Below are 144,179 nucleotides of genomic sequence, written 5' to 3'. Positions count from 1 at the left end.
ACGATACGATAAACCGTAATCACGATAGGCTACAATCCGACCTTTATCAAAGACGGAAACGTGATGGTACGTATTTCTCCTCCTTACACGAGACGTCAAAACAACGTTTCACCAGGCAACGCCGGTCAAGTGCTGTTGGTGTATAAGAAATCGGTTGGAAACTCTCCTCATGTCAGCACGTTGTAGGTGTCGCCACCGCCGCCAACCTTGTTTGAATGCTCTGAAAAGCTAATCATTTGCATATCACAGTATCTTCGTCCTGTCGGTTAAATTTCGCGTCTGTAGCACGTCATCTTCGTGGTGTAGCAATTTTAATGGGCAGTAGTGTGGTTAATCAATTTTCTTATTCTTACGACACTCGGTGATTGCATGGAAAGGAAAGGGGACTGCCTAGTAATAATGTCTGAGGTCAACGACAACACAGGTGTCCTACAAGTTTTAACAATTGCAGGTTATTAACAAGTTAGTCATACTTTGCGAAAGGAGTGCAAGTGGGTAAAACCTTTACATTACTATATCTGACAGTTAACAGTCTTACGATGTTGTAGCTGTGCGGACGATGGAGAATGTAGCAACGACAATTCTGAGTTGCCGCTGGTGCTGCTGCAGCTGACGATATTGGATGAGAACCCCGGGTCGTCTCCATAGCCACGGATGATTATGGGACGGACAATATTTAGAATTTCAGCTTCCTCTGCCTGTCCACTCTTCCCGTGCTCTCAATAGTCGCGGTTTAACGAATTAGGCGCGCCTTCTTGGCGCGATCATAGCTGCTCCCAGTATCTGCGGGAGCGCCTAACAAACACTTCCGCTCTCTTTCGTGACTCAAGTTGCTCTGCTCCCTCGCTGCTCGCAACGTGACAGACTCTCCATATGGAAAGATAAACAACGGCACAGCTACCGCCCTTTCGTCATTGCTGTCGATAGATTTAAATAGTTCACTTGGCTATTACCAGGAATTTACAATATTTTCATTATAACTATAATGAATTATATACAGTCAAAAATAAATATGCAATTACATCGAGTACTTATTAAATATAGTTTCTGTAATACAGGTTACATACAGATGCATAATCAGAAGAACACTACAAGTTATCAACGGATATTAAACGGGGAAAATTTTGGATGGTGGACTAGGTGTTTTATCGGAATTTTCGGTGTAACAAATTGTTAAATTCACAACGAATCGGAAAAGTTGAACCTTTGCAATCAAAATACATAGCATAACTGAATGGCACTGATGCAAAGGTAGGGTATGAGCATGGAGTACTATAGGCCTATAAGTAGCCACGCCAAGTTCCACAAGGTGTATATTTTTAACTGTGACAAACCCGCTTGTATTTTATCTTTGATAAACCTGCGCAGGATGTGCCATTTACTCTCCACTAAATTGTTAATATGGTATCAGTAATGAATGCACAATGGAACATGTAGTTGAGCAGCTGCAGACCCTAACCGTAATATTTGGTACAAAACTTTTTCTCTTTTTTATGTGATACGTGGATACTGAGAGATGCTAATTTTGATGGCTGCTATTCCGTCATCCTTGAGGAACATTTTTATGACGTAAATTTATTCAGGATTTTGAAATTATCCGAAGGATACACCAAAATAAATATTTATTTTTTAACAAAAAAATAAACTTTGAAGATTTTATTAGTTTACAAATTTGCGCTTACAACTACATTCCAGTTTTGTACGCAAGAAGACTACAGTAATGTTATGTGTCTGAATGAAAAATTTGTCGAGTAAGATAAAAATAATGCGTTAAAATACTGCCTTCACTGTGATTTGTTTGATGTTATATTTTTTGTGCATTATGTTATTATACCAGTGAATACTTTGCTCACTGTCATATATCAAATTTTCAGTATCATCTTCAGCTTCACTTTCATTACTGGTTATATGATGCAGGCTACTTTTGGTGGCTGTGAAATTATATACATACCTCTGACGATCCACATGTGGTGCAGGATAGATGACTAGATTTGCAGTTACAGTTACTTCGTTCATGTGTCATACATCTACAGGCTACTAATTACATCAATTCAGGAAAGCCTACAAAACTCATTACAGTTGAGGATACACGTGAGTCGTTTTCCACTTTCCAGCCATAATCACTGAAACAAAGAGGGGAGATGACAACCGCTCTGCTGTTTTCCAGTAAATGACTTGCAAGTGAGCACGTATTATGTGGTTTTGCAGTATTTCATATGTTGGTGGAAGTAACATTAAGTTAGAAGAAATTCCTCTTGTGGCCATAAACAATTGGTGTCGTAGTTGAATCATTGATTCACATGATCTATCGTTATACAAATGTGAAGAAAGCTAATACCCAGCTTTCATTATTTGATGATGATCAATGTAAATCTCTCCTAGTAATTCCAATCCAAGATCTTAATATCTGAATCACACCCTGTTGAAGCATGTACACCAAGTATGGTGTTACTCTTGCTTAAAACAATATTTCCGGTAGGACGTACTGTAGTTAGTTGTTTAACAGCGCCAGCAGAAAGGCGTCTTTCTCATTCATGGTTTTTAATAGATGTAGTCGCATAATTATCAAAACGATATGTTGTTGTTGTTGTTGTGGCCTTCAGTCTACTCTATCCTGTGCAAGCTTCTTCATCTCCCAGTACCTACTGCAACCTACATCCTTCTGAATATGCTTAGTGTATTGATCTCTTGGTCTCCCTCTACGATTTTTACCCTCCACGCTGCCCTCCAATGCTAAATTTATGATCCCTTGATGCCTCAAAACATGTCCTACCAACCGATCCCTTCTTCTAGTCAAGTTGTGCCACAAACTCCTCTTCTCCCCAATCCTATTCAGTACCTCCTCATTAGTTATGTGATCTACCCATCTAATCTTCAGCATTCTTCTGTAGCACCACATTTCGAAAGCCTCGATTCTCTTCTTGTCCAAACTGGTTATCGTCCATGTTTCACTTCCATACATGGCTACACTCCATACAAATAGTTTCAGAAACGACTTCCGGACACTTAAATCTATACTAGATGTTAACAAATTTCTCTTCTTCAGAAACGACTTCCTTGCCATTACATTTTATATCCTCTCTACTTCGACCATTACCAGTTATTTTACTCCCTAAATAGCAAAACTCCTTTACTACTTTAAGTGTCTCATTTCCTAATCTAACCCCCTCAGCATCACCCGATTTAATTTGACTACATTCCATTATCCTCGTTTTGCTTTTGTTGATGTTCATCTTATATCCTCCTTTCAAGACACTGTCCATTCCGTTCAACTGCTCTTCCAAGTCCTTTGCTGTCTCTGACAGAATTACAATGTCATCGGCAAACCTCAAAGTTTTTACTTCTTCTCCATGAATTTTTCTTTTGTTTCCTTTACTGCTTGCTCAATATACAGATTGAATAACATCGGGGAGAGGCTACAACCCTGTCTCACTCCTTTCCCAACCACTGCTTCCCTTTCATGTCCCTCGACTCTTATAACTGCCATCTGGTTTCTGTACAAATTGTAAATAGCCTTTCGCTCCCTGTATTTTACCCCTGCCACCTTCAGAATTTGAGAGAGAGTATTCCAGTTAACCTTGTCAAAAGCTTTATCTAAGTCTACAAATGCTAGAAACGTAGGTTTGCCTTTTCTTAATCTTTCTTCTAAGATAAGTCGTAAGGTTAGTATTGCCTCACGTGTTCCAACATTTCTACGGAATCCAAACTGATCTTCCCCGAGGTCCGCTTCTACCAGTTTTTCCATTCGTCTGTAAAGAATTCGCGTTAGTATTTTGCAGCTGTGACTTATTAAACTGATAGTTCGGTAATTTTCACATCTGTTCAAAAAATGGTTCAAATGGCTCTGAGCACTATGGGACTCAACTGCTGTGGTCATAAGTCCCCTAGAACTTAGAACTACTTAAACCTAACTAACCTAAGGACATCACACACATCCATGCCAGAGGCAGGATTCGAACCTGCGACCGTAGCGGTCGTGCGGTTCCAGACTGAAGCGCCTTTAACCGCGCGGCCACTCCGGCCGGCTTTCACATCTGTCAACACCTGCTTTCTTTGGGATTGGAATTATTACATTCTTCTTGAAGTCTGTGGGTATTTCGCCTGTCTCATACATCTTGCTCACCTGGTGGTAGAGTTTTGTCATGACTGGCTCTCCAAAGGCCATCAGTAGTTCTAATGGAATGTTGTCTACTCCGGGGGCCTTGTTTCGACTCAGGTCTTTCAGTGCTCTGTCAAACTCTTCACGCAGTATCTTATCTCCCATTTCATCTTCATCTACATCCTCTTCCATTTCCATAATATTGTCCTCAAGTACATCGCCCTTGTATAAACCCTCTACATACTCCTTCAACCTTTTTGCTTTCCCCTCTGCTTAGAACTGGGATGCCATCTGAGCTCTTGATATTCATACAAGTGGTTCTCTTCTCTCCAAAGGTCTCTTTAATTTTCCTGTAGGCAGTATCTATCTTACCCCTAGTGAGACAAGCCTCTACATCCTTACATTTGTCCTCTAGCCATCCCTGCTTAGCCATTTTGCACTTCCTGTCGATCTCATTTTTGAGATGTTTGTATTCCTTTTTGCCTGCTTCATTTACTGCATTTTTATATTTTCTCCTTTCATCAATTAAATTCAATATTTCTTCTGTTACCCAAGGATTTCTATTAGCCCTCTTCTTTTTACCTACTTGATCATCTGCTGCCTTCACTACTTCATCCCTCACAGCTACCCATTCTTCTTCTACTGTATTTCTTTGCCCCATTCCTGTCAATTGTTCCCTTATGCTCTCCCTGAAACTCTCTACAACCTCTGGTTCTTTCAGTTTATCCAGGTCCCATCTCCTTAAATTCCCACCTTTTTGCAGTTTCTTCAGTTTCAATCTGCAGTTCATAACCAATAGATTGTGGTCAGAATCCACATCTACCCCTGGAAATGTCTTACAATTTAAAACCTGGTTCCTAAATCTCTGTCTTACCATTATATAATCTATCTGATACCTTTTAGTATCTCCAGGATTCTTCCAGGTATACAACCTTCTTTTATGATTCTTGAACCAAGTGTTAGCTATGATTAAGTTATGCTCTGTGCAAAATTCTACAAGGCGGCTTCCTCTTTCATTTCTTCCCCCCAATCCATATTCACCTACTATGTTTCCTTCTCTCCCTTTTCCTACTGACGAATTCCAGTCACCCATGACTATTAAATTTTCGTCTCCCTTCACTACCTGAATAATTTCATTTATCTCGTCATACATTACATCAATTTCTTCATCATCTGCAGAGCTAGTTGGCATATAAACTTGTACTACTGTAGTAGGCATGGGCTTTATGTCTATCTTGGCCACAATAATGCGTTCACTATGCTGTTTGTAGTAGCTAACCCGCACTCCTATTTTTTTATTCATTATTAAACCTACTCCTGCATTACCCCTATTTGATTTTGTATTTATAACCCTGTAATGACCTGACCAAAAGTCTTGTTCCTCCTGCCACCGAACTTCACTAATTCCCACTATATCTAACTTTAACCTATCCATTTCCCTTTTTAAATTTTCTAACCTACCTGCCCGATTAAGGGATCTGACATTCCACGCTCCGATCCGTAGAATGCCAGTTTTCTTTTTCCTGATAACGACGTCCTCTTGAGTAGTCCCCGCCCGGAGATCCGAATGGGGGACTATTTTACCTCCGGAATATTTTACCCAAGAGGACGCCATCATCATTTAATCATACAGTAAAGCTGCATGTCCTCGGGAAAAATTACGGCTGTAGTTTCCCCTTGCTTTCAGCCGTTCGCAGTACCAGCACAGCAAGGCTGTTTTGGTTAATGTTACAAGGCCAGATCAGTCAATCATCCAGACTGTTGCCCCTGCAACTACTGAAAAGGCTGCTGCCCCTCTTCAGGAACCACATGTTTGTCTGGCCTCTCAACAGATACCCCTCCGTTGTGGTTGCACCTACGGTACGGCCATCTGTATCGATGAGGCACGCAAGCCTCCCCACCAACGGCAAGGTCCATGGTTCATGGGGGAAGCAAAACGATATATGTGTTGTAATCTCATTTCACTGCATTTATTGTGATGGAGTAGAGGAGGGAAGCATCAGAAACAGTGGGTCTTCCCATATGATACATCATAGCATTGCCAGAAATGAGGTCAGCTTCTGGAGAAATAGCTAATGAAGTAGTGAAAGCAAGTTTCTTTAGCAGAACTGCTCTGTTTCTTCTTCGCATATTGCCGAATTCATCAAATAATGACAACGGAACTGCAGACAGTTCATATTTAAGAAAGTCGTACGAATTTCTTTCTTTGGTGAAAGGTGATTAATAAGCCAGCATATATCTTTCCAGAAACATAAATTTGTTTTTTGTCTAACTGTAAAGCTTTCCTTCATTATAACCATGGCTGTCACTTCTTCACAAATCGTGTCGTAAAAGGCAGTAAGTAATTAATTTTTGAAAGCAGTGGCCATTTTGTCATCAATAACTAGAGCGTAGTGAACATTATTCTGTTATTGGCTTTCTGGCCAGTGACAGTGTTGGCTAAAGTGTCTTGTTCAACTAACAAATAATGCATGCGTTGTGAGGGAGCGAACTGTATTTTCCGGTTGTAGTGTGTATATAACATCTGTCTAAGATTTCTCGTCTCTTTACGAGAATTGGTTACTGTTCCTCTTGATGTTTCATCCTTTGACATGGATACCTCATTGGGTATCTGCTGTTAAAGTACCCATCTAATTATTTGATCAGGAGACAACGTTGTCCCTACTGGACCCCCGTCCGCTTTCCCATAGAGTATGTAACTTTTTCATCAAACTGTTCAAGAGGTGCAAATTTCCAAAGCCCGAGTTCGTGTCCACACGTGTGTGCTCCTTTTCTTAGAAGAATTTTCCTATCTTCTGGCAATTTGTTTATCGATTCTGTTAAGTGAATTTACATTTATGTTGCCTAATTTCAGTGGCCGGCTGCAAAAAATGGGTGAAAGCAGACGTTAACGAAATGCATGTATGCGGTCTTTGAAGATATGGATGAGTATTTCGGGATAAATGAGCATACATACCCATATCCTACCAGTAGGATTATCTGTAATTTCCTCCAAAGGCTTCTGAAGTTCATCCACATTAGAAAGATCGGTAGTGACGAAACTACGAAGGAGGCTATGACTACCATACGTAAACGTCTAACTTCTTTTGGCCATGCGTTGTCTGACAACATCTTGAGAAATTACACATGTAAAACAAGGAACATCAATCATGAGTCAATTCTGTAACATTTTCCCGGGGAATCTCAATGCGAAACAAAAAATAACAGGTGTAATTTGAGATTTTAAAGTTGTCCCATTCTCCCCCCCCCCCTTCCCCTTACACTTCTGATGGACCGAGGGAGGGAGGAGGGAATATTTCCTGCGTCATTCTCTTTCCTACTCTGAGTCTTCTTTTCTACTGTGAGTCTAACACATTTTGTGACCCATGTTCTTTGATGAAACGCGTGGTTTTCGAGATATTTCAATACCTCCAGTAAAACTGACCACACCATATATTACGTGATAAGGGAAAATACATAATGTCATAAAATTTATTCTCAACTATTATTTGGAAAAGAAAACTAAAAACTTTATACCAAAGTTGTGGTGTTATTAGTTCTACATTGATCTCTGTTGGACTATGACGTTTAACCAAAAACGTTTTTGAAGCCAAGAAGATGACCATCGTATCTGTTCAGACCGGAAAATAAAAAATTGTTTAGAACAAGATCTTGGCAACAGAAAATTTCCTTAATTTGCTTTAAAAACACGCTTCGTGTGTCATGAAAATATCTTCTCCAAGTTCTAGCTAATTAATGGAATAGAGCAACAATTTCTTTGTTACTTAGTTCGAAATTGTTGAATGAACTAACTGACAGTACGACTCAACGACGGCTTCCCAAGGGCTACTATAAGTCCTGTACGCAGCAATAATATTACTATAATTACTATTATTATTATTCGAATTGTCAGACACAAAGCAATGACAGCTTGAAGGTTACCAGTACCTACCAGTTCAGAAGGAGAAAAACATAGTTCAAATGGCTCTGAGCACTATGAGACTTAACTTCTGAGGTCATCAGTCCCCTAGACCTTAGAGCTACTTAAACCTAACTAACCTAAGGACACCACAAACACCCATGCCCAGGCAGGATTCGAACCTGCGACCGTAGCGGTCGCGCGGTTCCAGATTGTAGCGCCTAGAACCACTCGGCCACCCAGGCCGGCCAGAAGGAGAAGCCGGGCAATCAAGTCATATACGGGCAGTAAATAATGAGCACACACATTTCGTTGGCTGATGTTAATTAGGGCTGCAGGGTACGGGTTAGCAAGTGCCACCAAGGGGAAGTGTGTTGCAGAGGAACTGAGTTTTGCAACAGGTGTCTACCCCAGCAGTCAAAAGTTAGCTTCCTTATCTGAGAAGGAATTGTAGGTAGCATTCCCAGTGCGTCGGAAAGTCGTTCATCAATCATTCTGAAACACACATGCACATTACCCAACAACAGCACATGGAAAAGAAATTTGGCATTCAATAATTATGTGAAAGCAACGAAAATAAAAACAAGAAACTAAAATTATTTGGACTATGATTTATTATGTGCACTGACTGACAACAAACCGAATTTTTTTAAAGAATTGATACTGTAAGAACATACTTATTGACTCATTACCGCGTAGCCTAATAAAACACGTACAGGCACTAAATATTATTTAGCTCCCATCAGTTTAATAGTGAAAGCATTCAAAGAAAATTATTTTCCATTCTAAAGTTTATTTGGGTGCTAAGGCTAGTGATGATGGTTGGAGCGGTGGCGGAGAGAGAGGGCAGGGGAGAGATAGGAGGGGGGGTGGTGGGAATTGCTAGCAAATATCTGATTGCAGTCAGTAGTAATGGTCGAAGAAATGTGGGAAACCACTGTTTTAGTGTCACACAAACGATGGCCTATCACTGTAGTCTAAATATACTTACTCGACGTGCAAAGATTGCTTCTTCTGCCTACATCAGTGTGGCCACTGTAGCTAGATGCTTCCCATGTTTAATATTAGATGTGTTCTGCACAAATAAATTGGTACTCGTCGACCACGTCACAACAGACTAACAGCGGTGGTCGAAAGTGGCACTCAGCCAGCAGTTCTACAGCGCTGTACAAAACTATTAGCACACAGCTTGGAGAAATTGTCTGTGCACATGAAGGCCTGGAGACTTGACAGTTCGTAGTCTCCCAGGTGCATGTTTTAAATTTATATGAGGGTGAGGCCTGATGTTTCAGTTTGTACGCCGGTGATGCCTCAATATTTGACACACCTACAGCCAATTAACAGTAGACGGTTTTCCTTAGTAGTGGATCACTTTTTGAGCATTTTCCTAAAGCTAAGATTCCTGTTTTATGTTTTCGTGTCGGTTTTCTGTTTTTTCTTTTTTCTTTTTTTTTGTAAGTGGAGTGTAATCTATTAAAATTAGCATTAGCACTTGCAGTCGTACGACCTTCTTAATAGAAGGTAACCTCGTTATTCAGCAAACAGTAAGTATTTACGACAACTCACCCAGCCTTTGTCAGAACTACATGCACGATGAACGCAACTCACATGCATTCGAAGATAACTCAATGATTAGAGACATATTCTTATTCGCTAAGCCGTTTGGACATGGGCATTAATTTTAAAAGGTACCAAGCAAATATTGTTATTTTCAAATACAGATTTTGAAACGAGATGCTATCTCGTCTCGTGATGGCGTCTAACTGCAATATTTTTACTGGCCGTGTACTAGGGTAGTCATAGAATATTTAATTTGAAACACTCTTCACTTATGGAAGATATATGGGCCTATAACTTCATGAACCTTCCACTATTTGTATTTCTGATGTATAATCCACATAATTTGTTTTCACCAGAGATTTTAGCCTTTTTCACGGAGTTAAATGATGTAGTCTCTTAATACATAATATCCATTTTTGAAATTAATTACAAATTGGCTTTGTAATGAAGCACTCACTTCACTCAATCTTTGAGAGTGTTCGAGGCAACGAATATCTGAGTGTGAATTATCACCTTGATCTGACCCATTATGACAAACAAGATCAATGAAGTTATAGTGCCCACTTCCGTAAGTTTTTATCAACCAAAGCATTGATCTCTATATTAAATGAATGTAGGTGAGTGATCTCAGAGCATGGAACTTTGATGTGGCTGCAGATTCTTGTCATCTGAATAATTCACCAAGCTGTAATGAGAGAAAATAATTTCCACCGGTCTGTACGTGATAAAGAATTCTTTGCTTACTCCTGGCTTTGAACTTACTTGAATATGCGATGAATAGGCTGACGGGGGAGTAGAATCGAAAAGTATTTTCATTTTGTTTTGTCGTGACGTTTCGTGACAGCCATGTTGTAATTAGGCGAGAAACGAAATACGAGCGTCCCCTTGGCCGGCACGTTGAGACAGAAGGACTTTGATATCCATATAGTATGGAGATGACTGAACCAAAAATCACATTCAGCTTTCCACCAGTGTCATTATGAATCTCGTCTTTAACTACGTACTCTCCTAAAATGACATTACTCTCCCAGTATCACTTCAATTATACTGTTCACAAAATTACCAAAATGGATCAGAACACCAAGATCTTCAAATTAGTTTCTACACTTCACGAAAGTTTTGTTGTAACACTACGATGCAGCATCTGGCCGCGTGTTGTTCCTGTTGCACACTTAAACGCAAACAACATTATTTTAAATTCTAAATATTATTTCAAAACTTCCATTATTGGGCAAAGACAAAGATCAAACACTCCAAACAAAGCATTTGTTCTTTAGACCTCATCTTACACTGAATTCCAAATGTCATTTGTTTTCAAGTGAAAATAAAGTCAACAGAAATAATAACTATTTACAGAATTGTAGGTTATGAACATAAAGATAACGCTATATCATTCCCCCCTGCTCCCTCAGTATGTAAAACAATTACTTGTACTTTTCTGGGAATCTTACAACTTGATCAAATTGGATAACTTTCTTTGGTGATATTGTAGGAGGAAAGGGTATCTCATCCACAGGTGATATTACTTGTACTTCTTCCTGTAGGCCACTGGTGCTTCAATTTGCAAAGATGTAGGCAGGTTTGAGTCCGTCAAGTGTCAGTTATCATCTTTAATTTTTAGAGTGTAATATCTTACCGTTCCAGGGCCTTGTAAGGAGGCTTTAATTTTGTCATTCCTCATAAATACTTGAGTCGGGTTATGCGGGTCTTTACTAAGAAATGGTGTTTCCTTCACCTTGTGGTAAGATTCTGAAGAGCGTAGTTTAGCTATATGTTGGCTTTACTGAGAAGTGAATGCTGGTAGATCTACGTCTTGTTTGTTTTCCAACCTTGCAATCACCAAGCAGTGCTACGGTTGTACCAGACAGCATCTCAGCAACGCAGTCCTAGGAGAACTGTAGGAATAACGTCACTCCATTGATTTTTGCCATGTGTTCTGAGGGCAGGTTTCATTATCCAATGGAATCCCTTTATTTTGCCATTTGATTGTGGACGATATCCTGTAGTAGAACCACAAATCTGAGTTAGTGCACGGAACTGCTCTGATTGGAACTGTACTCTCAGTCACTACGTGTTACATGTTCCAAATTTACTGGCTCAGGAGTTACAAAACACTCGTGTCACAGTTTCTGATCGAACATCACATAGTGGAGTGACTTCTTTCGAGTTTCTGAACAGATCAATGAACGTTAAGTAGTGATTTCATATTAGGAACGCAGTGGGCCAATCAAATCGATATGTACCACCTTAAATCGTCTACCCGTGTTTCGAAAATGGCCAATAGCTTATTTATTGTGTCTAATCACTTTGCTCTTTTGTCCTGCTTTGCATCATTTCGGCCGCTTTTTTTATATATTCTTTGATGTTTTACCAATTGAACTTACATTTGAGTAATTGCACAGAAGACTTAATACCAGGTTGTGTGATACTATGGTAATGTTTCCACCAGGGGTTTCATGCTGTGTACACTTCAAATGAGGTGTAAGGTTTCTCGATCTCTTCATCACGCACTTGGGTATCTGTTATCTTCTCGTAATCGATAAGTACTATTTCTTCCACTCGAGATTGGTTTCAGCTACAGTATTTTCTTTTCGTTAAATGTGTCTTAGATCGGTCATAAACTGTGATATCAACTGTAAGTAATGCAGTTCCGTGCGTCAAATGAGTTTGGTCAGTATACCCTTCAAATGAACGTCCTTCAAGCAGGTATTTAAAATACCTTATTACCGTGTACATGTCGAGAAAATTCCTATTGTTTGTTGATGGATCTTCTAGGATGGCGAGAATTCTTTGGAGTAGAAACCAATTGGTTTCCTCTTCTTCTAATGCCAAATGAAGCTTCAAAAGTGATGATTAATCGATATTATTCACAAATCCTCTATTATTTCATTATAATTAATAGTTGTGTTATTATTATTATTAGAAATTATTACTTTTTAGTGATGCTAATTTTATCATTGATTTTGTTATATAGTAATAACTTATTTCATTCTTAATTTCTCCATTATTTTATCTTCATTATTAGTGTTACTGTTGTTATTATTATTGTGACTTACTATTTTATTAATAATGTAACATTATTGCGACTATTAACTAACACTTTTCGTATGTGTTGTTTCTGGTCAAATGTAAGAGAGGGGCTTAAGGCTCTAATATGGCCAGCATAAATAAGCAATAAATAAATCCCAGTTGGTTTCTATTGTCCTGCTGGGTGCTTCCACAGGTGACGGACAGGAGAAGGTTCTGCAGATATGAATGGTAGATGGGAATTAAAATACCACCTGTGGACAAACACAGAAATCAAAATCCAAAGGCTGCTCTCCCCAGGTTGGGCGGCCTTCGACCAGTTTCTGTTACCCAGGTCAGTGGCCGCTAATAAAAGCATCCATAACTAACAACAGTCGTTGTAAACCAGTGGCTCCAACAATAGGAGCCACCCAATACATAATATGATCAATCATGGAAGAGCATTTTGTGAAACAGATTACCCCAGGTGGACACTCCAACGCACCAACGTTCGCAAGCAGATAATCGGATTTTGGGACGTCTGCAACATTACGCAGAGACAAGTCGGAGCGCCTTAGAACCTCAAGCAAGATTAAGTATTGCAAACCAAGTTACGTAGCTACTTTCAACGTAAATTCTCTTCTAAAACCTGGAAAATTAAAACATCTTACAAACATCGTCAAGAACCACGAAATTCTCATCATTGGAGGCTTCAGAATATACAGTGGAAAGGTAGGTAAAAATTATGAATTACACACAGCATCTTGGAATTGGTTTCATAACTGACAAAATGTTTTAGACTCCATTATCAGTTTCGAATCACAATCCGAAAGACTCTCCACACTTACTTTCAAATATGCAAACAAAATATACACCATCATGAATGCACATGCCCCCATAAATGGAGAAAATAGAAATGACAAGGCAAAGGTGGAAAGTTTTTAGCAAGCAACGTGATCATTAAATCTACAGCCCTTTAAAAGCTCCATCGAAAACAAGAAACAAGTGTCTCTCCTAACTCACACCTAGTTAAATTCCAAATTGAACACATGGTAATCAAACCAAAGCTCCATAAACAAATACCAAACGTTAAAGTCCTCAGAGGAGCCAACCTACCTTTATAAAATAAAGTTCACAATCTTCCCAAAACGGAGAAACGGAGCCAACAACCCCATAAGAAGAAAATATTATCCAAAAAATGATAATAAACTCTTATGAGTTTCCCCTGAACACATGCAAAACCGAAAGTAGCACCAAATAAAAGAACAACTAATAGGTAAAGCTGAACAATTAACTCCCATAACCAAAGCCAAAAAGCGTAACTGATGGACAGAAGAATATGACAGACTCCTTGAACTAAGAAAAGCGCCCAACAGTGGCAAGCACTGAAAAATGAATGGAACAGACAAAACTTCTTAATTCTTTATCACAAGAAACTTAGTCAGCAAAAATATGAAAACAATAAGTAGGCCCAAGAAGACCTATTCCCCTTTCACATCAATGAAGACTTCATCAAAAACAACACAAGAAACTTTTGTAAGATTATTAAACAAACAAAAATAACCAAATATAGCCCACCGACCTAAAAGATCCAAACAAAAACGGAAATACTGCCACAACAACAGGGACAGTGGCAGAATATTGACAGAATATTTCAGAAAACTTCTCAAATGTGAACAACCCATAACAAATGGAGGTTTCAAAAATAACGAAGCCTAACTCTGAAGCACCTTCCACTGAGAAACTATAGACAGTCTCAAAAATTATAAAGCCTCTGGAGAAAACCAACTCACAGCAAACATTGCAAAAATCCATAGATTCTCTCCGAATATCTTTGAAGAAATCTGGGCAACAGAAAGAATACCAGCTGAAAGGAAGACGGCTCTCGTCCACCCACTCCATAAGAGAGGGTCTGAAACAGACCTCAACAACTACAGATGGATCTCACTCGTAAACGCTACATATGACATATCTCTAAAGTCCTGCTAAACGACACCGAACCCCAATTAGACCATCAACTTGGAAAATACCGAGCTGACTTCAGGAAAGGGAGATCCCGCTCAGAACAAACCTAAACCTTAAAAACCTGATAGTATACCAAAAATGAAGGGTCAAATAAAATGTTATCACTTTCATTGACTTTCAGAAAGCATTCGACTCAACATCCCGGGAATCAGTTGTCTCTAAACTAAAAGAATTATGCCCAGACAACAAAACCACTAACTTCATGATCGAACTTTCCACCCCTTTTGAGATAAAAACTGTTGTACGACAAGGATATGCACTGTCTCCACTGTTAACGGAACTCTAGAAAAATTAGTTACAGGTTGGAACGCAATGATCCATAGTGGAATCCGACTAGGAACAAAAAATAAAGGCGTCAAAGGCATTGTCTAGTATTTGTAGATGATGTGGGCCTGATAGTCGAGACATGGGAGAAAGCCAAAGAACAGACACTCGAATTACAAAAACAAGCTGAAAAAATTCGTCTCAAAATCTTCTTTGAAAAGACTAAAATAACAATAAACATAAAAAAATCTACCAAACCATTTTAAAGTGGGAGAATAAAAACTGAGATCATCAAGGTATTCAAATATCGGCTGGGATGCCCTAGAGAAAAAGGTAATGGAAGCTCGAAGAAGTAAAGTTGAAATAGCGTTCCAACTCATTTAAAGCTCATATAACAAAATGATCCTGCCATGGAGTGCAAAAACAAGACATTACAATACATTTATCAAACCGGAAGCCCTGTTGCAGCCGAAACTTTGTCCATTTCGAACCATGACTCAGTTGAACAGTTGGAGATCAAAGAAACGAAGGTAGTAAGAAAAATCTAGGCCCCAGATTGCATAACAACAAGCTAATTCACTTTAAAAATGAAATACTTTACGTAAATCTCTGAGACACAATGAGGAAAAGAAGAATTCATTTATATGGACACATCCTCAGAATGAACCCAAATAGACTAACATAAAGTCTTTGACTACTTCCGCAACAAAAAATCCGAACAAATTGGTTTAACGAAACAGAGAATGACTTAACCGAACTCCATATCACAGAAAATAATACTCGCGGATGAAACTCCAAAAAAAAAAAAAAAAAAAAAAAAAAAGATCAAAGGCAAGAAATAGAGGTTGCAAATCAAAATGAAAACCAATAGAAAAATCCAGATGTCTGAAGAAGAAAGGAAAGTAAGATGAAACAATGCTGGGCTAATAGGAAGGGATAGAACTTTGAAAAGTGATTGACTTAATGTACCACAAAGTAGGGTAAAAAGAAAGTAGAAGAAGAAAAGAAATATTCCCTCTTGTTTTACTGCACCACATGCAAAATCGGATGCGTCCGTTAATAATGCAAGTTCATTGTTTACATTCGGGAATGTCGAAAATGCTGCGTTTCCAAGGTCTATTTTGCAATTATAGAACTGCCTTATTGCGACTTCTGTCCACTGAATGCTACTTTTGTTGTTTCTCTTGGTGTTCTTCAAGTAATCATTTAGGATAGCTTGGTGTTCTGCGCTATGTTCCAAACGCCTTCGGCAAAAATTTAGTATGCCAAGGACACAACGTAATTCCTAGATAGTTCCTGAACGTTTGAAATTAGTTATTACGTGTCCTCGTTTTAGATCTGATTTGGTACCTTTTGGAGTAATCACATGACCTAAAAGGTTAAATTTTTGAAAATGCAGACACAGATATTCCAACATTAATGCTTAAACCGAATTTTTTCAGTCGTTCAAACACTATAATTAAATGCTAAGCGCGTTCTTGTGGAGAGCTAGAATCTATCAGAATGTCATCTAGATACAGGAAACAGAAACCCACATCTCTCAATACGTCATTAATAAATTTCCGGAAGGTACCGGGTGCAATCCTGAGGCAAACGACATGAAATTCAATTCATGAAGTCCACAAGGTGAGATCGAGGCACTCTTTTCCTTATCATTTTCAGCTAGTGGGATTTGGCAACATGCTTTCAGTAGATCGACTTTAGAGAATAGTTTCCTTCCCACAAGGATGGAATTTACATTAGTTATTTGAGTAACTGAAAAGCTATCAGTGGATTTAGAGAGGCGAACTTTATTATGATTCGTTGTTAAGCCAAATTTAGCTTATGTGGCTCAACACTTGCATGCCACCTCTGGCTTCAATATAATGTATATCATCACGCTTAATTTCTCCTGGCGCAATGTTGGATTTTGAATAGTTCAGAGTATGTACAGTTAGTGTGGAGTGAACTAACGGAATCAGACAATTCAGCTGTAAACTGGAGTGCATCCACATGGAACTAACTAAACTAAAAACTTTCTTTTTGTGTCTATTAATGTGCAAACTGATGAAGATCTCGGCAGTGATTAAACCTTCAGTTATGTTGGCTATAATGAAAGTGCACTCCGAACTGTCTATTAATCCTGAATCTAGGTTCAGTAACTTTGATACGTAAGTTTAAATGTGAGATCCATTTGCAACATATTGTATGTAATCTCTGTCTTTAACCTTATCGTTAGGACACGCTGTTATAAGGGAAAAATCAGCACTGCTGTCAACCAGGTAGCATAGCCCTGAAGTTTTATTTCTAAAAAACAATCGATATTGCCGACCTAGTATACTCGTTGCAGCAGAACACTCAGCCGCTACCTTGGCTGCTCATTGGAGTTTCCCTCACTTTTCCTCTGGCAAGTGCTGATACGCTTTTCAGGTCTGCAGTTCGAGTCATAAACAAACACCGTGAGAACAGGCCTTGAGGGCCAAACGCTACCGACCGGCCACCGTGTCGTCATCAGCTCTTAGGCGTCACCGGATGCAGATACGAGGGCCATGTGGTCAGCACACCACTGTCCAGACCGTTGCCAGTTTTCGTGACCGATGCCGCTACTTCTCGATCAAGCAGCTCCTCTATTGACCTCACATGGGCTGAGTGCACCCTGCATGCCAACAGCAGTCGGCAGATCCGACGGTGACCCATCGAAATGTTAGCAAGCCCGGCAGAGCTTAATTTCGATGATCAGACGGAAACCGGTGTTACCAATGCGGCAAGGTCGTTGGCAGTTTGAGTCATAACTAAAATGAAAATAGCTATACTTTTCGGAATTATTGCATCTGCAACGAGAACATCGTCATGATTGATGTTTCCCCAACATTTCAATAGTCGGACTTCATTTGCTATCTCTTGGATCCATACCCGAATATCTTTCACGAAAGAGTCACAAGCCAAAGGGGTCACTTCCACTGAAGCTGATTGAATTGCCTAAGTGCCTTTTATTTCCAGCTATTTGCGCTAGTTTATCCATATTTTTTTGAAGACTATTAAAACATTTCGGTTGCTACTACGAAGTTTGTCTAACCAGTCTTTAAAATTCTATCTGAAACGTTAGTTCCGTTCATTTTCCGAAGCAGTTTACTGGGCTTCAACTCACCAATTTCATCTCGCTAAGTAGTTCTTAATATGAGGTCGTTCTCCTCCCTTAAAAGTCATTAACAATTTTTCTTTAACTAATGAGTATCCAAATGTAAATCTACACCCCAAGTGAACGACAGAGGATATGTCCAATTGTACCATTTATCAGGGCTTCTTCCTTTCCCGTTCACTTATTGAGTATCGAAGAATGATTGTTTAAATGCTTCTTGTCTTCACAGCCTCTGTGTGGTCAATAAGTAAGTCATTGTAGTATCCTCCTACAATCATCATTTAAAGACAGTTCTTGAAACTCTCCTGATAGTTCACGTCTGCCTTCAAGTGTCTCCCAGTTCAGTTTCTTCTCTGCAATACCTTCCCACGAAACCTGTGATCATACGTGCTATTTTTCTTCGTACACCTTAGATACTCACTGCTGGTCCTACTTCGTGAGGATCCCACACAGATGAGCAATATTCTAGAACTGGACGCAGGAGGTATTTATAAGTGATCTCCTTAGCAGATTGGTCGCGTTCCCATAAATCGAAGTGTACCACCTGCTTTGCCCACAACTGGGCCTAGGTGATCATTCCATTCCTACAAAGTGCTATACCCAGGTATTTGTATGAGTTGGCCGATTCCAGCTGTGACTCACTGATATTATAGTCATACGATACTACGTTTTTTCGTTTACGAAGTGCACAGTTTTTCATATCTGAACATTAAAAAACTACCTACCAACCTTTGCACCACTTTGAAATCTAATCAAGGTTTGACTGAATATTTATGCAACTCCTTTCAGACAGTACTTCAGTATACAGGTTGAGTCACCTTCTAGAATAACTCTGAAACCATGATACACTACTGGCCATTATAATTGCTACACCACGAAGATGACGTGCTACAGACGCGAAATTTAACCGCCAGGAAGAAGGTGCTGTGATATGCAAATGATTAGTGTTTCAGAGCATTCACACAGGGTTGGCGGCGGTGGCGACACCTACAACGTGCTGACATGATGAAAGTTTCCAGCCGAATTCTCATACACAAACAGCAGTTGACCGGCGTTGCCTGGTGAAACGTTGTTACGCCTCGTGTAAGGAAGAGAAAGGCGTACCATCACGTTTCCGACTTTGATAAAGGTCGGATTGTAGCCTATCGTGATTGCGGTTTATCGTATCGCGACATTGCTGCTCGCGTTGGTCCAGATCCAATGACTGTTAGCAGAATATGGAATCGGTGGGTTCAGGAGTGTAATACGGAACGCCGTGCTGGATCCCAACGGCCTCGTATCTCTAGCAGTCGGGGTGACAGGCATCTTATCCGCATGGCTGTAACGAATCGTGCAGCCTCGTCTCGATCCCTGAGTCAACAGATGGGGACGTTTGCAAGACAACAACCATCTGCACGAACAGTTCGACGACGTTTGCAGCAGCATGGTTTATCAGCTCGGAGACCATGGCTGCGGTTACCCTTGACGCTGCATCACAGACAGGAGCGCCTGCGATGGTGTACTCAACGACGAACCTGGGTGCACGAACGGCAAAACGTAACATTTTCGGATGAATCCAGGGTCTGTTTACAGCGTCATGATGGTCGCATCCGTGTTTGGCGACATCGCGGTGAACGCACATTAGAAGCGTATATTCGTCATCGCCATGCTGGCGTATCACCCTGCGTGATGGTATGGGGTGCCATAGGTTACACATCTCGGTCACCTCTTGTTCGCATTGACAGCACTTTGAACAGTGGACGTTACATTTCAGATGTGTTACGACCCGTGCCTCTACCCTTCATTCGATCCCTGCGAAACCCTACATTTCAGCAGGATAATGCACCATTGCATGTTGCAGGTCGTGTACGGGGCTTTCTGGATACAGAAACTGCTGCCCTGGCCCGCACATTCTCCAGATCTCTCACCAATTGAAACCGTCTGGTCAATGGTGGCCGAGCATCTGTCTCGTCACAATACGCCAGTCACAACTCTTGATGAACTGTAGTATCGTGTTGAAGCTGCATTGGCAGCTGTACCTGAACACGCCATCCAAGCTCTGTTTGACTCAATGCCCAGGCGTATCAAGGCCGTTCGTTATTACGGCGAGAGGTGGTTGTTCTGGGTACTGATTTCTCAGGATCTATGCACCCAAACTGCGTGAAAATATAATCACATGTCAGTTCTAGTATAATATATTTGTACAATGAATACCCGTTTATCATTTGCGTTTCTTCTTGGTCTAGCAAGTTTAATGGCCAGTAGTGTAGGAGCTGAAAGGTTTTTGGGACAAAAGTTGCTTGGGATAACGGGACCTATAACATGACGTTGGTTCCCTGTTGCTAGGTGTCATCGCATTTTTTAAATGGGATGCTATAGTCTGGTAGTTATTTTCTGATAGCGGCATATCTTCAGGTCTAGCTGGAAAGTCTTTATAAACAATGTCATTTACGAATCCCCATGAGAAAAAATCCATCGGGTCAAGTCTGGCGAACGAGGCGGCCACGACACACCTCCTCCGCCTCCAATCAAACCATTTGGGAACTGTCTCTGCAACTCATTTCGAGCTATCAGCGAAAAATATTCCGGACACCCATTGTGCCGATACCACATTCTGTTCCTTGTTCCTGAAGATATTTATTCCAATTACAGACCTAATGTTTCTTGCAGGAATGTGGTGTACTTCCTACCATTAAGATTTCCTTCGATGAAATAGGGCCCTATAATTCTGTCCTCCAGAATGCCACTCCATACATTCACCGACCACGGTTTTTGGTGCGCAAGTTGCCGCAGCCAACGCTGATTTTCACTAGCCCAATAATGCGTGTTATGCAAATTAACATTTCCGTAGATCATGAATGTAGCCCTGTCAGTAAATAAAATCAAATTAATAAATGTGTCATCCCTCTGAATCTGAAGTTGAGCCCATTGGCAGAATTCAGTGCGACGTTTACAATCCGTACCAGTTAATTCTTGGTGAAGACTGATATGGTAAGGATGTTATTTATGTAGATACAGAACACAAACAACATTACTATAGCTCACTCCAGATTCCCTTGCGATCTGACGCGAACTAACACAAGGATCTCGAACCATAGTACCAAGAGTACCAATTTCTTTTCCTCGTTAGTAACTTTCCATTGCCGGATATGTTTCCGATGCATTAAAGATCTAGTTGTTCTCAATTTATCATATATTTAAATGTACGACATGAAGGGGGAGCACGTGGAGGATGTCTTTAAGCGTATAAGTCTCTAGCTCTCACTGAATTTCGTTGCCATTCTGCGTAAACGAGAAACATATCGACTTGTTTCTCGAAGGAATACATTATTCAGATTTGCTAGATTCGACGATACTAGTCTTATCGTTCCTATTAGTGTCGTATTGAGAAACTGTTAAATGGTGTTTACATGTCATTGGCATTTTATATGGATACCCCGTAATAGGAGAATATTTACTATTTGCACGATATACGAGAGAGAATTGTCAGAGCATGTGCTTCGATATGTGCCGAAGTGATAAGAAATACCACTCAATCCATGGTAAAAACATTGCAGCACTACACTGCTGCCAATGTTCATCATTTGAAACACCTTCTGCAAATGGGCCTTCATGCCATCTTCTTGGCCGTCGTTGACCTTCCAAGACCTTTCTGTTACACATCACTGTAGTCGTCTCGATAGCCGCTATCAGAAAACTATATCAATCCCGTTCAAAAAGCCAAATTTGACCTTCATATCTCTGAAGCGACCCCACCTAGCAACTAAAATCCATCGTCATATTACGACCCCCGTTGACCCATGCAACATTTGTCCCACAAACTTTTCAGCTCCTATCATACTTTCGGAGTTATTCTAGGTGGCAATAGTTAGTGACTCAGCCTGTAGATAACTGCGTTATCTGAAAAATATCCGAGAGTGTTATTAATGTTGTCCACAAGGTCATTAATATACATCGTGTAGAGCAAGGGCCCCAACACAATTCCTTGGAGCACACCGTGTAACACTCCGATTTAAATGTCCCGCTCGATCGGGATCTGATAGCAGCCCAAATAAATATTAATTAATATGACCGTGTACCTAATGGGGCTGGCAATCGGATTTGACTGCTACGGAGTTGTTACATTCCATTTTGTCCTTCTCAAAATGCTGTAATAATGAAATGTCTGGTAACAAGGAGAACAACAACACAGCTTCACTAATCAAGACCTATATTCGTCTCAAAAACACAAGAAAAGGGAGACAGCCACTGCCTTCGTCATACACTTTTAATAGCGGCTAATCTCAGCACAGGCTTCTTCGTTATTCATATTCGTCACACACTAATACAATCACTGTAATCCAACACTGCAATCCAACACTGCAAATCCAAAATGATGCCGGCGCGGTAGACGCGAAATCAAAATAACGGCACAGAAATATCACTGATCACTCTCGTAATTATACTTTTTCACTTTCCCGTATTATTCAAACACAAAGGGATTAAACCGCGGCGATGGCCACTCCCTTTGTCGGTAAACCTTGCATTACCACAACTGCTGGCTTCCGCACAGCTCGGCCCGCCACACGGGAACTGACTCAACTCTACACTCGCTCACGCAACCCGACACTATCGATTGTTTGTCCTATCGACCTGTGCCGAGTGCAAACTTACAGTAAGGGCCTACGGACCCCTTACATCCCCGCCCTCGAAAACTTCTTTGGAGCCACTGGCGTAAAAGAATCGGCAAGGGAATTAGACATTGCTACATCTGAACAAAACACATAGTGTAAATAATTAATGAAATTACAATTCACCAAATAATCCCTCGACTCCGGTAATGGGCTGCCTCCACAATAATTTCTACAAAAAGTTATTACATCTCAAAAACATGGTATTGTCCAAATTACAATTTTTTTATCAAGCAGCAATAGGCCTCTATAGCCCATATTGAATGAAACACACAACATACAATCAAAAATTATTACTTGAACACATGACATATGAATTATTATACTACAAATTAGTTGTTACAGGTTTTATACCCGTTGTCAGGTAATCGTCGATATGAAATATGCAATTCTAATCATAATACATCAGAAAACACAATGTAAATAAACATTTCCCCTTTTCAAATGTCCGTTTCACAACTAAATGTCCTAAATATATCTTAGCAGGTTTATTCGGGTCCTTGTAGCCCTCACTCTTGACCGGACCTCACCTGGAGTATCATTCAGTTTTCCGGTCCCTCCACCTCTTCCTCTATAATCAGATGAATGATTAAAATGATTCCTTGGGTCATTGCTTCCCCCTCGGTTTTGATCATTAGCTTGATTGTGTTCCTGTGATCGAACAGATTCCAAGTGTTCCAGTATTTCCATCAAGGCCTCCCTATCTTTAATCAGGCTCCCGGATACAGTTTCTTGCATTCTCTGGCTCATTCTTCTTTTTATCGCTGATATCATTACGTCATCACTCAGGGGTTGTGCCAAGGTCTCGTTCAATTCCCACAGATGTTCGGCAAACTCTCTCAACGTTCCTCTCCATCTACTAAGTGACTTGCGGTGGAGTAGGTCCTCAATTGCTGCATACTGATGACTTTTGGACCAGTATTTCTTCAAGAATTCCTCTTCAAACTGATCATAACTAGTAGTCCCTTCCTTTTTCCTGACTCCCCAAGTGAAGGCCTCACCTTCCATTCTATCTATTGCAAATTGAATGTTGTCTGAGTCTTTAAGATGTGCTGGGAAAACTACTTTTAACCATTTCATAAATATCATTGGGTGCAACCCTCCTTTCGGTCTAAATTTCTGCCCTGTATTATTTTGGACATACCGATTATCACTGCTCATCAAGGTAACGACCTTACCTTCCCCAACGGTTAAAGTGGCATTGCTAATTCGTTTATCAGTTTCTTCTGTCTTGCTCTCTAATTGCTGCACTCCCTGTTGTAATTGCCTGACCTCCCTTGCAACCCTCTTGTTATCCTCTTCTCGTTGCACGGCTATAGCATTTCTCAGATTGACAGCCAGTTGGTTTTGCCTATCTCCTATCCCCTTAACCGCATCATTGCATTGTTTCTGCATCTGCGTCACCTCGGCGATTCGATGATTGCAATTTGTTTCCACTTCGTTGATTCTTTCTCCCAATTCGGCTTTCGTTTCTTCAATATCATCTTCCATCTTTTTTGTTAACTTTCCTTCCATCTTCTCCACGTCTCCCTGGACTTGGTCTATGCTCTTCTGTAGCTTCCTCTCTCGTCGATGTCCATCTTCAGTCGTTCTTGTAACTCCTGCATTTCCTTCTTCAAATTACATTCCATCTTCATTTGCGATGTTTTGATCTCTTGTAAACCTTTCTCTAATGATGCGTTAGTTTCTTGTAAACCCTTTAGTGATTCTCTTGTTTCTTGTAAACCCTTCTCTAATGACTCTCTGAGACCTTTCTCCAATGATGCGTTAGTTTCTTGTAAATCTTCCTTTAATGATTTGCGGAATATCTCTTCCCTTTCTCTAGTTTCTTGTAAATCTTACTCTTTTGTTGCCCTGGTCTCCTTTAGCAACTCTGCTAACATCGACTGTATATCTGCATCCTCTGAAACCGACTTATTTCTCATCGTTTGTTCCGGTGTCTTGGGATAACTAGTTGAATGTGCTAATGGGCTATCTAATGATACTCCATAATCACTGATTCCCGAATCATCTGTCTTCCTGTCCTATCCCTTTCCTTTCAACTACTGCCTCACAAACCTGCTTATCTTCAGTAGACATGTTTGGTTTATTTTTAATGCAAAGGCAAGTAATATAAAATAACCTCTAGTAACCCAAAACACTCCTAATTATCATGAAACTAATCAAACAGTACCTGCAGTATTTTCAGTTAATCCCAAAATTGATACAATATGCATAAGTGCTGAACAAAATGACTCTCAAAACCTAATAATTTCAAATATCAATTTTCACATACACGGTTTATGCAAAATGTTTTAAATAAGGTAAATCACACCACTCATAAAATCTATAAATCTAAAATCCCCAAAGACAATGACCATATCTGTATAATTACTATTTAGACAGTGCAGTATGCATAAATAAGTATGCTATATTTCAGAGTATGTTTCGCAAACTTTTAGGAAATTACTGTAACTGGGCACTTTTCCTAATGTGAAATTACGTTTACCATCGTTTATTTACCGCGAAAACAGTACACTGCAATTTAATGTTATGTCAACCAGTCGTCTTCACTCACCAACTGACGTTACCACGAGGTGCGATGTTTTGACGTTTGAAGTGGGCGTGGCGCTGTACTGCCGCCGAAGCCGCGTGAAGTCGCGCTGAAGACCTGCGGCGAGACGTCGTAGTTCTCCGTTGGCCGCTCCGTGGCGCTGCAGGCGGGCGTAGTTTGTAGTTCGGCCGCTAGATGCTGGGTTGGCGCTCGGTGTCTCAAAGTCGCGCTGAAGATCTGCGGCGAGATGTCGTAGTTCTCAGCCGGCCACTCTGTGGCGCTGCAAGTGGGCGTAGTTTGTAGTTCGGCCGCTAGATGCCGGGTCGGCGCTTGGTGTCTCGAAGTCACTGAAGATCGTCGGTGTAGTGCGTCTGTGCTTGACCTACTCCTTCCACAGGTAGTTGGGATGACGTGTGAAATCACGTCGCGGATCGAAGCTCTTTGGCGCAACTGCTACAGGGGTCTGCGTGACGTCACTCAACAATTGCGTCGCCACAATAAATTGTCGTCTGCATAACAGTTTATGGGTCCACATGAAGCTGTCCGATTTTCACTATTCAAAAAGCAATTTCAGTCGAAATACTACCACTAAACACTTCTTTAAGGCTTTCGTGACGAATTCTTGGTTCGTTTGCTATAGTAATGTCCACACGTGTCTTTCTTTAGTGTTCACTGTTCACAGTTTTTCGCGCGGATTTACGCATTTTCACATTATAACACAGTTTATTGACATTATCATTCTTATCTAATATGGCAAGAAGAAACAGTTTAGTCACAATCGTAAGATATTATTACTTCGTATTGTTCAAAACGCACTGTTTCTTGTCGCGATTTCAAAGTTTATGCTCTGTCTCGATCCAAAATTGGAAAAAACATTTTCTCGCGTTAAGCAAGATAAAATTACCTACTGTTCTTTACGATTCGTCCGAAAATTGCACTAGTCCTTTCACGGTAAGCCAAGGGTGTAACACTCCGATTTAAATGTCCCGCTCGATCGGGATCTGATAGCAGCCCAAATAAATATTAATTAATATGACCGTGTACCTAATGGGGCTGGCAATCGGATTTGACTGCTACAGAGTTGTTACATTCCATTTTGTCCTTCTCAAAATGCTGTAATAATGAAATGTCTGGTAACAAGGAGAACAACAACACAGCTTCACTAATCAAGACCTATATTCGTCTCAAAAACACAAGGAAAGGTAGACAGCCACTGCCTTCGTCATACACTTTTAATAACGGCTAATCTCAGCACAGGCTTCTTCGTTATTCATATTTGTCACACGCTAATACAATCACTGTAATCCAACACTGCAATCCAACACTGCAAATCCAAAATGATGCCGGCGCGGTAGACGCGAAATCAAAATAACGGCACAGAAATATCACTGATCACTCTCGTAATTATACTTTTTCACTTTCCCGTATTATTCAAACACAAAGGGATTAAACCGCGGCGATGGCCACTCCCTTTGTCGGTAAACCTTGCATTACCACAACTGCTGGCTTCCGCACAGCTCGGCCCTCCACACGGGAACTGACTCAACTCTACACTCGCTCACGCAACCCGACACTATCGATTGTTTGTCCTATCGACCTGTGCCGAGTGCAAACTTACAGTAAGGGCCTACGGACACCTTACAACCGGAAGTTCTTCTACATATTTGTTGTTTTCTGTCAGTGTTCAGGAGATCCCATATACTTTCGACAATTCGGTGCTGTAACTGTGCTAACAAGAAATTGTGTTTCGTAGCTTCAGTCTGTATCCAAGTGATTGTAAATTGTGCTGCAGCCACACAAAATTACATGTCAAGCTGTTCAATCTAGAATGGAGAAAATTTCACACTTCTTTCTCTTCTATTTTAGTGTCACACTTTGGGATACTACTATGCATTTTATCTTCCCTCATACTTGTTTCTTATTTAGATCACGTCGGAGTCACCAGTTGTCGGTCCTGCTGTACAACTGAACACAAAGCACAGTATTTCAAATTCAAAATGTTATTTGAAAAATTCAATTTTTTACAAAGGCAGTGATCACACATTCCAAACAAAACAGTTAATATCTAGACCTCCTCCTACACTGTGTATTTCAAATGTCATTTGTTTTCAAAGAAAAATAAAGCCAATACAAAGAAGAACATGAATATAATCTTATGGCACGTAGCAACTTTACATCTAAAAAAAGATACGTTGTGGCATTTACGACATTACGTATACCAGATTACAACTGCAGATTTGCAAGATCTCAAAACAGGCTGGAAGTTTTAAGATACAAATTATATCTTTTTTCCTTACTCGTTCTTAACAAAAGTACTCACAGGAAAAACCTGAGCGCTCTTCGCATCTTCCTCATCCCTCTGGCCGCCGACTTGATGCTTCATTATGTCAGCTAGTGTTTACTGCTCTCTCCGATGTTAAGACTGCCGTCGCTGCTACTTTCTGCACTGCTAATGGAACAAAATGAAAAAAATCACATTTTGTTATTATACGCAAACAGTACAAGCTACATGAAACCATCATTTCCACTTACCGTATATAGTTGCTGCTGGGAAGACCGGTGCAGGTACGACTGAATATTGCGTATCACTACACTTTGTGTGAATTTTCTAAGCGTATCAAAAAATTAATATGTCAGCGTTGACACATCTCATGTAGTAAAAGTGAAAGTAACGCAACAGAGACAAATATACATTTCGAACCACATAGCTTTCTGTTTTATCGTCGACTACCGGGCGAAGAGGCACACTGTTAATATTCTTGGCTCGCTTTTGGGATTATCGAAGTTCAGATTCCTTACAGCGCTCACTGTAAATGTCGATTTGCTTCCGTTGAAAAGGAAACAGCCCACTTCCTGCCCCCATCCGAAATTGTGCTTCGCCTCCCGACTCCCGCCTCGTCTATTGGACACAGAATCTGGACCTTCCATGCTTCCAGAAACCTAAACTTTCTTAGAAACTAGTCATCAGAAGTACTGATAAAATATACAGTGTAAAGACATACTTCCCTACATCTCTGTAAAACATTTTTAACTAGTCGTTTACTATCGAGAAAAGAAATTGAGTTCTTTATTTTGCATTTTTTCTTCTTTTTTCGTATGCAGAACTGTCTGTGAAAATTTCAACACGCTGAGTAAAGTTTAGAGAAATAGTCACATAGCAACAACAAACTAATTTTATTTCTCCAAAACACAGGAGGTAAGTCATCGCAGATTCCTCCTCTTCATAATCAACTGGAGGAGTTGCTTGGTATTATCGTGAAGTATTCTCTCCAATGATGTTCCCGTGTAAATGTAGAGTGGTGGCTGCCAGTTGTCTTTGGTTTCTCAGGTACAGAGTGACGTATCTGGGGTGATAAAACACATTGTTAAAGCGATATCCGTCGTCATATGATGAACAATGAGATCATGGTCTATACCTTTTAAGATGTGTTGAGTCTAGCCGTCATGTACAGTTGTCGACGCTTATATGAAACCTCTAATGTACACTTTGCAACAGAAAAGAATTATCACCATTTTATCTATCAGCCGCCGAAGAGTTTCCATCCTTTTGGCATCTTCCTACAACAAGAACCGGATCACACCGCTTTGTATTCGTATGAGACAAACGGATAGCAGTCCGAGCCTGTTTATCAGAACAACCGCTGCGAACGAACTGAGGGACGAAGGTCAAACCTTCATTAGGAAACAGCAAAGGACTTCCTATCTAGCCTACATTAAGAATGCAGATAGCAGTGCAGCCAACCGTAGCCTACTAAAACATAATTGTGGACACAATTTGACAAGCCAATGTCTACATCTACATCTACACTCCTGGAAATGGAAAAAAGAACACATTGACACCGGTGTGTCAGACCCACCATACTTGCTCCGGACACTGCGAGAGGGCTGTACAAGCAATGATCACACGCACGGCACAGCGGACACACCAGGAACCGCGGTGTTGGCCGTCGAATGGCGCTAGCTGCGCAGCATTTGTGCACCGCCGCCGTCAGTGTCAGCCAGTTTGCCGTGGCATACGGAGCTCCACCGCAGTCTTTAACACTGGTAGCATGCCGCGACAGCGTGGACGTGAACCGTATGTGCAGTTGACGGACTTTGAGCGAGGGCGTATAGTGGGCATGCGGGAGGCCGGGTGGACGTACCGCCGAATTGCTCAACACGTGGGGCGTGATGTCTCCACAGTACATCGATGTTGTCGCCAGTGGTCGGCGGAAGGTGCACGTGCCCGTCGACCTGGGACCGGACCGCAGCGACGCACGGATGCACGCCAAGACCGTAGGATCCTACGCAGTGCCGTAGGGGACCGCACCGCCACTTGCCAGCAAATTAGGGACACTGTTGCTCCTGGGGTATCGGCGAGGACCATTCGCAACCGTCTCCATGAAGCTGGGCTACGGTCCCGCACACCGTTAGGCCGTCTTCCGCTCACGCCCCAACATCGTGCAGCCCGCCTCCAGTGGTGTCGCGACAGGCGTGAATGGAGGGACGAATGGAGACGTGTCGTCTTCAGCGATGAGAGTCGATTCTGCCTTGGTGCCAATGATGGTCGTATGCGTGTTTGGCGCCGTGCAGGTGAGCGCCACAATCAGGACTGCATACGACCGAGGCACACAGGGCCAACACCCGGCATCATGGTGTGGGGAGCGATCTCTGACACTGGCCGTACACCACTGGTGATCGTCGAGGGGACACTGAATAGTGCACGGTACATCCAAACCGTCATCGAACCCATCGTTCTACCATTCCTAGACCGGCAAGGGAACTTGCTGTTCCAACAGGACAATGCACGTCCGCATGTATCCCGTGCCACCCAACGTGCTCTAGAAGGTGTAAGTCAACTACACTGGCCAGCAAGATCTCCGGATCTGTCCTCCATTGAGCATGTTTGGGACTGGATGAAGCGTCGTCTCACGCGGTCTGCACGTCCAGCACGAACGCTGGTCCAACTGAGGCGCCAGGTGCAAATGGCATGGCAAGCCGTTCCACAGGACTACATCCAGCATCTCTACGATCGTCTCCATGGGAGAATAGCAGCCTGCATTGCTGCGAAAGGTGGATTTACACTGTACTAGTGCCGACATTGTGCATGCTCTGTTGCCTGTGTCTATGTGCCTGTGGTTCTGTCAGTGTGATCATGTGATGTATCTGACCCCAGGAATGTGTCAACAAAGTTTCCCCTTCCTGGGACGATGAATTCACGGTGTTCTTATTTCAATTTCCAGGAGTGTATATGGTTACTCTGCAATTCACACTTGAGTGCCGGCCGAAGTGGCCGCGCTGTTCTGGCGCTGCAGTGTGGAACCGCGAGACCGCTACGGTCGCAGGTTCGAATCCTGCCTCGGGCATGGATGTTTGTGATGTCCTTAGGTTAGTTAGGTTTAACTAGTTCTAAGTTCTAGGGGACTAATGACCTAGGCAGTTGAGTCCCATAGTCCTCAGAGCCATTTGAACCATTTTTTTTCACACTTAAGTGCCTGCCAGAGGGTTCATCGAACCATTTTCATACTACTTCTCTACCATTCCACTCTCGAAAGGCGCGTGGGAAAAAGGAACACCTAAATATTTCCGTTCTAGCTCTGATTTCTCTTATTTTATTATCATGACCGTTTCTCCTTTCGTAGGTGGGTGACAACAAAATATTTTCACTTTCGGAAGAGAAAGTTGGCGTTTGAAATTTCATAAATAGATGCCACCGCAAAGAAAACCGCCTTTGTTTCAGTGACTGCCACCCCAATTCGCGTATCATATCAGTGACATTCTCACCCCTATTGCGCGATGACACGAAACGAGATGCACTTATTTGCACTTTTTCGATGCCCTCCGTCAATCCTACCTGGTAAAGATCCAATACCGCGCTATAAAATTCCAGCAGAGCACGGACAAGTATTATGTAGGCTACCTCTTTAGTGGGTTTGTCTCATCTTCTATGTGTTCTGCCAACAAAGCGCAGTATTTGTTTCGCCTTCCCCACAATATTATCTATGTAGTCTTTCAATTTAAGTTGCTCGTAATTGCAGTTCGTAGGTATTTAGTCGAACTGACAGCCCTTAGATTTGTGCGATTTATCGTGTACCCAAAATTTATCGGATTTATTTTAGGACCTATGTGGATGAAGTCGCACTTTTCTTTGTTTATTACCAATTGCCACCTTTCGCACCATACAGAAATTCTCTCTACATCATTTTGTAATTGGAATTGATCGTCTGATGATTTTACTAGACGGTAAATTACAGCGTCATCTGCAAACAATGTAAGGAGGCTGTTCAGATTATCACCTAGACCATTTATGGAAATCAGGAACAGCAGAGGGCCTATGACACTACCTTGAGGAACGCCACATATCACTTCTGTTCTACTCGATGATTTACCGTCCATCACTACGAACTGTGACCTCTCTGAGGGGAAATCACGAATCCAGTAATGCAACTGAGACGATACTCCATATGCTCGCAATTTGATTAATAGTCCCTTGTGAGGGACGGTATCAAAAGCCTGGTGGAAATCTAGGAATATGATTCGATCTGAGATCCCTTGTCGACAGCACTCATTACTTCATGGGAATAAACAGCTAGCTGTGTTTCACAAGAACTTTATTTTCTGAATCCGTGTTGGTTATGTATCAATAACTCATTTTCTGCAAGGTGATTCATAATGTTCGAGTACAGTATATGCTCCAAAATCCTACTGCAGGTAAGTAATATGAGTCTGTAATTCAATGGTTTACTCTTATTTCCTTTCTTGAATATTGGTGTGACATATGATACTTTCCAGTCTTTTAGGAACAGACATTTCGTCAAGTGAGCGGTTGTATATGACTACTAAGAAAGGCGCTATTGTGTCTGCATACTCTGAAAGGAACTTGATTGGTACACCATCTGGACCGAAAGAATTGTCTTTCTTAAGTGATTTGAGTCGTTTCGCAACACCTAAGATATTCAGTGCAAACAGCTACACCATTAACTGTAAAGCCAGAAGAAGAAGAAACTTAGTTAAGATACAGAAGGCTTCCTTCTGTAGTTATTACAACAGAATTCAAGAACTCAAGCCATAAACAGCCAGTATTCTACAGGATGTAATTAGCTTCTTAGCCATTTTTCGCCTTATAAGGACAACATAATGCAAAAAATCGACTTATATCGTCAAAGACGCGGAAGAGAATAAACAGAAAGTGTATTTTTAGAAAAACACTTACAATAAAAATAACCGATTCAATTAATTACTGAATTAACAGTACCATGAGTGACTACAAATACATTACCGGTTTATAGTTATTAATATTGTACTACATTTATGTGAAGTAACAACAAACTATAGGCGAAATATACCAACATTAAAGGTGAAGTTCTTCACATGGTTTGTATATGCGTACATGGAGTAACAGAACAAAGAACGGCACTATGGGTAGCCTAGAACACTGCTTGAGGAGACTTCATGAAGCATAGGATCGCCACTATTTTTTCTTTAACCGTTAAAAATCAAGTAACTTATCAGATTGTAAGTCAGTTTAAAGATTTTCAGTAGATTCATATTTAACTTTAATGGATATCACAAGTCTGACTGACAGCTCCCCAACTTTTCAGTGTTTTCTTTATTTTGTTAGTTACGTTCTATGACTATATTACCATCATCTTTTGTACAGAATTCGTTCTACACATCTAATGAGAGAAACATCATGTACAAGAATTTGTTCATCAGCAAACTATCATCTTTGAATTTCTGATTTTTTATTGCTTTGTATGCTGGAAACATTTTTATTTTAGAAACTGATATATACACACAAAAGGAAGATATTCATATAGTTGTAGATGGAAAATGCAAAGTTGTAAGCTTTGGCACCCGCTGGATGAATGTATGATGCAGCACTACAATTTCACCGAGCACCTGGCAAAGATGGTAAACATGGGACATGTCGATGTCAGGGTTTAAGGTCGTCGCGAACTCCGTTCCACGTACTCAGTCCGACAGTAACTATGCCTCAGTGACAGGAGAGTGTACAACATGTGCAGATGTCAGCATTCGAGAGAGGACATGTGTATGTGCTGAGAGAAGCCGATTACAATAATCGGCGAGTCGCTCGACAAATGAGCAATGTCACTATTCGACAATGCTGGCAGGAATCGGTGAACTATGGCCGACCGCGGCGTCAAGAAGGGAACGGTCGACCTAGAGAGACGACAGAATGTGAGGACGGAGCAATCGTCATAGAGGCACTCATCATTGTCATCAATCCGATGTACAACTGGTGCTTCAGTGACCATAAGGACCCTTAACAGGCCGCTCATAAAAAAGGGACTGCGCCAACTATCAATGGTTGAAATGGCTCTGAGCACTATGGGACTTAACTTCTAGAGTCATCAGTCCCGGCCGCGCGGGATTAGCCGAACGGTCTAAGGCGTTGCAGTCATGGACTGTGCGTTTGGTCCCGGTGGAATTTCGAGTCCTCCATCGGGCATGGGTGTGTGTGTTTGTCCTTAGGATTAGGTTAAGTAGTGTGTAAGCTTAGGGACTGATGACCTTCGCAGTTAATCCCATAAGATTTCACACACATTTGAACATTTTCATCAGTCCCCTAGAACTTAGAACTACTTAAACCTAACAAACCTAAGGGCATCACACCCATCCATGCCCGAGGCAGGATTCGAACCGGCGACCGTAGCGGTCGCGCGGTTCCAGACTGTAGTGCCTAGAACCGCTGTGCCACCCTGGTCAGCGCGCCAACTATCATTGACCTCTGTACACCAAGCTCGTTTCCAGTGGTGTCAGGCACATTCGGCTTGGAATCTCATTCACTGTAGTAGAATTGTCTTCAGTGATGAGTTCCGCTTCGAACTGAGCTATGATGACCAGCGAAGACGTGTCTGGAGACGCCCCGGACAGTGGTGGGATACCAAGCTGACTGTTGTCAGCCAATACGGCCCGACATCCAGGAATAACGGTCTGGGGCGCCATTTCATTTCATTTCATAGCAGGCCCCTTTTGGTTGTCATATGTAGCTCCCTTAAAGAACAATACCTACTGCCCGTTTTGTTTTCCGTCATGGCAAGCGATCCTGGGCTTACATTCCAACAATGTAATGCCCGCCCACACACGTCGAGAATTTCTATTGTCAGTCTTCGTGCTTGCCAAACCATAATTTGGTCAGCATGGCCGTCACGTGAACGTGTGGCACTGCAGTTACAGCTGGGTTCTTGACAGCTGACATTTGACATGTTCGTATGTGCAGGAAAGCACACGAAGAGGCCGATAGACGTACTGTTGTTTCATACCACTTTGTAGAATGCTGTTAATGAGGATCTCGGGCGTTACGTCGACTGTTGCCGCGAAAGCAGGACGGTATTCCGATGAACCACTTTCTGTTCAGGTTCAAGCGTTAAAATATCGACAACATTCTCTGCAGATGCGAGCAGGTGTTGTTTAGACATAATACAATATCTGTAGTGACTGTCAGAATCAACGGACAAGTGCCTGATTAATTTAAATTGTGTCGGTGCAGTGTGTATCGACTTGTTACCTTCACCTTGGAGCCGGTGACAATGACAGATGCGCACCAGAGGCTCACCTTCTTATCTGCGCCACTATTTGGAGACTTGACAGTTTAATCCGCACGTCAACACTGTCAGCGGTGCGGAGAGCAGGTGCCGCGCGTCACGCAGCGTGTGACGTCACGCGTGTTGGCATTACAGCGCCTAACGAGCCGCGGCGGCAGAGCGGGCGCGAGCGAGGCCACCCCGCGGTGGCCGACCCGCAGATAAGCGGCCAGCCGCGGCGGCAGCCAGGGAGAGAGGCGGAGGCAGGCAGTGCCGCCATGGCCCGCTGCCAGACACTGCCGCTGCTCCTCGCACTTGCCGCCTGCGTCTTCTTCCTGCCGGGCGGTGAGTACTCGTCACCGGGGCGAGCCCGTCCACTGGCGCGCGGTACTGTCTCGTCCGTCTCAACGTTTTATGTTAACAAATGCGAAAGTTTCTTTCTGTTTGTTAGCACATTTGTTACTCCTTCACGCTGAAACGGCTAGACGTATTTGGATGAAATATGCTTATAGCCTGAATCAACATACAGGTTACTTCACGTACACCTACGTATCAAAGGGGTAGGGGTGAGAAAGAAGTGTGGCCCACGAGGGGCGAATACCCGTGCTCTATTCAAGTAGTATTTGTGACTGGCAGCACTTAGTGACTTGCAACAATCTTTACACACAATTTCAGAACTTTGTGATGATTGCTCTTGTTGACCGTTGACAAATACCAGAAAATTATGAAACAACACGTTTCGCAGGCATTAGCCATAGATACTACAGGATGTACCTGCAAAATGATATCATTGTACTGCGGCGGCGAGGTTCTTTCCGTCCCTTTACGACGGACCTGCACCTGCCTGTGAACATTGTCTCAGCAGATCATCAATAGGGAAGCCGAGTGAAACCTTCTGTACTTCGACGTGAACTAGGCTGCAATTAAAGTCACTATGTACGTCTCGGGAGAAAGTTTTCATATGAAATGAAAGGTTGGAAATTTTGTCCTCAATTAATATATTCTGAAACTTAGGTTAATAAGTATCTCTGCAAAGCCCGTGCTAGTCTTAACACACTCACTCACAATCCCTTTCACTCACGTTATCAAGTTTATGGTGTTGCATTTCCCGGAAACGTAATAGCTACAAAAATACTGATTGTTTTAGATCGACAATGCTCGCCAAATATTAAGTCTGTCGGTACCAAATACAGTCACAGTTTTTAGGCAGCGATCTGCTAAATACGCCACGCGGAATTTATGTCTTTTCTCGTCACAAAATTCACTTAAAAATTCCGAAATTTCGACACACACATTAGAATAATTATGCCGTCACTTTCCAACACTTTTGATGTATGAAACACTGCTAGATCCGGCAACGTATCATTTCCATCGGAACTACTACTGCACACGTCCGATCTCTTTCATGGCTAGGCTTCGACTCCTCTAGAATACCCTAAGTCTTCTTTAGCAGCAGAGAAAGGCGCGCGAAGAATATTGCTTTACCATTGCTCAGTTTACTCAACAGCCAATAGCAAAACAACATTCTCCCGCGTCAGTCCGCGTCTTTCATCAATAACCAATCGCAAAATAGTAAACCTAACGACTGCACTTTTTTTACCGACGTAACTAATATGCTGAAGTTTTGTTTATGCATAAAGTTATTTACTATTGTTTTTATACCTGAATTAACTTTCCCTTTACCATAAACTTACTTTACCAATCTATTCTACAAAAATCCCCTTTGTCCATATCCATACTTCTTCGAAATGTTCCCCCACTAACTCCTACTACATAACTCGTTAAACAATTATCTTCATATTAACCTTAAACCGCGTGGAGAGCTGCATCAAACCAGTCTCAGGACTGAAGACCACAACAACAACAACAACCTTAAACCACACTCACGCATCATTCATACTGCTAAAACACATTTGTAACATTTTACATACACAAAAAGACATAATAACACTTTATGAAAATACTAGAACAGTCTAGGAAAAACATTCTGTTACTTTAGTGCACTCTAGTGGGCACAATCGAAACTAAAATCACACTCCCCCTATCCAATATTGTCCTCTATCGGCTGATACATCAACTACGTGCGCGTCCAGTCCCGCGTCACCATCTGTCACTATCCAGCTCTGAGACACATCTCCCACTTAACCGCCTCCAAGGCAGGATCGTTATACGGCGCTACGCCTCATTACGACACATAGTTCAGGGGACACCACGTTATAAACATTGAGCCGAGTGAGAATGAAACTGCAGGGCGAAATTCGCTAGAGATACAGGTGAAATATGTGTAAAAATACATGTGGAATATGTTAAATACATATTAAATACATTTTACATGTGCGTATGAGGGCAAAGTCATGGATAAAAAGTTCAAGCTAGACCCATGGAACGATATCAACCCAATTTGATACACCTGTTAGATACGATGGAAAAATAAATTCAGTGGGGTTAAAAAGCTCAGCCTCACATAGGGGTGGGGTTGATAACGTGGGGACAGAGGCGAGAGGAGGAGGAGGTAGACAGAGCGAGGGGTAGTAGGAGATGGACACAGATAGGGGGAAAAGGAGATGGACAGAGAGGAGAGAAGGAGGAGATTCACAGAGAGAGGGGAAGAGGAATAGGCAGTCAAAGGAGGGGATGGAAAGAAGAGAGGAGCGGAAGAGATGGTCACAAAAAAGAAAGAAGAGGAGATGGGCAGACAGAGGAGGGCGGAGGAAGCAAACAGCGCGACGGAGGAGGAGAAGATAGAAAGTGATAGGCGACATGAGGATATGGACAAAGTATGGGGCATGTAGTAGGTGGGCAGAGAAAGTAAGTGCTGGAGGCGGATAGAGAAAAAGGGGGAAAGAAGAGATCGACAGAGAGAGACGGAAGGAGGACGTGGACTAGTTGAAGTTTGGAATAAATATATGTCCGTTTATTTTTTATTAACAGAAGTTTAACTGCGGGTAACATATAAACAGCAAATTTTGGAGCGGTACCTAAGCTACGGCACTGTGTTGTGCCCGTCGGGATCTTCCTTTATCAGAACATTCATAAGACCGCCCACAGAAACACTCGTTACTGAGAAACTCGATGTAAGGTAACTCGTTAGTATGCAGCAACGGGCGCATTGATGCTTATACATGTACGGCTACACTCCACCAACCACTTTATGGTGACTGGGGGAAGGTACTTCGTATACCGCTGGCACTAACCCCGTATCTTGTTCCAGGCGACAACTGTCTACATCTACATGTCTACATCTACATGATTACTCTGCTAAGTGCTTGGCAGAGGGTTCATCGAACCACAATCATACTATATCTCTACCATTCCACTCCCGAACAGCGCGCGGGAAAAACGAACACCTAAACTTTTCTGTTCGAGCTCTGATTTCTCTTATTTTATTTTGATGATCATTCCTACCTATGTAGGTTAGGCTCAACAAAATTATTTCGCATTCGGAAGAGAAAGGTGGTGACTTAAATTTCGAAAATAGATCTCGCCGTGACGGAAAACGTCTTTGCTTTAATGACTTCCATCCCAACCCGCGTATCATATCTGCCACACTCTCTACCCTACTACGTGATAATACAAAACGAGCTGCCCTTATTTGCACCCTTTCGATGTCCTCCGTCAATCCCACGGACGCAGGAAGAACGATTGTTGCTAAGCTCCTTTGTGAACCCAAATATGGCTAATTTATCTGCAAACAATCTCCCTTAAAATCGTTAAGGCAAATCAAGGTCGTGGTAGTATTTAATACGTAATGATTACAATAAATGACGTACAGAAGTATGTCCACATTACAATGTTATTGAAATTTTTCATGTGCAAAAATTAGAACGAGCGATCTGTTGCACTTGGTAAAACACTTTCTATAGCCAAGATCGCATCAACACTTATTTATTTTTGACGACCAGTTTCGACAGGTCTTCAAACATTTTTGTCACAAAACCTGTTCGTTTTGAGTTGTAACATCATGCCAAGTTGTCACATTAGTGGGTAAAATGTAGCCTGTTATGCAAAGGTTTGTCAGAAATAAAACGTTTACAATCAGTGTCTGTATACATAGCGCTCACAGACGATTGTTATGCATTAATCAACACAATATACAGTAAAATGTATAATAGAACATCTGTTTACGATAGCGGGACATAACCCTTGTTACACTGCCATCCAATTGTACTTGATACGTCGTCTAAGGTGGTTCATCGACGAATGGAACATGTCAAGCTAACGTAAATAGATGTGCTATTGTACATTTTACTGTATATTGAATTTTTTAAGACTTAATAATCATATGTGAACGCTACGTGTATACAAATATCAATGAGCACAAGTGCTTTTTGACAGAAAACGTTTTATTTCTTACAAAGCTTTTCATAATATGCTACAATTTATGCACTAATATGACAACGTGTCATGATGTTCCAACTCTTAATGAATACGTTTCGTGACAAACATTTTCTAAGTCCAGCGAATGACTACAAAGCCTGTCGAAACCAGTTGGCGAAAATAAATATTCAAGCGAATTTGGCTGTAGAAATTTTTTTACAATGTTATTTGTGGAAATGTGTGACTCACCATTTTCACAAAAGTCATGCGTTTTCTTCTTTAGTCTCTTTCCTTTCACTTTTTTTTCACGAGTTTCGAATGCTCGCTTTCGTTTTATTCGTGTCCGTATGTTAATACCACATTATTTTGTGTCGTTTATAAATGTTTTGTCGCCCTGTGAAATATATAAATTATAAACTATGAGGCAAGGCTCAAACTTTCGCACTCCAAGAGAATACAATCCATTTCTGGCACCCTGAACACAAAAAATTATGACGTGAAATTTTTCTTCATATTCTTATATTCAGGGTGGCTGAAATTAATTTGATATTCCCGCGAACAAAAGTATACCAATTTATTGTTATCAGTTGCGATTATTCGTTAACTAACCTGACTGGTACATATAACAGAAATATCGAGTTTGAGTGCACAGTTTGCTGCAGAAAATAATGTAATAACATACTGGCTACTGAAGATGAAAATATGCTACCGAAATGTTCCGTGTTCAACTAATAATTAAAAAAAAAGTGATTATATAAAAAAAAGCTTTGTAAGCTTTGAACTACGTTAACCCCAATGATCAAACAAGACTTCACTGACTTACGAAGTTAAAGTAATGATATACGTAATGTCCTCACTGTAAATGATAATCTGCCTGTGACAAACGGCAGCAGATTCGACATCTGTGCTAAGTATGTTTACTGTTAGAGTCTCGTCCACAATGGTAATATTCCACTTTAATTGATTTTTTTTTATTTTCTATTCTTTTAAGCTAAACGGGTGCGGTCCTAAATACAGCAATGGTACTAGCTGCAACGTGCCGAAACTGTGATTTATGTAATTTACATCTGGAGTAGTCGAGGACCTATCTCTACACTGGAAAATTTTAGCGCTTATTGCTCAAAATCCACAGCACTATTGACTGACTGTACTGTCATTATGTTACAATTTCACCACCAGAACAGAAAACATGTCGTGTAACAGGATCGTTCGGAAAGCCTAAGCAAATTTAGTTAATGAATAATACGCAGTAACTTACTAGATGCTACATTACTGCATCAGCCTTACATTTCTCACCAGTTTTCTTTAGTTTCAAACTTGTAATTCTTTCGTTTCACTTTGATAGCCAACTGATATTTACAATCAGTTTGTATTCCATTTTGTTTGACTTTAACTTTTGGCGGGCAGAATTCCGAATGCGAAACACGTTCTTGAGTAGGAAATGGTTTTATCCTTTCCAGGAATTGTAAGGATCTCTCTTTACACCGTATAGCTACAATTATTCCTGATATCTTAGGAACTCTAGGTCGTGCTATGAGAACTTGTCTCCCATTCAGCGAGAGTTTGTCAATGATTTATTCCAGTAGATAGAGTTGAGTGAATTCAGTCTTTAATTGGATGCAGTCAGAGCTGCTTTGTTAAAGTGTGCAAGTTTCCAGAGGCAGGTACAGCAAACTAGTGTATGTATACTTTTAACTTGGAGGTATCTATGAGGCAAGTTCTTTCCTTTACTTATAGAACAAAGTTTTCAAATTTCTATTCGTAAATAACGCTACACTGTCCAATCATGTCAATGTGACCACCTGCCAAAAGCCTGAATAACCAGTGTTAGCAGCGCGGAACGCTGCGAGAAGTGCAACAAGAGGCTTAATGGGGTTCAGGAAGGTACCGACAGGGATGAGGAGCATCGGCGGCTCTGGTACCTTGATAAGCTATGCTAGATTTTTTGATTGACTTCCCAGGGCATGTACAGCCTGATCGAGGTGGTACCACAGATTCTCCAGTGAGCTTAAATCCGGGGACCCTGTTTTGGCAGGAGAGTACGTTAAATTCATCCTGGTGCTCTTCGAACCATGCACGTAGACTGCGAACTGTGTGAGAAATTGCTCTGTCCCGCTGATAAGTGGCATCGTACCGAGGAAAAACACATTATTGGGGTGGACATGGTATCCAGGGATAGGTGCATACTTTTGTTGGCCCATTGTGCCTTACAGAATGATGAGGGAGTACCACGAAAACATCTTCTGGCCTGGACCCTTCCAACGATTGTTGCAGACTATTTGCTTTTAGACGTTTCACGCCCTGCAAGCCAATGGTCATCTGTCTGATGGACCATCAAACTTGATTCATCTGAAATGGCCGCCTGTCTCCACTCAGTGGACGTCCAGCAGCGGTACTGGCGTCCGACTTGCAGCCTTCGTCGCCGATGAACAGTGATCAGCATGGGTGCATGAATCAGGTGCCTGTTGTGTAGGCACGTACACAACGACGTTTACTGAACGGTCGTTGAGGAGAATTGTAGGTTGCTCCTTGGTTCATCTGGGCGCTCAGTTATTCAACAGCTGCACGTATATCCGCCCGCACACATCTCCGCACCTGTCGTACATCCCTATAATCTAAAACATGTTGTGCCTCACAGTTGCCATGACGCCGGTTTTAGAAATCGCCGTTTTGCCATTCAGGGTGTACTTTAATACCTTAACGACGACTTCACGTGAACAGTTTAGAAACTTAGCTGTTTCGGAAATGCTTCCATCCATTGCCAAAAGTCATTGCTGATGACTTTTGGACGTCAGATAAATCGCTCCGTTTCCACATTACGACAATGATTGCACTGTTTCCGCGTATCCGCCCCCCCTCCCTCGCCCCCTCCCCCCCTCCCCCCCCCCCCCCCCGACTCCGTTTTTATACCCTGCGTTGCTTACTGCTATGTTCATTACACGTAGACGTCGAACATAGACGATGGTCACATTAATGCTACTGGACAGAGTATTTTGAAGTGGATGTTTATTTTCAACTGCTTTCTCTAAAATGCTGTCGAAATTCTTGAATCTCAGCCCAAGAAAAGACCGTCTAGTCCCTTTCGTATAATAATAATATAATCCTGAACTTTCTTTAAAAGTGGGAAGTATGTGAATTTTTTACCGAATTTTTTTTCATTTGTTTGCCGACACCTCAAGTTCCTGACCTAACGTGATACAGGTTACCATTATTCTGGCTCCTCGCTAAACTATTCATATGCTAGAAGAAGGCTGTACGTGGCCTTGAAGCAGTGGGTCAGACGGTGCTAAGTTTGCTGCTTCCTGCGTTAAAGCAGACTGCAACGCTACTATACTTCTGTACACGCCAGACGCGCAGGCGTGGATTGAGTGCCGGGGTGGGCACAGGACAGCGGCAGCCTGCTTGAGGTCGCCGTTCCCACCGGCAGCTCTCCCTATGTATTCCGCTAAGTGCAAAGGGTAGGAATTTTAACGTTTCTTTGGCCCTTTTTCATGAACGAGTCACACCTAGCTCGGATATCTTGAAAGAAAACGTCTGCAATCATCCCGGGCTGTTTTTCTCATATTTTACAGTGTTAAAATGCAGCTTGTCCAAAATTTTTATGATGGACATAAACTACATGTCCATCCACGTCACTGGAAAAGATCAGACGTATATTAAGACTGCGAGTGGAACAAAGGAGCTATAGGAAAGAGAACTGACAGTGCCGGTTTCGTAAAATGACATCAACTTGAAACTATTAAAGCTATGTGATGGCTCAGACTTTCTCGGCACGATTCATTAGTGGTATGCTTTCGGGTATTCTGTCGAGTTAACGTTTCCATTCTACGCACAGTATTTCGACGGCCCACGTAGCCGTCTTCCTCAGGTGCTGCGAGTTAGAGTCCAGCTAGCGAGTAAACATAACGAAAAAACTCGTAGCACCTGAAGAAGACGTCTGCGTCGGTCGTCGAAATACTGTACATAAAATGGGAACAACAACTCGGTAGAGCACCTGAAAGCATACTGTTACTAAAAAAGAACAACACTATAACCAAACCTCGAGAAATATCAGTGTGGATTTCGGAGCGATGTAAGAACACTAGACAATACAGACTCTATGAGTTGTACTAGAAGATATTATAAGGAAAGGCAAATCTATGTTTATAGCATTTGTAGACTTATAGAAAGCTTGTGACAGTATTGATTGGAATACTCTCTTTGAAATTCTGAAGGTAGCAGGGGTCAAATACAGGGAGCGAAAGGCTGCTTAAAACTCGTACAGAAACAAGATGGCCGTCATAAGAGTCGAGGAACGTGAGAAGGATGCAATGGTCGCGAAGGCAGTGAGAGAGGATGGTAATCTATTCTCTATGTTTTTCACTCTGTACAGTGAGCAAACACTAAAGGAGAGGAAAGAAAAATTTAGAGTAGAAATTATAGTCCAGGGAGAAGAAATAAATACTTCGAGATTTGCCAATGTTGTATCTCTGTCTGAGACAGGAATTGGAAGAGCAGTTGAATGGAGTGGAGAATAATGGAATGCAGTCCAATTAAATCAGGTAAAGCTGAGGGAACTAGATTACGAAAAAAGACTTAAACCATTAAAAGAGTTTTGTTATTTGGACAGGAAAATAACTGATGATTGCCGAAGTAGAAAAGATATAAATTTAACACTGGTAAAGTACTTCTGAATAAGAGAATTTGTTAACATCAAATATAGATTTCACTGTTGGGAATTCTTTTCTAAAAGTATTTCTATGCAATGTAGCCATATATGGAAGTGAACTATGGACAAGGAACAATTTTAAACAAGAACACAATATAATGTTTGGGAATGTGATGCTACAGAAGAATATTGAAGATTAGATGAGTGTATCACGTAACTAATGAGTTGATACTGAATAGAACTGAGAAGAAAATAAATCTATGGTACAACCTGATTAAGCCGGCCGAAGTGGCCGAGCGGTTCTAGGCGCTACAGTTTGGAACCGCGCGACCGCTAAGGTCGCAAGTTCGAATCCTGCCGCGGGCATGGATGTGTGTGATGTCCTTAGGTTAGTTAGGTTTAAGTAGTTCTAAGTTCTAGGGCAGTGATGACCTCAGCAATTAAAGGGATCCGTTGACAGGACACGTTTTGAGACGTCAAGGGATCACCAATTTAGTCTTACGGGGAAGTGTGATGGGAGAGGGATAAATTTTGTAGAGGGAGACCAAGACATGAATAAAGTAAACCGATTGAGGAGAATGTAAGTTGCAGTAGTTATTCCGATTCATGTTGGTTCCACACTAACTACCATACTTCCAGTGGAATGTCTTCCTGTAACTGCCAATAGCAGTTTGTATTAGGAACTCGGGATACGTGAGTAAATTTAGGTACCCATCAACAAAACTGAGGCCAGTGATTCAGGTCTTGAAAAACGCGCCGAACGTTGACAGACGAAGAGCGTTGTTTTCACCCACTTCTTTGAGTCAGCGTGGATTTTCAAATGACAGTTAGTGCATATTGCAAAGATAGACTTGCTCATGGTTTGTAAACGATGGTTCTATCTAGAATAATATTTCGCAGAGATATGCCGAATCACTTTCCACTTGTCGCAAACTGTAAGCAATTTTTGAAGTCATTGCCATGAAGCTGCTCATGCAGCGTAACGTGAATAGGATAAAATGCGATGAAATGTAGTGTTCGCGGAGAACAGTCATTTGGGTTATCTCTTTCGTACTTCCAAGGAGCCTCTTAGTGACATTTTCACTGTGTGTTACTGCTGCTAAAAGTTCAGTTTCGTTTCGTTCATCAGTTGCTCTTCTTTTCCCTCGGCGTATTTTATGCTCTACACTTCCAATTTCTAGAACTTTTTAATAATGTTTGCAGATTCTGACTCTGGGTGCTTGGCATGATCTGGATACTCGTCATCATATATCCGCACCGCTGCTCTAATGCTTTGACGACATCCGCCGTAACGATGTTCACTTCGTCGACTGTCGTATACACTGTGAGTGTCTCAATAGCTATATGAGCAAGTTATCTTACTGCTACAACTGCCGAACGCGGACTGACGGGCTTCAAACGCACAGGTAGACACAGGAACCATACCTGAGTTACGGGTTTGGTTACATTTGGTATAAGATGGAAGACTTTGTTAAACCTCCTCTTCTCACTGTGGGGCAGAGGTCTGCCGCGCTGTTACCTTGATACCAAATGGTCAGTTCTCATATATGTCATGTCATTGATATACGCTTAGAAAATTTTTGCCGGTGCCACAGAAAAGAATATATTATAATTAAAAAAATTGACTCATAACTCTGCGACGATAAACGATCAGAGTTACTTGTAATTGTCACGGAAATCTAAATAATATCCACTATAACTTGACGAAAACCGCACCTCGATGTATTCATTCGTTCTGGATATCTCTTCGGTAACTTGTCTTCCGCCTCACTCCATATAATGCAGTTCCAAAAGATCCTGAAAGCTTATCACCGCCGAATACTCCAAGTATTACATCTGAAGATATTCGAATTACTAGGCGTTAGTCACCTCATATTGTTCCAGTGCCTTTGGAGTTAGAAGTACATTATCCCAAGCCTTATTTCCGGTAAGAGGGTACGGTCTGTGACATACACGTTACCATAGAATGCTCTACTACAGAGATTTGGCAATTAAGAATAAAATTTCAGAATAATGTTGGGAGTAGAAATAAATAAAAACTACCCGTTTCCTTAATCAATGCTTGGATGGTTACTGCATTTAGTCTGTCGGATATTACCTCTCTCATATCTATAATGTTCTTATCTTCTTCGCTGACTAGGGGCGTAAAAAAAAAAGAAAGAAAGAAAGAAATGAAACCACTGTGAGGAGATTTAAGGGTGCTTATTCTCCAAATAATACGAATACAGAGACTTGGAAGTGTACTGACTTCTTTAAGATTTGGTAACGCTCGAGTGTCTCATAAGAAGCAAATCGTTATTCACCAAACGACGTTGCTGGTACCGTAGAAATTCTTTTTATGTAACTGTAAAATGTTGTCTGAAAGCGGGAAAAATTGAATTTACATTCCATGAATTTTAATGTGTCACGGAGAAGCAGCTGTCAGGAACAGTGTTTTCTTGCTCCCCTTTTTTTTCTATTGACATTCTGAATGGAAGATGTATCAAAAGTCTTTGCATACTAAATTTAACAGTAAATGACAGCAATAAAAATACATGAAATTTACATATAAATAAATGAAAGTACAATCATTTCAGCTCTAGGATATGACAATGAACTTAACGGATCCCTAAAAATATTACATCAATAAACACTCTACTTTGTTAATAACTCATCTTCGGATCAGATGACACTGCTCATGTCCACAGGGGAGTTCACATAATTTCATCGAAATGAACTCACAGCAGTTTCCATTCCTTAAGGTAGTCAGATATATAAAGCATCAGTAAGTCTTTCATTTATTTGCATTATATATTGCAATAACAGCATCACTAAATGAGTTACGAAATGAAATCACGAAATGTATATCTTTGATTTCGTCTGATATTTTACTTGATCTTAAAATTCTGAGATCTCCTGACAGCTAGTCTGCGTTTACTGGGATTACTCTTTAAAAATAATTTTGCAAATTCCAAATGTGGAAGTTACTCTTGCCGTTATTGTTTTAGGCACCAGGGGCGCTATTTAACACCCTCACATGATTAAGCAAACTAGCACAGCTTCAGAACTAAATATAATTCATACTACAGTACATCATCAGAATGCACATAATAAAACTACGAAAACAAAAATTATAAGAGTCGTTCCCCCCATGAACCATGGACCTTGCCGTTGGTGGGGAGGCTTGCGTGCCTCAGCGATACAGATGGCCGTACCGTAGGTGCAACCACAACGGAGGGGTATCTGTTGAGAGGCCAGACAAACATGTGGTTCCTGATGAGGGGCAGCAGCCTTTTCAGTAGTTGCAGGGGCAACAGTCTGGATGATTGACTGATCTGGCCTTGTAACATTAACCAAAACGGCCTTGCTGTGCTGGTACTGCGAACGGCTGAAAGCAAGGGGAAACTACAGCCGTAATTTTTCCCGAGGACATGCAGCTTTACTGTATGATTAACTGATGATGGCGTCCTCTTGGGTAAAATATTCCGGAGGTAAAATAGTCCCCCATTCGGATCACCGGGCGGGGACTACTCAAGAGGACGTCGTTATCAGGAGAAAGAAAACTGGCATTCTACGGATCGGAGCGTGGAATGTCAGATCCCTTAATCGGGCAGGTAGGTTAAAAAATTTAAAAAGGGAAATGGATAGGTTAAAGTTAGATATAGTGGGAATTAGTGAAGTTCGGTGGCAGGAGGAACAAGACTTTTGGTCAGGTGATTACAGGGTTGTAAATACAAAATCAAATAGGGGTAATGCAGGAGTAGGTTTAATAATGAATAAAAAAATAGGAGTGCGGGTTAGCTACTACAAACAGCATAGTGAACGCATTATTGTGCCCAAGATAGACACAAAGCCCATGCCTACTACAGTAGTACAAGTTTATATGCCAACTAGCTCTGCAGATGATGAAGAAATTGATGAAATGTATGACGAGATAAAATAAATTATTCAGGTAGTGAAGGGAGACGAAAATTTAATAGTCATGGGTGACTGGAATTCGTCAGTAGGAAAAGGGAGAGAACATAGTAGGTGAATATGGATTGGGGGGAAGAAATGAAAGAGGAAGCCGTCTTGTAGAATTTTGCACAGAGCATAACTTAATCATAGCTAACACTTGGTTCAAGAATCATAAAAGAAGATTGTATACCTGGAAGAATCCTGGAGATACTAAAAGGTATCAGATAGATTATATAATGGTAAGACAGAGAGTTAGGAACCAGGTTTTAAATTGTAAGACATTTCCAGGGGCAGATGTGGATTCTGACCACAATCTATTGGTTATGAACTGCAGATTGAAACTGAAGAAACTGCAAAAAGGTGGGAATTTAAGGAGATGGGACCTGGATAAACTGAAAGAACCAGAGGTTGTAGAGAGTTTCAGGGAGAGCATAAGGGAACAATTGACAGGAATGGGGGAAATAAATATAGTAGAAGAAGAATGGGTAGCTCTGAGGGATGAAGTAGTGAAGGCAGCAGAGGATCAAGTAGGTAAAAAGACGAGGGCTAATAGAAATCCTTGGGTAACATAAGAAATATTGAATTTAATTGATGAAAGGAGAAAATATAAAAATGCAGTAAATGAAGCAGGCAAAAAGGAATACAAACGTCTCAAAAATGAGATCGACAGGAAGTGCAAAATGGCTAAGCAGGGATGGCTAGAGGACAAATGTAAGGATGTAGAGGCTTGTCTCACTAGGGGTAAGATAGATACTGCCTACAGGAAAATTAAAGAGACCTTTGGAGAGAAGAGAACCACTTGTATGAATATCAAGAGCTCAGATGGCAACCCAGTTCTAAGCAAAGAGGGGTAAGCAAAAAGGTTGAAGGAGTATGTAGAGGGTTTATACAAGGGCGATGCACTTGAGGACAATATTATGTAAATGGAAGAGGATGTAGATGAAGATGAAATGGGAGATTCGATACTGCGTGAAGAGTTTGAGAGAGCACTGAAAGACCTGAGTCGAAACAAGGCCCCGGGAGTAGACAACATTCCATTAGAACTACTGATGGCCTTGGGAGAGCCAGTCATGACAAAATTCTACCATCAGGTGAGCAAGATGTATGAGACAGGCGAAATACCCACAGACTTCAAGAAGAATATATAATTCCAATCCCAAAGAAAGCAGGTGTTGACAGATGTGAAAATTACCGAACTATCAGTTTAATAAGTCACAGCTGCAAAATACTAACGCGAATTCTTTACAGACGAATGGAAAAACTGGTAGAAGCGGACCTCGGGGAAGATCAGTTTGGATTCCGTAGAATTGCTGGAACACGTGAGGCAATACTAACGTTGCGACTTATCTTAGAAGAAAGATTAAGAAAAGGCAAACCTACGTTTCTAGCATTTGTAGACTTAGAGAAAGCTTTTGACAACGTTAACTGGAATACTCTCTTTCAAATTCTGAAGATGGCAGGGGTAAAATACAAGGAGCGAAAGGCTATTTACAATTTGTAGAGAAACCAGATGGCAGTTATAAGAGTCGAGGGGCATGAAAGGGAAGCAGTGGTTGGGAAAGGAGTGAGACAGGGTTGTAGCCTCTCCCCGATGTTATTCAATCTGTATATTGAGCAAGCAGTAAAGGAAACAAAAGAAAAATTCGGAGTAGGTATTAAAATTCATGGAGAAGAAGTAAAAACTTTGAGGTTCGCCGATGACATTGTAATTCTGTCAGAGACAGCAAAGGACTTGGAAGAGCAGTTGAACGGAATTGACAGTGTCTTGAAATGAGGGTATAAGATGAACATCAGCAAAAGCAAAACAGGATAATGGAATGTAGTCAAATTAATTCGGGTGATGCTGTGGGGATTAGATTAGGAAATGAGACACTTAAAGTAGTAAAGGAGTTTTGCTATTTAGGGAGCAAAATAACTGAAGATGGTCGAAGTAGAGAGGATATAAAATGTAGACTGGCAATGGCAAGGAAATCGTTTCTGAAGAAGAGAAATTTGTTAACATCGAGTATAGATTTAAGTGTCAGGAAGTCGTTTCTGAAAGTATTTGTATGGAGTGTAGCCATGTATGGAAGTGAAACATGAACGATAACCAGTTTGGACAAGAAGAGAATATAAGCTTTCGAAATGTGGTGCTACAGAAGAATGCTGAAGATAAGGTGGGTAGATCACGTAACTAATGAGGAGGTATTGAATAGGATTGGGGAGAAGAGAAGTTTGTGGCACAACTTGACTAGAAGAAGGGATCGGTTGGTAGGACATGTTTTGAGGCATCAAGGGATCACAAATTTAGCATTGGAGGGCAGCGTGGAGGGTAAAAATCGTAGAGGGAGACCAAGAGATCAATACACTAAGCAGATTCAGAAGGATGTAGGTTGCAGTAGGTACTGGGAGATGAAGAAGCTAGCACAGGATAGAGTAGCATGGAGAGCTGCATCAAACCAGTCTCAGGACTGAAGACAACAACAACAACAAGAGTCGTTCCCCTCAGATATGTCCTGAACCGTTTAAGATATCATAACTTCTTTTTACCCAATGGCATTGTGAAAAGGTTCTCACTGAATGACGAATAGCCTATTTTGACAATATATTAATTAAATAAATAATTACCGCTTTTAATATTAGTCAGGCAGCAGCAGCCGGCCGAGACGGAAGCAGCAACATGAAAGTAACCGATTTTGTAATTTTTACTAGTTCGTAACCTGGAGCGAATTGTATAATTTCATCTGTGTACTTTAATAGTTTAGTTTATTGAGTTTCTGCGTGTAAATTTAATATCTAACAGACACAGTTATCGCCTTTTCGTTTGCTTTGGAAAGTAAACCGATTTTGTGACGTATTACAAGTTCCAAATCAGGGGCGAAATATTTAATCTCACCTGAGTGCTTTGGTAGTTCGGTTTGTGAATCTCTGCGTTTTAATCTAAGTTATTATACACAGTTCTTGCGTACTCGTCAGTGTCTCCAGCAGACTTCCGCAGCACGTATCGATAGTCCGTTTGTGTTAGTGGTGCAGTTTTCCACGGTCTCTAGTGTGGATAGGGACTGTGACTTTTTGTGTGTGGATGTGAGCCGAGTTGTGACACTTCGCTCTCAGCTACAGGCTGTGATGGCTTTGGTTACGCAGCATGAAGCTGCAGTGGATGGGCATCACTGTTGTGGGCCAGCAGATGGGATCCATCGGGCATCCTTCACGTCCGAGTTTCTCCAATCGGTCCTCACCGGGGCCGTAGCAAGCGGCAAAAGGCTTCCCAGGGGGCCGCACGTAAGTCCTACCCAGTTGGTCTGACAAACAGATTCCAGGTACTGTCTGTGACTGACACTGTCAGCAAGATACAGTCGCCTGTCCTGTTGCACAGGAGACCTCTCAGCCTACAAGATCGGGGCAACTACAGAGGGTGGGTTTATTGGTAGTTGGGAGCTCAAATGTTAGGTGCGTTATGGGGCCCCTTAGGGACATGGCTACATAGAAGGGGTAGAAAGTCAGTGCGCACTCCATGTGCATACTGAGTGAAGTCATTCCACACGTGGAACGGGTCCTTCCAGATGCCATGGAGAGCACAGGATGCAGCCAATTGCAGGTGGTGGCTCACGTCGGTGCCAGTGATGTGTGTCGCTTTGGATCGGAAGGGATTCTCTCTGGTTTCGAGCGGCTAACAGAAGTGGTAAAGGTAGCGAGTCTCGCATACGAGATGAAATCAGAGCTCACCACTTGCAGCATAGTCGACAGTACCGATTGGTACAGAGCTGAGTGGAGGGTCTGAAACAGAGGCTTAGACGGTTCTGCAGATTCCTCGACTTGCGCCATAGGGCGGTTGGGTTTCGGGTTCAGCTGAATAGGACAAGAGTCCCCTATACGCAGGAGGCTGCTACACGGGTGGCAGGGACTGTGTGGCGTGGACAGGGCGGTTTTTTTGGGTTAGAGGGTCTCGGGAAAGCACAAAAAGGGCTTCAGTCATAAAGGGTGCAGACCAATCACGGGAAGAACATAGATACAGGAGCCATCGGTATAACAGTTGTAAATCGTCATAGCTGTGTTGGGAAAGTACCGCAGCTACAAGCTCTAATAGAAAGCATTGATGCTCAAATCCTTATAGGCACTGAAATCTGGCTAAAGCCGGAGATAAGTTCAGTAGAAATTTTTGCGAAAGCTAACGACGTTCCGAAAGGATGCGCTAAACTCGGTTGTCGGTGGCGTATTTCTTGCTGTTAGAAGTAGTTTATCTTGTCACGAAATTGAAGTAGATAGTTCCTGTGAGTTATTATCAGTAGAGGTCATTCTTGGCAACCGGAATAAAACAATAATTGGATCGTTTTACCGACCTCCCAATCCGGGTGAGGCAGTTGCTGACAGGTTCGAAGAAAACTTGAGTTTCATTTCAAATATGTACCCGACTCATATAATTATATATGGTGGTGATTTTAATTTACCCTTGATATAGAATGAGATTTTACCTCTGCAGCGGAGTGTGCGCTGATATGAAACTTCCTGGCAGATTAAAACTGTGTGCCGGACCGAGACTCGAACTCGGGACCCTACCCTTGATATGTTAACCGCTATGTTGGCGAAGATATGTATTTAAATCCGGAGGTACGCATAAAACATCACCTGACATTGTGCTAAATGTATTCTCTGAAAATTATTTCAAGCAATTAGTTCACGAGCCCAGGCGTATAGTAAACGGCTATGAAAACACACTTCACCTCTTAGCAACAAATAATCATGAGCAAATAACAAGCAATAAAACGGATACAGGGATTAGTGAACACAGGGTTGTCGTAGCGAGGCTGAATATGGTAGCCCCTAAATCCTCCCAAAATAAACGAAAATTATACTTATTCAAAAAAGAGATAAAAATTCACTAGTCGCCTTTCTCAGAGATAATCTCCGCTACTTTCAAATTAATAATATAAGTGTAGACTAGATGTGGCTTAAATTAAAAGAAACAGTATCGGCAGCAATTCAGAGATTTATACCAAATAAATCAACAAACGACGGAGATGATCCTCCTTGCTACACAAAACTGGTTAGAATACTGTTGCAGAAACAACGAAAAACATGCCAAATTTAAACGGACGCAAAATCTCCAAGATTGGCGATCTTTTACATAAGCTCGAAATTTAGTGCAGACTACAATGTTAAATGTTTGTCTCGCAACCTGGCAGAAAATCCAAAGATATTCTGTTCGTATGTGAAGTATGCTTGCGGCAAGGTACTTTCAATGCCTTCTCTGTGCGATAGCATTGGAGATTCTATCAACAACAGTCTTGCCAAAGCAGAGTTACTAAACACAGCGTTCCTAAATTCCTTCGCCAAACAAGACGAAGCAAATATTCCAGAATTCGAATCAAGGACAGCTGCAAACACGAGTAACGTAGAAGTAGATATCCTTGGAGTAGTGAAGCAACGTAAATCGCTTAACAAACGCAAGTCTTCTGGTCCAGAGTGTATACCAGTTAGGGTCCTTTCAGAGTATGCTAATACAATAGCTCCGGACTTAAGAATCATATACAGCCGTCGCTCGACGAGAGATTCGTAGCCAAAGATTGGAAAGTTGCACAGGTCACGCCAATATTGAAGATAGGTACTAGGAGTAATTCACTAAATTACTGGCCCATATCATTAACGTCGATATGCAGCAGGATTTTAGAGCATATATTGTATTCTAACATTATGCATTACCTCGGAGAGAACGGTCTATTGCCACATTGTGAAACACAACTAGCTGTTTACTAACACGAAGTGGTGAGTGCTACTGACAGGGGATTTCAAATCGATTCCACATTTCTAGATTTCCAGAAGACTTTTGATACTGTACCACACAAGCGGCTTGTAATAAAATTGCTTGCTTATAGAATACCGTCGCAGTTATGTGCCTGGATTCGTGATTTCCTGTCATACAGGTCACAGTTCGTAGTAATTAACGGAAATTCATCGAGTAAAACAGAAGTGATTTCTGGAGTTCCCCAAGCTGTTACTTATCTATATAAACTATTTAGGAGATAATCTGAGTAGCCGTCTTAGGTTGTTTGCAGATGATAGTGTCGTTTATCGTCTAATAAAGTCATCATAAGACCAAAAAAATTGCAGAACGATTTAGAAAAGATATCTGAATGGTTCAAAAATTGACAATTGACACTAAACAACGAAAAGTGTGAGGTCATCCACACAACTGCTAAAAGCAATCCGTTAAACTATGATTACACTATAAATCAGTCAAATCAAAAGGCCGTAAATTCAAGTAAATACATAAGAATTACAATTACGAAGAACTTAATTTGGAAGGAACACATAGAAAATGTTGTGGGGAAGGTTAACCAAAGATTGCGTTTTATTGGCAGGACACTTAGAAAATGTAACAGACCTACTAAAGACACTGCCTACACTAAACTCGTCCGTCCTCTTTTTAGAATACTGCTGCGTGGTGTGGGATCCTTACCAGATAGGACTGACGGAGTACATCGAGAAGAGAAAGTTCAAAGAAGGGCAGCACGTTTTGCATTATTGTAAAATAGGGGAGAGAGTGGTTCCGAAACGATACAGGATTTGGGCTGGACATCATTAATAGAAAGACGTTTTTCGTTGCCGCGGGATCTTCTCACGAAATTTCAGTCACCATCTTTCTCCTCCGAATGCGGAAGTATTTAGTTGACGCCGACTTACATAGGGAGAAACGATCATCATAATAAAATAAGGGAAATCAGAGCTCACACGAAAAGATACAGGTGTTCGTTTTTTCCGCGCACTGTACGAGATAATAGAGAATTATAGTGAAGGTGGTTCGATGAATGCTCTGTCAGGCACTTTAATGTGATTTGCAGAGTATCCATGTAGATGTAGATGTAGATGTAGCTGTTATGCATTTGTGCTTGTTTCTGCAGTGACTCTTTAGGAAATGAACTTCAGATTTATGTCTCAATTAATTGTGATAAATTGTGCTACTTGACGTTGAGTGTTGAGTTTTTAAACAAACTGCACAAATTACTTGTCTCCCGTGTGGCAGGGAGCACATGTTTGTGAAGCGGGTGACGGTAACGTGTGACGTTCACGCTGTTTGTCCTTGGGGTCCGAGTTCCACAAAGAAAAATGGAGCAATCATTAACTGTGTCCTGAAGCCACGCCACGAACTGACGCGTTCACTATGTAGGGGAACTTCATTAATGTTCATTAGTGTTGACGATCCTCAAATGCGGTAGTTGTGATTGTCCACTGTCCCAGTGACCGTAAAGTGTGCTTCATAACTCTACAAAATGTTGCATGGCCACGTATCGTCAACTCCAACCCTTGCAAGAAACGTAAGAGCAATGTCTACTCGAATTTCAGAGTCATGTGGCAAAAGTTGGTGAGTAGCGTGAAGTTTGTTCAAATACCATTTCACAACCGTTAACAGTTGTTTCCGAACGGTTGACCATGGAATGTTCAGCTGTCGTGACACAGCTCGTGCAACGCTTGAATCTCGCTCATTGCTTCCAGCATTCTTAGGCATCTCCAGGAGCAAACGGAATAACTGGACGATCGGTCAAAAGTGCGTAACCACCAAGATCACCAGATTTGAACCCTATCACGTGGAAATTAATGTTTCTCTTTCATAGTCTGAGTCGGTATTTCTCTTCGGTTTCACTGAGCTACAATGACTCGTTTCTCACGAGTACTCTCTCAAGTAGCGGAAGTTTAAATATAGCAACCCTGTATTTCTGAGATTTACGTACGATATGCCAGTGACAGTGCATTAAAGTTCATTAGGAACGAAACAACGAATACCGAGGAGCATTCGAAACTACAGTACAATGTCTTCACTCACATTTATTGCACATTACCTCTTTGTTAAGTAAATTGTTTAAAACTACTTTAGCGCTGATATATCCTGGAGCTACAACTGAATGAGAGCGAAACGAATAAGGATTGTAAGACCACAATGATACCAAAGACCAATCATAGCCTTTGCAAAACTGCTTTCCGATGGTGCTACATTGTCGGACTTCTTTGGAAAACATCTGTGTATGCGTTTTTGGAAACATGTCAAGAAACACCTAGAGTGTTCGACCTACAAAATTATAAGGAGGTCTCGACTTCATTGGAACTTACCTTCATCTGTGTCTTCCAATGGTGATCTTGGAATGGAGACTCTATTGAGGGAAACAGAGCATCCTCTTGGCAAATGACGAATAGTAAGCTAATGTATTCGAATCTATACACTACGGATGACTACGTTTTGTCAGAAAGACACTGCTGATTGCTTCGTAGGCCTTACTACTGCAAGGACGTCACTGGAAGGTGACGCGATGTATTGTAATTTATGCGCTCCAGATCCATATGCAAACATTGATGGAGCTCATTCATTGACAGCTGTATAATCACTATGCCCGACCAAGCGTAAACAGGTCAACCGGTTTGACCTACTAATTGTAAAGCAGTGGCCAGCCTCCCACTCCCTCTCTCCCTAACCCACTCCGACTTGAAGAGGAAATCTGCCTACAGGGAGAGACACTATCCGTGGCCTAAGAGAGTTCAGCAGCGACCCATCTTCTTACTCTTTGTATGTGTTCATATCTATCTAACTCTTATTTTTAGGAAGTTAACCATCCTTTGTGAACACGCACGTGTAGATATCCTAATAAGTGACTCACTTGGATACACTTACCTTTTTAATGTCGACGTTTTCGTCCGTAGGTGCTGGTATACGGCTTCTCTTGATGTCTAAGAGACTTTTACTGTTACGTTAGCAATGAATGACTAAATATATAGAAATCTTTTCACCTTGAAACTTTTGTTTGCTCGTTGGTCGAACTTGCTTGAGTGACATAATACCGTCAGGTTTGAATCTCTAATAATTACGAGACAAATAATGCGCAAACAGTGGTTAAGCCCCCCAACGGATAGATCATTTCTGTACTTGTTTGTCGCGGAGTATCTGTTTTGCCTCGGACATCATCGTAACAGTATGGGCGCTTGTGCGATATTGTTAGGAACATTAGCTTTTTGTAAAATTATAAGGTTTAGCGTGAAAACGCATTTATCTAGGACATTCATTAGGATGTCATTTTGAAGATTTTGCGGAACACTACTGGGAACCCAAAGTGATACGATAAATATAATCTCCTGAATATAGCTGAAAATCTGTATTAAAGTGAAAATTACAAAATAATGAAAGACTTCGTCTCATATGACTCGTAAACAAGCCTGGAATTATAGAAAACACAAGTCAGAGCTAAGACCGCGTCGAAACGAATCCAAGTGCCTGAAAAGAATAGGACAGTGCCGAGCGAATGCTACGGTCGCATCGAAAATGACGTGAGAAAAAGACGCAAAAATATTACATAGCTGCGCAGCGGGCACACAAGGGCAGATGGTGGCTTGTCATGCATTTGGTATTGAGTCAAGCGGGCCATGATATTAGGATTAAAGAACCAAACATGTGTAAAAAAGATATACCACGAATTTGCATAAAATAGGAAACCTTACAATGTTGTTGCCATATAAACACATCGAAAGATAATGTTTGGTGAGGTATCCGATTTTGTAAATACAGTGTATTTTGGTAGCTATCTTTATATTCTTATTGATGTTTTAATAAATTAAAGTTGATTGAATTATATTCTTATGTGAAAGTAGTTGTCTCTCTCGAGGTATTACTACCTTCTGCTTCGAGTGAGCTGAGATGCTTCAAAAAGGCTGTTATTGCAAAACAATACTTTCACAAAATTAAGTGTTGCGTTGCTCTTTTTTCTAAGTTGGCATGTCTAGCTCATGAAAGCTAAGGTCCACGAAACCGATCACCTCACTGAATATAATTTGGTTTCCATAACCAACTTTTTAATTACTTGAAAATTTTGATTGTGAGAAACGCAAGGCTTCCGGTCAGAAGCAAAGATCAGATGCTTTTCGAATGATTGCATTCCAACTGTTATTGACAGAAAGAGTGATGAATTCAATAGAACTATGTAGTGAATTATTCTGAGTTTAAGTGTCTGGTAAACGGGTATTACGCCACAGAAGCAAGAACAGCATAATACGCCACCATCTCTAATGTCCGCCTTGTCGACGGGACGTTAAATTCTAATCCTCCTCCTTCTACAATATGCCAGCATCGGCCTTGTTTTCCGTACCGCTCTGTGCCACAGTACACTATTCATGCGTCTGGCACGTCTTCTGTGAAGCTGTAGTTGCGAACTTCATTAGGCGCCCCACCGTCTTTGTGGTTCGGTGTTGTGACAGTACGAGCAGGTCGCGACTGCGAAGACAGACAGGTGCTCCGAGTAATGAACGGACTGTTGTGTGGAACTTCTGAAACCCCTCTCGCTCACTTGACTCCGGTCAATGGAAACCGTACTTGTGTTTACAAAATGCCTTACATCTGTTGCCTTAGCGGGATACTACTTCAATCAGTACCTCGCTGCTTGTTGGCGGACACGGAGGAAGTAAATTTCGTTCATCATCTTAGATGTTTTGAGAAAACCTGCAACTGTGTCTTTCATGATTTACTGTAAATAATGAAAACTGCACCAGTTACTTATTATTTGCTGCTTAACACAGCGCGTTTCGAGAATTTATTCTCCTTTCCAAATGCATTTGTACATTTGCTTAATTGAATGTCTGGTGATGCAAACATCTATGATTTTCTGTCTCTCTTGCGCGTTTTCGAGATTAGACTGCAATCGGAAAATCGGACAAAATGAATTTTTTAGGGTTTTTAAATACTAGAATTGAAAATAGTATGTTAGTTTGTTTACTTACAGATACTGTGCCTCCTACATTATACAGAACATCACACATATGCAAATCATCACTTACACTTTATTTATGAAACATATTATGACACTATGGCTCCACACAGAGTTTGTACATTGTCAGCCTTATTACAGTGATTTGGATTATATTATTTGTTGTAAATAATAAAATGTATTTTTACCATTATTGACTACTAAATTATCGATTACATATATTTTGAATGAGGAAATGTACGTATTTATGAAAATTGTCACAGTTATTAGACGCAGGGGAAATATTTGAAGAAATTAACTGATTCGTTGTCTACCTTGTCACTGAGAATTTTTCCTCCTTGCTTTTTGTGGTGCACAAAAATTTCAAGCTTCTTCACTAAATCCATTGTAGGCTATGAGATTTTTGGCAGTGGTGAAGTATCTTAAGGTACTCTAAGTTTTCCTATGTGCGTCCAGCGTGTTGCTATTGCTGATTTTGTAAATTGGTTTGTGTACAGTTCATTTGTTCAGTGTATCGAATTTGAAAATTCCTTCCTGTTTGTCCTATGTAGTGTCTTGAACAAGTTTTACATGTTATTTTGTGTATTCCTGAGACTGAAAATTCATGTTTTTTATTGTTTAAGGTTTAGACTACTAGTCCACACCTTAGCGTCGTTATATCTTTGCAGCATATTTTGTTAGCAAACAGTGTGAGTGATGATTTGCATATGTGTGGTATTATGTGTAATGGAAGAGGCAGAATACCTGTAAGTAAACAAACAAAAATACGATTTTTAACATCAGCCTTTAAAAGCCTTCAAAAATTCATATTGTCCGATTTTCCGATAGCAGTCTGACCTCGGAAAGGCGCAAGAGCTAAAACATTTAGGCCAAGAACGCAGTGAAAATTGGTGTTAGTTTTTTCTACGTAAATAAAGGTCTGAAGGTATAATACAAGGCAAATCATATACTGTGGACACATTAGATAGTTTCAGAAGGGTTCAGGACTATGAACATAATTTACGACGAGTACGATTGTATTACATGTCAGTTAATTTTCGCTCTTTTGACATTAGGAAATAATTTTCCTTCTGAGGTGTTTTGAAATACCTATCGATTATTTGAAAATGGCTCGATAAATTTCTATTAAACGTTTTTCAGTACTAAGTGAAAAAGATAGAAAGAGGGAAAAATTTTTGTACTACAATTACAGAAAAAACTGTTGCAAAATATAACAACCGGAGGCCATAATTGTGAATCAACTCAGTTTCAGCTTAAGTGTTACTAAAAGAGAGTAACAGAGCTCGTCCCGAGAAAATTATGGGTTTCAGTAACCGTTTACCAAATTTGCCGGCTATTTTGTTTCTAAGTTCCATAACTTGTATTAACGAGAACAGGTGACTATACATTTGTTTCTCATTGATTCCAATACCGTTCCATTAATACATAACATAACCGATTTGTTACATCTGCACAAAGAGGAAAGAAAAGGTTATATCCCTAGGCAACACCTCTTAGGGAAATTTCAGTTCAATGTAATGAGCTGTTTACCCAGTTCAAGGAGTGATGACCCATTTCAGAGGAGGAGACTATGGGTTCTGTATGGATTATGCAACTCTGTAACAGGCCTGGCTGGGGTTCTGTGGCGCCTGGTTTGTGCAGTTTCAGTCCAGAGTAGCCATTCTCCATTGCGCTGTACATTCAGCCTTGAAGTGGTCCTCTAGTCCAAACTGATGACACTGACTGGCAAACCGCGTAACTCTGTTCGACAAGATCTAGCGCCATGACGCCCACCTTGCGACGCTGACTGACACACATCGATAGGCAGCTGACATTCGGAGTCAAAGGGCTCACGATTCACTTTACTCCGACGGGCAGACAGCCGATAAATCAACAGATAGTGGGTATGTATGACATGGAGGACGTAAGCTGCAAGTGCTACTCTGAGATGAAAAAGTGGCACAAGAGAGGAATTCGTGGTGGGTCGCACCATCCAGCAGACTCATAATCAAAAAAAGAAATGGTTATGTCTTAATCGATGGCGATTATTTCCATGTAAAACCAGTAACGATCATGAGCTGATACAGTGGCCTGGCCGGCCGGGGTGGCCGAGTGGTTCTAGGCGCTACAGTCTGGAACCGCTCGCCGCAACGGTCGCAGGTTCGAATCCTGACTCTGGCATGAATGTGTGTGATGGCCTTAGGTTAGTTACGTTTAAGTACTTCTAAGTTCTAGGGAACTGATGGCGTCAGAAGTTAAGCCCCCTAGTGCTCATAGCCATTTGAACCATTTGAACAGGCCTGCTATAGTGTTGTTTTAGGCGGTTTCAGACGTTCGTGTGGGCAAATACTGGGGCGGTCCTCGACTTCCGTCTCAAAAACTACTTTATGGAAACAGTTAAACCGGTATAACAAAGACAACGAAGTTTACACGTTTCATAGAAAGATGACGTACACGACTTCCCTCCCGTAGCGTCAGGAGGTGCATCCGGAAGCAAAGTTAAACATTCTACATCTACATCTACACTGCGCAAGGCAATTTATGGTGGTGGCACAGGTCACTTTATGTACCATTGTCATTTCTCCTTTTTTTGTGCTCCTGTTGCGAGTGGTTCGCGGTAAAGGCGATTGCAATTAAGTCTCTAATTTTATCTTCATAAATTTTTCACAAGATGTGTGTAGGAGGAAGCAATAGATTGGTCGATTCTTCTACAAGCCTAAGCTCTCGGAACTGTACCTGTAAACCACACTGTGATGCAGAAGGCCTCTTTTTCAGCGTCTGCCACTGCAGTTTACCAGATCCTGCCAAAGCAATGTACTAGACGGGATCAGCGCTAGGTATAAGAAAGAAGAAAGACTTCCTCTGAGTAGTGCCAGTAGAGCTGTCTACTTCGCGGGGACTGATGACCTCAGATGTCAAGTCCAATAGTGCTCAGAGCCATTTGTGTACTTCGCCATTACTGTTCTACGAATCAATCACTGTAAAAACTCTTCCACATATTCGATTCGGGAGACATTGCAGAAATACGAGTAAATTGGCTTAATCCAGGTAGCAACCATATGATAATATTGATTCCCTCCTCTCACCCAAAAAGCAGTCGATCAATATATCTTTCGCCACTGGAATTTGAACCAGTCACCATCACTTCGAATGCCATCGGTTTAGCGTGTGATACCGGCGTCATTTGCACTAGTTTGTGCGCCTATCTGACTTCAGCAGTAAAAATGCATTAATTTAGTACTAACGTCGCACTCTGCTGTGGTTCTGTCTGTTTCTTTGCCTCATCTTAGGTCTGGAAATAAGAAATCTACAGAATCTAATTCCTTTTATTATACGGAGTCATTTTTTAAGCGACAATCTACACAAATCAAACTGGAGTTTGTGGGGCCTCTCTAGAAGAGCAACAGAACGCAGTAAACCGGTTTTCGGATGGAGAGCTGACACGTAACAGCACTAAGCAGCCACAATTCCTACGCCAATCGTACATAATTCATTATTCCTTATAGTTTTTAATCACTTTGTAAAATATATGTGCTTTAAATTGTATGATATATAACGTCTTTAAGCTTAATAAGTTACATTTGATCCATCTTGCGAAAATTTAATACACGATTGACTGATGTGAAAACAACAAGTCTAGATCACAAGTATTTGTTTTATTCAATGACCAGTTCCAGTCCAAATGATCATCTTCAAATTGGCCTGTGTCTTCGAAGATAACAAAAAGACAAATATAATACACTGACAGTCACATTAATATGACCATCTGTCAGACGCCTAAATAACCTACTTACAGCGCGGGACGTGCATGACGAGAGTCAGAGAAGTTCTGGAATTAACCAACAGGGACGCGGAGTCTGCCGACTCCAGTGCCGTGGCCAGCAGCGTTAGAGGTTTCTCGGTTGAAAATCCATGGTACGAACAACCCGAGCGAAGTGATCCCGCAAGCCGCAGTGGCCGAGCGGTTGTAGGCGCTTCAGTCCGGAACCGCGAGACCGCTACGGTCGCAGGTTCGAATCCTGCCTCGGGCATCGATGTGTGTGATGTCCTTAGGTTAGTTAGGTTTAAGTAGTTCTAAGTTCTAGGGGACTGATGACCTCAGATGTTAAATCCCATAGTCCTCAGAGCCATTTGAACCATTTGAAGTAATCCCACACAGTCTCGATAGGGTTTAAGTCCGGGAAGTCTGTTGGCCAGGGGAGTACGATGAACTCTTCCTGGCGCTCTTCGAACCACACAGGTACACTGCGAGCTGTGTGACACGGTGTATTGCCCTGCTGGTAGATGCGACCGTGCCCAGGAAAAACAAGCTGCCTGTAGTGGTGAACATGGTCCTAAGGATAGATGCGTGGACGTGTTGATCCATTGTACCTTCAGGAATGACGAGATCACGCAGGGAACGCCATCCAAACGTTCCTCAGACCATAACGCTTTCTTCTCCATCCTCGACCCTTTCAGCCATTTTGCAGAGCCACAGGCCATATGTCAGATGGGGCACAAAACCTAATTAACCTGAAAAGGTCACATGTTGCCACTCCGTGGACGTCCATTTACGGTAATGGCGTGCTAATTGCAACCTTACTCAGTGATGTAGTCAGTACAGGTGCATCAACTAGGAGCGTGCTGTGGAGGCACACACGTGGCGTCGATCGCTGAACGGTCGTTGAGAAGGCACTGTTGGTAGTCCCTTGGTTCACCCCTACGCATCTCCTCGGCCGTCGTTCACTTCTGCAATGTATGGCCTGTGGTGCACCACAATTGCCTCGGCGCCGGTTTTAGATAGTGCCATTTTGCCACGTATGGTAACTATACCATAACCAGTTTACAAACTTACGCATTACGGAAACGTTTTCGTTTGGAACAGGTTTATCGCTAAGGGTTTACACAAATCCAGTTCTTTTGAGCAGAACTTCATTGGAAACCTAAACTACTCATACACAAAAATACGTAGGTCTGCTTGGAGTACATCCGACTGATTTGAAATGTTATGAAAAGTACATGATCAGCAGTTTCCACGCAAATCTTCGTTCTCTACGCTTAACTGAATAATTATTCTGCTGTGAAACAGTCATGGCAAAGGCTTCACCATGGGAGAGATCTCCTCTAAGACAACCTTAATCATTCAAGTACATATGAGGCCCATCGCAGCACACTATAACAATAATAATGATTATTATTATTACAATTATTATTTACTTTCTATAGGTTCATAGGCCCATTATCTGTCAATTTGAATGGGTCACAAATTTTGCGTTCTTAACAACATTTCGCTACTTTGTTGAAAAGATTATTCATCACAATCATATTCTTTTATACAGCTATACCTGAAAAATACAACATTCCCAACAATGCTCTACTGTAAAAAATAGTCTACACTCTAAGTAGGAACGAAATAAGTGCCGGCCACCACATGCTACTTAAAACTGATCTTGGCAGCAATAATTGTCCATAAGGTATGCGATGTCAACGAGAAGATGCAAAATGAGCCACCTCTATTGAACATATATCACAGGTTCTATTGGACGCATCACTGGAACTCCTACCGTTTCACATTAACTATCAGTCGTTCTATTCATAAGTAGGCTAATATATAAGCAAATCCCGTGAGACCGCATCAGCTATGATATCAGGCATAACATGCGAGTGTATATACGCTGTGTGGTCACATCAGCTAAGATATCCGACATTTCACAACGCTCTCGGCCTAAAATAAGTTTCACGTTGACCGGAGGTGTCTTTAGGCTTATTATGGAGCCCTATTATGGTGACGCCGCTGTCTCTCGAGTGTAGGAAGGCGTGAAGAACTGCCTATGGGTTCACATGGGCGAGAAGGATTGTCATATCATTGCCCTTTTTATGATAAAGTCATTGGCAGCAAACAGAAATTTTTTTGTTCATTTTTATAAAATTCTGGATGTAGCCTTGCTCACAGCACAGTGTATGTGTGAAAGTGCGCAGTATCGTTACCCATGCACATCAACAATCATTCGGAAGCTTGTAGATACTAAAAAGATGAAAACCCGATGCCTGGGAGCTAATTTATTATTTTACCAGGAAATTATTTTGTTGAAAGGTGGACCGTAACATAGTGGTGAAGAAGACAGCCAGAGTTGGTTGGACAATTTTGGTACTGCAAATCCGAAAGAATATAGGATGATTTCTATAGCTTTCATTTTGCTTCAGTTTTTAATAAAGTGGACGTTTTATACTCTTTTATTTACTCTGGAAAAAGTCACAATAATAGAAATATCAGCTGAACTACAAATGATGGAGCATTTTCTATTCCGAGTCATGGCAGACTCGAGGTGCCAACAGCCGTGATTGTGGGAGATGGCAGCACGACATGCCACCACTCGATCTGAGTGACCGAGAGGTGGGCATGCAGGGAGGGGCCAGATTGGTCAAGGTGAGGGTGCAGGCTGAATGCGTGGTCGATATCCGTTCGCCAAGCTGTCAGCATCAACAGACGGTGTGCGGTGTTTAGAGGAGGGCTCTCCGTCTCTCAGACAACGACCGAGTAAGAAGCACTCGAGGCGGGCTGGTAGTGAGTAATGAATGCATCTGACGGAGACATATTCGGAACTCTAAAGGAAAATTTTCTTTCCGGAAACGACCTCAACAGAAATCGTTACTTTTCATGCAAGTTGCGGTTGAAATAAAAGATTCAGCTGTTGCATTTAACAACGTGCGAGAAATGCAAGCAAACGTAGTTGGTGGACGGGACAATTACAAGTGAGGGAAAAAATTCTGTTCTCATGTGCAGGAGGAAGACAATCGAAAATGTTAAGTCTTTATTTCAAACAGCCAGCGCTGAGATCAGATTTACAGAGATGAATTTTCAAAAGAGGAATACGTGGTTCCCGACTAGCCTGTAACTACTTCTGGGTCAAAGCTAATTTTCCTCCCTTTATTGCAGGTATTCTGAAAGATTTTGATCAGCAGAACAAAAATCAGCGACGTAAGTCGGACACATAATGGACTGCCCTTTGCTGAGCTTTAAGAGCGGTTTCGCCGACGTTACCGTACCGGAGCCCCACCGTTAGAGATTTGGTCAACAAGTGATAGCGAGCTCGGATTGTTTATGACAAGAAAGGTTTGGGGCAACCGCAGACGACGCAGGAAACTGTGGGCATCATACGAAAGTCTACTGAGCAGAGAGCAGAAGCCCTGACACGTCATCTCAGCCGGGAACACGGCATCCAACAGTCCACTGTGTGGCAGACCTTAACGCTTCAACTGAAGCAGATGGATGATCACATCCAGGAGCTCCATCAGCTTGGACATGAGGACTATGCGGCAAGCATGGCCATGTAAACAGTGAACATTTGTTAGCACACGTCGTGTTCAGTGACGCGGCTATCTTCCGTACCAGTGGCCTCATCAGTCACCACAACAATATTTCATGCACTGATGAAAAATCACACATATCCATTGGTGGCGAAAGCATTCTGGGTTCAGTAGGGCTCCAACTGGAAAGCGTTGCACCACACAGCGCGCACGTTGTACGTAATTACCTCAACGATATCCCCGACGCGTATCCAGGTGCTCCGAGCACAGACTGCAATGTCGATTTGAAGTTACTCCTTACCAGAAAGGTTTATGGGCCCTGTAGGTTGTTTGATGAACGAAAGCTCTATTAGGTTTTGTGGGATATGTCTGACGAATGTGTCTAGGTACAGAATGAAACATTACCATTACAGTTCAGGAACACAAATGTGAACATAAATAACCAGGTCGACTCTTTCGAAACAATAGCCAGAATGTCGAGGCTGTCATGTATCTGCAGTCACAATAGGTTGCATCATGGGGCTTACTACAAGAACGCCCGCCCCCGGTAGCTGACTGGTCAGCGCTACAGAATGTCAATCCAAAGAGCCCGGGTTCGATTCCCGGCTGTGTCGGAGAATTTCTCAACTCAGGGACTAGGTGTTGTGTTATCTTAATCATCATCATTTCAGTCTCATGGACGCACAAGTAGCTGAAGTGGCGTCCAGTCGAAAGACTTGCACCCGGCGAACGGTCTACCCGACGGGAGGCCCTAGTCACACGACATTTACATTTACTACAACAACAAGTCTATAAAGACTATCGGGATGGCCGAGCGGTTCTAGGCGCTATGGTCTGGAACCGCGTGACCGCTACGGTCGCAGGTTCGAATCCTGCCTCGGGCATGGGTGTGTGTGATGTCCTTAGGTTAGTTAGGTCCAAAAACATGGCTCTGGGCACTATGGGACTTAAATGCTGAGGTCATCAGTCCCCTAGAACTTAGAACTACTTAAACCTAACTAACCTAAGGACATCACACACATTCATGCCCGAGGCAGGATTCTAACTTGCGACCGAAGCGGACGCGCGGTTCCAGACTGTAGCGCCTAGAACCGCTCGGCCACTCTAGCCGGCGGTTAGTTAGGTTTAAGTAGTTCTAAGTTCTAGGGGACTGATGACCACAGGAGTAAAGTCCGATAGCGCTCAGAGCCATTTGAACCATAAAGACTATAATGCGGATTTATAGTGATGTTAATATAATCTCTGTTGTCATGTAAATACAATATTTACACCTAAACCTTGTGCTACTGTATGGCAACGAGTAATAAACCAGGATCAGAACGTCACTATTGCTTTTGCATGAAACATCGCGATTCTATTCATTTCACAATACTGTAATAAGGATCGGTGTTGTACTACTTTGTAGGCTTCTCCTAATACCTGTGCCCTCGCTGTGGCCTCCAGCGACTTGGTATTATCAGGACTGACTTTGGCGGCCGTGGCAGGTTGGTGTGCTGCGACACGGTGTGGTGGAAGCGCGGTTCGGCGGCCGCAAGTGGTTCGTCGTAAACAGAGACACCGATGGCGTGCGCAGAAACAGGAAACGCGGCCAAATTTCGTCAGCTAGCAACAGCAGATCAATAAATACCAACAATGCGCCGCCATTTCTTTTGTATGCTGGATTATCTTTTCAATACACTGTGACTGGCGACTCTCACCTCACGTCTGGTTAGACGCACCATCCGTCCTGTTCTATCGGGACCGCCACCGTTTTGGACCTTATTCTCCCGACACCCTGACAAGACCCAATTTTGTCCGGATTTTGCAAAATACTACTACAAGCTCGGCTTGAGTACTGAAGTAGCCCCATCTGTTAGCATAACATGTAAATGCAGCCTCAGTTAGTTTTATTTATGTCAACAAGTTTATGTTGACAAGGTCTTCTTACATGTCTCTTCGACTCTGAAGAATAGAAGTTTGAACACTCCACGGAAGACATGTGGATTTACTTATTTAAGGAAACCGAAAATACTGGGAGCAAATGCCAACACCGAAAATTATGCGCATATTTGTTTTCTATTTCCACACACAATACCACTGTGAAAAGAGTATTTTAGCTGATGTTGGCCTGTGAAGTGATGAAAGAAATCGACTGCTGCGACTGACTGTGGAATCAACCTTACAGTGCCAGTTTCACTACAGACTGACTTGTATTAAGTCTTATAAATACGAAAAATGAAAAAAAACACTTGCTAAAATAATTGTGTCCTAAATAAAAATAATTATAAGATGTAAATTTTTCATTTCATTTCTACACCCCCATCTCACAGTGTTCCGAACAGGTCCCTTCTATATATGGCAACCCAACATCTAATGGCAATTTACGTCTGTGTAACGCTTAACGCTGACTTACCGAGTGGGATAGCGCAGTGGTTAGCACACTGGACTCGCATTCGGGAGGACGACGGTTCAAACCCGCGTCCGGAAATCCTGATTTAGGTTTCCCGTGATTTCCCTAAATCGCTTAAGACGAATGCCGGGATGGTTCCTTCGTAATGGCATGGCCACTTTTTTCCTCCTTCCTTCTCTACTCCGGGCTTGTGCTCCGCCTTTAATGACCTCATTGTCAACGGGACGTTTAACGCCGCGTGGGATTAGCCGAGCGGTCTGTAGCGCTGCAGTGTTGGACTGTACGGCTGGTCCAGGTGGAGGTTCGAGTCCTCCTTCGGGCATGGGTGTGTGTGTTTGTCCTTAGGATAATTTAGGTTAAGTAGTGTGTAAGCTTAGGGACTGAGGATCTTAGCAGTTAAGTCCCATAAGATTTCACACACATTGGAAAATTGGACGTTTAACACTAATCTGCTCCAATTATACTCAATAGTATAATGAAACGTCTACTTAGGCAAGTTGATTTCCTGCCAAGGTGTTTGGGGTGCTTACATTTTAACGTCACACATCGTAGCACATTTTAGGTATCATGTGGGAAAGTATTTTATGAATGATTTCTAAAGAGTGCACACATGTATTTTTTATCGTATGATGGCCTGATGACAGGGTTTAGTACAGAAATAGATACTCATTTAACAAAACCAAAGTGCAAATTAACATTATAAAAACGTTTCTATTTTTCTAACTAAGCAACAATGCTACAACACTGCAGTTCTTTATCATACGTTCTGCCTTTGTCCTTTTGAGAAATGATCAAAGTATAGGCTCTTGTACATTGTTTGACTCTTCACCTGGATCAGAAATCACTTGTTTCCAGTTTTAAGACGGATATAATTTTTTCTCTCATAAGAGAATTTCACGTCATTTGTGGAAAGAAGTGTATCAGAACTTTATTGGAAATGGTGCACCAGTTAACTCTGTTTCATATACAAGATCTTTTAGTAACTAATGCCACACCGAATGAGGTGGCGCTGTGGTTAGCAATGAGCATGCTGTTTGGTCCGCTCCCCCCAAAATACCAACCAACCAATTAATGCAACACATTTTATTTCTCGCAAGTTTCGACTGAAAAAAAAGTGGAATTTACTGTGGAAATAATGTAATATTTTCACTTCAGCCTTTATAGTTTCAAGAAGTTCCTATAGGTTGTGGCGTTATAAGTAGCCTTCAAAATGGCGTCTGTGACGGAAGTGCGTTCCAAGCAGAGAGCTGTCCTTGATTTTCTTTTGGCATAAAACCAGAGACTGGCAGATATTCATAGGCGCTTGCAAAATTTCTAAGAATACATGGCAGTGAACAAAAGCGCAGCGAATCGTTGGGAGAGGCGTCTGTCCATCGCAACAAGGTCTCCCAAACATGTCCGATCTCCGGCTTGCTGGCCGGACGCACACAGCTGTTACTCCTGAAGCATGGGAACGTATGGACACTCTGATCTGAAGTGATCGACATATCTACAATCTCTGTTTGTAGTGCTGACGCACTCGTCCACCAGTTGGGGTACTCAAAGACGTGTGCCCGCTGGGTTCCCCGTTGCCTAAGAGAAGACCATAGACTATAACGAAGGACCATCTGTGCGGGATCACTTGCGCGCTACAATTGAGATAACTGAAGTAGCAAGAGGCTCCGACGTCAACTAGTAGAATGGTACCATGTGGGTTTTTTCCTGTAAGGTGGGGTAAGGAGATTATGTTGAAAAATATCATTTTTACCCAGAAGAGTGGGGAATAACATGGTGTACTGGAATCCTGAATAAAACCAACCTCCTTTCAGGAAAAAAAATGTAAGGATTTACTTAGTTAATGCTTCTTGTATCAGATTTCTCATTAACGAGAAATATGTATCACTTAATGGTCGTCAGAAAAATAAAAAGTTGTGAGATAACTCATGGACAACTGAAGTAATGGTCGTTTCTGTTTAACTAGTATTAAAAAAAGAAATTTTACACTCATGGCAAAATTGGTCTGCCAGGTATCTAAATATTCCATATTCAGTGACGCTCATGTCACGAAATGTTGTGCTTCATTGTAAAAATCCAAGATAAAGTTCTAAATGACAGTACGAGTAGGTTCTGCTTTGACTCGCTTGCCAACATTCAAATCTGAAATTATTCTTGCTTGTAAAAAACTTAACGAAATTGTAAACTTTCGTTATCACTGATTTTCGGACCCAGAATTGGCACCAAGTGTTGCTGTTCCTCATGCGAAGGAAAAACCAAAAACGCGAAATACGTTTGTACATTTATGTTCAGGAAAAGCAGAACAGCTTGAACGACTAGAGATAGGATGTTCATATTCACATGAATGTATATTAGTACGTTGTGCAAAAATGATTAGCATTTGCACCATGTCGACCTGCGGGTTTCACTTCAATATCGATATCAGCGCGTAACACCAGCTACCGGTAAAATCTGCCTGCGGCTTTCGTTATCGCTATATACCGAAGGTCATGGATCAGTGTGGCTTGAAAAGACGTGCAGCATGCCTCAATGCCTCGAAGACGTATGCGCGAACTCTACCGTCAAATCTGAGTTTGAAAGAGGGCACTTTATTGGCATGAGAGAATGTGATGTATCCGTTCTGGATACTGCTGCTAATGTGGGACCAAGTGTTTCGGCACTGCAACGGGTACGTACAGACTGGTTCGCAGAAGGCCGTAGAACACGACGAGGTGGGTCAGGCCGCGCCACCCAGACCAACCCCCCGACCATTGCAAGATAGATCTGCATTCTCCTCGGCCCTAGCGCAACAGTGGAACAGTTTAACACATTGTATATTATCAAGGGTGACAGTCCGTCGCCGTTTATTACGACACAAGTTACATGCGCATCGTCCACTTCTCCGCCCAGTGTTGACGAATATGGAGCAACATGTTAGACAGCTATGGCGTATGTAACGACGTCACTGGAGACAGGAATGGAATCAGACAGTGTTTTCGAGCAAATCGGGGTTCTGTCTGTTTGAAAATGATGCCCGCATTTTGATTTGCTGCAGGCAGGGGGAGCGGCATCACGGTGATAGATTGCATTCGCAAAAGACATAGTGCTCCAGCTCAGGCCTTATGGTGTGGGGTGCTACTGGATACAACCAGAAGTCATAGTTGGTGCATGTACAGGGCACTGTGACCAGTGTGATCAACGTGAATGACATACTGCGACCCGTAGCTTTACCCTTTCTGCACAACACCCCAGACGCTGTTTTTCAGCAAGACAATGCACCACCTCATGTTGCAGCTCGAATAGGTTTCTCGTTAATGTCACAGGATATCAGCCTTTTGCCCAGGCCTACCAGATCACCACACTTGTTGCGAATCGAAAATGTGTGGGGTATGGTGAAATGACGGGTGCAGCCCTGTGACGCAATGCCACCCACCTAGCCACCACAGATTAACGCTGGATCCAGGTGAATGCAGCATGGACGTGTATACCACAGAACGTCATTCGTGCCTTATGCGCTTCGATGCCATCACACATGAAAAACGCTGTCGGGCCCACGGCGGACCCTGTGCTACTATGCTACAGGATACATGCTGAATCGAGGTTGCTGAAAGGCTAATCATTTCTGCAGAACATACTAATGTACAAGTCCCGCGAATGTGAACGTCCTGTCTCTCGTAGTTCAAGGTGTTTCGTGTTTTCCGAGAATGTGTATCATAAACTGAAGCTTGCTCGTAAGTATCACTCGTAAAAAATATTCTGAAAAGTTAGCCTTTAAAAAATTCCGAAGTACTACAACTATTAACAGTGAAAGTACATCGACATCTATAGACATTCTTCGCAAACCACCGTTCGGTAGACGGCGCAGGTTACCTTGTGCCAGGACTAGTCATTTCGTCTCCTGTTCCATTCACAAACAGAGCGAGCTGATAATGACTGTCTGTATGCCTGTGTATAAGCACAAATTCCTCACAGCTTATATTCACGGTTCTTAGGTGAAACATGCGTTGGCGGCAGCAGAAGCGTTCCGTAGTCGGTCCCAAATGCTGTTTCTCTAAATTTCTGCAATAGTGCCTTCCGAAAGGAATGTCGTCTTACCTCCGGGTATTTCCATTTGAGTTCATGAAGTATCTCCGTAATACCTGTGTGCAGTCTGAAACTGAGAGTAATAAATCTAATAGCACTTAAATCCGACCTGGTGGGCATTCGAAAAACTAGAGCAGTACTCAAGAATGGGTCGCACTAGCGTTTTATAACCCGTCTCGTTTTTGGATCAGCTACTTTTTACCAAACTTCTCCCAATATAACGGAGTCGAGCATTGGCCTTTCCTGCTATAAATCTCGCGTGCTCATTCCACTTGATACAACATTGCAACGTTGTATCATCAAAAAATCTAGAGATTTTTTCTAAGTCATCTTCTATACTCCTACGGTCATACAACAACGACACCTGCCCGTACACCACACTGTCATCAGCAAACAGCGGTAAATTGCTACCCACCCTGTCCAGGAGGTCATTTATGTATACAGAGAAGAAAGCGGTCCTGTGACACTTCCCTGGGGCAGTCCTCACAATACCATTGTCTCTGATGAACACTCACCGTCGAGAACAAAATACTGGGTTTTATCACTTAAAGTTAACCTAAGGAAGAACGTTATTTAAAAAGAAAACGATGAAAACTATACGCCGTAAATAATTTTTTAATCTCTATTCTGGATGTATTGGCTAACACTATTATTTTACGACGAGCTTCTGGAGGTTTCATTAAATTCCCCGGAACATATCGACTTATTTCAGTATTAAATATCTGGCTTTGATGCCTCTAAAAGCACGAAATGTTTGGGAAACGAGGTTTACCGACAACGCTGTTTTAATTTCAGTTCCTGCATTGCCATTCAAATTGCTGAGTGGATTTTTAAAAAAATTGAAGGTAATACATGTAGCTGTCGCCGCTTGATTACCTTTAAAATGTTTGCAACGTACACTGAAATATGATTACAACATCAAAAAACGCAACAAAATACAGTTTTTCCCCAAAAAGATTTTCGAATGAGTTCGCTTTACTGAAGTATTTCTTCCTGGACGGGCACTTCCATTTTTATTTTCATTATCACTATTTTTATCACTCAGACTAGAATACTTTTCTCCTGGTACATGCTTATATAGTAGTCTCGTTAAAATTCGTGTAGCGTCGTATTATCTAAAAGCGCTGCTTCCCGACAGTGGTCCTATCTTATCTGTGTGACTCCCATGGCTCAGTAAGCAAGACGTAGATAGCGTCTTCTTAAAAATTTCCGTGCGATCCTTGCAGATGCATTCATTATCTCTGTACACGCCCATTGTGCGGACGAGAAACTGAAAAAATCTGTCGTAATCAAAATTATCGCATGTGTTTCACGTTATTCTTATTCTAAATGAAGACAGGCATATTTCTTGACAGACACGTGTCTGCCTGTATTGAACCGTGTGAAAATATTTTGTAGAACGCAGGCTGAAATTGTATGGACATACTGAAACAACGGATCCGATCAGAGTACTACACTGCGGAACTATACGAACCTCGCAGAAAAGATAGGAATTTGCCCTATGAGATGGAGGGGAGACCAGGAATAACCTCGAATTACACAAGATGGGTTAAAAAATAGCTCGGCTGAACATTTGCCAGATTTAAGCATCGTATCATTTTGGTCTGAAGGCAGGAAAAGCAAAGAAACTTTTACAGAATGAAAGGGGTATGGTCACAAAGAAAAGCTAAAAGAAAACATCACTTGTTGTACGAACCATGGTCTAGTATTCCCCAAATGTGAATAGTAATAATGAAGTACACATATTCTTGAAGGAATATTTCACATATTTCTTTTCTCCTATAACTGAAATCAGGAGAAGTTCTGTTTTACGAATATGAAGCAGCGTCCACACTTGAAGCGCCACACTGCACCTTGCCGCGCAAAACCAGGAAAGAAGCCCAACACAGCACATCGCGTCCAGTGTGGGTAGCAAGCAGCGGTTCTGTGCGTGCTGTCGAGCAACAGAACAAGTTCGACGCAGTGTCGGCACATCAAAGGGAACAGTTCTTTCGTGCGCGCTGCGTTGGACGTGGTTTCTCGCTGCCGAGCCAGAACGAGACGGTAGTGTGCCGATAAATGTGCAAAGTCAATTCATATTATATCCCAAAAGGAGTTTCGAGTGGTATCATCACAAAATATAAACCTCAAGAGATCTGGGGCCCGAAACAACCGGAATTGTAGAATCCGAAATATAACCATTACCGAATAAAAAATAAAGACCAGGATGCTGATCGCACTCCTGGATACAATCCTCTTCAATAACATTCCGAACCATCTCTGACCTCTATACTTCTACGTTCTTCAAGCCAGATGGCCCTGTCTTCCCTTCAAGGAAGAAATCATGTGCTTTCCTATCTGTACGGCGGCTCCTTACATAAATCTGTTAGTAATTGTACCCCCTAAGTGGTATTAGTAATACAGGAAATTTGAATTAATGAATACATATAATATAATGAAGAAGCAGCTGATTCAGTGAGATTGGAAACCTGTCATTGACCGAGAACTAAATTTGTTATCAAACATTCGAAACGTGTTGTACCTCAAAAGAGTGATACTTGTGTACTTACTACTTTTAAGGTACGTTGCTTTGGTACCTAAACAGTAAGCGTATTTCAATACCAAGTGAAAAATACGTCCTTTTTGTTATTGGTATGAAAGTGAATGTCACCTTTGTGATCCACTGATCCAATGATCTGAAATTATATCCTCAACTGATTACGTCCAGCGTATAAAACGAGTTACGAAATAAAGCCGCAAAATATTTAGAACAATAATTTACTCATACCTCCATAACAATACCTTGAAACCGAAAATTAAAAATCTGGAGCACGGAAACATAATTCAGAACTGTTGAGAAAATCCTGGTGTACATCAACAAAAATGGGAAACTAATATCCCTCGAAGAAAAAAAATTGAATAATCTTTAAGAAACGCTTACTCAGTTTCGATGTCATCTATAACGCTTTGATGGCTTATAAAACTTCACATATGCTTAGGTTAATAGATTTATACCATTGCTTTCAGGATTTCTGTTTTTTTAGGATCGACTGACATAAATTAATATGGATAAAATTGGTTTCGATAGCTGTACATTTCTGATTTGGGAGAAAAAGTATAGCCCCCGGCCAATGTACGACTAGATGAAATGGGAATCCCCGCAAGACCCTTCTAACATTGGTCGGTAGAGGCAAATGTAAGAGCATGTTCGTGTTTCGACTGATGTGTTCCAGATTAAGTATAGATTCACACATGCACACTATAGCAAGGCTGTGTTCTTTCGTGCGTACATAATAGCTCTGTTGTGTAAAACTGAATGCAGAATCAGAAAGTCGTCCTGGAATTTCTTTTACCGCAAAAAGCCGGAGAACTAATGTGGTGATTCCCTTATATAGCAAAGGGAAAAGATGAACTGAGGACGGATGACTGTGTTGGGGATTGGCGACGGACTCCGTACACCAGAGTGTTGGACTAGCTCGTTTCTGTAGCTCAGATGCATACATTATTTCCGCACGGTTTTGTAAGCGTTCGTATTCATCTCGGCTGCGGATAAGCGCCGAAAGCACGAGGTTCCAAGGAATCGGCATACATTCCCGTGAACAGAATGTCAAGTAAACAAGACCAAGTTATACAGTAACTGCTAAAGGTCTCATGGTTCTCGTCATGGTCGACTATGTTAAATCTGAAAATTGCGATTCCTGGAAATTCGAGAGACTTGTGAAATGACTACGAAGTCTGTACACAGCGTCCCAGATGGGAGCAAGTGCCACCTCCTCTTCTCTGCCCCCTTCCCCTCTCCCGCCAACCCAATTGAAGTTTAGTGGAGTCGCAGATTGCGATTCCTGGCGATTCGAGAGACTTCTGTAATGAGTACGAAGTCTGTACACAGCATCCCACAAGGGAGCAAGTGCCACCTCCTCCCCTCTCTCTCTTCCCCTCCCTCCCCCCCCCCCACTTATGGACGACTATCGATAAATGATCTTGTAAAAGAATCCACAGAACACAGTGTAACTACCACTGTCTCTTCAGAACATACTGCATATCTATAATTAGTGTCTTGTTTCTCTATTACTGGTTCACTCAAACTGACCAAATCTTCGAAGTTTTCTGACGATGAACGATAAAAGTGTTGAAACTTTCAGTCACTTTTTTGGACGGTTATCCGACTTGTTTTGGTTTGACGCGCCCTGACACGAATTCCTCTCCTGAGTTAACCTCCACATTCTAGAGTAGCACTTATAACCAAAGTCCTGTATTACTTCTTGAGTGTCTGACATTCTCGGCCTTCCCCTACAGTTTCTTCTTTCTACACCTCCCTCTAGTACCATGGAAGTTATTACTTGCTGTCTTAAAACATGTACAACCAACCTGCCCCTCCTTCGTATCAGCATTTTCCACACATTTCTATCCCCATCGATTCTGCGGAGGACCTCCACATTTCTTATCAGTTCACCTAATTTTAATATTCCTCATTAGCGCATCTCTAAACCCTTCAGTTCTCTTCTTTACCGATTTTCACACAGTTCATGATTCACTTACAGCCACTGCCGTTCTCCAAACGTACATCCGCTTAGATTACGGTCTATGTTTGATACTAGCAAGCTTAATTTGACCAGGAGTACCTTGTGATAGCTCAAAACGAGATAGTCATTTTAAGAGTCTTCGCTGTAGTGTTTCGTATTAACTTATTGTTGCAGTGGCCCGATTTTACACCAGATGTGCTAAATGTGGTTTTGATGTTATGATTATAAGTTGCTTAGATCTGTTCTTCGAATAATATGTTATAGTGTAGCCATGCTGACGTGTAGTTGAGATACAAATTTTAACGACAAAGATGATTTTTATTGTGAGCACACAGCGTGAGCGGGTCTTGTGGTAAAGACTACTCTGAATCAAGAAACTGAATTAAGTGGTAAAAGTAGTGGTATTGCTCTACAATTGTTTGGTAAATAGTTTCGTATGGGATTAAGTCAGTTGTGGATGAGCTGTTTTTGGGGAGAGTCAAAGTAGAACATTCCGGCTGAATTTGATACTTTCAATACAGGGGGCGTGTCGATAGTTGTTGCTAGTTACATTGGTATTAACCGCAGCGGAACAATAGCACTCGCAGTGTGAAGTGAATTAAATTTTTGCACGGGTACCGATTTACTCTACGAAGAGAAAGATAAATACTGCGAGTTCCGTATGTGAATTCATAGTACACGGTTAATACGGTATAAAGGAGAGATAACAAGAGAGGTCTGGCTTTTAATAGTGCGGAGTGGGAGAAGACAAAACGTCAGAATATTTCGTTCGAAACGAGAATTCAACAGCGTGGACTGTGCAGAGACCAGACTCTGGTTCATGAGTTGTGACTGCAAAGGGCGATTACGTGATGATCAGAATTGTCACCTACATTCGTTGTGGTGTGCTCGAGTTTTGCAGACTCATTTATATTTGAGTGTTGTAACTTTTGTTTGATGTAGGAATTTGGTACACCGTGACTGAATAGAGTATTCGAAATTGTGTGACTGCGCACACACTGAGGTAGTAGTGTGATGTGTTTTAACTGTAAAAGTTTATTTATTTTCGGTTTGGGTAATAGTATCTCGGAAGCGCCGAGTAATATTTTGCTGGCGCGAACGAATTTAGGAACGTAATAATTGGTTGCTCTTACAGTGTAAAGTTTTACCCATTGAGTGCAAAGACCTTGCCTCTAAAGTTGAGTAACAATTAATTGGAAGCTTTTAATAGACAAGCCAAGGCCTACCATTTCCTTTTTCTCTTACTAGTGACTGTAAAGTAGAAAAAGATCATGGGTCGCGATCAGCCAACAGCTGAAGAGGCGCAAGGTTTCTTTGGTCTTTTTAAATGTTGTCGTAAAGAGTGGTGATGGCAAGTAGGATTTTCGTTTATATTTTTTTACGAGTGTCAGACGGATTGGTTGCGTTCAGAGTTTTGTGGTCACTCGCCCACTATCATCCACTGCCTCAGTATATGAAAATAAAATAAAGCCACAGTGCGTTACACTGAAATAAAACTCTGGGTATTAATTTATCCTATAAGAGAAAAGAAAGGAACTAAAGATATTTTCCCCTTAGAAACAAGAATAATCATTTGAATCAAAATTACAGAAAATAAAATTGAAGTAAATATTAGTGAGTGATCAGTCAAAGATATTCTTTGACGTCAACACTCTGCTGGTCGAAGTCAAGAAAGGTCGGAGAAGTTGTAGTTAAACAGCAAGCCTGAAATAATATTAAAAGTTCATCCGTTAGAAAAATATAAAATGTTCTAATCAGTCTTCCTAACTCAAATATAGGGGATATACACGAAAGCACCAAATAAACTGGTATCGGCATGCTTATTCAAGTACAGGGATATGTAAACAGGAAAAATACGGCGCTGCTGTCTGCAACGCCTATATAAGACAACAAGTGTCTGGCGCAGTTGTTAGATCGGTTGCTGCTGCTACAGTGGCAGGTTACCAAGATTTAAGTCAGTGTGTACATGGTATTATAGTCGGTAAAACATAAAATCTCCGACATCATTGAGGCCGAAAAAAGATCCTTCAGGAACAGGACCACTGACTGACTGACTGACTGTCTGACTAAAGATAATTGTTCAACCTGACAGAAGTGCAACACTTCCGAAGATTGCTGCAGATTTCAGTGCTTGGCCATCAACAAGTGTCAGCGTGAGAACCATTCAACGAAACATCATCGATATGGGCGTTCGGAGTCGAAGGCCCAATAGGGTGCCTTCTCTGGACCTGTCAACAAAGATATTGGACTGTTGATGAGTGGATACACGTTGCCTGGTCGGACGAGTCTCGCTTCAAATTGTATCGAGCGGATGGACGTATACGGGTATGGAGACAACCTCATGAATCCATGGATCCTGCGTGTCAGCAGGGGACTGTTCAAGCTAGTGAAGGCTCTGTAATGGTGAGGGGCGTGTGCAGTTAGAGTAATATAGAACTCCTGATACGTCTAGATACGATTCTCATAGGTGACACGTACGTAAGCATCCTGTCTGATCACGTGCATCCATTCATGTCCACTGTTCATGCGGACGGATTTGGGCAATTCCAGAAGGACAGTGAGACACCCTACATGTTCAGAATTGCTACAGAGTGGCTGGAGGAACACTATTCTGAGTTTAAACTCTTCCGCTGGCCACCAAACTCCCAAGATATGAACATTATTGAGCGTGTCTGGGATGCCTTGCAACGTGCTTTTCAGAACAGATGTTCACTCCCTCGTACTCTTATGGATAGCCCTGAAGGATTCCTGGCGTCAATCCCCTCCAGCACTACGTCAGACATTGCTCGAATCCACGCCACGTCGTGTTGCGGCATTTCTGCGTGCTCGCGTGGACCATACACGATATTAGGAAGGTGTACCAGTTTCTTTGGATCTTCAGTGTATAAGAAGATAATAATGGCGAACTGTTACTTGAGAGAGAAATAAACAAAATAAGCACGTAGCGTGGATATTGATATCAATATGGGGAGGGAAGAAACAAAATGGAGATAATTTCCACTGATCAAATGTTATCACTGACTGAGCGATGTGGTTCATCTATAGATTTTCAGTTTCTTGACGTATAAAATGATAAATATTTACGTCTTTAAACACAATTGTAACGTATCTGGTTATTTCCTAGATATATCAGGTAATAATGTAGCATTGCAACCACATAACACTTGACATCTCGTGGATATCGGGTCTTCTGCTGGATATCAGCGTCTTCCAAACACGATATTTCGACGTCATTACTTGACGTCGAAATATCGTGTTTGGAAGACGCTGATATCCGGCAGAAAACCCGATTTCCACGAGATGTCATCAAATCGCCAGGAAAGTCTAAGAAATTACATCACGTGACACTTGTTAATAGTGTAATTAACTGTAATCTATAGTTTGATTTCTCTCACGTTAACTTGAAGACCAGGATGTCCATGAATTCCCGTTGTATGTAGAAGTATCTTGTGATTACCATTTCCGTAAGAAGGCTGATTTACTATTCCCATACTTGATGTGAAGGAACTACCCAGAAATACCATAGTAGTTATTAGAGTACAGTAATTACTTACCGCTAGATTTAAGTTGTGTTGACACGACATGAGTAGAGTGTACAACTTCCGTCATTATCTGCAGAGTTGTAAGTTCAGTTAAACAAATTTTGAAAGCAGATTACACGCTAGTAAAGTGTTTTATCTGTCTAGGCATTGCTGCGCTGGATTTAATTATAATATTAAGATTCATCCTAAGCTCGCGTTTGCAGACGTACACACAATTTGTGCTAGAACACTGGAATTCCTGATCCTCATCAGTTCTGATGCGTTGTAAGAAATTGTTTATACGACGTTAGTAACTTGTTAATTAAATAGTCTTCCTTCGCAGAATAATCAGGACTTAAGCACATATTTATAATTTCGTCGTGCTTAGCAATTATTAGCCCCTGATATGGGAATGTAAGTTGTTACGTATACTGATATTGTGAGGCAATCTACAGTTTTAAGCATGTCACAGCCTTGTTTCCTTTTACGTTAAACAGTTCATGAATCTCCAACCGTCGCTAGAAAGCTTTTCTTACAAATCAGTGCTAGGAAGTGTCAATAGTTATTGCGCAGATTCAGAATAGTTGTTCCATCACAACACAATCTCCTCTGCCTGTGGTGGTCTGCTAGCCTAGCCAGTCATACATTAATTTAATGACAAGATAAGATTTGTCCAGTTCGTCTACTTTTGTGGTTTCCAGTTTTGACGTTAAGTGTATCGCTTATCTCATTTCTGATACTCCTCTTTACTTTCATCTTTCTTTGGTTTGCTCTCAATCCGGATTGCATGCTCAGTAGACTGTTGCTTCCATTCAGTATGTCCTACAAGTCTTCCTCGCCTTGCCTGAGGATAGCAATGTCATCAGCGAGTGTTGTCATTGATATCGTAAGGAACGTTACCTACAGTACTCATTTTCTCGTGTAACTTTCGACTTTCCAGCACTAATGTCACCTGCTGACGACGTTCTGTACGCGTTTCCCCCTTGAGTTGATAATAAACGTGAAAGCAATACTTGCAATTATCATTGTTTCGTCTTCAGATTTCACTGACGTGCGCGCGCACTCCCTGTAACGAAAACTCTAATCCATTCTACGCAGTTGTGCACGTGTCTGCGCTATTCAGTGCCGCGAACTTGTGCACGGCGTGCCGCATCCATAGTCCACGCGGCTTTACACGCATTGTGCCGAGAAGAAATTACCATACTGATCGCCACATAGATAACAGAATTTTCACTATAATTCTTGGAACAAAGAGTTCCTGTGAGAAAATGCCTCCCGAGTAGTAACAAAAAATCAGTTTTAAATAGTGTGCACCATGAACGCAAGAGAGAACAATCGTAAGTACCTCTGTGGGTCTTTTTTTACATTCTGTTAATTACTCCGAAATTCCATTCCATGTGTAAACTACGAATTCGGTACTTGAGGAGATCACCGAGACAGATTTTTATTGCGTTATGAACTTTGCTATGAAAGATGCATTGCTTTTCATCTCAGTAGAACTAAGAGAGTTTCATATGTCATCTGTACATGGCATATGCAATCTTGCTATTATACACAAAGTTAAAGATATTCATACATTTATGAAATATTGGTAATTTTCCGATAATTGCCTGAACTGCAAAATGTCACTCCCAGATTCTACACGCGTAATTAAAAACATCGATGAAGAGCATGTATTCATGATATTTTCGATATGTCTTTCTTGCAAATTTAATTGTTCTGTCTGAAGAATGAATTTTTATTTTTCATTGTAGCTGCTTTGGTCAAACACAAGTTTTATGTCGCTGACATCACGTCTTTCCCAAAGTAACTGCTGACTTATTTTTTGATTCTGCTTTCATGCTGTCGGCCCTCATCGGTGAGGATGCATTGACAGTAGCAGAGTTTTTTAGCGAAAAAACCCTTAAATATTTTCACATATTTAATTATTTAAACGACTGTTGTACTTTGAAGACATAACAATCTGTTTGTCGATTACAATCTGTATGTTGTCTTTTGGCAACAAACGCTTGTGACAAGTGTTGCTAATGATGACGAATGTAATGAACTGGTTCGCACGGCGAGAGGACGGGTTGAGTATATTTTGAGAGGTTCAGGAATATTGCAAGGATTCGGGAAATTATGGAGCTCTTAGGACGGAAAACGGGAATAATTTACAGTGAGAGAATAGATGAGAGTAGCCATGATGTTTGCGAACAGGGTCGCTGAAATGTACGGTGGCCCATTGTTATAAGGCAAAGTCATCGTTCCGGGAAGAATGAGAATATGCGGGTCACATTTTAATTGCAAAGATGAAACTGAGGCCCAGTGATATTCTCTGGAATGTGCAGGCAGGAAATGTTGGGAGAGAATAGAGATAGCGCACTGGATTTTGAAGTAGAGAAAGCACTTGAAATCTATATCTTGGCGACACTGATGCATAAGGGGGTGGCTGACATCAAGGATTTGTAGGCATAGCGAATAGTGAAGAGTTCCGATTCTCACTTTCTTCCTCCTAAGCAGGTGACCTGACAGTTGTCAAAAGACTAACACCTTGTTTATTGCAAAATCACTGCATTTTCGAAGAAAGACTAGAAATTAGTGCAGCGACATACTACTGCAGCGACGTACTACTTCAAGGCTTCAAACAGGGGAAAATATGCTAACGAGAATTTATTTTCTGTCTGTCGATCGCTGTTTTCATTATTTCTCGTATTTACTGAGTAACCATTGTTATCGGAACTAACAGTTTCACAGTCACTTCCGCTTACTATATTATAGATCAACAGGCAGTTACATTAACGAGGGGTCTTACGCACTGCTCTGCCCTCTTCGATTTCCTGCATAATTATTGTGCTTCAAGGTCAGCACCCAGGCATGAATTTCCAAATACAGTAAGACATAATTCTCAGACTTGAAAAAAATCATTTTCGCCGATCATATTTCCGAACGCTGTTAAATGAAGAACATTTGCAAGTCGTTCATATCTTGGTTATCAGTTGAACGTAGGCCTACTCACTTCGGTGCTACAAAGTCTAAAATTGAAACGATAAACAGAAGATTAGCTGATGAAATGACTGTCTGGTAATTTTAAAATCGCTGGTTCGAATCTTGCTACAACCTCTTTCTTCCTCTTATTTGGATTCCATAATAATTGATAAATGTTGTTGTTGTGGTCTTCAGTCCTGAGACTGGTTTGATGCAGCTCTCCATGCTACTCTATCCTGTGCAAGCTTCTTCATCTCCCAGTACCTACTGCAACCTACGTCCTTCTGAGTCTGCTTAGTGTATTGATCTCTTGGTCTTCCTCTACGATTTTTACCCTCCACGCTGCCCTCCAATGCTAAATTTGTGATCCCTTGATGCCTCAAAACATGTCCTACCAACCGATCCCTTCTTCTAGTCAAGTTGTGCCACAAACTTCCCTTCACCCCAATCCAATTCAATACCTCCTCATTAGTTACGTGATCTATCCACCTTATCTTAAGCATTCTTCTGTAGCACCACATTTAAAATTGATAATTGATAAATAGAGATGTCAATTAACAAATATCGAATCATTACGTTTTATAAAAACATTTTTCTGCTTTTAATTATTAATAACATAAACATGCGAATACGCAATATATTAAAAATTGATTAGAAATGCAAAGTGTCAAATATAAATTAAAAAACTTTTCTATTTCTGGAAAGTGAGCAATATTATCAATGTACATTACTATCTTTTCCTTAAGCATTAAGATATTTTGCATGTCTGTATCAATTTATAATTTATTTTCATAAATTAAAAAGAACAAGACATTATTTTTATTAAAAATATAAGGATTTAATACTTATCAATTGATATTTCTATTTTGTAATAAGTTCAGAACCCACATAACTCTAAAAAAAAATTGTTGCCACTAACATGAATCGAATTAGCGACTTAACGATTTCCAGAATAACACTCCGCGCTCTGCTACAAACTACCACTGAAACAAATTGCAAAATTTTCAGTACTTAAACCACTATCTTCCAGTGATCTCTTTTTAGACTCTATTGATTTTTATTTTATTACTAATAAGGGGAGAACTTATATTGAATTCCAGTTATTGTACTGCAAATCTACGATACTGGCAGTAATTTGGTATTTTTTAATTTGTTAGTATTTCTCATATACTTTAAAATGAGACTACAATTGCTCCAAATGGACGACGTAAGCTTTCCACGTATCAATCACTTCTTAATGTCTGTTGAATGTGGTTGTGCAGGAAAGAGTTCATACAATAATACTGCAAGTAAATAATACGCCATTAATGGCCTATATTATTGTTTAGCAAGCATGAAGACAAACTATCTATTTTAGATCACTGGGAGGAAACAACATCGTTTTTTGAGATAGCTGTAATAAAAGCAACACAGTAATAACCCTTTAATTAAAATTATTAACAATTCCTTACTTGATATACCAGCCCCTACATATATTTTATTTTGATGAAATTTTGGGTCCCTATTATGACTGTGTTTAGTAATTTAAATCGTGACTGGACTATTTTTAGATTCAGTTCCAGTAGGGGAGTTTGTGGGTGATGTTTACTTCATTCACTGACGGACAACAAAACAGAGAAAACGCAAGCAAATTATGACGTAGCGTTCAAAGGAATTACAATGGATGAAGATTTAGACATTATAAGTAATGACAATTTTGAAGGCCTGATTTATGAAGATATTGCAAATGTTGATGTGGTTTTTGTTGCTCCGAATACTGATGCTTTGACAGATGAAGGTGAGGCAGTTGATAGTGCAACAGATATTTTGAATGTTTTGGATAATGCTGGGTCGGTGGAGGTTCATTTTCAAAGTAAAGAAAACACGTGTTTAGGGACTGTGGATAATGAAGTAATTGATGCCAAAGATAGAGTGAACTCAAGTAAACAGTAGAAACTTTAGAGCCAACTACCGACTTACAGTAAAATGAATACAATATATACTGCATCTCCTGAAAATGACCTTTCAGCTGATGCAGCTCTAGAAGAAATGAGAAACAAAATTAAGGATCTCACACCAGCTGAGGTTGGAAAAATGCTTTTGATTATTTCGTGAGGGAGTCAGTGCGATACGAAAGTGGTTCCAAAAATATATACGATTTCTCTTTCGACACGAAGGAGCTGAGAGTATTCCTAGGCTCACTACTTTTGAAAGGATACCGCAGATTCCCATCACAAACAGAAACGAAAAGTGCCTTCTTCGAGAAACAAAGCAGTTCCAGAAATTGCCTCATGGCACTTACGAATTTGACATTGTTCGAAACCGATCAGTTTGAAGTAGTAAGAACAACAATCGGCAACGGATAAAAATGTTCGATCTTATCATCACTTTTTTGGCGGTCATCCGATAACTTACTGGTTTGAAGCGTCCTGTCACGAATTCACATTCTGTGACAGCCTCGGAGTATAACTTGCACCCCGCGTCCTAAAATTATTTGTTGGTTATATTCCAGTCTCTGCCATTCCCTACAGTTTTTACCCTCTACACACACCTCTAGGAGAGGGGTTCGTGACCATCCGCATCCAACCAGTGAGAAGACTGATGAGCACTGCCAAAAATAGATCATTCCTCCAGATCCGTTATGTCTTAACACATGTCTTACCCTATCGTCCCTCCTTCTTCTGAATGTGTTTGGAATAAGAGCAGCAATCTACAGATGGAAAATGAGTCAACGTTCTACAAGTAGACATTGCGGAATACTCCCTGCCGACAAGCATGACCAGTTTTGAATATGTTATGTTTCAAAACAGACAGGAAGTCATCTACCTGTAATCAGATGTCTGTGAAAAATGGTTCGAAGAGTTAGCTGATGCAGCAACGTGTACCGACAACTTACCAGTTTTCTTGTGGAAAGGATGCGTGATAAGTAAATAAGTAGATTCATCCGCTTGCCAGAGGCAGACCTGTATCCTCAAGTGCGGCATGCACTGTATATGTGGGATATGTAATGTGCATATTGCCTCCAGAACAGCTACCGATCTCCTCCAGAACATTGTAACGTTCATGGATGATTAAATCAGCACGTCTATTGAAGCAAAGAATGTGTTTCAGCAGTAATCTTCTATAGGATGCAGTACGGAGGGCAGCCGCTTGTACAGTCACGCGTTTACGTAGTGGCGAGGCGAACTACATTGCCTTATAAGCAGAGCCAGTAGTTTTATATTGCGTCAACACTCAAAATATGTTCATAATTCTGTCGCTAAAATGGGCAAAGTGTGTAAGATAATATGTAATTTCACAAAAATATTTGATATAATATTTCACATGAAACAATAATTTCAGCTTAAATCAACTTCCGAATGGCGTTACATCTTAAAACGCATTTAAACGCACCAGAAGCACGAAAACTACCTTAAGAACTTATATTTTACATTAGTCAATTTGTTATTTTGAAACTAAATACTCCACTAAAAAAGGAAAACTATTTTCGATCTGATCAGTTTAATAAAATAACCCCCTTCAATGAAATTGCTACGGTACCTTGCCTCAACTTTCATTCGGAACTGCAATGAACAACCAGCTGCTTCTCCGAATCATCCGCAATCGTAAAATGTCGCCGATCAGAACGAATGCTTTTGAGTAAGAAAGTGACCTCTTCGCATCACATGACCACGATGGTGCAGATTATGAGAGATGAATATTTTCCCGAAGAGAAGTTCACTGAAGTGTCTTCTTCTCCCCACTCAGGATATTGCAGATAATAGCAAAACTTGAGCAGCCTGGAATTCCTGCCAAGAAAGAACATCGTAAAACTTATTCAGCACACCTGCCCAACACCACCTCTAATGTCAGTCTGCTTGATTTGACATTCACAACAATTACTAACAATTTCTGCTAAGGCAGCCCGATAGATTCTAACTTTTTAATACTCCTGCCGAAGCAGCCAAAGTCTATGTGAACGTGTGTTATATCATTTTTGATTTTGGATTCAGTGAAAGAATTTTGTGCCTCCCGTACTGAAACTGGAGGTTCTTTCGGAAATATGTCATCACAGATTTCACTGCTTGAAAATATTCATTACAATAACCGACAGCTTCAGTACTCGCACCCCGTTTCGCTAGGAGAGACTAGGGCGGCAACGCTACATTCGGCAACTATTCTCTATAGAGCGACATACGATATGATGCTTTGAAAAACATTTTCTTGGTGAACGAAATTATTTTATTTACCTCTGAGCAGCTGCCGTGCATTTCGTCTGCTATACATTTCATGCGTGGGTCGGACGGTTAACGTGGATTAAATGTAGGTAGCGTACACAACGATATCCACAAATGAGCTACTGTGTTGTCCAACATTTTGCTTGAAATTGGTCTGAGGACTCATATCCTTCGATCATGTCAGTAATGAGATCGTGAATGAAACGTCACTGCACACCTGTTGTTTCGTGGAGGCTATAAATATGCGGTGCCCATTTATACAGGGTGTTACAAAAAGGTACGGCCAAACTTTCAGGAAACATTCCTCACACACAAATAAAGAAAATATGTTATGTGGACATGTGTCCGGAAACCCTTAATTTCCATGTTAGAGCTCATTTTAGTTTCGTCCACCTACGCTCAATGGAGCACGTTATCATGATTTCATACGGGGTACTCTACCTGTGCTGCTAGAACATGTGCCCTTACAAGTACGACACAACATGTGGTTCATGCACGATGGAACTCCTGCAAATTTCAGTCGAAGTGTTCGTACGCTTCTCAACAACAGATTCGGTGACCGATGCATTGGTAGAGGCGGACCAATTCCGTGGCCTCCACGCTCTCCTGACCTCAACCCTCTTGACTTTCATTTATGGGGGCATTTGTCTACGCAACCCCGGTACCAAATGTAGAGACTCTTCGTGCTCGTATTGTGGACGGCTGTGATACAATACGCCATTCTCCAGGGCTGCATCAGCGCATCAGGGATTCCATGCGACGGAGGGTGGATGCATGTATCCTCGCTAACGGAGGACATTTTGAACATTTCCTGTAACAAAGTGTTTGAAGTCACGCTGGTACGTTCTGTTGCTGTGTGTTTCCACTCCATGATTAATGTCATTTGAAGAGAAGTAATAAAATTAGCTCTAACATGGAAAGTAAGCTTTTCCGGACACATGTCCACATAACATATTTTCTTTCTTTGTGTGTGAGGAATGTTTCCTGAAAGTTTGGCCTTACCTTTTTGTAACACCCTGTATAGCACCATACACTTTTCAAAAGCGTCGTTCCTGTTCCGAAACCTGGAAAGGACAAACATCTCCCCTCTAGCTATCGCCCCATTTCTCTCACGAGTAGTGTCTGTAAGGTTTTGGAGCGTATGGTGAATTACCGTTTAGTGTGGTGGCTGGAATCCCGAAGTCTTTTAACACCTGCCCAATGCGGATTCCGAAAGCACCGTTCTGCAGTTGACCATCTTGTTGCTCTCTCCACTTATATCATGAACAATTTTCTCCGGAAACGCCAAACGGTAGCAATATTTTTTGATCTGGAGAGAGCATACGATACCTGTTGGAGGACAGGCATCCTCCGCACACTGTTCTCTTGGGGCTTTCGAGGCCGGCTGCCCCTTTTTCTTCGCGAATTTATGGCAGAGCGCACATTTAGGGTGCGGGTGAACACTACCCTCTCCCGCACTTTCTCCCAAGAAAACGGGGTACCCCAGGGCTCCGTGCTGAGTGTTGTACTGTTTGCCATCGCTATAAATCCAATTATGGATTGTCTCCTTCCTGATGTCTCGGGCTCCCTCTTTGTGGATGATTTTGCGATCTACTACAGCTCTCAACGGACCAGCCTTCTTGAACGACGTCTTCAAGGATGTCTCGATCGCCTCCACTCTTGGAGTATCGAAACAGGCTTCCGTTTCTCTCCCAGTAAGACCGTTTGTGTTAATTTTTGGCGACGTAAGGAGTTTCTTCCGCCCTCCTTACATCTAGGACCTGTCAACCTTCCGTTTTCAGACGTCGCTAAATTCTTGGGTCTTATGTTTGACAGAAAACTGTGCTGGTCCTCCCATGTTTCCTATCTTTCGGCTCGCTGTCTGCGATCGCTTAACACCCTCCGTGTCCTGAATGGTACCTCCTGGGGAGCGGACCGAGTGGTCCTTCTCCGCCTCTATCGCGCCTTAGTGCGCTCGAAATTGGATTATGGAAGCATAGTCTGCTCCTCTGCTCGGCCGTCTATTCTTCGGCGTCTCGACTCTATCCACCACCGTGGATTACGTTTAGTGTCTGGAGCTTTTTACACCAGCCCTGTGGAAAGCCTTTATGCTGAGACTGCTGAACCTCCGCTGTCCAATCGGCGAGCAGTCCTTCTAAGTCGTTACGCTAGCCATCTATCTTCCATGCCTGCTAATCCGGCCCATGACCTTTTTTTCGACGCCTCCTTTGATGTAGGGTATGCAGGCCGCTCCTCCTCCCTACTACCCCCGGGAGTCCGCTTCCGTCAACTGCTCCATTCTCTTTCCTAAAACCTTCTTGACAACTTGGGGTACAGCACAGCCTTGGCTCCGTCCCCGGAGCTGCCTGCTCCGTGACCTTTGTCGATTTCCCAAGGATGGTACCCCTACACTTGTTTATCGTCGGGAATTTGCTGCTCTATGTGCACAAATGACGGACGCCACATTTATTTACACCGACGGCTCGAAAACATCGTTAGGTGTGGGGAGTGCCTATATTGTTGGCGACACCCCAAATCAATTTCGGCTTCCCGACCAGTGTTCGGTGTATACTGCGGAGCTTTACGCTGTTCTCCAGGCTGCCCACTACATCCGCCGCCATCAGCGGATACAGTACGTAATCTGCTCAGATTCTCTCAGCTCTCTCCTCAGTCTCCAAGCTCTTTACCCTGTGCACCCTCTGGTCCACCGGATTCAGGACTGTCTGCGCTTGCTCCACCTGGGGGGCGTCTCGGTGGCGTTCCTCTGGCTCCCGGGACATGCTGGTATCTGTGGGAATGAGGCGGCCGATATAGCGGCCAAGGCTGCAGTCTCTCTTCCTCGGCCAGCTATTCAGTCGCTTCCCTTTACCGATCTACGGAGCGGTTTATGTCGAAAAGTTGCTCATTTATGGCATGCGCATTGGTCAACACTTCCCCATAATAAATTGCGGGAAGTGAAAGCCCTTCCTTGCGCTTGGACCTCTTCCTCCCGAACGCGTCGTCGGGAGGAGGTAATTTTAGCCAGACTCCGGATAGGGCACTGTCTTTTTAGCCATCGACATCTTTTAAGCGGCGATCCTCCCCCACTCTGTCCCCACTGCTCTCAGCTGTGGACGGTCAGACACCTTTCAATTGAATGCCCCTATTTTAATCCGTTACGCTCCCGTCTACAGCTATCGCCTGATTTATCGTCGATTTTAGCAGATGACACGCGCTCAGCCGACCGCGTTCTCCAGTTTATTAGTGACAGTGAAATGACGTCAGTCATTTGAAGCCTTTTTTGGGGACAACCAACCCCTTTCTTTAGTGGATTTTTAAGCATTGCTTCTGCTTTTAGTTTCTCCAATTTTATGACTTTGTTCCCATTGCTGCTGGTTTTCAATTTCGGTTTTTTACTGTTTCCTAAGTCACGGGCTGGGCGCTAATGACCATAGCAGTTTTGCGCCCAAAAAAACAAAAAAAAGCTTCTGCTGCAAAAATCTAAATACCTTTTCCTTAATTGAAGTGTCTATCATGGATGTTGGAACGAACCCTAGTGGAGCATATAGCACGAAAAAATTCATTTGCCCAATTTGTAGTCCTTTTCATCAGCGTCAACAACATTTTCTTCTTAGAGTACTGCACTTTTTTTATCTTTGCGTGCTGATCACTGCGTACATGTTGCTGAAGTTAGGACTTCTTACTGTATGTTCGACATGGAATAATCTCAACATCATTAGTGGAAGGGTGGTCCATCCTAACACAAGATCTAAATTTAGATTATGATTTTAAGCAACAGGAGGAATCATGAACACAAACAACCATGAATTTCTAAGAAATACTGTGTGGCAAAGTTTCTTAGCGCCTTCTCTCTCTAATTCTTAATTACTAGTAACAGGAAAACTTCGGAACGTTAGTAGTGTGTTTGTCCGACTTTTAATCTGGAGACATCACGAAGCTATACCACACACAACAATCGTTTGTACACTACTAAGCAGTACTAATTCTGTGTCTGCTTTGCTTCTTAGAACTGAGATTCCGAATCTTAGAGAATTAAGTAAAAGAATCACACCAGAATCACACCAGAACGTTATTTTTACAAATAATTTATTTCTTGCCTTCAACTTTTCTGGCAGATCGGATATGGATATTTTTCTAAGGGAGCGGCCTGCTGGGGGTGTAGGGAAATATGAAGGAGGGCAAGAAAGCAATATTATGTAATTTAATTTATTATAAAGTTAAAATATATAAAACACATATTTATGTGAATTATTCAGAAATATGCAGCAATAAAGTAAAACATATTATCACTGGCTAAATACTTCGTGAACATTTACCCGTTTTACGCGGGTAGGATCAGAGGAAAAGAATATGTAATTACATAAAAATTCGGGCTCTGCTTGGGTGAAAATGCAGTTCCTCGTCTTCCCCTGTATTGTATTGAACAGGGGACCTAGGAACGACGCAGAGGCTTCGTCCCCGCCGTAGCCCTCAGTGGTTAACAACCCCACAACAGGCCGCAGCAGTCCACTCATCCTACCGCCGCCCCACACCGAACCCAGGGTTATTGTGCGGTTCGAACCCTGTTCAGAAGTTTCGCAGTGCTTGTTATGATCAGCTGATAATTACGTTGATTGTACCACACAACCAACAAAACTTCAAACAATCATTTTTCAAACGTAACTGACGCTAATAGGTCTTTGTCACACAGAGTTTGTACAGAATTCGTATGTACTCCTCGGTAAGAACATAACTGCTGAGAGATGTATGGAAGACTTCCCAGTCTGCCATGATAGATAATAGATCTAAGATGACTGAGTGAAAGTCGTTCTCCTCCAAGAAGAGAACATCCACTTACCATGTGTCAAATACACAAGAAACTTTATAATGTGTCACGAAGGGTAAATCCTGTACCAGTATCATTCGTATAAATAAAAATATCAGGTGTTTTATTAACTATTCATGTACGCTCTACATTTAATGTCGAATAGATGAATGTGTTACCCCATTAATCAAAGGCTTGCAGCTTTCCGTATGACGAAACATTCCGTGTGACATATGTCTCGCAACGTGTCACGTAAATTAACATATTTTATTATTGTGTAAAAGACCACATTTGTTTATTGATGATAAACGTAACTCATTTCTCTAAAGCAGTTATTAGGGGGGATTAAGTTGAGACAAAATATTTTGCTCAATGTTTAATGTATGACATATAGTGTATTGCTTTTGAATAAACAAATGCTCATTTTTTATTTTTTGCCTTTGCTGAGCTTTTGTTTCAGATTTATCTTTTGCTACCCTACTCAGAATAGGTAGAAACAGTTTACAACAACTCGCAATGATGGCAATGGGGAGACCGGCGGAATGAAAACAGCCGACTCCGCAGATGAATGACCGCGGAGATTAAGGAGTTGAACGGGAAACCAACATAAGTCCCAAGGCGTTGCCAAGCTGTCTACAAGTATATCATGATCAAAGAGAAAATCAAAATCTCAGGACGTAATCACGCAAATTTTTGTATATCCATCCATCTGACTGGATGTCTTGGGAACCACGGCCGTCCACTACTGTAAGAAAATGAATCGTCTACGGGCGTCGTAAGACCTCATTTATTGTTGGTAGTTGATGGCGTGTTTTCTCATATCGATACTCGCCCCTGCCTGGAATGCAGATCACTCTCGGATGCTAAATCTGTGACCAGTTAGATAACCGTTATGTGTCCGGACTTTAATATATTTGTATACGAGTACCCATGTTATTTTACTTAGTCAATAGTTAATCAGTCGAAGAATGCTATCAGTGTTTGATAATTGTAGTTATTACTTACACTAAATCCTGTCAGAAGTTTGGATGTTTCTGATACTTTCTTGTGTAGCTGCTTACAGATGGTATCCCTCGATGTACGGATTCCTGTCAATTATTACTGTTTTTATGACGACAATAGGAACATATTGCTAAGGTAACAGTAAAGAACTAATTCAGCCGAAGTTCTAACTACAATGAGGGGCAGGCGAATGCTTCAGCGCAATTTTATGCTAAAGTTCTTCAAGTAATATTCTATGAATTCGAGCAGTGCCTTTTTATGGTCGGAGGTCACAGCTTTAATTTCGCTACAATTAAAATGTTATCCTACAGTTTCATTCAAAGCAGAAATTTTGCAGTGTGGTGCTAAGAGTTCGGTGTTCAAATACATTTAGAGGCTAAGGCACCAAATTCGACCACGAACTCCATATCCAGCCGCTTGTAGAGCGATTCACAAAAACTTCATAAACTGCAAGATTAGGAAGACTAAGCCTGAGAAAAACTATTCTGCGGAGAAGTCGATATATTGGACAATACTATTATGAGCCTAGGTGGGAATAGAAAATTTGAGTGTACATTAGATATGCAGCCAAAGTACACATTGGGCTGTTCTGTCGTAGCTTTTTTATGGAAATATTCCGACATTAGCCTCAGGTGGTTTGTAAACATAACATCGGGGAGGATGGAGAAAGATTTGAACGTTCGTCCTGACTCTAACATAACCTCGTAACTGTAATGTAACCTTTGATACCTTGTTATAGTATGACATGGTGTGAAGGAAGGCAGTTCAACTGTAAATAATACTATGAGCTTAAATATATTCATCAAGATTCTTCATATAGTCTGATTCGATCTATATTATGAATGGAAAACTGAAGCGACGAGAAGCATTCTGTAGACCAACAGTATCAAAGCTGTACAAAGGCCTTATAATTTTCACAAGAAAGCCGAAATTAAATTTAAAATAGAAAAAAATTGATGCACCTGCTTCTTAAAAGCCAGTTATCGATTTTAATGGTTCTGTAACATATTTTAGACATTAATTTTAGCCAGTGTGTAGAGTAACGATTTTGTGAACGTACCTGCGAAGAATTAGGTAACCGTTTCGCAGGAAACGATACTATGATGAGATGTGGCCGTTTAGGCAGTTTAATAGTAGAGGCTATAATAACTGCAGATTTGAATGAAATTAAACGAAGGATTTTTTTATGGTAACAGAGGACAATGGCTATGTATGTAAAGAACAATAAAAGAATGGGGAAATGAAATTAATATGTTTATTTTATTTCAAACGTTAGTGAATTACTGCTACTTTTTGATAAACGTCTTGTAGTTTATTTACTGAGAAATATTCGAAAATATTTCACTGTTGTTAGTGGTTTACATCAGGCTTATGATGATCTGATGAATGCGCAACTGTGTCCTGTGACTAATTCCATACTTCCAACACTGTTAATGGTAATCACTCCCTGTTTCTACGCCGCATCCTAGGGGTAATGGAGCCGAGTAGTCTAGTACATTCCGTCTTCTCCTTCTCACACGGCCATTTTCACCAGCACAGACATAATACAACGCGATATACACACTTTTCATAGTCGCCTGCTCTCAGCAGTTATGCGTAGGCGTGTATTCGACTTAAGTCCAATGGAGTCCAAATACACCTTTGACTTGTGAGAAGTTTTTTCACAACGGTTGGTTTTATTGTCATTTTTAGTCGAGATAATTTTAACCGATTTACTTTGCTGTGCACGGGAAATGGGCTCGACAGCAAAAGACGAGTTCTCTAAGCTCTCACATTCCATAAAATGTCATAGCCTCTGTAAGCTAAAGGAGAGTCCGAGAAGCGCATGCCTTGAGAACATGTGCATCAATAGACCCACTTCAACCTACATACGGAAGCACCATTCACATTGCTGTAGCCGTAAGCTTCGCCTTGGACTACTACTACCGGCCATGCAGCAGAGATCGGCGGGTCGCTGTGCCATTGTATCGCAAGCCCTACCGCCGGAATCAAACACTAGCCGCCTTCCGCCATATATCATGCCGACAATATGACCGGAAAACACACGCGAGTTATTGTCAAGAGGAACTCCAACAGACGCCACAGAAATGTGGACGCCGGTTTCACCACAGGTAACATCCGTATTACTGCTGGTCGCTCGGCATTTGCATGCATTTCTTCGCGTACACGAGTCGTATGTCCACACAACCAAATGGCGAACCACTCCTCACAGTGTACTGTTCCAGTTGCAGCACCAACTTCTAAGGTACACCTGAGCAACCAACAACGAGCAGCCAGCTGTCGTCACTCGACAGTTCACCTTTTTCGACATTGGTCTCCTTAGCACTCTGTGCTTCAAGATTTGGTATAATCCGGTTAACTTAAGTACTGTTCTTTCCGTTCTACGAGCTATTAAAAATAAAGTGTTAATTAAGTACTATGTGGGAACAATCACTTTTTGAGCATATGTGCTACCACTTAGGATACATCACAAACCCTCTCTCTTATTATTTTATACAGGAGCCCCTCCCATTACAGGGTACCTGGAAAGCGTGTTAATTTATTAACATATACTTCTTTTGTTTATGAATTATTTGAAGGCTGTCTACCAATGTAAAGAAAATTGCCAATGCGGTCTGATTTTATACGGAGGTAACTAATATGAAACATTGCGCTGACATCCACATCCACATGACGACTCTGCAATTCCCAAATAAGTTCCTGACAGAAGGTTCATGATACGACATCCAAATAATTTCTGTATCGTTTCACTCTGGAAGAGTCACTGGAAAAACAGACCTTTCCGCGCAAGCTCTGATTTCTCACATTTTGATATTATGATCAATTTTTCCTATGCATGTGGGCACCAACAATATATTTTCGCTCTTTGAGCAGAAGTTAATGGTTGAAATTTCATATGAATATCCTGGCACAACAAAAACCAGTTTTGTTGAAATGATTTCCTTCAACATTTCCGTATCATATTCGTGGCTCTCTCCACTATTTCGCTATAATACTAAACGTGCAGCCCTTCTTTTAACTTTTTTTATGTCCTCCGTCTGTCGTATTCGATGCGGGTCTCACACCGGACAGCAATACTCCAGAACAGTGTGAAAAAGCGTATTTTGAGCAGTCTCTTTTGTAGATCGGCTGCAATTTCAAAGTATTTGTCAATAAATCACCGTGTTAGGTTTTCATCCATCATGATATTATCTATGTGCTCGTTCCAGTTCAAGTTATTCGTACTTGTAATCCCTAAGTATTTAACTGAATTTACAGCGTTTGGATTTGTGTGATATTACATGTAACAGAAGTTGAGCAGAATCCATTGAGTACTGATGTGGATGACCTCACAATTTTCATTATTTAAAGTCAATTGCCACTTTTCGCACATGAAGATATTGTGACTAAATCATTTAGCAATTGGTTTAGATCATCCATGGTTACAGTGTGTATTTATTGTAATCTTTAATGCCGCAATAAATTCAAATCTTCTGATTCTTTATCGTAATGCTAACCGCTGTTATTCGCTATTTTACTACAACGGTACAGTGAGTGATCCTAATTAATTGAAGCGCTATCGTCTGGGACCAACAGAGAAAGTGAAACTGCACTGGCGCTACTCCTGATACGTGAAGCTCAGCTACGACCGACCCCTTTTATGAGGAACCTGAAACAGTATCAAGAACAGTGTTCTGTGGTAGCTAGAAATGATTCTATGCTATTCATTATGTTCGTCATCGAATTCTGCTGGGTAGTTAAAGTGCAGTTATTCATGGAGGACCAGTGTGGGATCTAACTACCGTTGTTGTTGTTGTTGTTGCGGTCTTCAGTCCTGAGACTGGTTTGATGCAGCTCTCCATGCTACTCTATCCTGTGCAAGCTTCTTCATCTCCCATTACCTACTGCAACCTACATCCTTCTGAATCTGCTTAGTGTATTCATCTCTTGGTCTCCCTCTACGATTTTTACCCTCCACGCTGCCCTCCAATGCTAAATTTGTGATCCCTTGATGCCTCAAAACATGTCCTACCAACCGATCCCTTCTTCTAGTCAAGTTGTGCCACAAACTTCTCTTCTCCCCAATCCTATTCAATACCTCCTCATTAGTTACGTGATCTACCCACCTTATCTTCAGCATTCTTCTGTAGCACCACATTTCGAAAGCATCTATTCGATTCTTGTCCAAACTGGTTATCGTCCATGTTTCACTTCCATACATGGCTACACTCCATACAAATACTTTCAGAAACGACTTGCTGACACTTAAATCTATACTCGATGTTAACAAATTTCTCTTCTTGAGAAACGCTTTCCTTGCCATTGCCAGTCTACATTTTATATCCTCTCTACTTCGACCATCATTGGTTATTTTACTCCCTAAATAGCAAAACTCCTTTACTACTTTAAGTGTCTCATTTCCTAATCTAATTCCCTCAGCATCACCCGACTTAATTTGACTACATTCCATTATCCTCGTTTTGCTTTTGTTGATGTTCATTTTATATCCTCCTTTCAAGACACTGTCCATTCCGTTCAACTGCTCTTCCAAGTCCTTTGCTGTCTCTGACAGAATTACAATGTCATCGGCGAACCTCAAAGTTTTTATTTCTTCTCCATGGATTTTAATACCTACTCCAAATTTTTCTTTTGTTTCCTTTACTGCTTGCTCAATATACAGATTGAATAACATCGGGGAGAGGCTACAACCCTGTCTCACTCCCTTCCCAACCACTGCTTCCCTTTCATGCCCCTCGACTCTTATAACTGCCATCTGGTTTCTGTACAAATTGTAAATAGCCTTTCGCTCCCTGTATTTTACCCCTGCCACCTTCAGAATTTGAAAGAGAGTATTCCAGTCAACATTGTCAAAAGCTCTCTCTAAGTCTACAAATGCTAGAAACGTAGGTTTGCCTTTTCTTAATCTTTCTTCCAAGATAAGTCGTAAGGTCAGTATTGCCTCGCGTGTTCCAACATTTCTACGGAATCCAAACTGATCATCCCCGAGGTCGGCTTCTACCAGTTTTTCCATTCGTCTGTAAAGAATTCGCGTTAGTATTTTGCAGCTGTGACTTATTAAACTGATAGTTCGGTAATTTTCACATCTGTCAACACCTGCTTTCTTTGGGATTGGAATTATTTCATTGTTCTTGAAGTCTGAGGATATTTCGCCTGTCTCATACATCTTGCTCACCAGATGGTAGAGTTTTGTCAGGACTGGCTCTCCCGAGGCCATCAGTAGTTCTAATGGAATGTTGTCTACTCCCAGGGCCTTGTTTCGACTCAGGTCTTTCAGTGCTCTGTCAAACTCTTCACGCAGTATCTTATCTCCCATTTCATCTTCATCTACATCCTCTTCCATTTCCATAATATTTTCCTCAAGTACATCTCCCTTGTATAAACCCTCTATATACTCCTTCCACCTTTCTGCCTTCCCTTCTTTGCTTAGAACTGGGTTTCCATCTGAGCTCTTGATATTCATACAAGTGGTTCTCTTCTCTCCAAAGGTCTCTTTAATTTTCCTGTAGGCAGTATCTATCTTACCCCTAGTGAGACAAGCCTCTACATCCTTACATTTGTCCTCTAGCCATCCCTGCTTAGCCATTTTGCACTTCCTGTCGATTTCATTTTTGAGACGTTTGTATTCCTTTTTGCCTGCTTCATTTACTGCATTTTTATATTTTCTCCTTTCATCAATTAAATTCAATATTTCTTCTGTTACCCAAGGATTTCTATTAGCCCTCGTCTTTTTACCTACTTGATCGTCTGCTGCCTTCACCACTTCATCCCTCAGAGCTACCCATTCTTCTTCTACTGTATTTCTTTCCCCCATTCCTGTCAATTGTTCCCTTATGCTCTCCCTGAAACTCTCTACAACCTCTGGTTCTTTCAGTTTATCCAGATCCCATCTCCTTAAATTCCTACCTTTTTGCAGTTTCTTCAGTTTCAATCTGCAGTTCATAACCAATAGATTGTGGTCAGAATCCACATCTGCCCCTGGAAATGTCTTACAATTTAAAACCTGGTTCCTAAATCTCTGTCTTACCATTATATAATCTATCTGAAACCTGTCAGTATCTCCAGGCTTCTTCCATGTATACAGCCTCCTTTCATGATTCTTGAACCAAGTGTTAGCTATGATTAAGTTATGCTCTGTGCAAAATTCTACAAGGCGGCTTCCTCTTTCATTCCTTCCCCCCAATCCATATTCACCTACTATGTTTCCTTCTCTCCCTTTTCCTACTGACGAATTCCAGTCACCCATGACTATTAAATTTTCGTCTCCCTTCACTACCTGAATAATTTCTTTTATCTCGTTATACATTTCATCTATTTCTTCATCATCTGCAGAGCTAGTTGGCATATAAACTTGTACTACTGTAGTAGGCATGGGCTTTGTGTCTATCTTGGCCTCAATAATGCGTTCACTATGCTGTTTGTAGTAGCTAACCCGCACTCCTATTCTTTTATTCATTATTAAACCTACTCCTGCATTACCCCTATTTGTTTTGTATTTATAACCCTGTAATCACCTGACCAAAAGTCTTGTTCCTCCTGCCACAGAACTTCACTAATTCCCACTATATCTAACTTTAACCTATGCATTTCCCTTTTTAAATTTTCTAACCTACCTGCCCGATTAAGTGATCTCACATTCCACGCTCCGATCCGTAGAACGCCAGTTTTCTTTCTCCTGATAACGACGTCCTCTTGAGTAGTCCCCGCCCGGAGATCCGAATGGGGGACTATTTTACCTCCGGAATATTTTACCCAAGAGGACGCCATCATCATTTAATCATACAGTAGAGCTGCATGTCCTCGGGAAAAATTACGGCTGTAGTTTCCCCTTGCTTTCAGCCGTTCGCAGTACCAGCACAGCAAGGCCGTTTTGGTTAATGTTACAAGGCCAGATCAGTCAATCATCCAGACTGTTGCCCCTGCAACTACTGAAAAGGCTGCTGCCCCTCTTCAGGAACCACATGTTTGTCTGGCCTCTCAACAGATGCCCCTCCGTTGTGGTTGCACCTACGGTATGGCCATCTGTATCGCTGAGGCACGCAAGCCTCCCCACCAACGGCAAGGTCCATGGTTCATGGGGGGGCTAACTATCGTATGGCAGCGAAACTGGGTAGACATACGGTAATACGTTAATGTGGAACTGATTTACTCTGGAAAGAAATTAGTTCCAGTCTAGACCAAGAGGTTCAACTCTTCCCCTGTGAATGCAAGAAAGACGTACAGAAATGTTGCCATATGTAATGAATTAGGAACGGGATGTTTGCAGAAAAGTTAAAACAAGTTAGTGAGGCAAAATGTTGTTTTCATTACTAACCACCGCTTACACATTTTTTTTTTTCAATATGAGCACCGGGACGTCGACGAAATGCTGCAACCTCAAAACGGTGTGTCAAAAGCGCCAGATTTTGCAGCTGCTGACTGGTTCCGCAATACCACACTAGTATATTTACCTAGTTTCGTCGCACTGGACCTGTAAGAGTAGTTGCACTTTAATTACACCCATCTGGAATATACTCTCTCTCCCTCTCTATCTACTTTCACATGTGTGTAGGTGTATCTCAGCGCTGATACATACGTCTATATACAGTCGTGCTCAAAAGTAACCGAAAGACCTCAATTGCATTTCGCCTGATTCGCATACAACCCACATAACGCAGCTGTCTAGCAGGTCCTCTATTTGCTCCTTGGTACAGTCGTTTGACTATTGAAAATGGTTCCAACAAGTCACCAATAGAAAAAACTGCTCTGTATCGCAATAACTCAAGATGTAAAGTAATACTACGATACTACAAATATCAAGGAACACCTTATCACAGGTAAGACTGTCCTTAAGGCTTGTAAGCTCACATTTATTACAATAAATGACATACCTGTAATGTTACCACTCTCATTATTACGTCAGATAGATAATGCACGTAGTAAGTTCGTCGTATTCATGATTTCCTCTTCAAAGTAACATACCGTACTTATTATTTAACACAAAATGACATTAAAAATCTAAGTTATTCACGAGCAGCTAGTTGAAAATACGTTTGAACTTCTCGTTCTGCATATGGATTCAAACCCAGGTCATGCAGACTAAGTAAAAATTTCGTGACTGACGGAAACTAACAGTCATTCCTGATTAGGCATACAGAGAGTGATATACCTTGATTTTAGACAGTATCAATTAGCAAATACCGACTTTAAATTACATAACGCAAACATTTTTAACGGACCCGAATTCCTAGCCATCACCTATTGTCCCGGTTAACGAACTACGAGAGATGTTAAATATTCTTTCTTAACAAGTAATTTATTTGAAATGCCGTAAGGTGAAGCTTTGTGTTGGACAGGGATTCTAACCCAGAACCTAATCGGATAGATATCGAAGCACAATCAACTGTGACATATCGCATTTTCTCGGCAGCAGCTGGATGTTTTAACTGAAATGACGAGACGAAACATTAATTTTTTCCTTCCCCGGGCTCCAACCCGGCATCTATCGCTGTTATATTCTAGAGAAAATGAACGTTAAATATGGGTTTGTTGCACCAGCTGCGACATGTGCGCATGTTCAAACTAGAAATAATATGACGGAGAGTTCAGTGCTGACTGGGAAAAGAGCCCCACACACATCGTTGTTGACTACACGCAAAGAGATGTCAGCTACCGAATTTTTCTCCACCAGCAGCTCGGAATAACATCTTGAACTTACAGTGATCTCGCAAATAGTTCTGTGTCTCACTGGGAGTCAGAAACGTCAAATATCGTTAGTGTTGACAACGAATGAAAATACATTAAAATTCTAAATTATTATCCACCAGCTGATAGGTGTTCTCATGCTAGATCTTGATAATACATAATGAAATCTTTAGTGTCAGGCCGGGATTCGAACCCATTCACGCGCAATATGTGGAGCTGTTGAGGAATCTGCAGTTTTGAACAAACAACAAATTGTAGCCGAGCTGTATTGTCACGAAGGGAACAAATTCCGCGTTAGGAGCGGTCTGAGTGGCATTCCCAGTTCAGAACCAATTTTATCGACATACAGAAGCTCAGATAAAACATGGAATAAGTGTCCTGTGAGCCGACATAGCGTTTGTTTCGTCACTAGAAATAAATAACTAGTATAAGAAAGGTTACTGGTGATAGAGTTTCTACATGTCGCCACTGCAGACTTTGTGGCTCAACCTAACGTCTACTTGGTAGAGAAGGAATATCATTTTTAATGTGAATTTCAGACCACAATGCCATTATATCTTCTTCACTTGGTGTAGCCAGAAGAGAAAGAAATCTGTCTCTCCCTATCTAAAATCACTGACCGAAGTTGGTATCGAAACCGGACCATAGATATATGAACCTCTCATCAGCCCAACAGACCACCAAACCCTCTTCTGAGGGGCTCATTTTTCTATCATAACGCCGTTGTGCCACACTGGCTGAGAATTCTGACACACAGGCTCCCTGTATCAATTTGCAGCATGTTCAGTAAATTCATTTACTTGGTTGACCGAATCACCATGAACTAGCTGCCTCGGCTACCCAGTGCATACATTCAACTTTATTTCCTAGTCACCAAAATAAAATCACGCAACTGCCACCAACACAGAACTGCCAACAGTGTAGGATGCAGACATTTAAATAGGAAGTGTTCCTTTCCACTTGAGCTACTCTATTGCGCTATCTGTTTGTTGAAAAAGTCGTGCAGTGCAAAAGAAAAGGCATAACTGTTTGTCTCTCATAAGTATTGACCTGGCCATATGCACTATCCCACAGCGCTGTGGAATGCAGAAGTTCTGGAGGAATTGTTCTTGCCTTCTGGAGCTGTTACAGCTATGTGTCGGCTAGTAGCATAATGGTAAGTATTGCGCACCGTAGGTAAAACGTCGCGAGTTCGAGTTACATTCAGTGCTATATTTTTTAAAACGCAATTCTCCTGTCTGCTAAAGTTATCAATCTAATGGAACTTGTAACATAATTCCCTTTACTTCTTAACCCAAAATAGTCGTATGTGGAAAAAGGGCTAACTTCTGCGACAATTTGTTCATTTCAGGCTTGACAGACAGCCAGACAGTAGATGCATCTCGAAACTTTTGTGTTATGTATGGATAGAGCGCATCGTGCCAAATTACGTTGGAAAAGTATTTTCTACATTAGCTGTCGTCTGGTAGTGGCATTTTATTCTTTTTCAAACCTTGTTTGAGAGCTTTAACTCAGAACAAGTTTTCTAAATGCATGTAATCAATAAACCGCATGTGCATTTTCAGACTGTTATAGACAACATCAAAGAATTCGCATATATCCTTGATGATTAATTTCTCTCTCATGTTTACTATTGTTTTAACAACACTAAAGGAAACCTTACGAAAATTGTGAGCTGTATTACAAGAAATGTAACACAAATGTTACACAATAACCTTACGACGAAAGTATGTTGTAACAAAATTAAGTATCTGTACACAAGCGTGCCTCTGTCGACACGAATTGGTAAAATACTACTCACTTAGATTTTGATTGGGTCTGTGTTTAATTGGTATGCTGTCTCATACTCAAGATGTATGCAAATGTGGCATTTCATAAATAAAGTTATGTATTCCTAGAAACCCAAAATTTGCTTGTCAGCAGCGGAAAGAGGCGTTACCTGTTGTGCAACATTGTAAGTTTTTCACCATTGCACTATGAGCCGAAAGTATTTTCTTGCGATTACCTTATCGATGTTTGATATGACTGTCTGTAGCTCTTTCATAGAAGGGATAAAAACGCCACACACAGTGAGACTGGAACTGCGAACCATAAGAGACGCTGTTTCAGAGTTCAGCATGTTACCACAGAGCTGGCGAAGAAGTATGTGACTTAACTTCCTCTTACGAGACGAATGGTGCCTAGAACTCGTAAACCGTTATTTGAAGGACGAGATTAGTTGCGATTTCCACGTGCAACGACTTTCCTTGTCTAAAAACCGTAAATTTACAATCTTTTTTTACACTTCAAGCGATAATAACTCAGATTATTCAGTGGAAATGACAGGTAAAATCAAGTGAACTTTGAGGCGTAATTCCGTGCACACCAGGAAGTAACTCGTCGATCACAGAGTTGCCAAACATACATTGCCTTGTTGCCAAATCTCAGTTACAATACCAGCAGGACGAAGACGAACCGATGTGATCTTACACCGGGCTGGGAAGTGACCATAGCTGGTGTCTCCAAGTCGCGGCTGCTGTGGCCTGGAATACGTAATTCGTCTGATTCGCATTTCTGTAACTAGTTTTAGGGACTGGAGTGTAGTTACTAATAATACTCAGAGCTGACTGCAAACTAAGCATCATAAATCAGTAACTCTCATAGTTGTTTTTATATTTCTTTCGTAAGTGTGCTCAAAACTAAGAAATTCATTCACAGACGCTTTGTGCCTCGCCGATAGTCGAGCACAACAAACAAATAAAAACAAAAAAAAAAGAATGTGTGTGTGTGTGTGTGTGTGTGTGTGTGTGTGTGTGTGTGTGCGCGCGTGCGTGAGTGTGTGACAGAGAGGGAGAGAGAGCGAAATCAAAAAGAATGAGAGAGAGAGAGAGAGAGAGAGAGAGAGAGAGAGAGAGAGAGTAAAAAATTGTAAAGAAATTGAATCATGGTATGTAAAGAAATCATTCATGAAAATGACACGTTCCACATCATTACGAAATAATGTATTCATGATCTATGAAACAAGAATTTGTTCAATGTAATCTAATCTAATTATATCATATTGATGACTAGCCATGAAGAGTAATGAGCCGGCCGAAGTGGCCGTGCGGTTAAAGGCGCTGCAGTCTGGAACCGCAAGACCGCTACGGTCGCAGGTTCGAATCCTGCCTCGGGCATGGATGTTTGTGATGTCCTTAGGTTAGTTAGGTTTAACTAGTTCTAAGTTCTAGGGGACTAATGACCTCAGCAGTTGAGTCCCATAGTGCTCAGAGCCATTTGAACCATTTTTGAAGAGTAATGAATTACCGAATTTTTTACTAATACCAGTAACCAAATCTAAACTTGAAAGTAAAAGACGACAGTTTTTGTAATAAACTGGGACTTCTATCAAGATCCTTACGTCCCTGTTAACTAATCACGAAAGATGTCTGATATACCTCTATTCTGAAGTAACAGTGTGCATGCATTTAAAGATGAAGTGCATGATGTGAAGTTCTGTGACGGAGATACGAACCCAACACGAAATCGGATTGTTAACTAAGTAAATTCAAATGTTTCGTATCGGTTTTTCTTACCAGCTGCTAGGTGTTTGAATCTAAAATAGGGATACAAACTTTTGTGCCTAAGCAACAATCGAACTGCACACCTACCGTGCATCCACGAATATAGCTTAAGTACCAGTTTCTTACTCACGAATAGTAAGATGTGTGCGTGTTTGACCAGAAATAACGGCACCTATTGCGAATGTTGGCAACACATGAACAGACATTAAAAATGTTGCGTTAATTTTCACTAACAGGCCGGTGTGCACGTGATAGGTCTAGAAATTATGAATATTTTTGCACCGGATCAGGATTCGGACCCACATACTTACCTTTGGAGGAGAGCCAGAGAAGATTGCAGTCTTGAGAAAAGGAACGAAATGATTGAACTATACTGTTCCGAGAGATTCAGATCCTCGATAGAGGAGATACGAATTCGAATCACAGTCCAGCATCAAATTTTTCTTCGTCTCTAGTTGAATCAAGTGCAAGTAAAGTAAGAGCCCTGTTCCTTTGAATGGCTATCGGTTCATCAAATAAAATAGAATTTTCTAATGTAGGTAAGTTTACTGGCGACTATATTTCTGTTTACCATGACTTCCGCTATGTCATTTCCGAACGTAAACCGGCTCAGCCCAGTTGGTAATGAAGGAACGTGATGTATAATGCGGATTCTGGATTATAACGTCTTTCACTTGATGTTACCACAGGTAAAGTAAATCTGTTTGTGCCTCTTAAAAGTAAATGCCTGAACCGACGCATTACACCTGTGATAGTTCGTTCCGCCACACCATTGTGGCAACATTTCCCAGCTACAGGAGTGTGCTGTAACAATTGATGTGCTTAGCTTACAAAATTAGTCACGGTGGAAAAAACGCGAGTCTATTAAATGGTTAAGTAGAAGCAAGCTTCTGACGCGGAGATCGTGCTATTCTCATGTCAGCAGGATGTAAAGACTCTTCTAGGCGTCATAGGCTCGATGTAAAGCCATTTTGAAATTTTCACAAATTCAGCAAATTTCTTAGTTCGAGAAAATCCACTGGGACGTGTAAAGTTACCGGACAATTCGATTATTACCGTCATTATTACTATCATTTTCTTCATACCGCTGCTGTAACACTGTACTTGAAGATCATGTGACGCCTTTTGGTCACTATAGAAGTAGTTTCCCAAGAACAGGTTCATTCCCTGTCTACGGAATCCTTTTCATGTTACTATCAAACATCAGTAATTACTCGTAGATTACATTAAAACTAAAGTAATTCATGAAGACGTTACTTGATAACAAAAACGAGGTGCCTTTCTTCTTTTATTTGCGCCTAGAAATGTCTATGGAGTACTGCCAAACCAAAAGGCAAGGGATCTTACTGCCTTCCTATATACGTCGCTGTCAGTTCTTCCAAATGATTTGGTCGAAATGACCTGTTTCAAGTTAAATCAATTGTTTTCCTTTGCAATAAACAGAAATATTCTCATTCTACGTATCCAAGTACAAAATATTCGCAATATTAGTGCAAATTTAATATTCGCTTCTATAATGTAGGGAAGTATTTCACAGTTGCAAAACTCGCATTCGACTCATTGACCTTACGCTTAGTCGCTGACCATAAATTCTAGCTCAGAGTGACACCAGATTAAGTAACCTAATGCAGCGAAGACTGTTTGCCAGTGCTCTCTCTCACCGGAAAATACGCAGTTCACTCATTGGGCTCCATAAGTACACTGTAACAGTTTTTTCTGTGTGTATGCAATGCATACGGATTAGAATTTAGTGGTGCTCTCTCTTCCACTTCTGTATACAATATGCCTGACCTAAACGGGCCCTTTATCATTACAGGCCCTGGGCAATGCAACATCATACTGACAACAGTAATGTGCTTATACTGACAGCCTCACTGTTCGTTTTAGCTGATTTTGTAATCATTTAAATAAAACAACTTGACCTTCCAGTGGGAAACATTTCGTCCCCCTTTTCCTTCTGTGAAATTTGTCAGTAAGCTTTTTGCCTTCCAACCAGTGAAATGCGGCAGAGTTCGGCCGGTAAATGATTCACAAACCACGATTTAGTGCCGTTAAGACGATTTATTTAAACGTCACAAGACTGCACATAGTTGCAATCGATTTCGAGGTGCAAAGTGTTTGTTATCTTACTTTTGTGACAGGTGGGCATAAGTGATTTCCAAAGACTTTTTATTGTACTGAAATAATACTTTGTCACAAAGTAACAAGGTAAGTGATTTATCCGTATATATTTTGTAGGAAATTGTAATCGTGATGGAAGATTATACACTTGAATGTTTGACACAACTGGTAGGAGAAAACGCTGCACATTAACCAAACTCCGCGCCTCCTCTCCATATCCTCCTGTGACACGAGCACGGGATGTTCCTCGCATACCGCTACAGAGCTGTTCCTAGCACAGTTGAGAATTGGCAACATCGTCACAAAAATTAGGCATCACTGTGACAGTGCAATCACTTCCGTGCATAGTACTGAATTGACTCGCTAAATTCACTTGATATTCCCTTTCCATTTGAATGACTCGTGCTATATAATCCTCATGTAAACTAAGACACTGAGACAGAAAATTCAATATTTTGCCTAAAGATATGCTATTCTTCACATAAGTGATAACTTTTATTATCTTTCACGATGCTTTATGAGGCTGAGCGACAAATACCATGATGAGAGTGGCGTATAGACAGCAGTGTGTCCGTAGCCCGGTGGTACCGCCCGTGTCTTGGGTCAGAACGGCTCAATCAGTCGTCAGTTGTAACCGTGGTAGGGGCCAGCGTATGCGAGCTTTTTTTCTGATATATTTTATGGAGCTACGAATTTCCAGAAAAAATTCTGTATCGAAATCGGAAGAAAGCCTTTAGACATCAAATCCTATTAGTAGCTCGACTCAGTAAGTTGTGTTAATGGTCATAGATCTTGGCTTTCTGACTGCCAAGCTGCTTCGCAATACCAGTGTGTCTGAAGAAATTCGAATCGACCATCAGCGATACGAATTTCAATATTGTTCTTCACTTAAGACTCTCATGCCAGGGTGATAAGTATGAAGGAAATGAACCTCTTGATTACTATAGCCCCTCTATGCTAAATTTCCACAGAAGCAATTAGGAACCCCCTGCAGACATTTGCTAACAGCGGCTCTAGTAACTTACTTTTTCTCTCGGTAGCTTCAAATATGGGCAACTTTGTCGCCTTAAATCCAATTGAATATTTTAAATATCACTTGTGAACAGCGTTCACTTCTCCGTTAATTAAGGTATAGACCTCAAAACAAGCAATTTGCCTGAGTAGCTATAGAGCAGCTTCTGATAGGTATTGACACAATCTTTTGCATCCATTTACCATAGAGAATCAAAGAAAGAAATCAAACATATTACATTGCACTTACTCTGTACCTTAACTAACACATATGAATCCATGACAATAATAAATTATTTGAGGAACCTCCCTTGAAAGGAAAAAGAACAGAATGTGACGCTTTAATTGTAGTGCACTGGATCAGAAACCACGAAATGAATTCTGTGCCACATTGATGTATTGCATTCTAGTGTAATAAAATAATCATCAAATGAAAACGGTTTTGTGCCTCCTTTGCTATCAAGAGTGAAACACAAATTGTAGGCCTTCAGTCTGGAACCGCGTGACCGCTACGCTCGCAGGTTCGAATCCTTCCTTGCGCATGGATGTGTGTGATGTCCTTTGGTTAGTTAGGTTTAAGTAGTTTTAAGTTCTATGGGACTGATGACATCAGATATTTAGTCCCATAGTGCTCAGATCCATTTGAACAAATCGTAGACAGATTTTATGGGTCACCACTCAACAACATTAAAGCATTTTACATGGTCGATAGTGCGGAGTGGAGCAGACGTTGTCGGCAGAAGGCGAGACAATGCAGTGACTGAGCCCCCGCCGGTAGGCAGCAAACGGGTCCCAGAGAACTCAGACGCATGCGGTGTTCAGAGGCAGATGCTCGGCTAAGAAATCTTTCGCTAAAACATTGTTGGACCAAACTATTATTACCAGTGTGACAGAAAGCGAAATCTATTGTAGATTCTCTTGAATTACACTCATAGCTTCAGCACCCAGAGGAAAGCGGCGATAAAAACTTTGTCGACGTGTGCTTTTAGTTACTAGACGTCGTATTAGCTAGTCTCGCGTTTTACCTCAAGACTACGGTCGTAGTCAATAATAAAGTACTAAGACTGAAGTCAAGACTTCCTCTGGGAAGTGCCGCAGTCTACAATGTTGTCAGATCAAGCATGTTGCCGGACATAGGATTCTGAGAGGAGCACGACTGTATTGCCCACCTTACGTGAACGACTCGGCGGTCAATTTTTTGCTCTAAGACTGTATCTACAACACATATTGCACGCTGAAGACCCAGAAGAATTAAAAAACTAAAGTAGTTTATGAGAGCAACGTTAACTATAGCGTTCGAAGTATTCATAGTATTGTATATATTGTATACGTGTGTGTAAACGCCTTCCAATGCCCACTCAAGAAAGACAAGGATGCACAGTCTAGCTTCGATATTACAAATTCGCCTCACTTTGCGGATGAACTCAGACTTAGGTTGATAATCATTTAGAATATTTAGCAGTACTGTACCCATTGGTGTTAAACTCGTTTTCAACCAATGATTCCCACAGCTACAGGAACACTACTTGTGATACCTCATAGACCAAATACTTACGCAGTGCTATTAGACGAAAAGATCAACCCGACACAAACTGTGGGAAGTTTGTTTTACAACCTTCGTACCAGGATAATGAGCTTTTTCCTATTTGAGATGTCTGTGAACATTGCTGATTGACACGATTTACGACGAAACTAAATTCCTTCAGCTACGACAAAGTTTAAAGAAATCGTCTTAACGGCACTAAATCGGGGTTTGTGAATCATTTACCGGCCGAACTCTGCCGCATTTCGCTGGTTAGAAGGCAAAAAGCTTACTGACAAATTTCACAGAAAGAAAAGAGGGACGAAATGTCTCCCACCTGAAGGTCATGTTTTATTTACATGATTACAAAATTAGGTAAAACGAACAGTCAGGTTGTCAGTATAAACACATTACTGTTGTCAGTATGATGCTGCGCTGTCCAGGGCCTGTAATGATAAAGGGCCCGTTTAGGTCAGGCATATTGTATACTGAAGTGGAAGAGAGAGCACCACTAAATTCTAATCCGTATGCATTGCATGCACACAGAAATTACTGTTACAGTGTACTTATGGAGCCCCATGAGTGAATTGCGTATTTTCCGGTGAGAGATAGCACTGGCAAACAGTCTTCGCTACATTAGGTTACTTAATCTGGTGTCACTCTGAGCTAGAATTTATGGTCTGCGACTAAGTGTAAGGTCAATGAGTCGGATGCGAGTTTTGCAACTGTGAAATACTTTCCTACATTATAGAAGCAAATATTAAATTGGAACTAATATTGCGAAAATTTTGTACTTGGATACTTAGAATGAAAATCTTTCTGTTTATTGCAAAGGAAAACAATTGATTTTCTAAAACATGGTCTGTCATACACAAATTGAAACAGGTCATGTCGACCAAATCAAATGGAAGAACTGACAACGACTTGTATCGGAAGGCAGTAAGATCTCTTACCTTTGGATTTCGCAGTACTCGATAGCCATACCTAGGCGCAAGTAAATGAAGAAAGGCACCAAATTTTTGTTATCAAGTAACGTCTTCATCAACTACTTTAGTTTTACTGTAATCTACGAGTAATTGCTGACGTTTGATATTAATCTGAAAAGGATTCCGTAGACAGGGAACGAACCGTGATGGGTTCGTATCTCTGTCATAGAATTTCAAATCATGCACTACATCTTTAAATGCATGCACACTTTGATACTTCAGAATAGAGGTATATCAGACATTTTTCGGGTTAATTAACAGGGACGAAAGGGTCTTGATAAAAGTCCCAGTTTATTACAAAAACTGTCGTCTTTTATTTTCAAGTTAAGATTTTGTTACTGGTATTAGTAAAAAATTCGGTAATTCATTACTCTTCATGGCTAGTCATCAATATGATATAATTAAATTAGATGACATTGAAATAATTGTTGTTTCATAGATCATGAATACAATATTTCGTAATGATGTGGAACGTGTCATTTTAATGAATGATTTCTTTACATACCATGATTCAATTTCTTAACAATTTCTTACTTTCTCTCTCTCTCTCTCTCTCTCATTCTTTTTGATTTTTACCTCTCTCTCTCTCTCTCCCTCTCTCTCTCTCTCTCTCTCTCTCTGTCACACACTCTCTCTCTCTCTTTCTCTCTCTCTCTCTCTCTCTCTCTCTCTCTCTCTCTCTCTCTCTCTCACACACACACACACACACACACACATCTTTTTTTTTGTTTTTATTTGTTTGTTGTGCTCGACTATCGGCGAGGCACAAAGCGTCTGTGAATGAATTTCTTAGTTTTGAGCAAACTTACGAAAGAAATATAAAACAACTATGAGAGTTACTGATTTATGATGCTTAGTTTGCAGTCAGCTCTGAGTATTATTAGTAACTACGCTCCAGTCCCTAAAACTAGTTACAGAAATGCGAATCAGACGCATTACGTATTCCAGGCCATAGCAGCCGCGACTTGGAGACACCAGCTATGGTCACTTTCCAGCCCGGTGTAAGATCACATCGGTTCGTCTTCGTCCTGCTGGTATTGTAACTGAGATTTGGCAACAAGGCAATGTATGTTTGGCAACTCTGTGATCGACGAGTTACTTCCTGGTGTGTACGGAATTACGCCTCAAAGTTCACTTGATTTTACCTGTCATTTCCACTGAATAATCTGAGTTACTATCGCTTGAGGTGTAAAAAAAGATTGTAAATTTACGGTTTTTAGATCAGGAAAGTCGTTGCACGTGGAAATCGCAACTCATCTCGTCCTTCAAATAGCGGTTTACGAGTTCTAGGTACTATTCGTCTCGTAAGAGGAAGTTAAGTCACATACTTCTTCGCCAGCTCTGTTGTAACATGCTGACCTCTTAAACAGCGTCTCTTATGGTTCGCAGTTCCAGTCTCACTGAGTGTAGCGTTTTCATCCCTTACATGAAAGAGCTACAGACATTAATATCAAACATTGATAAGGAAATCGCAAGAAAATACTTTCGGCTCATAGTGGTGAAAAAGTTACAATGTTGCACAACAGGTAACGCCTCTTTCCGCTGCTGACAAGCAAATTTTGGGTTTCTAGGAATACATAACTTTATTTATGAAATGCTACATTTGCATACATCTTGAGTATGACACAGCATACCAATTAAACACAGACCCAATCAAAATCTAAGTGAGTAGTATTTTACCAATTCGTGTCGACAGAGGCACGCTTGTGTACAGATACTTAGTTTTTATACAACATACTTTCGTCGTAAGGTTATTGTGTAACAGTTTTATTACATTTCTTGTAATACAGCTCACAATTTTCGTAAGGTTTCCTTTAGTGTTGTTAAAACAATAGTAAACATGAGAGAGAAATTAATCATCAAGGATATATGCGAATTCTTTGATGTTATCTATAGCAGTCTGAAAATGCACATGCGGTTTATTGATTACATGCATTTAGAAAACTTGTTCTGAGTTAAAGCTCTCAAACAAGGTTTGAAAAAGAATAAAATGCCACTACCAGACGACAGCTAATGTAGAAAATACTTTTCCAACGTAATTTGGCACGATGCGCTCTATCCATACATAACACAAAAGTTTCGAGATGCATCTACTGTCTGGCTGTCTGTTAAGCCTGAAATGAACAAAATGTCGCAGAAGTTAGCCCTTTTTCCACATACGACTATTTTGGGTTAAGAAGTAAAGGGAATTATGTTACAGGTTCCATTAGATTGATAACTTTAGCAGACAGGAGAATTGCGTTTTAAAAAATATAGCTCTGAATGTATTCGAACTTGCGACATTTTACCTACGGTGCGCAATACTTACCATTATGCTACTAGCCGACACATAGCTGTAACAGCTCCAGAAGGCAAGAACAATTTCTCCAGAACATCTGCATTTCACAGCGCTGTGGGATAATGCATATGGCCAGGTCAATACTTATGAGAGACAAACAGTTATACCTTTTTTTTGCACTGCACGACTTTTTCAACAAACAGATAGTGCAATAGAGTAGCTCAAGTGGAAAGGAACACTTCCTATTTAAATGTCTGCATCCTCCACTGTTGGCAGTTCTGTGTTGGTGGCAGTTGCGTGATTTTATTTTGGTGACTAGAAAATAAAGTTGAATGTATGCACTGGGTAGCCGAGGCAGCTAGTTCATGGTGATTCGGTCAACCAAGTAAATGAATTTACTGAACATGCTGCAAATTGATACAGGGAGCCTGTGTGTCAGAATTCTCAGCCAGTGTGGCACAACGGCGTTATGATAGAAAAATGAGCCCCTCAGAAGAGGGTTTGGTGGTCTGTTGGGCTGATGAGAGGTTCATATATCTATGGTCCTGTTTCGATTCCAACTTCGGTCAGTGATTTTAGATAGGGAGAGACAGATTCCATTCTCTTCTGGCTACACCAAGTGAAGAAGATATAATGGCATTGTGGTCTGAAATTCACATTAAAAATGATATTCCTTCTCTACCAAGTAGACGTTAGGTTGAGCCACAAAGTCTGCAGTGGCGACATGTAGAAACTCTATCACCAGTAACCTTTCTTATACTAGTTATTTATTACTAGTGACGAAACAAACGCTATGTCGGCTCACAGGACACTTATTCCATGTTTTATCTGAGCTTCTGTATGTCGATAAAATTGGTTCTGAACTGGGAATGCCACTCAGACCGCTCTTAACGCGGAATTTGTTCCCTTCGTGACAATACAGCTCGGCTACAATTTTTTGTTTGTTCAAAACTGCAGATTCCTCAACAGCTCCACATATTGCGCGTGAATGGGTTCGAATCCTGGCTTGACACTAAAGATTTCATAATGTATTATCAAGATCTAGCATGAGAACACCTATCAGCTGGTGGATAATAATTTCGATTTTTAATGTATTTTCATTCGTTGTCAACACGAACGATATTTGATTTTTTTGGATCCCAGTGAGACACAGAACTATTTTCGAGATCACTGTAAGTTAAAGATGTTATTCCGAGCTGCTGGTGGAGAAAAATTCGGTAGCTGACGTCTCTTTGCGTGTAGTCAACAACGATATGTGTGGGGCTCTATTCCCAGTCAGCACTGAACTCTTCGTCATATTATTTCTAGTTCAAACATGCGCACATGTCGCTGCTGGTACAACAAACCCATATTTAACGTTCGTTATCTCTAGAATATAACATCGATAGATGCCGGGTTGGATCCCGGGGAAGGAAAAAATTAATGTTTCGTCTCGTCATTTCAGTTAAAACATCTAGCTACTGCTGCGAAAATACGATATGTTGAGAGGTGGCATGAGCCCCCTCTCATATTTCTATCTTACGATTCTCCTCTCTAGTTGCATGCGGTGGAGGTTCCGTTGTTCCTTCACACGCGGACTTCCCATGTAGCGTCTCTCGCCACCCGGGTGGTCCAGTGACAGGCGGGCTCTTCTCACTTTGAAAGGGTAGGCTGACAGGTGTGGGGGCCGAGTGAATACTCTCCGGACGCCGACATTGTCAGGAGACGCGGCCGCGAAAGCCGGAAGTGGCGGCTGGGCTGGTGGTTCCGTTGCTTCGCAGAAGCTTAGCGAAAACACTTTCTGGCGGGCTACCAGCGAGGCGTGGGAATGACTTATGTACCCAGGCAGCTGGGGCGGGAAAATTACCGCGCTTTCTGCAAAATAGGAACTGTGATTGGCTTGCTAAGGGCATAGCTCCGTGACGGGGCAAAATCAGCACAGAAATTGGCGCCAAGAATCTCCATTGGTGGAATGGTAGTGCTCCGGCAATGGAGTGGAATTTCCGCCGGTTTTCGTGTTGCTGATTGGAACGTAACCACGGCCACTGTCGTGGGGGTGGGAATGTTGTGTGTTCGGCCTGTACGGGTGCTCTGGGGAGTCAGCAGTCGCCTTTCGGTCGAGGACGTCAAAGCAGCCAGCCCTCGCCTGCGGTACGCCAGATCGTGTTCTGGGAGATAAGAAGACTGTTGGTAATGTACGTGCGCAGCACCGGCAGATAGGGATTTTCCTAGGTGATAATCAGAGCTCAGCAGAGCGCGCCTGTTCATCCTTTTCTAACTTTGTTCAGTTTCGAGTAACAGCAATTACCATTGGGTTAGCTGTGTGTCTCTCTTGAGATTTGAGTGGAAAGGAATTGGCTCCACATACCACTTCGTCTTAAACCTCACGATCTAAGTTAGGGACAACTTCACCTTTATAGTGTTTGTATGAATCTCCAATTTTAGCCAATTTGATGTTTTATAAATTTGCTGTGTTTCTTTTACTATTCTGTGTTTAATCTTAATAAATCATATTGTTATTCTGAACAGAACTTTCATTCTGTTAATCAATAGAGCAACCCTATCATTCCTCACTATGCTAATGAAACCTTTGTTTATTTAACTTATGTATCAAATTAAATTACTGCAGGTGCCAAACTCTCTTCTACTCCACTAGCAGGGTTGATTAGAGTCAGTTCGCGTATTTTTTTTTTATCCTTGTGCAACAGCAAAAGTCGGAGTTAGAATAGGGGGGGCTTAGAGCATGATTTACACATGTGGATTCTAGTAGAATTTAGTGATAAATACACTACTAGCCCCGGCACCTCGCATAATATGGCGACCCTTAGCCTCGGATCTTTCCTGAGAATCACTGATTAACAAACAGTATTCTTAGTACGAACATTCAAATTTTTTTTCTCTAATTTTTTTATTGATTAATACCCAAGTTTTTCTGGTAGTTCCGCGTTTAGTTTTAAGTAGCGGCGCATGATTACAGTTTTTGTTTTCAGTGTATATTTTTTTTGTTCATTGTTTTTTGTGTTTCGTTGATGTGGTGTCCGTACCACATTGCACTTTGTCGGATTTGTGTGCGGTTTCTGTACCACATCAAATTGTGTTTGTGATTACAGCGTTGGAACAGCGTTGTTAAAATTTTATGTCTATGTGTAAAAAAAAAATACAGGGAGTAGATTATTTTTACTGTGTATTTTAGATAAATTTTGTTTCTCATGAATGATCACGAGAAGTAAGGCACGACTATTATCGAGCGAAGCTAAAACAAAAGAGGATAGCATAATGGATAAGGGGCAGTTTACTGACGGGAATAGGTCCGGAGATGAGATGGGCACATTTTTAGCAGGACAGGACGCCAGGGTCATTGATGAGGAAGGTGATTTTGACGCGATCTTAGAGCAACGTCGCGACCGTGATTATGATAGTGAGGTAGAGGATGAAACAGAGACAGGCACACAGATCGAGACGGCAGCAGAAGTTCATAATCAAACGAGCGAGAGCAGACAGGGGCCAGCTCGGTCACGTCAGAGCTCTAGCGCCCAGGTGTCCAGAGTTACATCACCCATGTGTGACGAGGATCAAAATGATGACATTAACCCAATACTAAGCTTCCTACGATCAATGAAAGAAGAAGCTGACGAACAACGTAAGAAGGAGAAGGAAGAAGCTGACGAACAGCGTAAGAAGGACACTCAGGCAATAATTTCGCATATAGGGAAAATTCGTGGGGAATTACTAACAATAAAGAAAGAATGTGGAGAAGCAAAACAAATGTCAATGGTAGCACAAAAAGTAGCAGGCCTAGCCAAAACGGCAGCAATAGGGGCAATGAAAGTCGCGGAATCAACTTCTAAACTCGCAGGGCGCTTGCGACGTACAACACAATCCCACTCAAAATCCCTAGCATTCTTAAAAACTCAAGGTAATATCGCGGTTGGGAACACCACGAAACGAATGGAAGAAGTAGAGAGTCGGATAGCAAAACTAGAGCAAAACGGGCACACGAGCACTGCGTGCTCGGGTACCAATGATGGAGTACAAAGAATTGTGTCTCCGAGGAAAAGCCCGCCGTGCTCTAGCCCATTGACCGAGTGCGGAACTAACACTGCACACGCAGAAACAGCGAGTAATAGCTCCAATAATTATAGCCCACTTAGTAGAGTGAATTCTGAGTGCCACTTCCACTGTGATACAGAGGTAGCACATCACAGTTATCAGCAAGATAGAGCAGGACACTCAGCAGACGTGCAAGTATCGGAAACGAGTGACAACACCAGTGCGAGGATCAGAACGGATTTTGATCACAATCACTTCCTGTCGATACTAAAATTCCAGAAGTTCAAAGAAAATGGAGGGTCGATGCATCCGAAGAGCTGGGTGATGCAGTTCACAAATTCATTACCGGCATCATGGCCAACCCAGGCAAAATTAGAATTCATGTGTGGACACATCGAAGGCCAAGCCGCGGAAAAGATGCGGGGTGTGGCAGTGACGTGTCGGACTTATCAGGAATTTGTTGGTGCATTCCTGCGGACCTACTGGTCAAAGGAAACGCAAGACAGGATTAAAGAGGAAATAATATTTTGTCCTGAACTGGAAGTGTCCGGGCATAGGAGCGCAACCAAATTTCTTGATGATTTACTCAAGAAGAATCAATTTTTAGATAGTCCATATAGTAACGGAGAAATCATTAAATTTTGCTTTTCCAAATTGCCAGTTAGGTACCAACAGACACTTGTCGGCAAGTGTGGATCTGACATAGAAGCATTCAAGAGTCTATTGCGCGAACTCGAAGTAGTCTTTGATAGACAAGACGCAAAGGACAGGAAGAAGGGGCAAAGTAACAAATACCACCGGCCAGGAACAGAAGACGACAACAGATCGCATAATCGCACTGGTCAGTTAGGAAACCAGGGTTACGGAAGTCAAGGTTACGCTATTCAAGGTTATGGAAACCAAAGACACGGAAACCAGAACGTCAGGGAGCAGGGTCAATCTAGACAAGGAATCTGGGATAGGAGGAATAACGAACGGCAAAGTGACCGTAATTGGAGAGAGCGAAACCAAGGACAACAGTGGAACCAGGAGATTGAAACAAGACCCGCAAATCCTAATGCACGTCAGAGGAGGGGGAGCTTAACAAGGGATTGACGCCAGACTAGTGCGAACACAGGCCGCCGGAATTTCGCACGTAATCTCGGACCTGGCCAACTACGGATGATACATTACGAAGATGTATCAGAAATCCTGCTCGAGGAACATAAAGCATCTCCTAGACAAGATCGGCAGCCTCTTATCACAGTAGCAATAGCTGAAAAGAGTATGAATGCGATAATAGATAGTGGAAGCTACATAACAGCAATATCCGAGGCAGCATACAAAAGGTGCTCTCAGGAGATGGACTGGCCTGTCCTATCGGTTAAGAAAACCAAAATAAAAGGGGCATTAGCGGGTAAATGTACGGAGGTCACCCAACAAACAAGACTGGAATTCTCCTGCCAAGGACACAAAATAGAGTCTAACTTCTGGATCGTGCCAAATCTGGCGATCGACATGATAATAGGAACGGACTTCCTAAATGAACATGACGCGATAGTTGATCTAGGACGAGGTGAAGTGGTTTTGAGGAAAGGGAATCCCGTCCACGTTAAGTTCGACGACCAGCTGATCCCAGCTCAACTACCGTCTAACTGTGTACGGATAAACTATGCGTGTCTGAAAGACAGAAAGGAAGAACAGGTCGACGTTGCGGGTAAGGGAGAGGACACGGATGAGAATGAAGTCGGAATAATGGGAGAAATAAAGGAGAAAATAGGAGAAAAAGTGGAAGCAATAAAGAATATAAGGAGCGACCACCGCAAAGAACTTCATAAATTACTAGTAGAACATGCGGAGGTCTTCCTTCCCAAGACAGGATCAATAAAGAACTTCCAATATGAATTTCGTGTTCGTCCGCACAACCAGTTTCGTGTGCCACCCTATCCAATCCCCTTGGCATATCGACAGAAAGTAGCAGCTGAAATTACGCGAATGCTGAGTGAAGGAATAATAGAACCTACGGCTTCAGCCTATAATAACCCGTTAAGAGTAGTCGAGAAGGCAGATGGTAGTATTCGTTTAGTCTTGGACTCGCGACAAATTAATACCATAATAGAACCCGAAACAGACAGACCGGAACGATTAGAGGAACTCTTACAAAACTTCCATGGAATATCAATCTTCTCATCAGTTGATCTAAAATCGAGTTTCTGGCAGATCGAGCTCCATCCAAATTGCAGACAGTACACAGCCTTTTTAGCATTTGGAAGATGTTACCGGTTTCGTCGTCTACCATTTGGTTTGAACGTTTCATCTGCCGCATTCATTCGGGGGCTGGACGGCATACTAAGCGATAATTTGAAACGTCATGTCACCAGCTATGTGGACGATTTGCTGATCGCGGAGAAATCTTGGCGAGAGCACAATGCGGTCCTCCGTGAACTCCTAGCGACATTCAAGGAATACGGAGTGACTATCAATATCGAAAAATCGAATTTTGGGACGTCCTCTGTGAAATTTCTAGGACATATCATCACGGGTGAGGGCATTGCGCCAAATCCCGAAAAGATCGAAGCGATTGAAAAGTTTCCCATTCCTACGACAAAGAAGCAGTTAAGGGGGTTCTTGGGGATCATAAATTTTTACAACCGCTTTATACATGTCAAAACTCAGAGCAGTCCTCGGTTGCATCAACTTACAGGAAAGAAGATTCCTTGGGAATGGGATGAGGCGGCCGAATCCGAATGGAAAGCATTAAAATTCGCATTATTACAAGCACCCATCCTATCACACCCTAATTTAGCAGAAGAGCTTTGCATAGTAACGGACAGTTCATACTCCGGTCTGGGTGTCATGGTGTTCCAAGACTATGTACATGAAGGAAACAGGGTGTGGAAGACAATTGCGTTTGCTAGCAGAGTACTAGCCAAGAGTGAGAGGAATTACTCAGTAACCGAGTTAGAGGCGCTGGCTATTGTATGGGCGTTTGAAAAATTCAGATACCTTCTGTTTGGTCGCAAGACGAGGGTCTACACAGACCACAAGGCGCTCGAGTTCTTGATGACTGCAAAGCTTAATCACAGGCGGCTCATTAGGTGGGCATCGTATCTACAGCAGTACAATTTTTCGATAGAATATATCCCCGGCAGTCAGAACATCATTGCAGACGCCTTATCACGGTCACCGATCGGATTTGAGCACAACATGGAAGAAGATCTGGAGGAAAATCACTACTGCCTTTACTATATGCAGAAAGTAGCCTTTGAAAATTTTATTACCTGTAGTATGCAGGACATCAAGAAGGAGCAAGACAAGGACCCTGCCCTAGTGTTATTGAAACAGAAATGGATAGACAGAAGACACGCCACCATCAGGCAGTTCTACCTCTTGCGGAAAGGCATAATTTTCCACCGAAATTATACCAATGACACTGAATGGGGGGTATGCATCCCTGAACACCTAATAAACAAGGTTATATGGCATACTCACCTCAGCTATGGACACTTCGGACCACGCAAGTGCAATCTCAAGCTAAGGACCATGTGTTACTTTCGAAACATGGAGCGTCGAATTCGGAGGGTACTGTCGGTGTGTAAAGACTGCCAAAAGGCTAAGCACACCACTGTGAGCATGCAGGCACCATTATACCCAATCGTACCGACCAAATTAAGACAATTAGCAGCAACAGATTTGATGGGACCTTTGCCAAGAACAAGAAGAGGATATACTTACGTATTAGTGTTTGTTGAACTAACGTCCAAATACGTTACCTTTACGCCACTGAAGAGGGCAACAGGACGAACTGTATCACGAGCCCTAATCCGGGATTTCCTACCACAGGTTGGTCATGTGAGTAGAATCATTTCTGATAACGGGCCACAGTTTAAGTCAAAAACATGGAAGGAGACGTTGCGTCGATGTAAAATTGATCCCATTTTTATATCTTCACACCATCCGAGCTCGAATGCTGCAGAACGGGTTATTAAAGAACTCGGAAACTTGTGCCGGTTGTACTGTAACAAACAGCACACGACATGGGACGTTTTCCTTAAAGACTTCCAGGAGGTGATCAATGAGGCACCCCATGGGATAACAAAATTGGCACCCATTACAGTACTGAAAAACCGGATTCCTAAGGACTTGATAACCAAGGTCGTAAACTTCCCACCAAGGGCGCGAACGCAGCACCAAGCCATAGTGGATTTGGCTCTCAAGAGGATACGGGCTGCAGCAGAGGTCAGGAAGAGACGTGCCGACAGGGGAGCTCGTCTACGACACTTCCAAGTTGGACAAAAGGTGCTCGTTAAGTCTTTCCGACTTTCGAACAAACAAAAAATGAAATGCCAAAAATTCTATTCTGTTTACAACGGCCCGTACCGTATAAGGAGAGCAGCTCACCACAATGCTTATGAATTGGAGACGCTGAAAGGAAAGAAGTCCATAGGACTCCACCACATCTCTCACATAAAGGAGTTCGTAGAATAGTAGTAGTGTAAGAAATGTACATAGTAGAATAGGCAAAGATATGAACCTTTTTTCGGGGAACAATAACCGTTGCATTAATAGATTAAGATTGCTAAAGTGTTAACACGCTGCGTTGTCTTGCATAAGAATTTACTGCTGCTATCCTCTTTTTGTTTATGTTTGCGATCTCCAATGTCGATGGAGTAGGAGACACTACCTTTCCATGAGCAATGTTTTAGTCCTTTCCTATCTGGTGTCCATGTTAAGGGATAAGGATGAGTGACGAGACGTCGCACAAACGGGCGCATACAAGAACGTGCTCTTAGAAGCGTTCTGAGAGGTCGTGATACGCTCCATATCGGCCACAACCAGTTCGTGAGACGTTCATACCAATGCTTGCAGGCACGCGTCAGTGCACTGCACGATTGTGGTATATTGCGCGATTTCGAGGGTGAATATGGGCAGTATAGTTTTTGCAGAGCTGCGCCGGTATCGTTGTCTTGCAAGTCGGGGTGAACCTGTGAGCATTTGACTCTAATGGTGCCCTAGACGAGAGAAATGAGGGCATAAAAGCCTACCATGCTAATGTGCTGGTTGGGGATTTAGCGTGCTGCTCGTTTTTGTCACAGATGAATCACCAAGGAATTGTACTTGGATATTCGTGACATACTGTGTAGCTGGCGTGTGTTGGGTGTCTGAATCCTCAACAGGAACCAGTCCTGGCTTGGTCATATTACATTGCTTCTGGAAAGGTGTACTTTGATCACGAAAACCGCTTCACATAGAGAAGGAAGTTGCAACTATAAATTTATTGTCGTGTATAGCCATGGCTAACCCAGTCTCTGGAGTTTCAGTGAGGCGTAATGAAAACTCGGAGGTCATGTCGTACGGCGCGCACATCACTGTCGTCAATAGCGGCGAGCAGCAAGACATCTCAGCGTAACAGGAACTATGTAAGGGTATTGTATAAGGTAAATAAAAAATAAATAAATAAATAAATAAATAAATAAATAAATAAAATAAAATAAATAAATAAATAAATAAAAGGGAAAGTACGATACTAGGATAAGTTAACTGTAGGATTTAGCAATAACTAGATTAATATTGTGGGGGTTTTCTACCACAAGTGTGGCGCGCGCCTGTTGAGTTGCTATTTTTCAGGTCACCAAACCACAGACCCGAGATGGAGGGACGACGGGCGAGCGAAAGTAGCGTAGTTGCATGTTCTTTATAGCACAGTAAAACTTAGACCTGCATAACAACATAATTTAATTAAAAGACGTAGAATGTAGATCGTTGGGATATGGTAGTTAATTCTTGAAGCATGTCTACTGTCGATCTATATAATTAATAGTAATATTAGTGCGGGCCCGCACATTTAGTTGTTCATCCATTACAAAGCATCAGTTATCACACACCATGTACATACTGAGATCGGTCTCTACACATATATCAAAATAAATTATTTCCATGTCTAGATTAGATGTTATAATGATTGCCATAGATTAATAACTATAAAAGTAAAATAAGAGTGTCTGAAATGACAGACCATCAATGTTTCATTATGTAAATTTATTATAACATAGAAGGTCATGGGAAAAAGTTAGGCATAAGACTTTTGTAAGAATTGTACAGATGACGAGGAACGTGGCAATGCAGAGGCCAGCCAGCGCAAAAACAAGAGGTCGTCGGCTACCTGCTAGAGGGCGAGCGTCCCGTCCTACACGCTGACAGTCACCCGGCTGCCTACCTGAGGGATTACACGGGACCCTCGCCCCGCCACAAGCGAAAGTGGGGCTGGCCGTTGACCCTGACACGCGACAGCCTGCTAGCTCTCCGGACGCGGCAGCCGCTTGGAGGGATTCCCTGCGGCAGACCACGTTGTCGTGAGTACACGAAGAAGATCACATATCGTGTCAGAACCTGCGCCTCATGTGCCTCAGAACAGAAAGGGACGCTCTATACTCACCTGTTTGGGTTTTTACAACTCACTAGCATTGGCCGATCTGCATACACAAAGCAGCATCGTGCCACACTAACAAATGTATGGTCTCATGTCTTACTTCTCCTCTCTATTAGAGAGCAGTTTTTAACAATAGTCGCTCCTAGTTCGATCCTGTATGGATGACCTCACACACTTGTGGAGTCACTCCACGTGCCATCATCCCTCGTCGAACTGCAATATTGGGAAACGTAAAATTCTGTCCAGCGAGAGAAGAGACCTAGACTAGTGATGTATCCCAACAAGGAGATCTCAGAGACAATTAATCGACGTGAGGAGAACCTATCACTGTGTCTTCCTACCGTACTGCCGTGATCATATGCGTGGGTCTGACTACAATCTCAACAGCGTACTGCAGACACTCCAGAACTCCCTATTGCTGTTGCCACAACGTAGCAACTACACCCGACGTTGAGCCTTATGTGATGTCAGTACGGTGGAATTTGTGAAGTGCCACGGATATTTCTAACAATGTGATTTAGTGCCTCATTCTCAGCACAGTCGTGAACTTTGTGCAATGTGCACGCACAATTTGATGCCCCATGAACCTTGTTTTTTTTGTTTTTCTTAAATTTCTTTCTCTTATGTTGTTTCTGTAATGTATGTTATACCTTGTATGCGTTTGTGTTTTACACTGTAATTCTTATTACAGATTACTGTATTGTTCTCCACATCATGTTTTTTTTGTATTTTGTGTTTATTGTTGTGTGTATGCTAACAGTGTGCCTGAAGTCCCCATAAACTGAAGCAGATACCACCACTGTCATTGTGAATGGACCATCAGTTCAGGGAACATTTTGTAAAGGTTATTCTTGCTGCAGGGAGACAGAATGAATCGGAGGTTGTAACTAGATTCGGAAAACTCACAAAGAGATTGTTAACTTAAATATTACCATGTGTGAGTGAGGTCAGGTTAGTTTAATGATTAAAATTGTTGTAACATCTTGGGCATTTAATTGCGGAGCACTCCAACTCTGATTGTAAAGAATAAACAGCTCCATATTTGGCTCAGATGCCCGGGCCATGTTTAGAGCGTGAATGTCTGCGTGAATCGGTGTTTGGAAGGGGCTCCCTGGGTATGGATGTGTGATGTGAGTGTTAGTGTTCCATATTAAGAAGGTGAAGTTGACTACATCATAAATAATCCTCCCTCTATGAGCTGCATTTTTCAGTTGCAGTAATTTTCTTTATAGAGTGCGGCATGTGGAGTCACTTTGTAAGATTGTTCTTGGGCGATTGACTCACTACCTTGCTCCTAAGTGAGCCAACCGCTCACCAATTACAATCTAAAATGGCGTAGGGGCAATGAGAGGTGGCATGAGCCCCCTCTCATATTTCTATCTTACGATTCTCCTCTCTAGTTGCATGCGGTGGAGGTTCCGTTGTTCCTTCACACGCGGACTTCCCATGTAGCGTCTCTCGCCACCCGGGTGGTCCAGTGACAGGCGGGCTCTTCTCACTTTGAAAGGGTAGGCTGACAGGTGTGGGGGCCGAGTGAATACTCTCCGGACGCCGACATTGTCAGGAGACGCGGCCGCGAAAGCCGGAAGTGGCGGCTGGGCTGGTGGTTCCGTTGCTTCGCAGAAGCTTAGCGAAAACACTTTCTGGCGGGCTACCAGCGAGGCGTGGGAATGACTTATGTACCCAGGCAGCTGGGGCGGGAAAATTACCGCGCTTTCTGCAAAATAGGAACTGTGATTGGCTTGCTAAGGGCATAGCTCCGTGACGGGGCAAAATCAGCACAGAAATTGGCGCCAAGAATCTCCATTGGTGGAATGGTAGTGCTCCGGCAATGGAGTGGAATTTCCGCCGGTTTTCGTGTTGCTGATTGGAACGTAACCACGGCCACTGTCGTGGGGGTGGGAATGTTGTGTGTTCGGCCTGTACGGGTGCTCTGGGGAGTCAGCAGTCGCCTTTCGGTCGAGGACGTCAAAGCAGCCAGCCCTCGCCTGCGGTACGCCAGATCGTGTTCTGGGAGATAAGAAGACTGTTGGTAATGTACGTGCGCAGCACCGGCAGATAGGGATTTTCCTAGGTGATAATCAGAGCTCAGCAGAGCGCGCCTGTTCATCCTTTTCTAACTTTGTTCAGTTTCGAGTAACAGCAATTACCATTGGGTTAGCTGTGTGTCTCTCTTGAGATTTGAGTGGAAAGGAATTGGCTCCACATACCACTTCGTCTTAAACCTCACGATCTAAGTTAGGGACAACTTCACCTTTATAGTGTTTGTATGAATCTCCAATTTTAGCCAATTTGATGTTTTATAAATTTGCTGTGTTTCTTTTACTATTCTGTGTTTAATCTTAATAAATCATATTGTTATTCTGAACAGAACTTTCATTCTGTTAATCAATAGAGCAACCCTATCATTCCTCACTATGCTAATGAAACCTTTGTTTATTTAACTTATGTATCAAATTAAATTACTGCAGGTGCCAAACTCTCTTCTACTCCACTAGCAGGGTTGATTAGAGTCAGTTCGCGTATTTTTTTTTTATCCTTGTGCAACAGCAAAAGTCGGAGTTAGAATAGGGGGGGCTTAGAGCATGATTTACACATGTGGATTCTAGTAGAATTTAGTGATAAATACACTACTAGCCCCGGCACCTCGCAATGTCACAGTTTATTGTGCTTCGATATCTATCCGATTAGGTTCTGGGTTAGAATCCCTGTCCAACACAAAGCTTTACCTCACGGCATTTCAAATAAATTACTTGTTAAGAAAGAATATTTAACATCTCTCGTAGTTCGTTAACAGGGACAATAGGTACTGGCTAGGAATTCAGGTCCGTTAAAAATGTTTGCGTTATGTAATTTAAAGTTGGTATTTGCTAATTGATACTGTCTAAAATCAAGGTATATCACTCTCTGTATGCCTAATCAGGAATGACTGTTAGTTTCCGTCAGTCACGAAATCTTTGCTTAGTCTGCATGATCTGGATTTGAATCCATATGCAGAACGAGACGGTTCGTCGTGTCATTTGAAGTTCATACATATTCTCAACTAACCGCTCGTGAATAGCTTAAATTTTAATGTCATTTTGTATTAAATAATAAGTACGGTATGTTACTTTGAAGAGGAAATCATGAATACGACGAACTTACTACGTGCATTACCTATCTGACGTAATAATGAGAGTGGTAACATTTCAGGTATGTCATTTATTGTAATAAATGTGAGCTTACAAGCCTTAAGGACAGTCTTACCTGTGATAAGGTGTTCCTTGATATTTGTAGTATCGTAGTATTACTTTACATCTTGAGTTATTGCGATACAGAGCAGTTTTTTCTATAGGTGTCTTGTTGGAACCATTTTCAATAGTCAAACGACTATACCGCGGAGCGATTATAGAACTTGCTAGACAGCTGCGTCATGTGGGTTGTATGCGAATCAGGCGAAATGCTATTCAGGTCGTTCGGATACTTTTGAGCATGACTGTATAGGCTGTTTTTGGTAAATGTCGACAAACTGCATATATGACAGCTGAGATGACAAGGAGCGAATAAATTTAGTATGGATATATGGTCGGAAATGCTTTCCAAGGGAGGAATATCCACTTGAATCTGGGGATAACAATCTTTGGCGTTGTGAATAGGATGGATACAGAATTTTTAAACATAGCTGCACAACAGCAACGGTTCCACGTAATAAAATCATAAACAGCCGACCAGTTGCAATGGATAAAGAATTCTTTTCCTAGGTTTCAACAAATTTAAATTTGTCTTCTTCAGAAGGTGGCCTAAGGAGAATGAACATCATAGCTTACATTAGAAAGGTATGAAACTTAAGTCAAGAATAGATTTGAACGTAAATTAGAGAGCCCTTGCAATACAGAAATATGAGAACGACGACTGGTACTTACAATTTTACTTTAGTAAGGACTAATGTACCATCGCCGTTTTTACAAATGTCGGCATAGATCCATTTGTCAAAATTAAAATATAGCCGTAGAAATAGGGTTTGTGACGTAAATATAAATTAGTACATGGATCTTGCAGAGCTCACAACCGACTGAGTGTAATCGGCCAGCGTAGTTACTCTGCGACCAGGGCAGGTGGCGCCCATGGCGCGAACCATGTGCCAATTGGCGTACAAAAGCAACGTGTAAATTATCAGTATTAATAACGTCCTTAGATAAAGTAACAATAAAAAGAAGGAAAGCGTTTAACACTCCCGTTATAACAGTATGGGAGCCTTGGTACAATTAATGTAGTTATACATCAAAAAGGCAGGTGGCGCTTCCGGCGAGAGAGTTACGCCCAGTGGCATATACAGACAAAACATAAAAATTACATTACTCTATTAGTGAAGCCCACAAACGGTATATATGTCAGGACTTTAAAATTGTCAATGATGGCTCTTAACACAGAATTACGAACACTGGTCCACAATCCAGTTAATACACATTCGCAGGGAACCAAAGTTTTAGAGTCAGACAAAATCACATAAGGGCCAATGTAGTGGCAGCCATACATCGTGCGAAAACCACATTACATAAAGGGTAGTGAGCTTAAAGCATTGAAAGTGCATCATAGCTTCCTGAGAAAATAGACCACTAAGGTTACCAGCATTAATGTTATACCATAAACAGTACAGGTTGAAAGCCTTCGAAAAATTGTCTACAAGCAAGGTTCAACTGGTCGTTCAGTATATTGCCGTCCTTGAGCTCTAGATGTTTAAAAATTTGTAACTCTTCCCACAGATCTAGTCTACGCCCTTTGACTTCTATGTGTAGGATAACAGTGTCTTCTAAATGTTTAGGCGTATGGCCGGCTATCAAGAGGTGTTCAGCAAAAGTAGAGCTTTGTATATTCGCTCCTTTTTTACCTAATAGGTATTCTTTATATCTTGTTTTCACAGCTCTGCCTGTTTGACCAATATAATAAGAAGGACAGTTATTACAGGTTAGTTTGTAAACACCTGAATTGGAAAACCAATCGCTTGCAATCTCTATTGAATGCACAAGATTTCTTTTTAACCTGATATCTGTAGAGAAGGAGACGTTACAGTTATATTTTTTCCTTAGAAGACGTTTAATCCTATACGATATATTACCCAAGAAAGGAATGGAAATAAATTTTTTAGCTTCTTTGCTATCAGTGGGGTGGTTGTTGCTCAAAGTCGAACAGTTTTGGGAAGTTTTCTTACTGAACAAGTAATCAATCATATTCTGATTGTACCCATTACTAGCCGCAATCGCTTTGATGACATTCAATTCCTTTTGTTGATCGGCAGGTGATAAAGGAGTAGTTACCATACGGTGAATGGCAGAATGAAAAAACGCCAGTTTATGAGCTTTTGGATGAGTTGAGTCAGCTGGGATGACATCTGAATACGTTTCCTTACGGAAGATATTGAAATTGAAGGAACTATTCTGTATAGAAATTGTTAAATCGAGGAAGTTAAGTTCACCTTTTTCATTCTGAAGTTCGTTTGTGAAGGAAATCGTTTCATGTAAACCACTGAAAGTATTGAAAAGCTCTAACTCATGATCAGTACCATCAAAAGCAATGATAATGTGCATAATAGCGGATTTTGTGGCGTAATTCTGAACTTGAATTGAAGAACGTTATTTCCAGGGCGTTGATAAAAACACCTGCCAAAATACCGGCGAGGGGGCTACCCATTGCTAAACCATCTGGTTGCACATACATTTTCCCACTGAACGTGAAATAATTCTATTTTAAAACGACCTTAAGCAAACCAATCAGTTCCGCAATCTGAATTTCACTTAGTTTTTTATGTTTCAGAAGATTCTTTTTTACAAGGGCTATGGTTTCATCGATCGGGACATTTGTATAAAGACTGACGATGTCAAAGGAAACCAGTCTAGCGTCAGGTGTACATCTTACAGTTTGAATATTGTTGATTAATTCCTTACTATTTTTAACAGGAAAATTATTTTCAAATGTGAAAAATCTTTAATTTTAAAATGGAGGCACCTAGCAAGTGTGTGATGTGGACTACCTATTCCATTCACTACAGGGCGAATCGGGTGATTTTGTCTGTGCAGTTTAAACTGACTTCTGAGCACGGGTGGTTTCGGGTTCATATTTATAAGCCCTTTCTTTTGGAAGTTATTGAACAGGCTGACAGAACTAGCTAAAGTACGCCGGATTTCATTTTGCAGTTCCGCGGTTGGATCTACGGTAACCTCAGTGATGTCATTTTCCTCAAAAAACTTTACTGTCTTTTCTATATATTCATTTTTATAAGCCACGACAGCGGTGTTCCCTTTGTCACTCTTAGTGATTAAGGCGTCGTGCTCTCAAAGCTTACGATTAATGCTTTTTACTATACTATATTCGCCCAACTGCCCATTAGGAAGTAATTTAATTTCTTTTTCTATTATGTTATTACATTCATAGGCACATTTGACTTGCTCGGTTCTCTTTAATTTCAGGGATTCCAAACCGATTTTAAGATCTACAATAAGATTACAGGTAACTGGATATTTATCGAGTTGAGCAGGCAAATTATATTTAAGGCCTTTACATAACAAGTCATTCTCAGCCTGCGTAAAAGTAATGTTGGTTTTATTCAGTATTCTTTCGTAAAATTGATGTTTGACACTATTGACTAGTATATTAACATTTTTACTTGTGGTCCTATTGAGATTGCCAGCGATTGGTTTTCCAATTCAGGTGTTTACAAACTAACCTGTAATAACTGTCCTTCATATTTGTGGTGTCACCGCCAGACACCACACTTGCTAGGTGGTAGCCTTTAAATCGGCCGCGGTCCGTTAGTATACGTCGGACCCGCGTGTCGCCACTATCGGTGATTGCAGACCGAGCGCCGCCACACGGCAGGTCTAGAGAGACTTCCTAGCACTCGCCCCAGTTGTACAGCCGACTTTGCTAGCGATGGTTCACTGACAAACTACGCTCTCATTTGCCGAGACGATAGTTAGCATAGCCTTCAGCTACGTCATTTGCTACGACCTAACAAGGCGCCATTACCAGTTACTATTGATGCTGTAAAACATGTACCGTCAAGAGCGATGTTCACCAATTATGGATTAAAGTTAAGTATTCCAGACGATACGTACGTTTTTTGCTAGTCTCAATTCCTTGTCCTGTTCCAGACCTCACGCCAGCCTGCGTGAGTTTAAACCCGTGCCTTTCGGCTTCCTTATAGTGGGTTGGCTGTCTTGCCAATCCACAACAATATTATATTGGTTAAACAGGCAGAGCTGTGAAAACAAGATATAAAGAACACTTATTAGGTAAAAAAAAATGAGCGAATATACACAGCTCTACTTTTGCTGAACACCTCTTGATAGCCGACCATACGCCTAAACAGTTAGAAGACACTGTTATCCTACACAGAGAAGTCAAAGGGCGTAGACTAGATCTGTGGGAAGAGTTACAAATTTTTAAACATCTAGAGCTCAAGGACGGTAATATACTGAACGACCAGTTGAACCTTGCTTGTAGACAATTTTTCGAAGGCTTTAAACCTGTACTGTTTATGGTATAACATTAATGCTGGTAACCTTAGTGGTCTATTTTCTCAGGAAGCTATGATGCACTTGCAATGCTTTAAGCTCACTACCCTTTATGTAATGTGGTTTTCTCACGATGTATGGCTGCCACTACATCGGTCCTTATGTGATTTTGTCTGACTCTAAAACTTTGGTTCCCTGCGAATGTGTATTAACTGGATTGTGGACCAGGGTTCGTAATTCTGAAGTGATATCAGCTGTTCCCCAGGGAAGCGTCCTGGTACCTCTGCTGTTCCTGACCTATATAAATGACCTGGGTGACAATCTGAGCAGTTCTCTTAGGTTGTTCGCAGATGATGCTGTAATTTACCGTCTAGTAAGGTCATCCGAAGACCAGTATCAGTTGCAAAGCGATTTAGAAAAGATTGCTGTATGGTGTGGCAGGTGGCAGTTGACGCTAAATAACGAAAAGTGTGAGGTGATCCACATGAGTTCCAAAAGAAACCCGTTGAAATTCGATTACTGGATAAATAGTACAATTCTCAAGGCTGTCAATTCAACTACGTACCTGGGTGTTAAAATTACGAACAACTCCAGTTGGAAAGACCACATGGATAATATTGTGGGGAAGGTGAGCCAAATGTTGCGTTTCATTGGCAGGGCACTTAGAAGATGCAACAAGTCCACTAAAGAGACAGCTTACACTACACTCGTTCGTCCTCTGTTAGAATATTGCTGCGCGGTGTGGGATCCTTACCAGGTGGGATTGACGGAGGACATCGAAAGGGTGCAATAAAGGGCAGCTCGTTTTGTATTATCACGTAGTAGGGGAGAGAGTGTGGCAGATATGATACGCGAATTATGATGGAAGTCATTACAGCAAAGACGTTTTTCGTCGCGGCGAGATCTATTTACGAAATTTCAGTCACCAACTTTCTCTTCCGATTGCGAAAATATTTTGTTGAGTCCAACCTACATAGGTAGGAATGATCATCAAAATAAAATAAGAGAAATCAGAGCTCGAACAGAAAGGTTTAGGTGTTCGTTTTCCCCGCGCGCTGTTCGGGAGTGGAATGGTAGAGAGGTAGTATGATTGTGGTTCGACGAACCCTCTGCCAAGCACTTAAATGTGAATTATAGAGTAGTCATGTAGATGTAGAAGAGCCATTATTGTCAATTTTAAAGTTCTGGCATAGATACAGTTTGTGGGCTTCACTAATATAGTAATGTAATTTTTATATTTTGTCTGTATATGCCACGGGGCGTAACTCTCTCGCCGGAAGCGCCACCTGCCTTTTTGATGTATAACTACATTAATTGTACCAAGGCTCCCATACTGTTATAACGGGAGTGTTAAACGCTTTCCTTCTTTTTATTGTTACTTTGTCTAAGGACGTTATTAATACTGATAATTTACACGTTGCTTTTGTACGCCAATTGGCACATGGTTCGCGCCATGAGCGCCACCTGCTCTGGTCGCAGAGTAACTACGCTGGCCGATTACACTCAGTCGGTTGTGAGCTCTGCAAGATCCATGTACTAATTTATATTTACGTCACAAATCCTATTTCTAGGGCTATATTTTAATTTTGACGAATGGATCTATGCTGACATTTGTAAAAACGGCGATGGTACAATAGTCCTTACTAATGTAAAATTGTAAGTACCAGTCGTCGTTCTCATATTTCTGTAATGCAAGAGCTCTCTAATTTATGTTAAAATCTATTCTTGACTTAAGTTTCATACCTTTCTAATGTAAGCTATGATGTTTATTGTCCTTAGGCCACCTTCTGAAGAAGACAAATTTAAATTTGTTGAAACTTAGGTAAAGAATTCTTTATTCATTGCAACTGGTCGGCTGTTTATAGTTTTATTATATGGATACAGAAATCACTAACACTGTGGTGGCTTGTGAGGCGAACCACCGAGAAAAACTGTCGCGGCAGAGGCCGGAACGCTTTGTAAGTGATACGGATAGTGGCAGTTCTGGTGGAGAATGTCCCTCAGGATAGTCTGGATTTCCCCATGCTGACGTGCCACCTACTTGGAACTGATACTTGGGTCTCATTATACAGTGTTCAACACGTTTTCCCTCCATCAGCTTCAAGAGGGAAAAGTCATCCTGTATACGCTGTTGGGTATGTAAAGAGTATCATTATCGACGGTGATCATTTTGTGATGCATTATAATTAAAAGTTTAGATTATTCTGGTGTGAGAAGAGGAACCTGGAAAATCTGCAAGCGGAATCGAATGAAAACGGGACATATGGAAAAAAGTTAGTAAACTACACTCCTGGAAATGGAAAAAGGAACACATTGACACCGGTGTGTCAGACCCACCATACTTGCTCCGGACACTGCGAGAGGGCTGTACAAGCAATGATCACACGCACGGCACAGCGGACACACCAGGAACCGCGGTGTTGGCCGTCGAATGGCGCTAGCTGCGCAGCGTTTGTGCACCGCCGCCGTCAGTGTCAGCCAGTTTGCCGTGGCATACGGAGCTCCATCACAGTCTTTAACACTGGTAGCATGCCGCTACAGCGTGGACGTGAACCGTATGTGCAGTTGACGGACTTAGAGCGAGGGCGTATAGTGGGCATGCGGGAGGCCGGGTGGACGTACCGCCGAATTGCTCAACACGTGGGGCCTGAGATCTCCACAGTACATCGATGTTGTCGCCAGTGGTCGGCGGAAGGTGCACGTGCCCGTCGACCTGGGACCGGACCGCATCGACGCACGGATGCACGCCAAGACCGTAGGATCCTACGCAGTGCCGTAGGGGACCGCACCACCACTTCCCAGCAAATTACGGACACTGTTGCTCCTGGGGTATCGGCGAGGACCATTCGCAACCGTCTCCATGAAGCTGGGCTACGGTCCCGCACACCGTTAGGCCGTCTTCCGCTCACGCCCCAACATCGTGCAGCCCGCCTCCAGTGGTGTCGCGACAGGCGTGAATGGAGGGACGAATGGAGACGTGTCGTCTTCAGCGATGAGAGTCGCTTCTGCCTTGGTGCCAATGATGGTCGTATGCGTGTTTGGCGCCGTGCAGGTGAGCGCCACAATCAGGACTGTATACGACCGAGGCACACAGGGCCAACACCCGGCATCATGGTGTGGGGAGCGATCTCATACACTGGCCGTACACCACTGGTGATCGTCGAGGGGACACTGAATAGTGCACGGTACATCCAAACCGTCATCGAACCCATCGTTCTACCATTCCTAGACCGGCAAGGGAAGTTGCTGTTCCAACAGGACAATGCACGTCCGCATGTATCCCGTGCCACCCAACGTGCTCTAGAAGGTGTAAGTCAACTACCCTGGCCAGCAAGATCTCCGGATCTGTCCCCCATTGAGCATGTTTGGGACTGGATGAAGCGTCGTCTCACGCGATCTGCACGTCCAGCACGAACGCTGGTCCAACTGAGTCGCCAGGTGGAAATGGCATGGCAAGCCGTTCCACAGGACTACATCCAGCATCTCTACGATCGTCTCCATGGGAGAATAGCAGCCTGCATTGCTGCGAAAGGTGGATATACACTGTACTAGTGCCGACATTGTGCATGCTCTGTTGCCTGTGTCTATGTGCCTGTGGTTCTGTCAGTGTGATCATGTGATGTATCTGACCCCAGGAATGTGTCAATAAAGTTTCCCCTTCCTGGGACAATGAATTCACGGTGTTCTTATTTTAATTTCCAGGAGTGTATTTCAAAAGTAAAGGCAATGATTGTGAATACATTTATCGCACTGTGAGACAAGTCAGTCAGTACCCCCATGGAAAATCATTTGCGGTGCTGCAAAACGATGATAGTACCCATGCGTGCAGCTCCTCGTCTGAAAATCGATCCCATAATTATCTTTCTTCAGAGCACCAAATGGATGGGGATCGCACTGGACGGGGGGGTGGAGGGCGGAGGGGGGCTGAAGGTCGGGTTGGGTCTGTATGATGTGGAAGGACTTGCCAGTGAAACTTGTGTAGCGTAATATAAACAACATTGGCAACACGTGGGGCTGCCCACATACAGTCCCGATCTCTCGCCATGCGATTTCTATATTTTTGGAGCCCTGAATAAAGAAATTTGTGGGTGTTTATTTGCTTCGGAGGAAGTGCACGCCTGGGTACAGTAATGGCTCCGTAGTCAATCGCAAACACTTTTTCCACGAGGGCACTAACCATCGTGTAGCACAATGTGATCAATGTATTATCGTCATGACTATTACACTGAAAATAATAAATAGTTTACTTATTTTCTTTCCATTTATCTCCTATATATTATAGAGAGCGGGACAGTGGTTGGGACATGTAGTACAGGTCAGTAATGCGAGTCATTATCGTCTCAGAAACAACAGTAGGTTATGAGAAAACATGCAAAAATAAACATATGTGCTTTGGTGAATAGTTCAGCGTGTGTTGTGCCTGTACCTTTCTTTTTAACCATGTACGTTGCACATATTTGCCGACATTAACACGAAATTTCTAATTGTTTTCCTACTCTACAAATACTTATATTCCACTTCATTGACCCTTGTGAAATATTCAAAATGTACAATAATTTCAACAAAAATTCACATTTTCACGTTTCATTGCTGTACTAGAATCTTAATGACTCCAGTGGGTGTCATTGTAGGAGTTGTGGGAACGCTACTACCACACACTGGTGCAAGAGGTCAGGCACTTGCCGACTAGAATGGAGATGATGTGGTGTAGAATGTCCAGTGATGAATATTTGCTGTTCCAGGAGCGGCGCTGCGGTGCTACCACTGCTACTCCAGCGAGGACCCTGCCTGTGGCGACCCGTTCCTTCCCGGCAGCGTTCCTCTCGTCGACTGTTCGCACCCTCAACAGATGTGCGCTAAGATTACCTACTACGGTAGGAGCTCGCAGATGCCCTGCAGTTGTTTGTTGTGACGTGTGACAGACGTTTCAATCATCCTAAAAATATCTTTGATACTTTACGAAGTTCACAAATACAGGCATAACGATTTGGGCACTTTGAAAACAGATAATTTTATTGAAAGCTGTCAACGAGGGTCATCGTTGTTTATTACGTGACGTAGAGTTTTAGTGTCACTCACAGGCCCTTTTAAGATCAAATTCTGCAGATATTAAAAGTATTTCATAATTTTGAACATTTTTATGCAGCGACAGCAACTGATATTGTTTATATAAGAATATACAGCCTACAGTTGCAGGTTAACTTTATCGTTAACCTAGGTTTCAACGTTAGTAATAACGTCTTCTTCAGAATCAGCAAAAAGTTAATATTATAATGTGCTATTAAATTATATTAGATATGGTTATCCTACAGGATGCAACGTGTAGTACTTACATAAAATATTATTTAAATGTTGGCCTAAAACAAACCATGTCCTAAGTCAACTTTATAAAACTTGATGCATAACCATAATGTTTTGTCACTTCTATTAAACAAGCTGTAGCAAATTCACTTTAAGCCCGTTGTATGGGCCTCGTCGTGTGACTAGAGACTGCGCGAGGGCTTCGCGGTCTGCCTCACAGAGGGCGGCGCGCATACGCGAGACGTACAGAATCAAACTCTTATTGCGCACGCGTCACATAATTAGTCAGATAACGCGTATGAACATCTGTAGTAAAGGTTCTATAATTATAGAAACTGTAATGGTCACATGCATTATTAATAAATTGTAAACCTAATATAGGCTGGAAGCCTTCGAAGTATGCCCTATTTTTTAGATACAGTTGATCGTTCACCAAATTGTCTCTACCTGTAATTAGGTGTGCATAAATTTGTAGTTCCTCAAGCGTGTCGACAGATTGAACAGTTGGGACGAAAGACTACATCCCTGTCTTACACCGTTTTTAATCCGAGCACTTCGTTCTTGGTCATCGACCCTTATTATTCGCTCTTGGCTCTTGTACGTATTGTATATTATCCGTCTCAGCAGAATTTCGAACATCTTTCATTACTTTTCATTGGCGAAAGCTTTTTCCAGATCGACAAATCCAATGACAGTATATTGATTTTTCTTTAGTCTTGCTTCCATTATCAACCGCAACCTGAGAATTGCCTCTCTCGTGCCTATGCCTTTTCTAAAGCCAAACCGATCGTCACATACCACATCCTCAATTTCCTTTTCCATTCACCTGTATATTATTGTTGACAGCAAGTTGCTGCATGAGCTGTTAAGCTGATAGTGCGATAATTCTCGCACTTGTCTGCTCTTACAGTCTTCGAAATTGTGTGGATGATATTTTACCGAAAGTCAGATGGTACGTCGCCAGAAAAAATGGTTCAAATGGCTCTGAGGACTATGGGACTTAACTTCTAAGGTCATCAGTCCCCTAGAACTTAGAACTACTTAAACCTAACTAACCTAAGGACATCACACACATCCATGCCCGAGGCAGGATTCGAACCTGCGACCGTAGCGGTCACGCGGTTCCAGACTGTAACGCCTAGAACCGCACGGCCACCTCGGCCGGCTTATGTCGCCAGACTCATACATTCTACACACCAACGTAAATAGTCTTCTTGTAGCCACTTCCCCCAATGATTTTAGAAATTCTGATGGAATGTTATCTACACCTTCTGCGTTATTTGATCTTAAGTCCTCCAAAGCTCTCTGTCTGATTTTAATACTGGATCCCCTAGCTCTTCTAAATCGACTCCTGTTTCTTCGTCTAGCACGTCAGACAAATCTTCCACCTTATAGAGGATTTCAAAGTATTCTTTCCACCTATGCACTCTCTGCTCCGCATTTGACAGTGCAATTTCCGTTGCACTATTAATGTTACCACGCTTGCTTTTAATGTCACCGAAAGATTGTTTTAACTTTCGTGTATGCTGAGACTGTCCTTCCGACATTAATATCTTTATCGATTTCTTCACATTTGTCGTGCGACCATTTCGTCTTAGCTTCCCTGCACTTCCTGTTTATTTCATTCCTCAGAGATTTGTATTTCTGATTTTCCTGAGTTTCCCAGAACATTTTTGTACTTCCTACTTTCATCGATCAGCTAAAATATTTCTTCTGTTACTCATGGTTTCTTCGCAGTTACCTTCTTTCTACCTACGTTTTTCTTTCCAAATTCTGTGATGGCCATTTCTACAGTCGTCCATTCCTCTATACTGCCTACTGAGCTATTCCTTATTGGTGTATCTATAGCCTTAGAGAACTACAAGCGTGTTTCGTCATCCTTTAATGCTTCTGTATCGCAGTTCTTTGCGTACTGATTCTTCCTTACTAATGTCTTAAACTGCAGCGTACTCCTGATCACTACTATCTAGTGATCTGAGTCTATATTTTCCTGGGTACGCCTTACAATCCAGTATGTGATTTCGGAATCTCTGTCTGACCATGATGTAATCTAACTGAAATCTTCCCGTATCACCCGGACTATTCCTAGTATGCCTCCTCCTCTTGTGATTCTTGAACATAATATTTATTACAGAACTCAGCCTTTATACTCTCTCATTCTTTTTCCCAAGCCCATATTCTCCTGTAACCGTTTCATCTACTCCTTACCACTGCAGTCCAGTCCCCATGATTATTGGATTTTCATCTCCTTTTACTTACTGTATTACCTTTTCAATATCCTGATGTATTTGCTCTATCTCTTCATCTTCAGCTTGCGATGTCGGCATGTATACCTGACGTATCGTTGTCAGTGTTGGCTTCCTATCGATTCTGATAAGAACAATCCTATCACTGAACTGTTCACTGTAACACACTCTCTGATCTACCTTCTTATTCATAGCGAATTCTACTTCAGTTCCACAATTTTCTGCAGCTGCTGATAGTACCGATATGACCGAAAATCCTTGTCTTCCTTCCATTTCACTTCACTGACCCATACCATATCTAGACTGAGCCTTTGGATTTCCCTTTTCAGATTTTCTAGTTTCCCTATCATGTTCAAGCTTCTGACTTTCCACTCTCCGACTAGTAGAAAGTTATCCTTTCATTGATTATTCAATCTTTTTCTCATGGTCACTTTCCCGTTGGCAGTCCCCTCCCAGAGATTCGAATGGGGGACTACTACAGAATCCTGTCCCAATGGAGAGATTATCATGACACTTTTTCAATTACAGGCTACATGTCCTGTGGATACACGTTACGTGTTTCCATTGTTTTCTGAATCCTCTTGCCGTTGATCATTGCTGATTCTCCCACCTTCAGGGGCAGTTTTCCACCTCTAGAAGAAGAAAGTGCCCTGAACCACCGTTTGCTCCTCCGCCCTCTATGAAAGTCCGTTGGCAGAATGAGAATGACTTCTTATGCCAGAAGTCTCGGCCGCAAATGCTGATTATTAATCATAATTTAAGGAGTGACCGGATTCGAACCCGGGGTCGAAGACGTTTCGATGACGCTACCCCTAAACCACGGGCGCAAGTCCCGCCAGTGTTTGTTTCCGCTATTAATGGTGATGCATCCAAAATAATGACGTAAGAGGAGACTATGTCGAAAAATAAGTGGATATTGGTCTAAAAATCATTGTCTTGTGTTATTTTGAGATGAATTTTCATGGTGACCTCGTAAGTAAACAGACCGGACAGGAACTTGCTCTGTTTTCCTTTCATTATAATGCGTTAATCAACCACAATATTATTTCACCTGAAGTGAAGGTGCTTTGCTAGCTCGTGTGTTTATCTGTGCGCCTGGAGCCAATTAGAATGTGTTCTGCTGATTTAACGACCAGACAACTTGCCGTGAAGCTATTCGCTCCACAGTACATACAACAGTCGAAAAAACTGTTGTAGTGTCACCAAGCGTTTCCGATAACGGCCACTGGAGGCCAAGTCCAGTAGTATCGTGGTTGAGTAGTACGGTCTTACGTATAGATGTTATTCCGTTTCATGCTTTTGCAGCTGACTGGGAGGACATGTCGGTTTGTTAGCAGAGTCGCGGGACTGGGTGGAGAGACGGTGCGCCTTCATGGGGGGCTCTGGGGCGTGGCGCAGTAGCCACGTGTACACGTGTGGTGAAGATGGCTGCAACGTGGCGGGCCGCGCCACTGGGCAGGCTCTGCTGCTGCTGTTGCTTCTGCTGATGGCGGCAGTCACTGCCTGGTGACCGCATCAACGATGCTGCACAGACCACATCAACGATGCTGCACAGACCACATCAACGATGCTGCACAGACCACATCAACGATGCTGCACTGACCACATCAACGATGCTGCACAGACCACTGCTGTCTCCAGCTGGCAGCAGCCGCTTTCTGTTCTAGATGTGGTGATGAACACAACAGAAAAATAAGAATGAACTAGTCGTCTCTCCTTATGGATCTGGGGTATCATGCACTATATGTGTGAAAAGTGCGTCACAGTTTAACAGTTATCATTACCATTATACATTTTTGTTACGGTTGTTTTATTTTTAATACACTATGTAGTGAACCAAACAGAAATATAGTATTTCGTGTTTGTAAACATAGGTGAATGTATCCATTATCGTCTGAATCGGGAGGGTAATTGATTCTTAGGATCGTGAACTAATCCGAAATTATTCTAACAAAGCGAAAGGAATAGTATTACTGAAATCAATGAGTAGCGGTTAAAAGCATTTTAGCACACTAATAACCGTCCACGTGCCGAAAGAACAGTGGTGATCAAACTACGGGCCGCGAGCTCCATGCTGTCCCCATTAAGTGTTTGGGCGGTCCGCTGTTTTATTTTACAATTACCAGCCTGTGGCATCAACGTCAACAAACTTCAAGAGGTTCTTAAGAAGGCAATTTACCTGCTCAGTATTAAACAAAAATGCTTACAGAGACAGTAATATTTTATGATGGGCTTAACTTTAGTTGACGTTAGTGATTCGAGGTGTGAACTATGTAAAATTGGCTTCTTTCCTCAGGGCCAGAGGAATATGTAGCGCGGCTACTGCGGAGTTAGAGGACGCAAGGGGGACAATATTTTGACCTGCAGTGCTGACAACTGATTGGCGCTTATTGTCTATATTTCAAACGAAAAAAAAAGGATTCGTGAATGTACACTACAGAGACGGTCATCTTCGAATACAGAACATAACTGTAGCAAGGAATTTGATATTAGGTTAAGGCTGATGTTACATAACGAAATAAATACAAGAAAAATGACAATCAAAACATTTAGTAAACGTTTATGACACTGTCTCGTATTCATAATACACTTAAATATAAGTAAATAGTTTGTTAATAGCACTGACTGACAATCCCTTCTATTGACGGGAAGCGAAAATCTCGGTAGACTGCCGATCCCGACATGTGACGTGTACAATTTCTCCAACCTTTTTTTTTTGTTTTCAAATGTGAAATAAGATATATTTACGAGGTCAATCGATCTTTATTGTATTGCATGGGATATACAGTTGCCAAAAAGCCAAAACGAACTGTTGCTGTCCTGCATGTCTATCGTTATGCTATTGCAGTGACTGGCCTTAGCTTGAGATCGCGGTTCAAACCGAAATGATGGTACGGAGTACCAGACTTTATCAGTAATGATCACGATTTTTAGAATCTGCGAATATTACTAATAGAGATATCTTCCAAAAAATAATTACATTAGATGAATTCGTCTGCATACTACAAGTCTACAGCGGTAATATATTTTTACCGGACTACTTTCTACAGTATGGTATTGTATCACTGGAACGTTTCTTGCTTCATAACGAAGTCCAGCCTTTTCCTGTTTATTTGACATGTAACCCACTGGATATGTAATATTTTTCGTACTCTAAATATTCTGTTAGCCTTATTAGAGATGAAGATGGACATAATGTGAGTAGTGTATCTGACAATTCACCATAAATCTATCAAATTTCTCATTGATGTTACAACGGAATGTGTACAAGCTCATTTTCAAGTTACGGTCCAGTAACAAATACTGACACCTCCGAATTATTTTCTACTATTTATCTCAATCATTATTTCTGTGCGACTGTGTGGGCAGTAAATATTCACAGTTTCGTGTTTTACACGCAGTCGTGTAATATCTGACAATGAGATGTGGAAGTTGTATGAGAAAAATAAGAGTACCGCACACAAACGTTACGGTAGAATTCATTGTTCATTTTATATGAGAAAGAGGAAATGAAAGAAGGGATAGAAATTTTCAGATCAGGAATAAAAGTCCAACCCAGTGTATAGTAATGCAAAGGTGAGAAAGATTAACAATTGATATATACGTTGTAATTAAAAATAATAACTGTTAATGTAAGTCCGAGGGATGATTAGAAGAAATTGTCAGAGAATCTAAGAGAAAATGGAAAGCCTGATTAGTATCCCATCAATGACTATCAAAACATAATAATGTTTGGAAAAGAAAAGCTGCTTTTTTTTGGTTTTGAAAGTATGAAACAGCTTCTATTCATTCGCGATATAGTTTTCGGCATTGAAGTCTCTATTTCATTTATACGAAGCACAAAATTCTATGAGAAGCCAACGACCTGCTAATCGGTGAAGATAAGAAGAAGTGACGGGGCTGTTATGCTTTGCTACGCCGGAGAAAGGTGCACTGGGAAAATGTAGGAATTTTTATAGATTTTGTAACGTCCCCTTACTTAGAACAATTATACATGACTGTGCTTAAACTGACACACAATATTTTTAGCGCAACGCAATCTGACTTTCAATAATCCCTACAAAAGAATGGCCCTGACTAACATTAACCTATACGTTTCACAAATCGCTTACCTCACAAAAATCTTGGTTACTCGAACTACCGCAATACAGCGAGCGCCACTACTGCCAGCTAAATAAAAGATTCAAACTACGGAAGGCACTAACTACTGATAGGGATAGTTAGCAAATGAAAGATTTTTAATAGAGAACAAACAATGTATTTACCTTAATAGTGTTGCAAAATCATAATATACATAGCAGTTCATGACGTCCAGTCTTACAAATTTCAAAACTCCGCCATTTCTTTCCCCACATCCACCACTGCTGGCGGCTCACCTCCAACTGCGCAACGCTACGCGCTGTTAACATCCAGCTGCCCAACACTGCAATGGCAGACAACAATGCAAACTAGCCACAGACTGCAGACAGCACAGCCAGTGATTTTCATACAGAGCGCTACGTAACGTTGCCAATAAGAAAACACAAACAGCCTACTTACAATTTTCCTATCCAGCGCCGAGACATGGGAAGGTGGGCTCGAAAGCAGTGCCGCAACCGGAATGTCAAACAGGCAGGATAGTCGATACTGCAATATCGTGGCACACAGTCGACGCCACTGCTTCACATCGCTTGAGGGAGAGGTATGAGTCGTCACTTCAGCAAGATGACTTCACTGAGGAATGATTATAACGTCATTTTGACAACGCTGCGAGGTTCCGTAACTATACATAAATCTTTCAGAAGAACCCCTTTGAGTCTGATGTTGCAGAAAAGCACCGAACTGAAGAGTTGAAAGCCACAGCTGGAACACCGAGAGCCATGAAAACCACTGATGATCCTATAAAACGAGACCACATTCGATCATCCTTGCTGGGACGTAACGTCATTGCCTCCGGCAGACAATTACTAATACGCGGGCTGTGGAGCTCTCCATCTTCCAGTTGCAGAGATCCAGTATCGAGGCAGTACTTGTGGTGTGCTGTCTACCGTTCACCAGATGACTACTGTCTTGGAGACTGCAGCTGCTGCACTTAGCCGTTGTGAGGTGCGAACGTCTCATACGCTGATGGAAAGGCTGGCTCTGAGCACTATGGGACTCAACTGCTGAGGTCATTAGTCCCCTAGAACTTAGAACTAGTTAAACGTAACTAAGGACATCAGACACATCCATGCCCGAGGCCGGATTCGAACCCGCGACCGTAGCGGTCTCGCGCTTCCACACTGCAGCGCCTAGAACCGCACGGCCACTTCGGCCGGCGCTGATGGAAAGATTTGGCGTTTACTACCATCGGCTCACTGGGACCAAACTGAAGGTGCGTGACACGCTATTAATCTGTAGCTCCACTCACGAGGCATGTTACCTGTTGATGCCCTCGACTTCCGTCTGCGAGCCGACACTTTGGGAGAAAGGCCATGCCGTAACTCTGCACTAACATCGCTGTCTCGTGCAGAGCTGCTGGAAACTGACTGTGGCACTCCCCATGAAGCCTTCGGATGTGTCGTAGTCAAAAACAGGGAAGTCTCAAGGAGACACTGAGGAGC

The 144,179-nt window shown here is 41.7% G+C and overlaps 1 protein-coding gene across 2 annotated transcripts; it reads left to right on the top strand.

Annotated features, from left to right (window-relative positions):
- Positions 1–34,917: 34,917 nt before the first annotated feature.
- On the top strand, positions 34,918–140,477 carry LOC126234497 (protein quiver-like). 2 transcript variants are annotated; one of them, XM_049943192.1, is made up of 3 exons: positions 34,918–35,024; positions 135,793–135,924; positions 139,935–140,477. In XM_049943192.1, exons 1-3 carry the CDS (start codon positions 34,958–34,960, stop codon positions 140,105–140,107), a joined length of 372 nt encoding a protein of 123 aa, XP_049799149.1. In that variant the 5' UTR covers positions 34,918–34,957; the 3' UTR covers positions 140,108–140,477. The 2 variants fall into 2 exon arrangements, with proteins under 2 accessions (XP_049799149.1, XP_049799147.1); XM_049943190.1 differs by having other exon boundaries at positions 139,932–140,475.
- Positions 140,478–144,179: the final 3,702 nt, after the last annotated feature.

This window comes from Schistocerca nitens, chromosome 2 (genome assembly GCF_023898315.1).
Source record: "Schistocerca nitens isolate TAMUIC-IGC-003100 chromosome 2, iqSchNite1.1, whole genome shotgun sequence".
Taxonomy (NCBI): domain Eukaryota; kingdom Metazoa; phylum Arthropoda; class Insecta; order Orthoptera; family Acrididae; genus Schistocerca; species Schistocerca nitens.
Note: the sequence above shows the minus strand (reverse complement) of the source record. Positions and strands in the feature narration are given on the sequence as shown.

Bases quoted from the DNA above. Each gene is read 5' to 3' on its own strand.
- LOC126234497 (XM_049943190.1), top strand. From the start codon at position 34,958: ATGGCCCGCTGCCAGACACTGCCGCTGCTCCTCGCACTTGCCGCCTGC. The intron at 35,025-135,792 runs GTGAGTACTCGT...TTGCTGTTCCAG, and splicing joins CGTCTTCTTCCTGCCGGGCG to GAGCGGCGCTGCGGTGCTAC. The intron at 135,925-139,931 runs GTAGGAGCTCGC...TCGGTTTGTTAG, and splicing joins CGCTAAGATTACCTACTACG to CAGAGTCGCGGGACTGGGTG.